At 33.7% G+C, this 144,179-nt stretch overlaps 5 protein-coding genes across 5 annotated transcripts in view; all 5 read right to left on the reverse strand.

The window, feature by feature from the left end:
• Positions 1–1,339, reverse strand: part of LOC131043824 (receptor-like protein 19) — a 2,952-nt gene extending 1,613 nt beyond the window's left edge. The window contains exon 1 of the mRNA XM_059210641.1: positions 1–1,339. This exon is cut by the window's left edge and continues 1,613 nt beyond it. Within this exon, the coding sequence (XP_059066624.1) occupies positions 1–1,339 (1,339 nt within the window).
• Positions 1,340–33,133: 31,794 nt separating this feature from the next.
• Positions 33,134–50,343, reverse strand: LOC131857870 (receptor-like protein 19). Its single transcript, XM_059210642.1, has 5 exons — positions 50,075–50,343; positions 34,532–34,592; positions 34,344–34,482; positions 33,720–34,130; positions 33,134–33,558 (listed from the first exon to the last, which is right to left on the reverse strand). Exons 1-5 carry the CDS (start codon positions 50,341–50,343, stop codon positions 33,134–33,136), a joined length of 1,305 nt encoding a protein of 434 aa, XP_059066625.1.
• Positions 50,344–60,239: 9,896 nt separating this feature from the next.
• Positions 60,240–61,592, reverse strand: LOC131857871 (LRR receptor-like serine/threonine-protein kinase GSO1). The gene has a single exon (XM_059210643.1). It carries the CDS (start codon positions 61,590–61,592, stop codon positions 60,240–60,242), a length of 1,353 nt encoding a protein of 450 aa, XP_059066626.1.
• Positions 61,593–61,912: 320 nt separating this feature from the next.
• Positions 61,913–63,223, reverse strand: LOC131857872 (probable inactive leucine-rich repeat receptor kinase XIAO). The gene has a single exon (XM_059210644.1). It carries the CDS (start codon positions 63,221–63,223, stop codon positions 61,913–61,915), a length of 1,311 nt encoding a protein of 436 aa, XP_059066627.1.
• A 28,323-nt stretch (positions 63,224–91,546) lies between these two features.
• On the reverse strand, positions 91,547–93,246 carry LOC131857873 (receptor-like protein 9DC3). Its single transcript, XM_059210645.1, has 2 exons — positions 92,565–93,246; positions 91,547–92,475 (listed from the first exon to the last, which is right to left on the reverse strand). Exons 1-2 carry the CDS (start codon positions 93,244–93,246, stop codon positions 91,547–91,549), a joined length of 1,611 nt encoding a protein of 536 aa, XP_059066628.1.
• Between the last annotated feature and the right edge of the window lie 50,933 nt (positions 93,247–144,179).

Consider the following 144,179-nt stretch of genomic DNA (forward strand, 5'->3'; position numbering starts at 1 on the left):
TATCAAGACTAGTGAGATTATCGAATACGGAAAGGGAAATGAGGCCGCTTAAACTATTGGAGTGGAGCAAAAGGCTTCTTAAGTTAACAAGATTTGAAATTGTAGATGGAATCGTACCATTCAATTCGTTGGCATAAAGGTGAAGACGAACAAGGGAAGAAAGTGAGTCCAATGAAGCTGGGATTACCCCAGTTAACTTGTTGTAGGACAGCTCCAAAGAAACAAGTTTAGAGAGATTGACTATGGAAAGAGGAATCTCACCTTCAATAGAGGTATTATATAGATAAAGACTCTTCAAGGACGACACATTCCCTATAGCAGATGGAATCTTACCTTCAATTCTGGTATCCGACAGAGAAATACTTTCCAAGGACAACGCATTCCCTATAGCAGATGGAATCTGACCTTCAATTCTGGTCGCTGATAGATCAAGACTTAGCAAGGACAACAAATTCCCTATAGAAGCTGGAATCTCACCTTCAATTCTAGTATCTGAAAGACGAAGATGCTCCAAGCATGAGATATTCCATATAGCAGATGGAATTCGGCCCTTCATGCCTGTCGCTGAAAAATCAATGCTGGTTAGTGACAAAGAAGACTTTCGTTGTCCAATGAAAGAAAGGTCTCCTCCAAGATTGTAATTCCAAGAGAGATCAAGAGAGACCAAGCGCCCAGTCACATTTTCAAACCAAGCTGGTATATGTGCTGACAAATAGTTCGCTGATAGATCCAGATGAAGCAGAGAGGTGAGGTTGAGAAGGGAATTGGGAATTTGTCCTCCAAGCCCACAGTCAGACATGCTCAGTTGTTGAAGGTTGGATAGACTGCCAACAACTTCACCCCACTCTTTGTTTACAGAGATGTTCACTTCAGCAAGAGAGAGGTATTCCAAGCTCACCAGATTTGATAAGCTTTCCAAACTCACGTAAAATTCACTTACATCACCCAGAAAGGATTCATTTACATAACCAGCAAATGACAAGTCAAGAAAAGTGAGACTCTTCAACTTTCTATTATGGGGAGGACTGAATTTACCCTTGAAGAGGTTGTCACTGAGATCGAGGTGTTCCAACCGTGCAAGTTGGAACAGCGATGAACTGATGTTACCTTCCAAATTGAATCCACTCAGATCCAGTCGAGAAACATGGCCTGTGCGGAGATTACAACTGACTCCTCTCCACGTGCAGCAATTGAATCCGTGCCAGGAAGTTAGAGTGTTATACTCATCTACAACTGCTGCCTTGAAATCCAGGAGAAGATTTCTTTCAGGGAAGGGGCATGCAATTGCAGGGGAAGTGAAGCAGCATAATATTGTTATAATTGCAAACATAGCTTCCATTGTTTTGGAAACTAAAATACTTATTATCTTTACTTTGAAAGAAAAGAGATGATCAGAAATCATGGGAGACGAATGATGAATATATCTCTAACTGTGGTTAAATGTCGTTGTGTGAAGAGTGTCGCGTATGCAAAGAAAGAGTGTCACGTCAACACTGTGACATTTTTGTCATTTTCAATGGGTGGAAAAGTCATGTGAAGGTAAGGCACAACAAATTCGAGGGTCCAATTTGAATGTGATGGGTATCGTGTAAACCAAGAACATGGTGTGTCAATATGGAAAATTAACTATGTAAATTGTGACTATATATTTTTCATTCCAATTATTTCCAACATTGACTGACAATTTTTATTAGACTTAAATCCCGTGCATTTCTTTTTCGCAAATATTCGTATCGACCAGGAAAAGCTTTCACATAAAATTGAGATCGCTGGAAAACATAGACCAGATCATACGACTCACACAAAAATAGAACATACTTAAAAAATACAAGAATAATAAAGAAATCAGGGGCACAAACTAAATTTTTGGAGTTGAGATGTTTTCAGGGCAAGCATTTTTAAAAAAAAATCTATGTTGAATATCAAGCAATTTTTTTAATTGTGGTTTATTCATTAACTGTTTATCATTATAAAATTACATAGGTAATAGAGTTTTGATAAAAAACTAATTTTATTTTATGATTAAAAAATTAAATATGATTATATAGTAATTAAATTGAAATTACAATATATTTTTAAAAAAATCATACATAGAGTGGAAACATCGTTTTTGTCCAAACTCATCCAAGGATTGGCAAGAAAATTTCAAATTGCTTTCTTTTAATTTTTTCTTTAATTTTGCTAATGTTTATATTTATCCATATTGTAATAGAAAAGATTGTATATTCATGTCCTCTTCTTTTATGTTTTAGGCCTAATTTGATTAGGTTATCTTTTATGTATTGATTAGTATATGTCCTGACATAATTTTACATCGAATTTCAATGATTTTATCCTAATCTCATTTCATCTCCATGCATCTCAAAGGTATGAACATAATCAATAATCTCCACCATTAGTTGGCATGATTTTTTCATAGTCTGTGAAGAATTGATATTATTACTTTTGATTTTAACAATGGATATTTATAAATCGTCAATTTGATTTTAACTGAGTGTGACCCAAAATTTTCATTGAAAAAAAAAACACAATTAAAACCAAAAGTAATCATATCAAATCTCGACCATTCATCATCCTAGATTACACCCACAAATGCATAATTCATGTAGGTCACTTGCATACATGCATATTTGAACCTAACAGTTTAAAATTGGATTTGATAATTTCATTCCTTTTTTACCATTATTATTCAATTAAAGTCTAATTTATTCCACATTACAACCTAGGTTAGTGTTTGTAAGGACTAATTTCACTTCATTTAAATTATCATGAGATAATCAAAATAAAATTTACATGAAAATATAATAGAAAGATCATGTGACACCCTAGTAAGGGCATCATTAGCTTGCAACATCATTCTAGGTGTCCTACATACTTGCTTAATGTCTTTAATCCTTATTCATTGCCATTAATTTAGTCTACTTAATGCACTATCTAATAAGAACATAACCCTTTCTTACTAAGTTCCTAGAAATGGTGTCTATAAATACCACCCTACTTGATTCATGTGGTACTAAAGAAGATTATGCACTAGTGTTTTTTTATTTTGATGAATAATAGGTCGTGGCCAAATAATTGTATTAATAAAATGAAAATACATGAAAGTTTACAACCCAATTCAGTTTGGGAACTGGTAGGAAAGAATCGGGCGAAGAAAACCTCCAGTCTTGCCCAAGGAAAAATAATTCCTAGAAATAATCGGGTAATACAATAAATGGCCAAATGCCAATACATAAAATTATAATTGATAATTCCTATCGAGAGCACCATACTCATTCCATTGTTGATGGATGCATAATTTGACTACAATGGAGTCATATTCTGCTCATATTGAGATGGTTTTGTTTTGAGTAAGACATGACGAATACCGCCACCTGAATCCTACAGAGTCAGATTGCCAAAACATAAACCACATTCTTCCTGCACACTGTTAGGCTAGTTTGAATTGAGAATTACGAGCAACTGTAACCCAAAATTGATAAATTCCCATGTTTTGTCTTAATACCAACATTTCCATAGATTTCCACTGTGAGAACATACTCGAAGATTTCAAGACAAGATAGATCAATATACTCTCAAACCTTCCTGACAAAAACATACCGATGCATCGAAGATGAATCAAGGTAAGCAAGACCCAAAGCAAGATTTAGTTGCCAAATCTAAGTATCCATAGCATAACCCATTCTAGGGTCGTGATTGTCGTAGACAAATTTAGGACACCTAGCCACGAAAAATTAATAAAGGAAGAGAGAATCCCAGCCTACATCTACCTACAAGAACGAGGATATAGACATGTTTGAATTGGAAATTTAATTTAAATCATGGTTATAACCAACTCAGGTTAATTGTAGATTAATCATGATCTAATGATTGGGGGGTTAAATTTTAAATGTGTTTTCAATTAATTTTATTAGACATGTGACTTCATCGTTTCCTTACAGTAATATAGATGTGAATTCTTTATTTCTGGAAATCTTATTTGCAAGTGATTTATGCGTTTGACTGCTTTAAGAAAAGATTGCCTGTTTATGATCTTGTGTTATAGTAGATACAATCAATTTTAAATTTCATTGCAATTTTGGTGAGTTTTCATTTGTCTTATGACGTATACCCTCTTAGTTAGGTGTCGTTGTATAAACCCTGTGGATGTGAGCCATTGTGTGTTATGTTTCCAAATGGTCAATCCTGGGTTAGTGATGGTGAATCCTTCACCGGTTGTATGCCAGGATTAGATATGGCTGTCAGTTTCGCCATAGAGTTCTCGTAGAGAGACCTTTCCTATTAGTGTCCTAGGAGAGAGAGTGGCTTTTGAGCGGGGGCCGCACTCGAAATGGTTGGCAGGATAACCCCTCTAAAGTCAGTTAATAAGTGATAACCTAATAATTGATTAGGGGGGGGGTAGTTATTAATTTAATTAAGATATTGTACCCAGCACATGGTTGAGTGCTTGTATAGGCTCAAGGTGTTGTGGGAAGGCCTAGAATGGTAGACCTACCACCTTGTCTTCATTAAAGGTTGGTAGGGTCTGCATGATGCTTAGCTGGAGCTGGGGGTTCGGGAGAGGTTACCAGGATAACCCAGGATGGGGACTGGGACCTATGGAAACCTACCTAGGGTAACCATCTTAAGACATGTGATGACACTCTCTCTTTAGGGTCACTAGTGTCTTGTGAGTTGAGTCACTTGAGTTTTGTGGCATCATATGTACTATTGTTCTTGCCTTATTTCTTGCTTGAGGGTCTTCTGCTATCTCCTAGCATGGTGGGATGGTTCCATTATGGGATCACATGGTCGGGTGGTAGTGCCACTTCCCATCAGATATCTTGGTCCTTACCTTCTTGCGAGGATCGGCTTCGTTGGTGGTTCTTGATTCGTGAATCTTGTATTAGCTCATGTTCGAGATTATTGTACAGTTGTGACCATGTGGTCTTTGTATTATTAAACTTTGTAACCTTGGCATTGTAACCTATGTTCTTAATTTGTTCTATTGGAGCTATGTAATTTATGGAATGTTGTAATTTGAAGTTCAATGGAATGTATGTTATTTCAGTTATCTTTCATCTTATGTATAAATGAATCATTGGAAGTATATATGTTGTAACTCTTTAAACCTATCTATTTGAAATCAGTTATGAATTTGAGTTAATTAATCGTTATTATTTTTCCCTAATTTAGATGGATAATTGGATTAACATTGTGTTGTAGTTCGAAGTAATCTTCATTGGTAACCCTTTAGGATGTCATTATTAGACTTCCGCTTGTTTTATTATACGTGCAATGTTATAATTAATGCACTTAATCTTTTAAAAAAAAATATTTCACCCTTTAGTTGCCTTGTAGCGTTGTATTCCTTTAGGGTTTCTGGCATGGTATTACATTTGGTATCATAGCCCATGTTTCAACACTGGGTACTCTGGGATGTAGTGGGCTCATTCAGCTTGACCTTTTGTCTAGGTCTTAGTGTTTGAATTTCCCTTGCTTTATCCTTGTCGTAGATCTGAACCGTTTTCTCTTTTGCAGTATTGGTCATGGCTAGGAAAGCTAAGGGAGCTGGCCATGTTGGTGGCTGCAATAGAGGCAGAGGTGGGGGAGGGGGTCAAGGTTCAGACCGCCATAGTCCTTCGCCACCACCCGCCCATGTGAGTGTGGATCAGGAGTAGTCAGTTCACCAGGATGAGCATCCAGAAGAGCCAGTTCTCGAAAGGGAAGACCTAAGATAGATGTTTTAGGAGGTTCTAGCTAGGCTAGGCCCAAGGCCTAAGGGTGAGCAGCCCATCCATGCTCAAGTTGGGGAGTCGCATCAGCATGTTTTAGAGGAGACAGAGAGAGAGAGGTCTCCTAGAAGGACGGAGGTCCTAGTTGGCCATGACCCAGCTCCCATGGGTCACATCAGGGACTTGATGAGAACCAATCCTCCATTCTTTGATGGTCGAGGCACAGGTCTCGAGGCAGAGACTTGGTTGATCAGTTTGGATAGGTGCTTTGCTATGTTTCCTTATAGTAGCAACACCAGAGCGAGGTGTGCCATCATGTGTCTCGATGATTTCACTTCGATTTGGTTGAGGTTAGAGGAGGAGAAGATCGGTCTGAGTATCAACACCATTTCTTGGGAGATTTTCTTAGAGAGATTCAGGGCATGGTTTCTCTCACCGCAATGGAGCAAGACTCGGGCATATGATTTCTATGCTTTGCGGCAGTTTGGAATGTTAGTTGACTAGTTCAAGCATAGATTTTATGAGCTGCAATAGTATGCCAGAATTGGAAATGATGAGGCTATGCTCGTGTAGCATTTCTTGAGAGGTCTTAATGATCGTATCAGTGGACGAGTTAGAGTTTTTGAGCCAGCTTCAGTCGAGGTAGCCGTGGCGAAAGCCAGATTGGTTGAGCAGAACCTTAGTCGTGCGCATGGTGGATAGTCAAGGGTATAGATAGGGAGTGTTCCTTTCAATGGGAATAGAGCTCATGGGAACCAATCCTAGTCAGTTGCACCGTTTAGGACTCCTCAGGCACCCGCTAAGGGTGGATAGCAGTAGTAGCCGCCAAAATCGAAACAGACCCAGGGCCAATAGGGTGGCAACCCTCATCATATAAGGAACAGGAACTGGCAGAGGAGCAAACAAGGTTTTCTAGGATAGTCCTCTCAGAGTGCATCTCAGGCCCTTAGCAGGGGAAGATTTCAGCAGTCCAGTGGGCCAACTGAAGGTAGAGGGCCACGTAGAGGAGCTTGCTACTCTTGTGGGTAGTTCAGCCATATAGCCGCGCAGTGTCCTCGGCGTTCCCACCAGATGGGAAGTCAGAGGCCAGCTGCATCAGAGCCTATAGTAGGGGATGCTAGTAGATCCCACAGAGTGATTGCAGTGGTGGATGACCGCCAGGCTGAGCATCAGGGGATAGTTATTGAGGCCACAGGGGTGTTGTGTGGTATTCCTATCTCTATCCTTTTTTACTCCGGTGCTTCAGATTCTTTCATTTCTTCGTCCATTGTAGAGCGGTGTGGGCTTGCGTCTGCTAAGTAGGTGGATAGGTGACAAGTAGAGTTGGCTACCGAGGTGTGCATGTTCGTAGATGCCTTTGTTCCTAGTTGTGAGTTGGACCTAGGACCCTTTGTGACTTTTTTTGACCTTCGAGTCATTCCTTTGGGATCCTATGGAGTAGTGTTGGGGATGGATTGGTTATCATCTCACAGTGCTCGTGTGGACTATCATCAGAAGATAGTAGAGTGTTTAGATGACCATGGTAGGAAAGTGGGGATCGTTCGAGTTTAGAGATCGATATCCTTACGTATGATTTCCGCTATGCAACTTAAGTGGTGTATGCATAGAGGATGTCATCTTTTTGCAGTAACTCTTGAGGATATGGATGAGGGAGAGAGTCAAGAAATTGCTCTTGATGGTCATCCTATTCTTTGAGAGTTTGCTGATGTGTTTCCATCGGAGATTCCTGGTATGCCTCCGAAGTGTGACATAGACTTTCGCATTGACTTGGTTCCTAGTGCGGAACCTATTTTGAGAGCTCCATATCAGATGACTACTCAGGAGTTTAGTTAGCTGAAGTTGCAGATGGAGGAATTGTTGGCAAAGGGATTCATTCATCCTAGTGTCTCTTCTTAGGGTGCGCCTATTATCTTCGTTAAGAAGAAGGATGGTTCTCTTCGATTATGCATTGATTATCGACAGCTATATAAGGTAACCATCCAGAATCTATATCCATTGCCTCGTATAGATGATCTTTTCGATCAGGTGAAGGGAGCCAAGGTGTTCTCTAAGATTGATCTAAAATCTGGGTATCATCACTTGCGCATTCATGATGCAGACATTCATAAGATAGCATTTCGTACTCGTTATGGTCATTATGAGTTCACAGTAGTGCCATTTGGGTAGACAAATGCGCCTTCAGTTTTCATGTGCCTCATGAATGGGGTTTTTCACACCTACCTTGATCATTTTGTCCTTGTGTTCTTGGATGACATATTGATTTATTCTAGATCTATGGAAGAGCATGAGGGTCATGTACAACAAGTATTGTAGTGCTTGAGAGAGAATCAGCTTTATGCCAATTTGGCGAAGTGTGATTTCTTCCAGACTGAGGTGAACTATCTTGGTCATGTGGTTTCAGGCGAGGGTGTATCTGTGGATCCTTCAAAGATTCAAGCCATAGTGGATTGGCCAGCCCCGACCAATGTTTCAGAGGTTCAGAGTTTTATGGGTTTGGCCAGATACTACCGTCGCTTTGTTCAGGGTTTTTCTCGGATAGGTCACCTGATTACTTCTCTTCAGAGGAAAGGGAAGAAGTTTGTTTGGTCAGCGTAGTGTGAGTCAGCGTTTCATGCCTTGAAGGAACTCCTTGTCAGTGCTCCGATTTTGGCAGTCCCTAATCCATCCAAAGATTTTATGGTTTGCACAGATGCCTCTTTAGAAGGTATAGGTGCAATGCTTATGTAGGATGGACGTGTGGTTGCCTATGAGTCTCACAAACTCAAGGACCACGAGTTGAAATATCCACTTCATGATTTGGAATTGGCAGCTATAGTGCATGCGTTGGTTAGATGGTGACACTTTCTATTAGGGCGTTGGTTTGAGCTGCATAGTGATCACCGCAGTTTGCAGTAGATCTTCACACAACCAAACTTGAATGCCCGACAGTGAAGGTGGATGGAATTCCTCTATGAGTATTATTTTGAGGTTCGATATATTTAGGGGAAGGAGAATGTAGTGGTTGACGCTTTGAGTCATGGGCGGCATGAAGTTTCAGCAGTGTCCCTTGGAGTGGACTTGAGACAAAGAATTCTTGGAGTTCTTCCTTAGGATTCTTGGTATCAAGATGTTAGGGCCGTGATGGAGTCCGGAAGGCCTTTAGAGGGTAGATTTTCTGGTCATAGTCTTGAGGCGGATGGTCTTCTTTGTCATCTCGGCCAGATCTACGTACCTCCTTTGGAGGGTCTTTGCACTTTGGTCATGACTGAGGCCCATCGTGCACCTTATTCGACACATCCAGGTGTCAAGAAGATGCACGTAGATCTTAGATAGATTTATCATTAGGCTGGCATGAAACATGACATTGCTAATTTTGTGTTGAAGTGTTTGGAATGTCAGCAAGTGAAGGCAGAGCATCAGCACCCGGCAGGGCTTTTACAGCCTAATATAGTACCGGATTGGAAATGGGACATCATTTCCATGGATTTAATTGTTGAGTTGCCTGTCTCTTCACGTCGACATGATGCCATCATGGTCACTATTGACAGGTTGACCAAGGTTGCTCATTTTGTTCCTATTCGAGCTTCCTATACGGTAGCAGTGGTGGCTCAGCTGTTCTTGGAAGATGTGGTGAGATTTCATGGGATTCCAAGGTGGATCATTTCTGATAGAGATCCTATCTTTACCTCAGCATTGTGGACCTCACTTTAGCATGCTTTGGGAACTCAGTTGAACTTTAGTTCAGCCTATCATCCAGAGATAGATGGTCAGACTAAGCGTGTGAATTAGGTTTTAGAGGACATGCTTCGCATGTATGTTATGGACTAGCAGTCACGTTGGGAGGATTATATTTATCTAGTGGAGTTTGCTTATAACAATGGATATCATAGCTGCATAGGTATGTGTCCCTTTCAGGCATTGTATGGTCATCCTTGTCATACTCCTTTGAGTTGGGATCGGTTAGAGGATAGGGTGTTTATAGGACCAGATATTCTTCGAGAGATGGAGCAGCAGGTAGAGTGGATTCGTGAGCATTTAGTAGCTACATAGGATAGGCAGAAGAAGTATGCAGATGCTCATAGGGTAGATCATCAGTTTTCTATTGGCAACCGTGTTTTCTTGAGAGTGCGTCCGCGAAAGAGTATGATCCATTATGGAAAGGGTTCTAAGTTGGGACCTCATTTTGTTGGCCCTTTTGAGATCCTTGAGAGGATAGGACCTGTTACCTACCATCTTGCCTTGCCACTAAGTCTATCCCACATCCACGATGTCTTTCATGTTTCAGTTCTTCGACCTTACCACCTTGATGTGACTCATGTTCTTGATTGGATCACTCTGCAGGTCGAGGATGGGCAGCTTTCCATGGAGCTCGTGCGAATTCTTCAGCTTTGGGATTTGACCCTCAGAGGTCGCACCATCGACCAGGTAAGGGTCCTATGGGACCCAAATGATGAGACCTCGGTGACTTGGGAGGATGCAGCTAAGATGAGACAGCTCTATTCTTATCTATTTTAGGCTTCTAAGAGTAAGCCTAGTTTTGGGGAGGAGAATGTAGTACCCCTTCTCGATTGGACTTTTAGACTGATATTTTGTTGCAGTTTACTTTTCAGTTGACACATTACTGTTAAACACTTTCAAACGTATTTGATATTATTTCATGCTTTATCTGGATATGGGATGCATACTTTATTTACAATATTTCAGTACTTGTGATTGTAGCATTTATGGATTATTGCATTGTACTGACACTTTACTTTATCTATGCGATGTGTCATATATATGTTGCGTGTTTGCAAATGTATTGGATGCAAGGGGACGATTTTCCTTCACTCACTCTGGTGAGACAGGGAATGTCGCAATTCTCCTTCATCGGTGTGTGTGTTGTCTATTCTATATTTGTATACATGCATGTGTGATTCAATGATGCAGGATATTGTAGGTACAAGTACTGGGTAGGTACGAGGTATCATCTCCACCTGGCTTCACAGGTCTGAGCGTGCCTTATATGTCTGATGGGAGTGGAGGAGATAGTTGTTGACCCTAATTCTTACCCTCAGTCTACTCTTGTGAGTGTCGTCAGTCGATCGTTTGTTCTTTTTGTTCGGCCTTCGAGTCTTGTTTATGTGACTTCTTCAGAGTCTTCTTATGTTTCTTGTATTTTTCTCAGTTTGCATGCCATAGTGGGTGTGATTATTTAATTGAGTTTAAGTCATCATTTCATAGTTGGTATAAGTAATTTATGCATTAATATGCCCTTGCGTTATGAACTTAGCTTATTGAGTGAAGTTATTAGATTTAAATTATTAATTGCTTTATTTTGGAAAAGTAACTATATTTAAATCATATAGAAAAGTAAAATATATAAAGTTACTTCTGTTGCTTTTAGAGTTAAAGAAAAACAAAAATAGAGTTAAAATTATTGATTTTTCCTTTTGTTGAAAAATTTAATTAAATTTCTTGATTGAAGAAATGTATTTTCAAAAAAAAAGAAAAAGGAAGAAACTCCCATTTACTCTTGAAGGAAAATAGAAAAATTCAATTTGTTTATTTAAATGTTTTCATGAGAAAAATATTTCAACCTAAAAGCTTAGGTTAAGATATTTTTTCCCTATTTATCCTTGTAAATATTTTTGGAAGAGGATGCTTGTTTTGGAGGAGGAAAACTCTGGAAAGTTGTTTGGAAGGAAGATTTTGGTTTTGGTCTGGTAATCTGTTGAAGGATAGAAGATCACAAAATTTCTTCCAGGAAGCTCCACAGGTTGGATGGTTTCTACTTTGTTGTTTTAAAAATCTATACTTCTTTCCCTTCTTTTGGATGTTGTTAAAAGATTGATTAAATGAGTGTTGTGTTATGGATTTAGTTGCTATGAGGTTTATGGAAAAATCTCAATCCATTTTGTTATTAAAATGCAACTTCAAACTCTCCCAAATCAATTTCATGAAATGTTTTGGTTTAAAATCTATTTCTTCATGTTAGTTATGCAAAGAATTTGATTTCTTAACGATTGTAGCTTTTAATTTTTGTGATTTTGGGTAGAGTCATGCTGGCAAAATTTTGCCAAGAATTTCCCCTTGTGTCTTCATTTTTTTAAATAAAATTCCTTCCTGGTAGTTTCAAAAGTGGGGAAATTTTGAGTGTAAATTCTTTTCTTTCCATTCTTGTTTGGCAAAAAAAATCCAATTGGGGGATGGCAATCAATTTAGTTCCCAGCCAATTTGACTTTGGGAATAAATTTGTTTGTTTTGTGAAACTAATTGTTATCTCTGTTTTGTCTCAGAGATTTTGCTTGCTGGTAAAATTTCATTACCAGTGATAAAATTTGATATTTCAATTTTGTTCAATTTTTTATTAAAAAAATTAAATGATGTCGTTTAATTATACTCTGTTGTCTCAGAGTGTGTTTTAATTATACTCTGTTGATGTTTCCATGAATTGATTTTTATTTTTTTTTTAAATTAATTTAAAAAAAAAAAAATTAACAAAGTTTGGCAGGGGGAGACGGTGCCTACTACCATGAGGTAGCAGTGTTCCCATGCGGTAGCACCTGCTACTGTTTGGTAGCAATGCTAACGTAAGGTAGCGCTGGCTACCTTGCAGTAGTAGTAGGGCAGCCACCACACCAACATAAAACCTAGCGCCCCCCGATTTCCCCCAATTTCTTATTCGATTTTTTAATTTTTTTTTTTAAGTTTTAAATAAAAATTAATAATATAAATATTAATAAATATTATTTTGGCTTATTTGTTTTTATTTATATATTTTGGGAAAATAAAAAGCTTTGGCAAAATTTTTGGAAATTAATGTGTCTTTTTAAAATCAAATATTATATTTTTATATATGTTAATATAATATAATCATATAATAGTATATTCAATGAATATACATTTATATGGAAATTATATTATACTATTATATATATACATGTTTGAATTGGAAATTTAATTTAAATCATGGTTATAACCAACTCGGGTTAATTGTAGTTTAATCATGATCTAATGATTTGGGGGTTAAATTTGAAATGTGTTTTCAATTAATTTTATTAGACATGTGACTTCATCACTTCCTTACAGTAATATAGATGTGAATTCTTTATTTCTAGAAATCTTGTTTGCAAATGATTTATGCGTTTGACTGCTTTAAGAAAAGATTGCCTATTTAGGATCTCGTGTTATAGTAGATACAGTCAAGTTTAAATTTCGTTGCAATTCTGGTGAGTTTTCATTTGTCTTATGACATATACCCTCTTAGTCAGGTGTCGTTGTATAAACCCCGTGGATGTGAGCCATTGTGTGTTATGTTTCCAAATGGTCGATCTTGGGTTAGTGATGGTGAATCCTTCACCGGTTGTATGTCAGGATTAGATATGGCTGTCAGTTTCGCCATAGAGTTCTCGTAGAGAGACCTTTCCTATTAGTGTCCTAGGAGAGAGAGTGGCTTTCGAGTAGGGGCCGCACCTGAAATGGTTGGCAGGATAACCCCTCGAAAGTCAGTTAATAAGTGATAACCTAATAATTGATTAGGGGGTGGGTAGTTATTAATTTAATTAAGATATTGTACCCCGCACATGGTTGAGTGCTTTTATAGGCTCAAGGTGTTGTGGGAAGGCCTGGAATTGCAGACCTACCACCTTGTCTTCACAAAAGGTTGGTAGGGTCCGCATGATGCTTAGATGGAGCCGGGGGTTCAGGAGAGGTTACCAGGATAACCCAGGATGGGGACTGGGACCTATGGAGACCTACCTAGGGTAACCATCTTAAGCCATGTGATGACACTCTCTCTTTAGGGTCACTAGTGTCTTGTGAGTTGAGTCACTTGAGTTCTGTGGAGTCATGTGTACTATTGTTCTTGCCTTATTTATTGCTTGAGGGTCTTCTGCTATCTCCTATCACGGTGGGGTGGTTCCATTATGGGATCACATCAGATATCTTGGTCCTTACCTTCTTGCGAGGATATCTTGGTCCTTACCATCAGATATCTTGGTCCTTACGTTCTTGCGAGGATCAACTTCGCTGGTGGTTCTTGATTCGTGAATCTTGTATCAGCTCATGTTCAAGATTATTGTATAGTTGTGACCATGTGGTCATTGTATTATTAAACTTTGTAACCTTGGCATTGTAACCTATGTTCTTAATTCGTTCTATTGAAGCTATGTAATTTATGGAATGTTGTAATTTGAAGTTCAATGGAATGTATGTTATTTCAGTTATCTCTCATCTTATGTATAAATGAATCTTTGGAAGTATATATGTTGTAACTCTTTAAACCTATCTATTTGAAATTAGTTATGAATTTGAGTTAATTAATTGTTATTATTTTTCCCTAATTTAGATGGATAATTGGATTAACATTGTGTTGTAGTTCGAAGTAATCTTCGTTGGTAACACTTTAGGATGTCATTGTTAGACTTCTGCTTGTGTTATTATATGTGCAACATTATAATTAATGCACTTAATCTTTTAAAAAAAAATTATTTCACCCTTTAGTTGCCTTGTAGCATTGTATTCATTTAGGGTTTCTGGTGGGGCATTACACATATATATAAAAGAGCTTGCAATCATAATGATATAGATGATCAATTTTTACTTCAGATTTATATATAAAAGGTTTATACACTGAGATGCACCCATATCAACAATGCAATGACCTTACACAATACAACAAGCAAGCAATAAATAAGAGATTTGAACCAGAGCAACCAAAGAAAGGATCAATGTTATTGGAATCAGTAAGGTAAAAATTAAGAAAGCATTCTGAGTTGTAGTCAAGGTCACAGTCAGAGTATCTTCTGTTAATAAACTATTCACAGAGCAATCATCTTCATTGGAAAAGGCACAAGGTCATATCACATACAAAAAAGAGAAAAATCTATTAGATTGAGTTGCTTATGTGCAAGAACAAGTTAAAATAGTCAAAAGAGTAGTGTTCATTTTGCCATGACAGTCATTACCAACATATTGTCCAATATAATAAGGAGCAGACCCAGCCAATGAGAGTGTCATAGCAACTCTACATAATGGTTTTAATAGTCAATATACAAAAATTAATGTCACAACGGCACTAACCAGTAGGACCTTTCACAACCAACTTTGAGGTACAAATGGTGATCATTAGATACAGACCAGATTATCAACTACAAGAACAATGAACTATACATTTACAGTTGTAAAAGAAAGTCTTGAAATGATCTAAAAAGATGATATCATTTCATATTCAAAGGGGCAGCCATTATCTTTAAGCCACAACACAAAGATAGTGATCATTATCAGCTCCAGACATCTTCAAAATAATCATATAATGTGAGCTTAGGGCCACCAATACCAGCCAGCATAAGAGAAGCCAAAGAATTAGAGATAAGAAGATACAGTTTCAGCTAAAGAAGGCACTTAACTCGATAACCAATGCTTGCACTACTGAGACAAATGAAATGAAAAAACCTTATTTCTTGGTCATCATCAATACAATAGTTACTGAGGTAATACATCATGGTAGAGTAGAGTTTAAAAAATAATCAGAGCGAAGGATGGCATGATAACAGGGGTTTATTAAAATCACAGAGCAATCACTGTCAAGAAATCATCAAAGCCAACATAAGGCACATCATGACATTATGTATACACAGAGGACAATAAAACCCTACACAAGCAAATACATAGAAAATAACAGGACAACTACACTTTTTCTTTCAAAGAAAGCGACTAAAAATAAAATATCTCATATCATGCACTGCGCTCTGAAATCATGCAAAGAATGCTCAATGTTGGAGTCTCAGTAGCAACCACAATCCAATTGAAGCCCTAGTTTCCATTTCCATAGCAGTGCATGGTGGCAGAACTCACACCACAAATTGCAAAGTAAAATAATGCCATGTTTTTAGGGTTTTCCTATTTCTATTCACATGCCCTAATTTTTTTTTTTAGAAAAAGGAAAATCACTCATACAAACAATTTTGTGGCCAAGAATTAATTGAAGAAGCTTAAATTTAAAAATATTTATATGAGAATATTAAAATAGCTTTTATGAAGACAATTAATAAATAAAAGTTGTTTTAATATATTTCCATAATTTAATTGCTTATTTTAATATAATATTATATAATATTATTATAATAATTATCTCAGTTATTACATAGTATCACTTATATTATATAGTTTCACTTACATTTTAATATAATATTATTATAATAATTATCTCAGTTATTATAATTAATTTAGATTAAAAATATTAAGAGAAAAGAATAAAGTTGCCTGCAGACTTTGCAACAAAAGAGGATATTTTTATCTAAGCTTCTTGATATTAGTTTGTGCATCCAATTTCAAAGGGGGCGGGACAGTTTTGTGGCTATATTTAGCCGAATTCATGCAGATTGATAGTGGCAATTCTACTTTTAGAGAGAGTTTTCTTTTTTCAGGGAGCTATATTTGGCAATATACGTCATGCAGCTTTCCGAGGGGAGTATTTTCTTTTTCAATTCTATATTTGGCACAACAACGCATGCAGGTTCTTCAAATAGGGGTGTGCTTTTATAGAGCTATTTTGGGCAGTGTGGCAGTTCTTTTTTCAGTAGAGGAGTTACTTTTCCATGCAGCATCAGTTAGATGCTTAGTTTGAGCATTCAAGCCTATTTTTGGCAGGATTATACATGAGTTTTTTAGGGTATTTTGGACAAATTTGCCAAAGACTTTTTCTCATACAAATTTTTCTATTAGGGTTTTTGAAGTAGATTTTTCTATTAGGATTTTTTTTGTGTGTTTATTTTATTTTACTATTTATCTATTTTACTCTTTTTTAATTTCTTCTTGCTTAAATTTTCTTTATTGTCTCATTGGTTATCTTTTTACTCTCTTTAGTATATTTTGTATTTTATTTGTATGTTATTTTATTATTTGATTTCTTCATTTTTGTACTATTGTACTAAGTATTCTATACAAGCCTTTAAAATACTCAAGTTTTTTTTTTTGATTTTTTTTTTTTTGCTTTTCTTGTGTTAGTTTTTAGGTTCCCTCTTCTTGTTTAATTTTTTTCAATTGTTTTCTATTCTTTTTATCTATTTTCATTCTTATTTTAACTATTCTCTTATTTTATATTTTTATATTAAGCTACCACTTTTCATTTATTTGTTCATTTACCAATTTTATTATATTGTATGTTCTATTTTTAATATTTTTTTCTATTCTTGTATTTATTTTACTAGATTATAAAATTATTGTAATTTTTTCATTTTTCTTTTTTATTTCTTGTTTTATGAGTTTTCTTTTTCTTTTTATTTATATACTATGCTCTAGCTATATTGTAATCATTGTTTGTGTTTTGTATCTTAATTTTTCATTTTTATTCACTTACATTGTATCATTTATTTATTTATTGTTCTCTTTAATATTTTCCATTCCTATATGTTTTATTATTTTCTTTTGTTGTAGCATTTAAATTCAATTAGAATATTTTGAATTTATATTTGATTTCTATTTTTTCTTATATATTATTTATGATTTTAAATTTTATGTGTTCCTGGTTTCTTGTGCCACCCATACCCTCTCTCTACCCCCAGCCCCCCTCTCTTCTTTTTAATCTTTGGGTCTACAACAATGTTCATTTCTTCTCCTCTAACATTCCTCATCCTAATGATGGATCATGTAGTGTGATTTGAAACTTTAATGCAAAAAAACTATCACATAATCAAACCCAAAAAAAAGAATAAAAATTCTATGAGCTTCATGCAACATTTGTAATTATTGTTCTTAATGAACACACAACATGCTTTATATTTTAATACTTATTATCACACGGCACTTCAAAAATGTTTTTGGAGCCATTACATAATTGGTCATGTATTTTCATATTGAGAAACTAGAATTCTAAGCATCAAAAGATGAAGTCTTACACATGGAAGCCTAACAATTTAAATTTCCATAATGATCTTTTTCTTCATCAGCATGTACATAATATATATAAATGTACACCTATACCATAATAAAATAATTGTGATCATGTACTTAGACATAGATAAATATAGGAAATATAGGATGAAATACAAACATTTATCTTCTTTGAGAGTATACAATGAACACAACATGTAGATTAATAAAATAGTTTATTGTATTTTTTAAGTTCTCCTTAATATAAAAAATTGTCTCTAGATTGCTTCCACATTCATATGTCACATTTACATTCTTTTTTAGATTATTATCTCTTGGACCACCTAAGATCTAGATCATTTGTCACGAACCCTATTTTTCCACAATTATTTAATTAAGAAAATAATGTTTATTTTACGCAAATGAAATGAAAATGGAATTGTTAATGAAATAAGATAGGAGATTGGATGCACTGAAATGATATATATACAACTGAATGATCAGTAATAATTTTTATTGTAAAATTGTGATCATCATTGCTAATGAGCAATTGAGTGCAAGTGAATGCAGGAACAAGAGAACGCGAATGAAGGCGAGAACATGGTTCAGGTAGAGTTGTCTTAGCTCATGGACTTGGCTAGAATAGATGGAATATCTCACACACCACAGTAGAAAAGTTATGTATATACAATTATGATATCATTGATGCATGATTTTGAAATAAGAATGAAATTTTATGAGTAAGTGTCAATTGTTAAATTTATTTCGTGTATGAGGGTGAAAAGTAGTTAAATATTTTGAATAAGAGTTAGTGATTTAACAATTTAACATTATTTATAAAGGATGATTTAATCTCCCTTGTATAAGAGAATGTACTTTTATTAGATAAACATGACTATTCAAAGTAATGTATTTATGAACATACATTTGCAAAATTAAGATTATATATATGATTTCTAATAAATATTTTTACGTTATACTTTCTTTAATATAAACATGTAATATATAAAATTAGTCATTTATTATATATATTTATATATATATAATATTATAAAAGGTGGTGAGTCGAAATCTCAGGATAGTAAGGAACCGATGAACGGTGGTCGACCTAGCACGATAACTCACGGTAAATCGGTAGACTTGGGTTGGTAGGTCGATACCCATCGACATAGTCAAACATGGCAGAGATGTGGCAAAGATGGCAATGAACCTGCACTTGACAACCACTAAAGTGCTTGAGACCACTCACTTTACCTTTTACATCCACATAATATCATTTCTAGTATATAATATAGACTTATACCATAGGCTCTCATCCATGATCAAATATCCCACTTCTAGGTATTTATATTCTCGACTAGGTTATCACCTTAACCTATTTAATGTACCTTAATCTACATTCATATCATAATATCCATTGTCACTTACATTATAACATGCATCCATTGCCATATGTTTCAACCATCATCTATATCCATCATATACCTGTAGTGTCATAAAATTGTGGTCCTAGAAATTTTTGACTGTAATAAGGTCCTCACGCATGTGAACTTGAATCCTCTAGCCTGATCGGAGACCAGAGATTACTTGGCTTGTGAAAACAATTTCTTTCTTGGTCTCCGCATAACTCTGTCTGCACTCTTCCCTAAAGAAAGGGTTTGGACAGGGGCGTGACTCACCTATCCCCCCTAGGACAAGAGCGTGGTGCCCTTTTCCTCCCAAGATAGGGGTGTGGTGCCCTTGCCCCTGCCCTATTTTGGGGTAGGACCTTCCTAGAGCATGCATTGTGGGTTGTGCTATGAGTGGAAAAACTCTCCCGATGTCGGCCTGTGATGAAATTCAAACCTACCAACATGTATTTAATGGGAATTCTTCCTCTCATTTGCATAAGGTGGGATGAGTGGGAAATTCACAAGTGATCAAGAATTCAAGCATTCAAGAATTCTTTTCCAGCATTGAGCATTCTCAAGTCTCCCTTCAAGGCTAGGTGTTACATTCAATTCAAGGATTCAACCATTGAAGAGGAGACTGATTTCAACATTCAATTCCACACAAGAATTTCTATCAGAATTGCTACTACAAGCTCCCTTGAGGTGATTTACAATTCAGTCTTTCATGTACATCTACTTGCAAGTACTTTCTTTCATTACTTGGTTAATTCCAAAACCCCCAATCCCATCCCATTTTCCTCTCTTTTCTGTGTGTAGGTTGCAGGTGTCTAGCTGTACTTTTGGATTCAGGATCCATTTGTTGAGGTGGACAAACCCTTTTCATTTCATGGATTTTTCGGAAGACAGTGTACATTCCCGCCATGGTCCGAGCAAATTTTCCTCAAATTCATAGGGTGACTTCATCTCGACATTTTAAGTTGCCAAATCCAGGTGCACAACTTCATCCCATATCCTGATCTCAAGTTATAATCGATTCTTTGTCACTTTTGCACTACATAACTCTATCACTTCCTTTCCATTTCAAAAAAGGAAGAGGGGATCAACTTAACATTCCCTAATTCATTCAGAATTCAATCTACCATCTTATGTGGATAGATTGAATCTAGTGAATTATCATCTCCTTCTTTCGAATGTAATGGTGAAAATTGTTTTAAGGATAATCAATAGTGAAACTCTCATCTCTCTTTGAGGGAAAGGGTAGTCTTCCCCTTGATCTATCATTCACCATTTTCCCACCATTACGTTTTGATGAACCCGACGTCTTGCATACTTTCTTTTGAACAATATCGCATATTTTTCATATACAAGTTTTAACTTTCTCTAACCTTTGTGATTAATTTGTTAAAAACCCTAGTTTTTAAAATTAAAATTGAACCTATGATTTGTACAAATTGTTTGTGATTATCTTAGATCTGAAAATTGTCTTGATTGTCAAATTCAATTTCCTCGTTGCCTTTTTCAAATTACAATTAAAATTTACAAAATTAAGAGGTTATTTGCTAAAACCCTAATTTTCAAAAATCATATTGAACTTTCACAAAAATTGGATTTAAACTTAATTTTCAGATTTCTAATTATTCTCAGATTTGTCTTCAATCCTACAATTCAAATTTTCAATTTTCTCCCCTTTTCCCAAAATTCAAATTTCAAAATTAAGTGGTTAGGCCATCAAACCCTAATTTTAAAAATTAGTTGAATTTTGTGTGAATTTAAAATTAATTTCAATTACATTCAGATTTATAAACATTTTCCAAGGTATCCCTATCCATTAGGATTGACCCTTTTCAAAATTGCACTTCAATTCCTCATTTTCTTCAAAATCCTAATGGGGTCCTATTTTCACATTTGTGACTTCATTTCACCCATGTAGAGATCATAAAATTTGCCAATTTTGGGGGGTTGGCTTTAAAATACTCCAATATCCATCCCTAAAAATTTCATAAAAAGTTGGTCGGACCAGGTGCGTTCTCGCCACGGTCCTCGACTTTTTTCCCGAAATCTCGGGACACTGTTATGACTCTATTTAATAGCCTAAATCCGAAAGATTGGCTGATTTTATCAATTTTTGATCCTTCTAGAATCGGAAATACCTTTAAAATTCAACATTTCAACTTTCAAGAATTTTTTAAAATTAAGAAGTTAATTATTGTCTACCCTGATTTTAAAAATTCTAATTTTAAGATTAAGTGGTATTCCCTTGGCCCTAATTTTAAAAAATCTCCAATTTCCTTTCAATTTTGGAAATTGTGTCATCATGTGCCCCCAACAAAGTTCAAATTGTGTAATCATTATCTTCTTGAATTTTGCATTACTCAGTTTTGTAAGCTTTGTTCTACAATTCAAAATTCAAACTTTCCCTCTAGTGCATGAGTTTTACCACTATAAGTCCTACCTATCCTATTCCTCTTAGATGAAGCATTAGAATTAAGGCTTCCCAAGGTTTAATTACTGAGGAGATGGAGCCTAATTTGAGTGACTTCTTTAATGAGGATCATGCTAATTCTTCTCATCCTAATCATGTGCCTATTAATGGATCTCATGATGAAGAAAAAGTCTTAACTAGGGCTTCTTTAGATCAACTTTCTATATTGGACAATCAATTTCACAACTTTCAACAATGGATGTCCCAAGATTACCCTAATAGTGAATCTCTTCCATAAATTGAAGGTCTTAAACGCATGCTTCAAATTGATAAGAATAGAATTTATATAATGCATGGCATTGTACATATTGTTGATTCTAATGTCATGCCTATCAAGAGTTGTGCTGAAACCCTAGGTTATTCACAACCTTCAACACAAGTCAATTTCTCTATTCCTTTGACTAATCTTATGACTAGTATTCCTACTTTTACATCCAACATCATGGCTACTTCAACTCAAAATGTCATTCCTACAACTATAGGTCATGGGACAATCTCTCTTTTTCATTTAATCCTCCATCATTACCTATGTCTTCCATGAGTGTTCCTATTATTCCTCAATCAATCAGTGTGACATAAGGGGGAAATTTCTTCAACAATTTTATTTCTCCTTTAAGTGTGCCTTTTCCTACACAATCATCACTAATGCCTACTTATCATAATGACCCACCACCTTATTCATAGCCCATGCCTTCTTTCAATAACATCACACCACCTTCTCAATCACTTATGTCTAATATTAATTCTTCTACTGAGATGACACTTAAGAATCTTGCTCAAATTGTGTCTTCCTTACAACAACAAATTTCTTTTATGATTCAATCCAAGTTTAGTGTGCCCACCTTTGATGTTGCGAGCCAACTTTCTCTTGATATTGAGATCCCTCAATTGGAACTCTATAATGGAAAAGGTGATCCTCTAACGCATCTCAAAACATTTCAAACCTTGTGTATTGATTTTTCTTATGATCAATGATTGCTTGCAAAACTGTTTACAAGAACACTAAGAGATAAGGCTTTACAATGGTATTTCTCTTTGCCTCCTTATTCTATCACTTCTTTTCAACAATTGGCAAATGCTTTCATCCAGCAATTTTAAAACAACATTGGTCCTAAAATCACTTTGACTAATTTAATGCATTGTAAACAAGGTGTTAAAGAAAAAGTTTGATTTCATTGGTAGATATAAGAATTTGTGTGCTCAAATTTCTTTTCATGTACCTGATAATGATATTCAAAGAATTTTTATTTCTAATTGACAAAAAGATATCAGGGAAAAGCTTATTTTATCTGAGTCTACTTCATTTCCGCAGTTGCGCTCAACACTCCACAATTATCAACTAGTTGTGAGTGAAATGGAGCAATCCACTCCTATGGCTTTGAGTGATAAGGGGGAGAGTGCTCAGCAACTGTTTGCGAAGTTCAAACCAACAAAAATCTTCATCGAATTCAATGATCCAAACAACAACAACCATGTGAATCCAGCAACAGGTGTGCCTTCTATTCCTAAATTTTTCCAAAGAGAAAGACCGTTTACTCCTTTGAATGAATCTTTAGATAGTAATATGTCTCATTTGTTGCATATAAATGTTATCAAACTTCCCCCTATAAAACAAATTGATCCTTCCAAACTTGCATCTCCTTATTTTGATAACAATTCCTTTTGTCAATTTCATCGTCAACCTGGTCATGATACTGAGAAATGTTTTGCATTGAAAAAGAAGGTTCAAGACTTGATTGATAATAATACTATATTTGTGGTAGGTGTGAATGATAAAGGGAATAAATCAATTTCTCCTCCTAATCGAAATCTTAAGATTTTCACTGATCCCTTGCCATCTCATACCTCTAACATTATTGATATTGTGCCTAATTCTCTCACTTCTGAGGAATTCACTTGTACGGCTCCAAACTTGGTTAATATGGTAGTAACATAAGATTTTCCTAAGGATCCATGTATTACATTTGACCCTAGCAAGACCATTAGAGAACTGGATGGTCCTTTATACATAGTTGCGAAGGTTAAGGATATCCCTTGCCATGGGGCCCTGCTTGATCCCTCTTGCATGGTTAATGTCATAACTGAAGAGTATCTTTTTACTTTATGATTGCATAAGCCTATATATGATGCTTCTAATTTTGTGGTGAAGTTATTTGATGGCTTCTCTTGTCCTACCATTGGTTCTATCACTATTCCTGTTGCAGTTCATGCTAGATCCATGGATGTTGACTTTGTTATCATACCTTCTTCTAAGAAATTCTGTGTGAACTTGGGCTATCCTTGGCTATCTTCCATGAAGGCTATTTCTTCTCCAATACACAAGTTTGTTAAATTCCCTCACAATGGAGAAATAATAACCATGAACCATATCTTATTTCGTCCATCCGAAAGAAGCACTGGTATTCCTATTGATCTCTTTTGGCCTAAACAATTTCAATCTCTTCCATCAAGGAGTGGTTCTCTTTTTCAATCTTATCAAAACTGGAAGAACGATATGATCTTATCCTTAAGTCAACCTAGATTGCCAACACTTGACATTCCTATTATTCTTCAAGAAGAGGTTCTTCCCCTCTCAAATAGAACTAATCTCCCTCCTAAGGAAAATTGTCCACCTACTCCTATGAATGTGACTTTACCTTCTCTTAAGGAGAACAAAAATATTCCTCCTAAAGTTAGACCTATACCTCCTCCTCATGTTGGATCTGGTCTCCTTCCTACACCTAATATTTCTCCTTCCTATAGTGCAGTTACATCTCCTTCCTCTTATCGAGAGAAGAGGCCTACTTCAACTATTGTTCAACCAAAAAGATCTCAAGCTAAACCTTCGACTATCAAGGAGGGAAACATTCCTACTTCTTCAAATGTTCCTCCTCCTTCTCAAACTTCAACTAAGACTCGACGAAATCATTATGCAAGAGAACGCATGACAAATACGTCGTGTTCAAGCTCATGAAGCTATCCCTCAAAATACTCTGTCTCCTTAGACTCTAACAGTTGACATGATTCCCTTTTCTCCTAAGAAAGATGTTCAACCAACATCTCCAAATCATAAGTTGCATAAAACATGTGATGGTTTTACTCCTAATCTTGTTCTTGCTCCTCTTTCTTTAAACTTTGATGAAGAAATGGGTGAAAATTTTATTCATAATGGCAATACAACTCCTAATGCTTCTGATAGTGACTATGAGTATGTTGATGTGGACAAACATTTATCGAATGAGTTTTCACAAACCCTAATCCTAGCTCCTAGAATCGAACAAAGTGGCTTCCAACATGAGCATAGTCCTTGTTTGGATCTTGTGATAGCTCCATTTGATGTGCTCGATGTCACTTCTCTGGCACGTTGCTCGCCTTCCCAAAATAGTGATGAGAAAGATCGAGAGGCGGATGTTGTTCTATATTAGCGATATTAGCACTGTAGATCTCTCTCTCTCCTCTCTTTTTTTTTTTTGTGACCATTCTTCTATTGTGTACCCCTGTTATTCTATTGTTCCCTTAATGTCTACTTGGGCATGATATAAAGCATTGAGATCTTCTCTTGGTCTCTTTCATGTTGACTCAAAAGACATCCTCTCTTCCTTTTCTTCTAAGGTAGTGTCATACTTTGAGGAATGAAGATTATTATATGCACATACAAGTATGATATACATGAGTTATTATACAACATACTAACCCCAAGAAAAGCAATACTACCTTGTATTTTCTCTTCATTATCCTTGGTTTTATACCTCAATTGGGAGCTAAATCCTTGCGATAATGTTCTCCCTCTTTTCTATCTCTTAGGTGTATCCTACGTTAAAGCAATCACTCCCAATAAGGTGCGTGTGATCGCTTTAACGTGGGGGCATACACTCTGCTCATACTTTCCTTCTTGTGATACTTAGAATTACTTAGTGACCCTTGTTTTGCTTTGTGATCTTTAGTATCCTTTCTTTCATGACTCATAGAAGATAAAAGGCATAGAATTTTATCAAAATTAAATTAAAAACTGAAAGAATACTATAACTAGTATGATTTTGTTGTGTAATAATATTCAATAATAAAATTTTAGAGATTTTATCTCAATAGGTAAGAAATTATATATTCACAAGGAAGTTATTCAAGAGAACGATTGTATTGTTTAGCGATGGTGAAATATATTTAAAATAATGATAAAATTTTGGAGCCACTAAATTTTGAAAAGTAACTAGTTCTTTAATCGCCACAGAAAATTGTAAGTTATCAATTACAAAATTATATTATACGTGTATATTTAGAATGTCACTCTTCAAAATATCTATAATATAAATGAATATATATTAAAATCAATATAAATTAAAATTATCCTAAAAATATAATAAAAAATATGAAAAACTAATGTCTTATTAATACTATCCCTCACACTGGTTGGCTGAAGCTGAATATCGTCGGATCTTCTCGTGGTAACCAGGGTCAAGCAGCAGGGGGCAAAGTGATTAGAGACTCACGTGGCAACCTCATCCTTTCTTGTGTGGAAAATTTTGGTGCTCAAGCTTTGAGACTGGCTGAAGTGGCAACGATCTATCATGGGTTAATTGTAGCAAGGGAAAAGGAGCTTCGATGCATCATTATTGAAGGCGATTCTTGCAATACAAGAATGATGCTTAAACGTGTGGCTAAACCAAGCTATAAATCTAACTCGCTATTATCAAGTTTCATGCTCTCCATCCTACTCTCAGAGATGTCAGGTTCTACCATGTGTTGTGGGAAGAGAACTATCTAGGGGACAAGTTTAGGCATGTATGTTAATGATTTTGAAATTTGGATTCACTTTTACGAAATCCTGATAGAGGCTTGTGGCATGATTTTGAAGGGCTTGTTTATTAATGATGAATGATCCCAGCCTTTTTAGTACTTTTCTTTCTTTCGTTTTCCATTCCTTACTAGCTAACGCAGCGAGATTTAAATTTTGTTGGTACCACTTACCACTATATTCTCTAGGCTTGTCGCTTTCTCAACCTAGTTTTCTTTTCTACGGATATGGGTGGTGATTTGATTTAGATCGAACCCAAAAAATTCTCTAAATTTAAGATTAATCAAGATCTTTGGAATAAGGTGATTAAGGAAATCTAGATACTTATGCGGAGGGGATGACCAACCATGATATTTAGCTATCTACAACATTTGTTCATGTCTAGGATAATGGTACTATTAAGATTGGCAGTGTCACCTTTATGGTTTCAATGGAGACCGTAGCAAAGGTGATTGGGCTATCCCTCGATGGAGTTTCATTTCCCAAAAAGAAAAAAGGGAATCATAAAGAGGACTTTGATCGTTTCTTTAAACCTAGGGAAAGGGTTTCCAAGCTTCAAAGTGGTTATATTAGAGAAGAACTAACAGATATTTGGAAGGAGTAAGCTATATTGTTTATGAAGTACTTCACCTTAGAAGAAAGGAAAGTAGGCTCCATCTGTAGAAATTCCCCATGTTAAATCATCTCTATCATGGGGTAAGATTGAGTTTTTCCTTCTAGGTTATATCATCTTTTTCTCAGTCCGTTTCTAAAGCCATTATTAAAGATTAACCCCCACTCCATTAGGGCTTCATTTATAGATTGTATAATTTCTAACCAACTTTATCCCCCTCTGGTGGGGTCCCTTCTATTGAGATTGGGTTCACCTATGATGCCAATTTATATGTAGATCTTATTGTTACTCCCTCTAATTCAAGGTAGTGTCTCATTTGGGTTCTAAAATGGCCAATAGGAAAATACTTGCTAGAATGGCCAAATTTAAGACCATTTTCACCACCAAAAAGGATCAGGATGTCCATGCTCAACCTCAGATGCAACAAAATATAGATATTGTTGAATATTTTGGCTCTGAGCCTCTTTCATTGTATGATTCATACTCCTCAGGCACCATGTCGTTTGATTGGTTCCCTGCTAAAATTGGTGCTAACACTAGCCCTTCCCCCATAACCCCTCCCTCCTCTACTAATACTAAACCACCGAGCTCTATCTTGGTTCTAACTAACATTGTGAAGGACCTACATGAGGATATAAAAAGACGAGACAACCTATTAAAATGGCTCTTTGCAAACATGAATGTGGTCATTAAAAGATCAACCAACTGGATTCAGTGGCTAAGGCAAAGGCCAGGGCTAACACTTGGGTGGACAACTTGGATGAGGGCATAGTTTGGAGAATTGTCAATGATCTTGTTGGCATATTGGGGCTAGTGGGTAGAAAGATTGATGATACAGACTCCAAGATCAAGATGCCAGGGACCAAACTTGAGCTGGGCCAAGAGGTCAAGAAAACCTAGGAGGCCCTTAAAATAAAATTGGGGAGGTAAACCTTTCTTGTAAGAACATGGATAGTAATCATAATGCCTCCCTATAGGCTATCCAGGGTGAGATGGAAAGGAAAAGGGAAAACAAAAGAAAACACATCGAGTCCCTAGCCACAGTCTTTGGCCCCATGTCATCTCTAGTGAAATCCACCCCTGACTTCATGTTGGTCTCCCCTAGCTCTAAGATTGGGTCAAGTAAAAAAGTTTTTTTTTTTTTATAAAGTGCTTAGTTTGTGCCAAGTTGGCAAGAAGGCTACCCCCATATAGTAGACCATCTCTTTGTGTCTATGTTGGGTGGTTTTTCTATGTTTTTTCATTATTTCAATTCTTCTTTTTTTGTTATTCTTTTAGTGTATTTGTTGGATCTCTATTCACCCTACCTGTTTTTTCTTATTTTTTGGGTGGGGGAATTTTTTATTGGTTGCACATCCCTCGTGTGCTCTTGGTGTCTCTTTGCGGATAGGTAATGGTATGAGCCTATCTCACTTTTATTAATGAAAATAATATAATTATCATGCATATACAAACAAAATAAAAGTGTGGAGCACAATGTTGAACAATGAAGGGAACCTATGAGGAGAAACGCTAGAGTTTCTTCTTATGTAAGAGTTAGGGAAATACTAGGGTGGCCTTATTAAGAGTGATAAGGTTTGTTTTGAGTTTGTTTTTTGGGGATTATTGCCTATTCGGGATGTTACTTTATTTGTTGTTGATGGTATTTAGGTGGATGAGGAGGCTCTCTAGAGTGAATAAGATGATGAGCTACTGTTAGATATACTCAATTAAGCCAAGTATCAAAATACCCACTTTGTCAAGTATTAAAATTTCCTCTATGTCCTTGCACCTACTTTTTTCATGTTCTTTCCCCCTCTTATGATTTTGTTTTTACCTCTTCATGGGTTAGATTTGGTTGAGGAGTCTTGTGTTGAGGTAGTCATTGGGGGCTAGAAGGGCTCTACTTTACAGACTTTTTTTTGAGGTTGTGGATGATGACATTGATCCTCCTTAGATGCCTATTTATTAATGCAAGTTAGATGTTGGGTCCTCTTCTCATTTAACTAAGGTTATTTATATTGTAGAGTTATTTTTGGTGTTGTCCCCTATTTTTGGGTACAGAAGGGTTTTTTTTCCTCTACCTAGTATTGGTTTGGGTTTCACCAAATTATTTCCTTCACCTATGAAGGCCCTCAATTATTAGAGTGTCTTCTCCTTCCAATACCACTGAATGTAATTTCTGAAGGATCTCTTCTTTGGATTCTTTTCACTCTACTCTTTATTAGATCCTTGGGCTTGCAAAACTTCTTCTAGGTTGCAGTCTTCACTCATTGGGAGGTTTCTTGGTCACAAGCCAAACATTGATTCTATCTATAGGAGCCCATTTAATAGATGGAATGGTTCAGACAGAATGTGTAATCTTTGTTGAACATATTTCTCATATTCTCCTTCAAATTATATGAGGGATTCTCTTGTGTTCTTTAGGGTGGTTCTTGGTTTTTTGGTAAGAATTCTCTTCACCTTCAAAGATGGTCTATTGATTTTAATGTTAGTAAATTTAATTTGATCAATATATGAGTTAAATTTTCATAACTCCCATTGGAATTCTAGAATTAACGTATCATCCAACGAGTTGGTGATGCAATTGGCCAATTCATTTATATTAATGATATCACAAAATCTAGAAGTTGTTTTCTTTTTACTATAATGTGTTTGTGTTGACATTGATTCAAAGTTACTCAACAAAGTTACATTGATCTATATATTGGTTTTTGGAAGTAGGGACTCTTTTGTCAAACCCCTCATAAGTTCCACTTCCATAGTGATGGGATTTCCTCTTGGTTTTGTCAAGAAGATTTTGATTCTATGCTCTTTTGAGAGCATCAAGAATAAGGGTTTTCCTCTACCTCATATAAAAGAGAATTAATACAATTCTTATCCTTGACATAATTATGGATGAAAATAGTATTTTGACTATCCTCCTAAAGCCAAGTGATGCAATATTTTTGTTTCCAAAAAACATCTTCACAAAGATCAAATTCATGAAGTCATTTCAATAAAGAAGACTCCTTTCGAAGGTGATCCATGGTCATACCATAATCTGTAATAAGAGAAGTAACATTATTCAACTAAGATTGAATCTGGCTTCGTCTATATAAATATATTCCAAAATCTAGAACTGTGCCACCTTTTGAGTTGGAATTTTATAAATTGGAGTAACTTGGAGAATTAGTAATTGGAATTACCACATGGATGTTTTTCCAAATTCCACCATTATGACATGTGTTCATAGAGAGCATGATCTTGTAGCCACATTAATTGAAATTTAAAAAAACACATGATTCTTCATAGGAAAAAGAGAAGAATTGAATCCAAATTTTCAGAAGTTGTGAGACACTTATCACTAATGTAATAAGAAGAAAAAAATAATAATCTCATCTTTTAGAAATTTATTCCAAAGAATGACAATTACGCAAGTAAAAGAAACATCAATAGGATTAACATCCATAAGATTGAGAAATGAAATATTGTTTTTAAAAAGGATAAAAGATTGATCTAGTCAACTAAGACCTCTAATAATGTCTTCAAGAGAAAGAATAGAATTAAAGTCTTCATCCAGAATCCATAGAAGAGAAACAAATAAAGTGTGCAAAATATATAAATTAGACCATAACCTAAGCTTATTGTAAAAATATGTTGGTGCATTAATGTCAGAAAGAAGAATAAGATCAGTAGAAGAAAAATATTTGTCCACCAAGGATAGTGAGTGCTTGGAAGCAATGAAAAATATAGAAGTAAGTTGATGAGGTCACTCCTCCTTTTCCCCCTATCACCCCCACATACTAACATTAGCATCCCTTTGACAAAGTGGAAGAAAGACTTTATATATCATCCATGGAAAGTTTAGTCTCCCGAAGGAACAAAATAACCATCTCATGAAGTTGAACAATATTGCAAAAAATTGTTTGATAAGAGGTGCTACCCAAAACCTTGCATTCCATGAAAGGATAATCATTAGTGAGAGTCAGTGAAATGCAAGTCCAGAGGATGAACATCATCCAATTCTACTAAAGCTTCACCCAGAAACTTTACTTTATTTTGATAACTTTTCCTCCCAACCTTACTATTCTTGTCCAAAGTATCTTTTTTGAGATTCTACTACTAAAGACCCAAAGGAAGAGGAATATTTTTCTTGAGATTCTCATTTGCGTGAACCATCCTACAACCATTAGGTAAAGTATAAGTAGGATAACTAAAGGGAACAACTGCAAAATAAGAAATAGATCAATTTGAAGGAATCCACCAAGTCATATTTGGAAGGAGCAGACATTTTATGATTAGTAGCCCAGTAATAAAATGCACACTAGAAGGAGCCAGGACTTCCTTAGATACATCAACAACAAAAGAAGAAGGACGCAAAGTAGAAATTTCTAAAATTTTGCCTAGCACATTTAAATTCATGTCATCAAACGTTTCTAAAACATCAAATATATTATTAAAATATCCTTTAGATAAACCTTTCTTCTTTCAAGCAACTTTTTTCACTTTATTCAAATCTCTTACAAGAATAAACTCAGTAGACTTCATACGCATATTAGACACTAGTTTGTTGCCCTTTACCATAGACATATACTTGGAAGACATAGAATATAAGGGACAAACATCAGAGGCCCTCTTAAGACAATTCCATACGAGATTCTCATAAACTTGGGAAAGCTAACACCTATTTAAGGAAGAGCTTCACAATCCAAGTGTTGAAACCAATGCAAGCTGCCTAGTTTGATCTCAATAGACTCTCGCAAGGGGTTATTAAGATCAGTATCCCCATAGATACGAGGATAAGAAGGAACCTTATGGATTTTATTTTATTTTCAAATTTCATAAAAGTGAGGCATTTATAATAAGAGGCTAGTTTTTATACTAAACATTATACAAAAATAATTGAAATTGAATTCAAATCATTATGTTTCTTTTTTAAAAATAGTAATATGAATTAAGTGAAATATTATGTTTTCATAATTGATATTAAAATTTTTGATATTATTTTAGATCACTATTATTCTCATACTAAAAATAGATAATGATGTATGATCTAAAATGTTGATCTTCAAAACTATTCTGCATAATTTAATTCAGAAAAATTAATTACAAAATATATTAGGTGGTCGATATAGTATTCTTGAATTCTTACATCTTAGATTTCAAAATGAGAGACGTGTGTGCGTGCACACACACACCCACACACACACATGAGATATATGATATCATGTGGTTTATAATTATAGTGAACATCAAATAGAGATTGTAAGTAACATGAAGAGATAGGTATATTCTTAAGATAAGATAAAATAGATTTTGTATAAATTAAGAGAAGGGTATATTTTAAGAAATAATCTCAAGAACTTTTTATAAACTCTAAGCAATTTTATTATAAAGAGACATAGAATTTGAGATGTTCTTTTTATGGTTATTGGAAAATGAATTTCTAGAGTGGATGATATTATTTTTTCCTAAATGCCATTTTTTTAAGGATAAGTAATTGTTTCATTAGTGATTTAATTGGTTGGATCATTATATCATAATAACTTTTTTATCATAGAAAGGTCAATCAGAAAATAAAAGATTTAAATTTTGAAATAGACAAGTTGAATTGAACTATCTATTGATAATTATTGATGGAAATTTAAATGATATATACTACCAAGTAATTAATAAATCTTTAAATAAAAATCTAACAATGTACTAAGAAAATAAAATAAGGTACTATAATTACATATTTACAATAAAAAAAAAAGATTTTTTATTTTTTACTTCATATACAAATTTACCCCTTACACATACATTTTACATATTAAATTAAAAATAATAAAAATAAAACATGTACAATTACGCACTAAAATAGTTAAAATCAAGGAAATTTATGGAATTTCCTATATTACGCCTGGCGATGTTTACATCATAGAAACACCAACGATTTCTGGCTCCCCTTATGCTTATTAAATTTTGTGTCCCTACACTAACAAAAAACTTACTCCATATACTAACAAAACAAACAGAAAACTTACTCCATATACTAACAAAACACTCTATACAATGCTATATACTTTTATCTATTCCCTCTTATACACCGATCGAGAGCTAAAATTACAACATCATACAAGTTGAAGGCTCTCTTTCTCACCCTCTTATTCAAAGTCAATATTCCAATCACAATAGAGAATCCCAAACCATAACTCAATCCAAGTCCGATTGCCCATCCTATCATTTCACCATCTGAATTCTCTGCTTCACCACTTCTCTCAATACTTGTGCAGTTGCCATAGCCAGAAGAGTTGTTGCAGACGGTTACATTGGTAAATGGAATCCCACTTAGCTTAGGATTGCCCAAGTAGGACGACTCCCCAAACGTTAGAAACTGCCCCCCGTGGGGTAAGATAGATTTAAGAACTGCAAATAACTCAGCAACTGAAGTTCTAATGGAATGTTGCCATTCAGCCTGTTTAGCGAGAGGTCCAAAGACTCTAGCTGATCCATGCGTCCCAATGTTTTTGGGATTCGGCCACTGAGATGATTCCTTGAAAGGTTAAGGGCTATCAAGCCTTGAAGAGATCCCATTTCGGGAGGAATGCTCCCAGTTAAGTTGTTGTTTGAAAGATCAATACATTTAAGAATGAAAAGAACTTTCACAAATTCAACATCCCAGCCTTTCCAGGAAATTTTAATCTGATTTGTATATGTAGCACCAATTGAAGTGTATTCTTCGAGATAGTCTGGATTACTTTGCGATGCATTGACCATTGCGAGCAAATTTGTAAGGCTTCTTGGAATGGGTCCTGAAAGGTTGTTGCCAGAAAGATCCAGAATTTGAAGATTCGGAAGGCCAATTACCTGGCGTGGGGAAGGGTGCCTTCCAAATCATTATTTCCCAAATCCAATACTTGCAGAGATCAGCCTTCTGAAATGGATGAGGGAATAACTCCTCTCAAATGATTACCATTGAGCTTCAATGTATGAATCTTTGTAATGTTGCCCCATTCTGCTGGTATTTTACCTTCCAGATGATTTTCTGCCAAATCTAGAGCACTAAGAGAAGAACTATTCCTGGTTAAATGAGGAGGAATGACACTGCTCAGCGTATTTTTTGAAAGGTCAAGAACCTGCAAATATGGAGTGCAAATAGAATCTGGAATCGCTCCGCTGAGATTATTCCGCGACAAGGATAAGAACCTTGCATTTTCAAGATACGCACCGATGTGACTAGGAATAGAACCATTAAACTGATTCATCGACAGATCCAGCAGATAAGCTCCAGCGAGAGGAAGAGGACGAGCACCTTTTAAGCTATTATTGTGCAAATCTAGATAGCCAAAATACTTGGGTAAGGTTAGTCTAGATGGCAATGACCCTGTTAATTGATTACAACTAAGGTTCAAACTACAACGGCTGGGTAAGTTCCATATCCAAGATGGAATATTGTTTGGATACTGTTAGCAGATAGGTCCAGAATTTCCAAGTTATATTGGGTCACAAGGAAGGATGGAATTCTATCTAAATTGCAAGAACCTAGTCTCAAAGAGGAAAGCTTAAACTGCGGAATCCATGTTGAGTCAATGTTTACAGTTAAGTGATTGTAAGAAAGATACGGCCACCCTTAAACAGCACACACTAAGCGTTGACCGCTTAGTATGGCAGGTGTGGGCCCATTCCCTTTGCCACCATCCGTTGCCGTTTGTCCCGTTTCCGTTAGCATTCAAATTCTAAAATTTCTCCCGCCCATTAAGTACAGTGAATTCAGTACGTGTGTACCAAAATGGGAGCTATGTGGTGAGCTGGCACGGTTGCAAATGCTCTGACAAACGTATGCAAACTGTGGAAGCACAGACAAGCCGCTGAATTTTAAATAATATATTTATTATTGATGGTCTCTTACTTTTTATCTAAAATTAAAATATAATATATATATATAATTTTTAAAATAAATAAATAAATATTATGTTCTAGAGAACATAATATATCTTGAGATGGTATCATTTTTTGAAATTTTGTAATTATTAAAGAAAATGTAAATTTTTGAAATATAATTTAATATTTTTATTTAAAATTTAAATAAAAACATAAAATGCATTAAAAATTTATGTCACTTTCATGTACTTCAAGTTTAAAAGTTAGACCAAAGGCTAGTGCTATTCATTTCTTTTATCATGATGTGTCACAGTACTTGGATTTCACCTAGTTGAATGTCCTTAATTTTAAATCAAGTTTTAGTTGATGTAACTCTAGTTCCTTAAATGATAACAATTAAGGTATTATACATTTTTAACATACTAATTCATAAAACATAACAAATTCCCTTACTCATATAAAGGGCTTGTTGCAATTGAACACTTGGTTAAACAAATAATTTTATTGGTCACATCACATGTCAAATTAAAGATAATAAATCCCTAAGGCATGCTAATTTATTTTAATTAGATTTACAGAGCCTAATCATCCTTAATTATGCACTATATTAAACCATTTAATAAACTAGTTTAATGAAGCATAAATTCAAGGATGATAGAAACATAATGTGTGCAACTTTGATTTAATTGGGTTTATGATTGAGGGCATATTTATTATGAAAATATTCCTAGTAAGCTCTATAACCAATTATAGATTGTCTCTAAGTTGATAAAAAATGGCTCTATAAACTTATAAATAATAATAGTGACTATAACTTGTTAATATGTAATGAGTTCTTAAGATATCCATTTAACTATACAAATAATTTAAATATTCCATAAGAAATAGTGAGAAACCACATGTGAGTGAATTGGAGCAACAAATTATGAACCAATTTTGAGGGTTTGGTAAATCATCATTAGCATAATCACCATGAATTTGATGAAAAATATAATTGAGAAAAAAACTAGCAATGGTTAGGAAAAATTCCAAGAAAAGATGGACAAAAAGGCAAGAAGAATCTTTCTAATTTGAACAACTCCATAGGAAGAAGTACACTTATACAAAAAGAATACATGAATATCATGAGTGGCAAAAAGGAAAGAAAAGAATGTCATTTTTTTTTAATAATCAATCATATCTCAACAAAAAATTTTTTTTAATAATGTCCATGAAAATAGTTCTTGAAACAGACTAATGAATCTTTCACCTTTCAAGAAAGGAAATCAACATTAAGAGAAGCAAGTGAGGCTAGGGAAAATTAACAATAATTCTATTCCATCAATCAAGATCCTCATCTAATAATTTGTGCCTAGAGAATGATATTCATATTTCATTTGGTTTGCTCTTGACTAGAGAATGAAATTCATCTTTCATTTAGTTTGCTCAAATTATAAATTTTATTGGCTCCTATCCTGAAAAAGGAAAATGAAAAATTAAATTGAAAATCAAATAGGAGAATCCTATACACTGAAATTCCTCTCAAGAGGATTCTTTCTAGTAGAATTATCTAATAAAATGGAAAGGGATAATGACCTTAATGGAGGGCCAAGGATGTCAAATGGTGTAGGCCTCTTCTTGAAAAATTGTCAATTGTTTTGACTTATTAGATCTTAAAATCCAATAAATTTCAATATATTTAGAATTTATAGTCTTCTTCAAGAATAGTGGTAATGCACAATCTTGGAGTAGATTGACATTTCACTTTAAAAAAATTGAAATCTTAGATGAATTAATTGTGTAGGGAGATTCAAGGATTTATGCAAGGGTATGTATAAGGAGAGATTTGTCCAAATGCTAATCAAATGTATAATTTAATATAGCTAGCTATAATTAGTTTATAGGAAGTTAGGTTAAACCAATCTTTTGTACATGCACTATAAATAAAAAATTCATTACAGAAAAAATAATAGATAGAATATCTCACAAATTTTTTAATGAAATGATACAGAAAAGAATTAGGCAAGCCTAAGGAATAAAAAATCAACACAACACAAATATTAAAGGAAATGATGAGATTATAAATATCCTAAATAAACTATTTGATCCGTAAAGTAGTGCCTTCAAATCAATTAGCATTGAGATTGTTAAAAGTTGCTTTCTTATTCTTCTTTGGATAATACAGATGAAAATTTCTCTTTTTTCATATATATTGAAGAATGAAATTGTCCTCCTCTTTCTTTATTGGTAGAGAACAAGAGTTATCATAAGAACCAAGGACTAAGGGGTATCCAAATTCACCCGAGGCACGATCTTGACCTCATCCTATTTCAAGATGTTGGAGCCATGCACTTAGCAAGACTTGATCCTTGATGGGTTCATTAAGAACCATTCAACTTCACCAACAATTCAAGGGCCCATTGACTATAGTTAATAATTTCAATCCTTTTCTTCATAAGAAACATCTATTTAATATAATCGAGTCAAAGTTGCAGAGATAGCATCCATTTTCTTCTTAAATTGATCAAATTGCTTCACTAATATATTGAAGATTTAAAAGTATAAGTAGTAGTGGCATGAGAAGCATGGGTGGAATATTTTTGTTTACTCAAGATGCATTTAAATTGTTGCTTTTGGAAGCCTTGTAATTTAATTAATTTGTGTTTTTGTTATCATCTCATTCTCCAAGATTTTTAATGGAGGATTTGTAAGAAAATTAAATTGAGGTTGTGGAAACCCCACAAGGAAAGGTTCAATTTAGTTTCAGAGAAAAATTCTAACTATAATGTTGCTTGATTGTTACAAAATAGTAATTTAGGTTACATATAATTGGGTTGAATGGTAAGAAACAGTTCTTATGATAAGAAAAAGAACTTGCATTGTTATTACAAATGAACAAAATTGTCTTTTAGAACTATTAGGTAGGTCATAATGGCAGAACATGGGAGAGTGTTTGTTTTGCTCAAGAAGAAATGGAGCAAGTGGGTATCCATGGTATCATTTAGAAATATGGATAATACAATGTTGTTTCGAGGGTATCTTTCAAAATTGCAAAGTATTGTAAAGCTATTGATAAGCTCAAAAACTATCTGCCCATGGCTTGTCCAATGCAATCTTTTATAGAACTTGGTGGATATAAATGAAATCTTTTGTTTATATCCCATTCAGGGCATTCCATGAGAAGATATTTCTATTTCTCTGAGGAATTTTGTCAAACAGATCAGGTGCCTTTCCTATGCTTATAGATTTTGCATATCCTGCAATCATGGCCTTCTGTCAATCAGTTCATGTCCCTCGTCTTTGCTTAAACATTTTGCACGGATATTTAAAAGGGTAGTCAAGACAGTTGCAACTAAAGGATCTGAATAAATTCTTGTGATGGATGTCCATCCCCTGTTCCAAAGCTCCCATTTTCGCAGAGGCTGAGAGGAAGCTAGCAAAGGTTGCGATGTCTGGCTTTACACCTGCCCATCTCATTTGGTTGAAATCGTCTTATCCTTTTCAAGAAATGGATCTTCTCCATACCCTGCAATCACAGCATTCCGTGAGACCATATTTCTTCAAGGCATTCGGTAAAACCGTTCACGTACCTTGTCTGTGCTTCCACATTTTGATTGAATCTCTACCATAGCGTTTCCAACTATGATATTTGATAATTATCGGGCTGTGTTGTGCTGGGCTGTAAAAATCCTTGACCATTTCATGACAACAGTGATATAAATGGGAATCATTGGGTGGGAGTAAAGTTTGAATTCAAACATTAACGGTGCTAAATGGGACTCGACGGAATGGATTTGGGAGAAGCTATGGGCCCACACCAGCCACCTCCTCTCCATGTGTAGGAATTGAATCCGTGCCAAGAAGTTTTCTTTAAGGGAGGGGGCATGCAATTGCAGGGGAAGTGAAATCGAGGAGAAGATTTCTTTCAGGGAGGAGGCATGCAATTGCAGGGGAAGTGAAGTAGAATAATATTGTTATGTTTGCAAATGCAACTCTGCCACATGAAAACATAGCTTCCATTGTTTTGGAAACTAAAATTCTTATTATCTTTACTATGAAAGAAAAGAGATGATCAGAAATCATGTGAGAAGAATGATGAATATATCGCTAATTGTGGTTAAGTGTTGTTGTGTGAAGAGTGCCGCGTATGCAAAGAGCCACATCAACACAGTAACATTTTTGTCATTTTCAATGGGTGGAAAAGTCATGTGAAGGTAAGGCACAACAAATTCGAGGGTCCTGGAGCGATATTTCCAATTTGAATGTGATGGGTATCGTGTAAAACAAGAATATGGCATGTCAATATAGAAAATTAACTATGTAAATTGTGACTATATGTTTTTTATTCTAATTATTTCCAACATTGACCGACAATTTTTTATTAGACTTAAATCTCGTGCATTTTATTTCCACAAATATTTGTATCGACCAAGAAAAACTTTCACATAAAATTGAGATCGCTAGAAAACATAGACCAGATCATATGACTCACACAAAAATAGAACATACTTCAAAAATATAAGAATATTAAAGAAATTAGGAGCACAAACTAAATTTTCGAAGTTGAGATATCTCCAAGAAAAGCATTTTTTTCTAAAATCTATGTTGAATATCAAGCAACATTTTTAATTGTGATTTATTCATGTGATCTTTGAACACTAAGATATATTTGATAACAAGTTAAATTATATAAAATTTAATTATATATCTGAATAATTTTGTATAAATTTTAACTATTTATCATTATAAAAATTATATAGGTAATAGAGTTTTGATAAAAAAATAATTATATTTTATGATTAAAAAATTAAATATTATTATATCGTAATCAAATCCAAGTTTCTAATATATTTTTTTTTAAAAGTTTGTGAATTTCATATATTAAAAAAAAATCGTACATAGAGTAGAAACATCGTTTTTGTCGAAACTCATCCAAGAATTGGCAACAAAATTATAAATTGCTTTGTTTTAATTTTTTCTTTAGTTTTGCTAATGTTTATATTTATCCATATTGAAATAGAAAAGATTGTACTAGGCCTAATTTGATTAGGTTATCTTTTATGTGTTGATTAGTATATGTCCTACATAATTTTACATTGAATTTCAATGATTTTATCCTAATTTGATTTAATCTCCGTGCATCTCAAAGGTATGAACATAATCAATAATCTCCACAATTAGTTAGCATGATTTTTTCATAGCTCGTGAAGAATTGATATTATTACTTTTCATTTTAACAATGCATATTTATGAATCGACAGTTTGATTTTAAGTGAGTGTGATCCAAATTTTCATTGAAAAAAAAAACCACAATTAAAAACAAAAGTAATCATATCAAATCTCCACCATTCATCACTCTAGACTAGACCCACAAATGCATAATTCGCATAGGTCACTTGCGTGCATGCATAATTGAACCTAACAATTCAAAATTGGATTGATAATTTCATCCCTTTTTTACCATTATTATTCAATTAAAGTCTAATTTATTCCACATTACAACCTAGGTTAGTGTTTGTAAGGACTAATTTCACTTCATTTAAATTATCATGAGATAATCAAAATAATATTTACATGAAAACATAATATAAAGATCATGTAACATCTTAGTAAGGGCATCATTAGCTTGCAACATCATTCTAGGTGTCCTACATACTTGCTTAATGTCTTTAATCCTCGTGCATCACCATTGTAGATAATTATTTTTATTTATTTGTTTAATCTAGATTTACAGAAATAACATTTTTTCTTATAATAAAACTAGCTAATGATCTTTATATCCATAAAACGTTTTTAAAAAAATACAATTCATTTTTTTTCTTTCTTAAATGTTAAACATAATCTAACTTCTCATACATATTGCACAACTCATCATATCCAACCATATTTCATATACTTAATATAAAATATAAACTCAACTTATTGAATAATTATTGTCTGTATAAAAATGTGTTTACCAAATTTATTCAAGTGGTTTGTCAATCAAACTCTCAGATCAAATTTATGACCTCTAGAACTTGGGTCTCTTGAAATGGGAAATATAAAAATGTATTGGAATATAAATGAGTTGTAAAATTACATGTGTTGGTGTGTGTTTTAACACATCATAGGGAATCTTGAATTAAAAATAATTTGGACACCACTTTTAGCTGGTTTTACCTCATGGCTTTGTAATACCATTTGATAGTTTCTTGTATTTTATATCCTATAAACTAGCTACTTGAGATGGAGGTTATGTGTAAGAGTCTTAAATATATTCAATTACCATTGGATGTCTAGTTAGTGATACTTCTATGAGAAACTTGTTATGCAAGTATATAGTATTACTTTGTTTATTTTTAAATAATAAACTGGGTATCTTTAAAGTGTACTATTTTTCTTTTGGAAGGATTTTCCCCATGTAAATCATTGATTTTGGTATAGATGTCATTCGTTATATCCTATAAATTAGGTATTCAATTACCTTTGGATGTCTAGTTAGTGATACTTCTAAAACCCAATAAAAAATTAACCAAATAGTTGCTTAACACATTTTACCCTACACTATTCTAGCACATAAATTCATCAAATCATGAATGTTGATAACAATAATTTCAATATCATTGAGAAGAATCAAATAGTAAAATAATAGTATAATATTGTAGCATCATAAATTGTACACCCTTAATTGGGTGGTACAATTCCATGCTTAGGTTAGCACCCACCTTAGTGTGTTGCATTTTACATTTTAAATCCTCTTTAAGCATTTAATTAATCAATTTAATTAAATCTAAAATCCTCTTTTATCACTTCACACATCATAAAAATGGGCCCTTAACTATAAGTGTGCCCCTTTTTATTTTTTATTTTTTTAATTAATTCATTCATCAAAGCCCTAACTATGTTCTATTTCGACCTTCAAGGCCTGATTTCACATATCTAAACATCTTGAATCATCACATCGAGTTGGGGATCACCTTATAATCATGATACCTTGCATCCCTAAAAATTTGAAAAAAAGTTGGTCAGACCGATGTGGTTCACATCAATCCCTACTTTTTCTCCTCGAATTTTAGGATCATGTTTTGGAAATATTATAATGTTTAAAATCAAATTGGTGTGAAATTATATGATTTCTAGGTCAAGCTATGATCAAAACTAAAGTTATGGTTTCATACATATAACCTTTCCTTTCCTCATTTGAAGGATCCGACAACTCTAGCAATTGAAGGAGCCTCTTATGAAGTGAAACTATAAGTTTATGTGAAGTATTCAATTAGAAAATCAAGCTTCTTATAAATTCTACATCAACCATTTTCATCATCAATTGAAGCTTTAAAGATATTGAAGAATAATAGGAGATATCTGACTGTTGATTCGCTTGTACCTCTCCCTTAGGGTTTGGTATGATTTCATGTTATTTTTATATGTTTGTATGAGTTTCACAATACTTATTTTCAGACCTATATTGTTGCTTTAGATCAAGTTTTGTATTTGTGATTTGAAGCATTCTCATTTACATCATGTTCATTTAGGGTTGTATGCTCATATCATAGGATAGAACTCTTATTCTTATATTTTAGTACATTTAAGATCTTATACACACATAAGGTTCTTTCACACACATTTTCAATACATTATTGGCTATTGTGGAGGTAAAAATCACCAAAACAAGGGGTTTGACTAAGGTAAAACACTATATAGCCACCCAAACACCATTTTTCAAGTTGCAAGTGCAGGTAAAGGAATCTGATGGATGCATGATCTTTTGGAAAGATAGAACTCACAAGTGTAGTCCCAGATCCAAAAACAGGCCCCAAAAGACTAGGACCAAGGCACCCAACACCCTAGTCCACAATATTTTTCTGTAGTTTTTAGCAGTTCAACTTACAAGGATCTTAATCTATAGTTTTTAGGATTCCAGCTCAGTGCAGTATTAGGGACCACGACACCTAGCACCCTGGTCCTGCTCAGTCATGCTCAAATTTTGGTGATAGGTGCACGTCTGAGTTTAATTTCTTATTCTATACTTTGTATCTCAATGTTAGATCTAGATTTTTATGTATTTCAATTTACATCTACACTTTTAGTCATCTCCCTAGCTTAATCTATCATATAATTATATTTTACACATCTCCTCTTCATAGAAGAAAACAAATATAGACCCTAAAGATATTCCTTGAGTCTCTCTTGCAAGAAGTAGTCAAAGTGAATCATCTCCTTAGGCTCTTTTGTATTCCAATGTGTGCATGAGAGTGGGATTAGGTCTTAGTCCCAAAGAGGAAATCTTAAACTATGGAATTCATGTTGAATAAATATTTACAATTAAGTGTTTGGTAGAAGGATACGACTCTTTAAGTCTGGTGAGATTATCAAATATAGAAAGGGAAATGAAGCCACTTAAACTATAGGAGTTGATCCAAAGGCTTCTTAAGTTAACAAGATTTGAAATTGTAGATGTAATCATACCATTTGGTTAATTGGTTATCAATAATCCCCTATTTATCCTGATATCAGGCATATACAGGAGCTATCTTAAACCATAGGCATCAATATGTCTCAAGACAAATGCATCTAACTCAGGAACTAAATGTTGCATCGAGGGAAACCACTCATGACACTGGAGAACATCTAATCTCTCTTATTTACATAGACAATGTTGTCTAAGTCAATCATCATTTATCAATTCATCTATCCTATCTATCAAGGAATCTATTTATCAAGCTTTTCATCAGAGACTAAACCGGTCTCTTTGAGCTTCTATCCAATCTAAAACCATGAATCATGGTTATCAATCTATCAATCACATCATCTATCTATCTTGACACATCAAAAATCATCGATTCATCAAACAAAATTGCCTTAAGACATAATTGTACAAGGTAGAAATGTAAAAGCGCTAAACCAAACCACAAAAACATGAAAACTTTATGTATTTGCACTAAAACAAACAAAAGCGCTACAACATGTAATGAATGCATGACAACTTTGAGTGAAAGTGTAAAACTAAGCAAATGCGCTATATAATCTAACAAATGAATGAAAAGATCGAGTGTATGCACAAAACTAAATGAATGTGTTGTCAAATCCGACAAATATGAGAAAACACATAGCGCATGCGCAAGAACAACAAATGTGTGAAAAAATTTAACAAAAGCATAAATACTTTGCACAAAAGTGCCAGAAAATGAAAGCGCAAAAAAAAAAAGTAAAAGCGCTAAAAAATCAAACAAATGCGCTAAATCAAAATCGAAAAAACATAAAAAATTTAAAAACCTAACTAACACATTGGAAAAATCAGAAAATCGTACAAATTGAAATGCAAGGATAAGTTTAGGGTACCTACCGGGGCCCCATACACAGTCGGTCTCTGGTATCTCCGCACTCACTCGAAGTGGTGAATCGTGCATGGTACCACCATGGTGATAGCTTAACACTCCAAGTTAGCTCTCCTACTTTCACTCTCCAAAAAGACAAAATGCAAATAAGGTGGAAATGGGCCCAATGTGATTTAAATAATTACTTTTTTGATTTATTAAGGGAGTAATTAATTTTTAAAATTTGTGGGGAAATTTTATTTTTCAAAAATAAATTTTAATTTCTAGGGGATTTTAAATCAAACTTTTTCATCATTTTATTGTGAGATTCATTGGTAAATCAAAAAATTCAAAATTTCATGATCAATCTCCCAAGGGGGCACACACTAGTGGCATTTTATCATCGATAGGGGCAAAAATATCGAGACTTGATTTTCTTTGAAATAATGTTGTTTCAACAATATTTCAAAGAGGGGCAAAATGTATACCCTCAAAACTTTATATGAATAATTAAATAAATATTTATTATTTATTTAGTTATAATTCCTCCATTAAAGAATTAAATTAAAAAAAATTAATTAATTTAATTCATTTAGTCTTTCTTCTAATTCAATCTTATTAAATATTTAATATTTAATCATGCACTATGCATTCTTCTAAGGTCTCCATTAATTAAATAATTTTATAATTATTTAATCTTCTTTTCCATCTCAACTCATCTCCACATCACTCAATGTTGCCAACTCACAATTTTGTTGCTAAATTTTTTATTAATTTTCAATTATTAAACAGCCATATTTATCTTCAACTTCCATCTCCTAAATAAAATAATGTGTATGTACACACATTTTCAACTCCCCTATATTCTCTCCAACATCCCTACATTCTTGGAGGAAGTTGAGTCCACTTGTCTCAACATCCCTAAATCTCCTCTAACCATCCTATATTCTCTCAAGTCTTCAACTCCAGTCAAGGTGAGCCTTCTAACACCTAGCCTCTCCTTCCACCTTTTTCTCTCACATTCCAAACAATCTCTTCATAGCCATCAATCTTGCAAGATTTAATCTCAATCATTGATCTCTGCCACATGGGAATTTTGCTCATAAATATCTATAAAAAGGGCATTCCCTAAGCATTCCAAGTCTAGTAGTCATCTAATAGTTATCTTGCATCCATGAGTTTTAGCAATCAAGCATTCTAAGAAAATTAGAAGTGTGCCTTTGGCTTAATCATTTTCATATAGTTTTTCATAATCATTGCAACTTGCATATCAAAAATCTAGTTATCGGTCCATTCATCAAATTTTCATCCTGGAAGCAACTATAGTGCAGTCTGAGAGCGAATATCTACAACCAAGTTCAAATGGTGATAGGACACAATGGGACAGTAAGTGAAGGCATAATGTTCTAAGTTTTAAGTCCTTTATAATTTCTTTCATTGGTAACTTTTGGAGTATTCTATAGGATTCTCTTGTTATTTGTGAAAACTAATCAATCTTGCAAGTTCACTTTTGAAGTATATTTCTAGGTTACACACCTTTAGTGAAGTTTTAGATTCCTCTAATTTGGTCATAACTACAAAGGAGCAAATAAATCTTATAAGCTCAATAGAGGGATAGAAAAAGGCACTAACAAGACAATCCTAGTAATACCAAGAGAAGGGAGACATCGTCAAAAGGGACATGCTCTTAATAAGTGAAAACAACCAAAGAAAGAGACCATAGTGAAATATTAACAATAGGAGTAGCAAGAGGAGTCTCCAATGAAGGATAAACAAGAAAATCAAAAGAAAAAACAACAAGATTTATAACCTAGCCTGCTAACTCCCACAAGGTTAAAGTTCGATTTGGAAAAAGAGACATCATGCTTTCATCAATAATATTAGTTTACAAAATACTTCTATGTAGGAGGAGAAACCCAAATCTCATAAAAGAGCCACAATTGTGTAGTTAATGAGAATTAATGAACTTCAAGAAAAGATAAGAGATTTAGCATCTACCATAGTTGATAAATATTATGGAGAGCTCTTGCACAGAGACTATTAGTTGACATAAATCAATCTAACCTACAAAAAATATACTTTTCTATCCCAAGGTTTTAATTTATAAGAAAAACTAGTGCAAGATACCATGAATGGTATTGTGAAGAATGTGACAAAATATGACCCCATATCACATCTTAAAAATACCCATTCAGGCTCAAACATAACTCACACATATGTGGAAAAAATACTAATTTCCCCACCTACACATATACACCTACACATACACATACACATGTGGAAACTCTTAGAATAGTATGCATTTATCTTTTTGTAAGGAATATGCCATAACTTGTCATAATTGTCATACAAGATAGAAGGTGCTCCTACACATTTTCATAACCATTACTACATGTTATCATAGTAATATATCATGTAGCTACCATAGCTATACCCTTCATCTGGAATGAGACAAATCTCGTTCCCCACTCTAATTCTATTTTAGCTTACATGCATTTCCTATGTCACTAAGAGAGGATAACTAAATATTTATCTCTCTTCTTTGTGTAGGGCATCCAATTACCCTCTCCATGATTGTTGGAGGCACAAAATTATTTCTCATAAAGTAATGAAATGAAATACATTATTCTTAGGATTGTAAGGTGAATCTCACCTAGCCCTAGAAACAATAACTATATTGAAGTGAACACCCCTCTTCATCAAGGAAATCACTAAGATTCCCTACAACAAGTGAGAGGGGATGTACATAATTGAGATAAGGACATTTTTTATTTTTTAATGAACTCCTGAAGAAAAAGGCTAGTAAGGAGGGAGTATATTCCCTTGTACATCCACTCTCATAATTCACTTCTATCTTATGCATCATTAGAAGCATAAAGTAAGCAAAAATCAATAGGTTATCCGTTGATAAAAGAAAGGACCCACACACAACTATGTGAAGGGTCATCCCCACTATCAATAACAAACTTATATGTCCATGAAGCCATCACAATATTTATCCTCGTACCTTCATTATACGACATGTAAAATAAAGTAACCTCTCTCTATATGTGGGATACAAAAGATGCAATATAGAGGCTATTAAGTTTAACTTCCAAAAAAAACACATTATCAAGTTTCCACTTAGTAATAGCATCATTCACTCCATATTTGCAATGAGGGATAGAAATCTCTCTTACATCCCACATGAGTCTAATGTTGTCATCCATTTATATATGATAACTTAAAATATGCAAAGGGTTATCAAGGACACTTGTATAACTATTTTGAACATTTCCAATAATGAGAAATCTACACAAGTTTGCTACACAATCTCATGACTAGTTGCTACTACAACAACCCCTAAAGGTACCATAGAATGGCCAATATAGAAATATTTGTAGTCCCATCTGCTAAAAACTACAAAAAGTGGATTATGGAACAAACAAAATATATGTAGTTCTTGGCCAATATAGCTATAAATAGTTTTGTCTATAACCATTAAATCTTTGTTAAATTAGTAAAATTTAAACTACTAAAATAAAGACATAATCTATATAAAAGTAAAATAAAATTTTGACAACATTGAAAATAGAAAATATTTTAAAAATATATTTTATTTTATGGTGATTAAAAATTTGTCTATTGTGCTCATGAGATTTTTTTTTTTAAATAGTAAAAGTAAATTATGGAAGATAAAAAAATGATGCAATCTATTTAATGATTTAGCAAGGTTATATTTTTAGAGGAATGATTTTTTTTTTATTCAAGGAAATTATATAGCTAAATGTGTTTTATTCATAGTAGTACTAATGTTCTATGGGTAAGGAAATTTTGAATGTTGGCTCCTACAAACATCAACTAAAATTGAAAATGAAATGAGAAAAAGTGAAAGAAATGACAAGAAAAATTAGCTTCAAGGATTGAAGCCAAGGAGGCTGCTTAGTGTAGGAGCTCATGTAGGAGCTAAAAACTCTAGGATCACCTACAAAAAAAATGATTCCTTCCACAAGAGAGTATGCTACATAATGAGATTTCCTCAATATTGAGATATGAGATATGGGATAGATTACAAATATACATTAGCCTTGCTTATATAGGCAAGGTGAGATGTAGGATGAGAAATTACATTATGACAATGATTAAATCCTCAATGTTAATATTAAATGTCTAGGTAACTAAAAATAAATGAGGTGAGCATGGCCCCATTATAACTAACTTCTACAATGACATCTAGGAACTAAGTTAACTTAACATGTGAATATGTCTCCTTACTAGGAATTTACAAGGTATGTGATCTTAATTAGGGACTAGATGTTATTCACTCATGTAAGAATTGGTCAAAAGTAGCCAAGATCTAGAGCCCAATGAATATCACAAACAAGAGAGACAAAATATTGATAAGAACAAATTGTATTCTCATCAAGATGCAAAACATGATCAACTAGATCGTTGGATTGCATACAATGTGAATGAGCCTACTTATAAAGGAAAGGAATGAGAGAACACAACCATGACATATGGCTCAATGAAATACAAAGGTAAGTAGGGGTAGGTAGGAGAAATAACAAAATATTCTGGACACTAAAGGTTGATCATCCACCGAAGGTAGAATGTGATAACAAGATAACACCACAAAAGGTGGACTTTCTCCTACAACCATCTTCCCTAGATGCACACTTGCCTGAGTGTCTCATATGCAAACTACAATGAATGCATTATCCTAAGTGTGAGATTTTGCCAAGATCAAGGGCACAATGAAAAGCACACAAAAGAGAGAAAATAATTTGACAAGAACAAACTGTATTCTCATCAATATGCAAATGATCAACAAGATTAACCAATACAATGAATATAGGCCTACATATATAGGCAAGGCCAAATGGATATGTTAGCACACAATCATGACATGTGGCTCAATGAGAAACAAGGGTAGGTAAGAATAAGTAGGGGTAGGTAGGAGAAATAATATAATATTCCACAAGAGGTGGATCACCCACCAAATGTGGAATGTAATAGCAAGATAAGACCATAAAAGGTGGAATTTCTCGTACAAGCTACATTTCTATGTGCACACTTCCCTAAGTGTCTCATATTCAAACTACGATGAGATGCATTATCCTAAGTTAATTGAAGTAATTTATTTTGAAAGAAAATCCATGATTAAACATAATTGAATCAAATTAGTACCAATAATGAATGGGTAACCAAAATTTCAATGTTTGACCATTGTAAACATTACCTAGAATATTGTAATACATTTTTAAAAATGGTTTTATAGATTTTGTCTTTAGAGGAAGGTTAAGTGTCCTTGATTTTGAAAGGAACGTCATAACTAAGTGCATTTGAGTTAAAGTAGTTTTAGTAGTAGATGGGTTGAAAAGTTCAAATTCTTGACCAATTTAAATCTCACCTTAGATTTTAATTTGGATAGTAATGGATGGGTAAGCAAATTTTCAATGCTTCCAATTCTACAAACATGACCTACAAATTTGAGGCAATGTGGTACTAGTACTAGATGGGTGAGGAAAGTTTCAATGTTTCACTCCTATAAGGATTGCATGAAATTTTGTACTACTATCTAGTAGGTTTTGTCTTTAGAGTAAATTTTTCTTTATTTTGAATAAAAAACTATGGTTAAATGCATTTGATACAAAGTAGTGCTATTAATAGATAAATAACAAAGTTTCAATTTTTTACCGAGCTAAATATCATTTTAAATTTTGAGACAAAGTAATACTTGTATTGGATAGGCAAGGAATGATGGAATGCTTCACCAATGTAAACATCACCTAAAATTTTGTATTATATTTTTCATAAATGACTTGGTAAGTTTTCTATTTAGAAGAAATAAAAAAAAATTATTTAAAAAAATTGCATGATTAAATATGTTTGAATTAAAACAGTACAGTATAATAATTAAATAAATAAAAATGTAATATTTCATCTTATTAGTCCCGCCTATCTATAGGCGGAAACTAATGTTTTCATCTTTGTCTATTAATTTGCTTTGAAATCCGTGACAACCAATCACATTTAATTATTTTTGGCTTTTCTCACATTTTCTAATGTTTTGCTATTTAATAGAATTAATAATTAAAATGAAATTAGTTTTTGCTTTTATCATTGGTTGTTGCCGTTAATTTTTTTTTTTCGAAACTATGATTAATTTCACAATTCTAAATTTTTTTACCTGTTAATTAAGAGAAGCTCTTCGGAAGAGGAATCCATGGATGAGTTTCGCAGAGTTATGAGTATAAAATCCAGCAACCTAGCAGCTACAGACTGACCAATAACTGTTCTAATCCGAGAGGATGATGTCACTGCAAGTAACTGAGCTGAAACAGAAGCAGGGCTAATATTTACAACACCTGGATGTCCTATTTTCTTGCGTGGCCTGCTACTGCCATGAAATAACCAGTTCTCTGGGTCGACCCTCCTTTTTGCGCTCCCCTTAACCATTTGATTTACAAGCGTTTGCTCTTGGGTTTTCAGTGCTGCTGTTCTTCGAATCCAGGAGATTCAGGGGTCGCTTGGTGAAAAATAAAATCTAGATGCTATTCCCCACAGACAGGGAAAGTACAAACTAATAATTCAGTAACAGAAATTTTTTTGATAAAGACTTTGATCGCTTGAATTTTTACTTTGAATCTGTAACTTCTCGGCCTTTTTTTCAATCTGTTGGTCTGAGCCCGATTACCGTCGTACCAACCTATAGGATGTCCGTTAAAATGTTTAGCCTACTTTTTTCCATTAAGGCGAGGAGCAGTTCATTGGTAAAAATACATTTTAATTTACAGACATATATCAATTGAATAAGAAAATTTCGCAGCTCAAATAAACTAGGTATCAAACCACCAAAATTAACTATTGTGTTTGTTAGTCCCTCCTATCTATAGGCCGAAACTAATGTTTTCATCTCTGCCTATTAATTTGCTTCTACAACCAGCGGCCTCACCAAGACTATCGATCTGCAAGACCATGATGTGCGTACGTAAAGAGCTTCTCCAAACCCTGGCTCAAGGACTGCCGACAAATACTATTCGATTCGGCTCAAAGATTTCTGCAATTCACCAAAGGCAAGACAACTCAAGCATTGCAACACTCGATGATGGAAGCCAAATTTTGCCAAAGGTAGCTTCTTTTTTTTGGTGTAGAATTTTTTATTATGATTTTATTTGTATTTTTTAATGTAAAAGTTAAAATGTAAATTGTATCAATTTTAATATAGTTTAATTTATTTTGAACTTTTTACTTGAATTATATAGTATTAATTTTTTAAATTTAATTTATTTCAGAATTTAATTGTATTTATGTTCAATTTATATAATATTTTTTTTGTTAATATTGAATTTATTTTTCAATTAATGTTATTATTGTTTTTAATATCAATATTTAATATTCTTGTATAATATTATATAAAATAACATCCTCCCCCATGTTTTACACAAACATCTGCATTTGTACAAATCAATTTTACCTATTTTTGGCACTAAGCAGGGACTCATGCTGCCTCACAGCTCTTGTTAAGCATAAAAAATAATCATAAAAGTGACATCCTTTCAAATGAGTGCCATACAATACGCGCATCATCTCTTTCCGCGAGGAAAGAAGAAAGCCAAAAATAAAGAACGGAGGATTCCACTGGGACCCACGTCTCGTTCAGTCATACTTTGAAGAGTCTACCATTAGGAAACATGTTTTTTAATATTAATATCTAATTTACAACTACATGTGAACATTGAATATTATTTGGAAGTCAGTTTGAACATTGAATACCAACCTTCTTAAAAAAAAATTAGGAATCCATCCTAGCAAACTAGTTCAAACCGTATCTAGCAGCTTTCTAGTTCTATAATGTAAAAAAAAAATGTACCATATAATGTGTAAAATTGGTTTGAGTGAATATATGCAACCAAGGAATCATAAACTCGAAGATCTATTTATTAAAGTGTAGGAAGCATATAAGTGAGAACTAAAGAGTATAGCAATGGGAAGATTAATAGATTAGTATATATTGTGCAACTTTTAAGATTGAAATAGGTATTATATATATATATAATCTAAAATGAATGCATAAACATGAGAATGAATTATAAATTCTAGAGAATCCCTTAATTACATAATATATTCTAGCATCACATTTAGTACATCATCATATAATTTATATATAGATTAAACTTATTGTATGGACATTTTCTTATTTCTAATGAGAGAAACTATATATGGTGAATGCAAGGGAGTTGAATATTTTTATGGATTTTTAAAATTTTAATTAACTTTGTATTTTAGTCTTCACATTGAAAATTTATATTTTCCTCGAAAAGAATTGTTCAAATTATATCACATAACACATTCTCATATCTTGATATAGGTAAACGAAAAGATCAAGAATATTTAGGAATATTTATCGAGTGCTTTTAATGAAAAGTGATTAACATGAATAATATACTTTTACTAAAGAAATTTTTTTTTAAATGTTGTTCCTAAAATTACATGATTTTAACATAATATTTTATTAAAAAAATTTTAAAATAATTATAATTATAGCTAACTATTTTTCTATATGTACTTTAATTAATGTACAAAATCAAAATAACATTATAATAAAAATATTATCTTAGAAATTAGATTAATTTTATAACCATTAATTTATATTCTTCAAATATATAATATTTTTCAACTAAATATATATATCTTTGATGAATAATTTTTAATAAACAATTTAAAATATTTTATTATAATTTAAAAGTTGTTCATCTTTGTGTAAGCTCATAAAATATCTATTTAATACAATTCTAGTTTATCACATTCTCTAAGTCAATTATGTGACTTTTATTTGTTGGGAAGAGTCGCTCTAAAAGAAATTTAGTCAGTAAAAATTTTTATGTGACTTTCATTTTATTTAGTGGGAACAATGGTCGGCAATGACTAGAAATGCACACAACATTTGGTTTGATCACGAATACTTATAATTTGTTGCCTAGAAAATGTTTGGAATATGAAATTGAACATTCAATATGCATTCATTCTTAAATCGACATGTCTTTTGCCATCTTGAACAATAGAAAGACAAATGCATCACACAATGAACTTTCTAATTTTGAATGGATAGTTTAGTTTTGTTGTGACAACTAGTGGTTGTGTTTCTTCTAAATATAACAATTGATTGGTATGTGTTAAGTGAACTTTGTATTTATAGATGATTATAAAATAAATATATTAATAATATTTTATATTACAATAATAGTATACTGATTTTTAATGAAATATATTATTAAGAAATAAATAAGATTAATCAATTGATGTAAATAGGTGATGATTCTTAATTTTTTTTACATGCACGAATTTAAAAAATTAAAAAGATGAAGAAATCATTAATTGAAATATCAATAATCTAAGCGGTATCATAGTTGGGAAGTTTACCAAGTCTAGATTGTGACTTTGCGATTGTAGAGTTAGGTTGCATCTAGCATCATGACAATAAGAGCTCTATGAAAGAAAGAATCCATACAAAGGGTAGTTGTAAGTTGATATAATATTTGTAGAGCACTTTTAATTCACTCAATACTTTGTAGAATTCTAAAATAGTTAACCTAGGCTCAATTATTATAGACAAAATATCATCTATTTCATCCATTATTTTTTAAATCTAATAGAATTGCATACTTGTAATGAGGTAATATAATATTATTTTAAAAATTGGTTCATTCAAATCATTCAATGTTTCAATTAACACTTTGTATTACAAAAAAATCCAAAGGTAAAATGTTGGGAGCAATAAAGAAAAGCCAAGTATATTTAATGGTCAAAGTTCTAGGAATCCAACCTATATATCTCTTGTTTGTTGGGATTACCATCAACCTTGTAAATATTTTGTGAGTAGTGACATGTACGCTTAGCTCAACCCCTTCGAAAGCCCATTTTAACCCACATACTTGATATTTATTAAATGGAAACCTATAGCTACACATGGAACAAACAAGTTAGATAAAACATGATACTTGTTGTTTTCTCATGACATCTTTTCTACATTGATATTCTTTGTTCTGAATCTGATATAGCAGTGCATGCACAGTAGGAGTAGGTTTATGTATGTAGGAGTAACCCGGAGCTCTAACGAAATTATTTTTCTCTCTATTTCAAGTCATCTCATGGAGTGGACAATGGGATGCTTGGATCTACAAAGCTGACCAGAAGACCCTTCTCCAAAACTCATCAACCTATTTAAGCAATGATGGGTTCTTTCTTTCCCTTCTTCCTACATTCTTCTATTCCTTTTATGTTTGCATTTCTATGATCAATGTGATCTTTTCTCAGCTATTCCCACGACTTGTGTGGGATCTTCTGAATAGTTTTCTCTTTATAAATAAAGATATATTACATGCAGATGTTTTCTTTCTTGATTCATATATTTCATATTGGAAATAAGATACTTGCATGGCATACATTTTTTTAATAAAGATAGTAAACTTGGAAAAAAATTGTGTACCTTTTCTCTGCAATACATAAGACCTATTGTAGGTCACCAAGATTTTTAAGTGTGATAAAATTTTGGTAACATTACCACCTAAACATTTGTATATTTTTTTAATGGTTTTCTAGGTATTGTGTTTAGTGGAAAATTAATTATTATTTATTTTAAGTTAACTCCATGATTAAATGCATTTTAGTCAAAGCACTACTAATAATGGAAGGGTAAAAAAATTTTGAATACTTATCTCGATTAAACATCACCTAAAATTTTCTACTACATTTTCTTAATTGCTTTGGTAGGTTTTGTCAATAGAGAAAACATTAAAGTGTTCTTTATTTTAAAGTAAAATCAATGATTAAACATAATTGATTCAAATTAGTTTCAATAATGAATGGGTAACCAAAATTCCAATGTTTGACCATTGCAAACATTACCTAAAATATTGTAAAATATTTTTTAAAACAGTTTAATAAATTTTGTCTTTAGAGGAAGTTTTAAGTGTTTTTTTTAATTTTGAAAGGAACTTCATAACTAAGTTCATTTGAGTTAAAGTAGTTCTAGTAGTATATGGGTTAAAAAGTTCAAATTCTTGACCAATGTAAATGTCACCTTAAATTTTATTGTAGATATTAATGGATGGGTAAGAAATTTTTTAGAGCTTCCAATCTTACAAACATCGCGTACAAATTTGAGGCAATGTAGTACTAGTACTAGATGGGCAAGGAAAGTTTCAATGTTTCATTCCTATAAGGATTACATGAAATTTTGATCTACTATCTAGTAGGTTTGTCTTTAGAGTAAAGTTAAGTTTACTTAATTTTGAATAAAATGCTATGGTTAAATGCATTTGATACAAAGTCGTGCTAGTAATGGATGGATAACAACGTTTCAATTTTTGACCATGCTAAATATCATTTTAAATTTTGAGACAAAGTAATACTAGTATTGGATAGGCAAGGAATGATCGAATGCTTCACCACTGTAAATATCACTTGAAATTTTGTATTATGTTTTTCATAATTGATTTGATAAGTTTTCTCTTTAGAATAAATTAGATGTTTTTTATTTTAAAAAAACTACATGATTAAATACATTTTAATAAAATAATACTTACAATACATGAATAAAAAAAATATAATATTTCATCGTATTAAAAATCAAAAAATCATAAAGTGAAATTATTTCAAATCACTACTCCTAAAATATAAATGAATATATTTGACTCAAAAACTACTAAATTAAACCTTGGTAAAATATTATTTTCTTATCATTTTCTTTCTTTATCATTGAGATAATAGAGTTGTTCACCACACACCATCTACTATTTTGTTTTGGTAGATTTTGTCTTTACAAAAAAAAAAAATTGTTAATTTTGAAAGAAACTCCATGATTAAATGCGTGAGTTAAAATAATACCTATAATAGATGAATAAGAAAATTTCCAATATTTCATCTTATTAAAGCCTAAAAATAAAAATAAATAACATGCTAATTAAAATGTTCATTTTCATAAAAGTGATTTTTTTTGTCAAATCATACCTTATTTAATGATAAAGTTTATATTGTAGGCATCTAATAGTATTGAGTTCAAATCTTCTACAATACTAACAAGAGACACAAAGCGTCGAGTTCCTATCATCAATATGGTTAGTTTAGAGTAGTTGAAAGTAGAGATGCAATAGAGGGGGAGAGGAAGACAGAGAACAGTAGATAGAGATAGAGACAGGTAGAGGGAGAAATAGAGAGGAAGAGGCAGAGAGATATATAAGGGTAGAGAGATAGAGAGAAAGAGATAGATAAATGTGTGTGTGTGTGTGTGTGTGTGTGTGTGTGTGTGTGTGTGTGTGTAGAGAGAGAGAGAGAGAAGTATATATGTTGTTTGCTTTAATTTTGACAATAGCATGTCAAGGAAGCCCATGATGAGTTGTGCAATATGTATGAGAAGTTAGATTAAGTTTAACATTTAGGAAAGGAAAAAAATCAATTGTATTTTTTTAAAAATGTTTTATGGATATTATTATTATTAGCTAGTTTTCTTATAAGAAAAAACATTATTTCTATAAATCTAGATTAAACAAATAAATAAAAATAATTATCTAATAATTGAGCTAGGATGGATAATCGAAATTGAATTATGTATTATAATTAAATAAAGGGATAGGTGTACGTAGTTTTAGAATCGATGATAAATAAATGTGGTAGGTGTTGGTTGGAATATTTTTTCATTGTTGAAAGATTAGTTATTTTAGTTTGATGAATGTTTCAAACTCTAAATTGAAATTATGAACCAAAGTCAACAAAAATTATACTTCTTATCCCTATTTAATCACATTAAAAAATTGAAATTAGACTTGTATAGTGTAGTATGTAAGCATTAGATGTGAAATTGAAAAAAATATTGTATAGAGAAAATTAAAAAACTATTCCCTATAACAGTGGGCCAAAATATGAGGACTAATTGACTATTAATTCATTAAATAATTAAAGTTTGTGAAAATGTATTTGTTAGAAATATTAAATTGAAAAGAAATAATTAAAGTTAAGATATTATATTATAATATTATATACATCTTATTTAGTAGTATATTATTATTATAAAATATTTAAATAAATTATTTTCATTATATTTAAGAAAATTATATTACTAAATTACATAAGGATTACCCCAATTTAACTTTTATATTTTTAATGTTGTCCAAAGGCGCCCGTTTCCACTATGACTTTGAATTTTCGGCAATAAAATTTCGGCCATAACAAGAATATTCCAAGAAACGAAAAAAAATTAAAGAACGAAGGATTGCACTGGGACCGCCATGCTTACCCATCTCTTTCACTCATCTACTACGGCAATGAAAAAAGGATTGTTTACCCATAAAATCAAATCATGTGCTATGATGAAATTTGTAGGAAAAATAATTTACAACTATGTAGATGTGAACATTGAATATTAGTTTGAACATTGAATTTACAACTATGTAGATGTGAACATTGAATAATTTACAACTATGGAAGGTAGCTTTCTAGAAAATGTCCTCAACACGCACTGAACAGTTCGCCACGGCACCATTGGAATTTGGAATTGATTTGTGTCTTGACGTCCGTCATTTTTATAGATGGAGATTATAATCTAATTTAGAATTATTTTTGTTATTTTGACTTCCTTAACAAATTGGCCCAAACTTATATCTCTTTTTTGGAAGTCATGTTGAAATAAGCATGAAAATGTGATTTGCACATTATAGTATTACATGGAAAGGCAAACCACAAATCATATTTAGTCATCTAATTAATTAATTTTGATCCAAACTAATCCATACTAAAATCTAATTAAGAACATCAATACAACATTACTATCACATCCTCATAAGATTATATGAACATTTATTAAAATTAGAACATACTAGCATATTGTAAGATTTTTCTTTTTAATTTATAATCAAAAGTTATCAACATCAAATTTGATAAGTGTCAAAATTTGCCAACACCAAATTTGATCACAAAACATATTTTAACCTCATAATACTTGCATTTCAATTACTATCACAATTAATTAATCTATAATTAATTTCTTGTTAGTATACAATTTATTGTGTTAGCTTAAATTATTATTATTTTTAATTAGATTTAAGAATAAGAATTACAAAAACCAATATCTGAAACATTTAGAAAAAAAGTACCAAAAGATGAAGATAAGCATGGTTGGGTGCGCGAGGAGAAGAAGAGTGTAATGTTGAAAGGGGAGTGTGTAGCAATGCGTGGAGACAAGGGAAAACCTGTGTAAAGGTGAAGAAACAAAAAAATCAGTAACCACACCTTTTTAGACAACTGAAATGAAACAACAACAATGCGAAATTTATTTATTTATTTTTTGGGGATCCGGGGTGTCCCACAGGAGATAGCCTATCGATTAATTATAATAATATATTGATTTGTAGTGAAATATATTATTGAGAAAGAAATGAGATTAATTATTTGATGTAAGTAGTCATTCTTAGTTTCTTTTATATGTATGAATTTAAAAATTTAAATAGATGAATAAATCATTACTTGAAATGTCAATAAATATGAATACTATTGTAGTTAGGAATTTTATCAAGTAAAATTTAGATTGTCACTTTTGTGATTGTTAATGTAGGTTGCATCTAACATAATAACAATGAGAGCTCTATGAAAGCAAGAAGCCATACAAAGGGCAGTTGTAAGTTGATACAATATTTATAGAGTACTTTTAGTTCACCCATTTACTTTGTACAATTTCAAAATAGTCTACCTAAGCTCAATTATTATAGACAAAATATGATCTATTTCATCCAATATTTTTTAAATGTAATAGAATTACATACTTGTAATGAGGTTATATAATTTTGTTTTCAAAAATAGTTCATTCAAATCATTCAATGTTTCAATTAACAATCTGTATTTGAGAAAGTTCCAAAGGTACAACAAAATAAAGCCAAGTATATTTAATGGTCAAAGTTCTATGAATGCAATTTATATATGTCTCATTTGTTATGATTAAGGTGCCATTAATCTTGTAAATCTTGTATAATTATTTATTCCTTCTGTTTGTAAAATTCCATAATGGAATATGTACTCACTAAGAAATGGTCTTATTTCAGCTACATTTAGATCTCAATACCTAAAAAGGGGTGTGGGGGCACTTACCCCCCACTACTGTTTTCCCTCCAAGATTCTCCCTAGCAGGGGTTCTAGGGTAGTGCTCCCAAATGGAATTTTTTAGAAAATTGCATTGTAAAATTATATAATTTTTTAGTCAATCTAAATCATTCATCATTAGGTCATAGAAATTATGGTAGGATTCGTTTCCTTAGAAGAAAACACATTTTAATGAGGGCATTGTATTAAGATTGCGACAAGACAGAAAGTTCAGATAAAAGAATAGACGATGTTGAAATAAAGACAAAAAGTGAAGGGTGTTAGTGATGTATTGTAAACTCTATTGAAATTTATATAGACCAGTGCACATCTCTTCTTGTGTTTATTTTCTTCTCAAAAATATATTTCCACATAAATATTATATTTTTCGTATATTCTTTTATTTCCTTTGTTTTCCCTAATTTGTTTTCCTATTGTCTCTATTTGGTTATGCATTGGATCAATAATTATAATTACTAAAACTAGATTATCATTCTATAGATGTTTACCTTTATTTCAAACTTTATTTACTTTGAAGAAGTTCATAAATGAAACTTTAAAACTTTTCTTCCATGTTCCTTTTCATTATTTACCTCAATCTAGTTTGTTTTTCTATTTTTGGTTTATCTTAATTTTTCCTTAGCAAAGATTTTAGTCTTTACGATATTTCCTTTAAATAAGGGTTTGTGAACTTCATCCTACGGAGGGGAGGAGATGTTCAATTGCTCAAAAACATATTGTAGAAAGATCACCCACAAATCAAGATATTTACATTTTGAAATAGACATAAATTTGGTTGAACTATATTACCTGATCCAAAAAAATGATCCTATAATATAACATATTTGTAAATTAAAAAAATATATTAATAGGAATCGTTAGAGATCAAAATAAATTATAATAAAACAAAATAAATTTTAAAATAAAAATCAAATAATACAAAAAATTAAATTAAATACTATAATTTTTAAAATAATAAAATGTACAATTTCATCCCTTAAAATTACATTTTGCACATCAAATTATTTAATAAAACAAAAACACTTAAAAAAAACTTCATATACACCGATGAAGAAAAAACACAAATACACTAAAAAAGCTAAAACCAAGGAATCATTTTAAATTTCATATATTACCCCTTGAAATTTGCATCGGCCATATACTAAAAGAAAACTTTGTCATTATACTAACAAAACCCTCTATACAGTTGTATCTACTTTCATCTATTAACCTCTTATACACCCATCAATAGCTAAAATTACATCATAAAAATCGAAGGCTCTCTTTCTCACCCTCTTATTTAAATTCAATACTCCAATCACAACAGAGAATCCCAAACCATAACTCAATCCAAGTCCGACTGCCCATCCTATCATTTCACCATCTGAATTCTTTGCTTCACCAATTCTCTCAATACTTGTGCAGTTGCCATAGCCAGAAGAGTTGTTGCAGACGCTTATATTGGTAAATGGAATCCCACTTAGGTTAAGATTTCCTAAGTAGGACGACTCCCCAAAAGTTAGGAACTGTCCTCCATGGGGTACTTTTCCATCAAGCATGTTGTAAGATAGATTCAAGAACTCCAAATAACTCAGGAACTCAAGTTCTAAGGGAATGTTGCCATTCAACCTGTTTAGCGAGAGGTCCAGAGACTCTAGTTGTTCCATGTGTCCCAATGTTTTTGGGATTCGGCCACTGAGATGATTCCTTGAAAGGTTAAGGGCTATCAAGCCTTGAAGAGATCCCATTTTAAAAGGAATGCTCCCTGATAAACTGTTGTTTGAAAGATCAATACATTTAAGAATAAAGAGAACTTTCACAAATTCAACATCCCAGCCTTTGCAGGAAATTTTGATCTGATTTGTATATGTAGCACCACTTGAACTGTTTTCTTCGAGATGGTTTGAATTATTCTGCGATGCATTGACCATTGCAAGCAGGTTTGTAAGGTTGCTTGGAATAGCTCCTGAAAGGTGGTTGCCAGAAAGATCCAGAATTTGAAGATTCGGAAGGCCAATTACCTGGCGTGGGATACTGCCATGAAAATGATTAGACCTTAAGACCAACACATGCAGCTGTGATAGCTTTCCAATCCACTGGGGAAGGGTGCCTTCCAAATCATTATTTCCCAAATCCAATACTTGCAGAGATCGGCCTTCTGAAATGGATGAGGGAATAACTCCTCTCAAATGATTACCATTGAGCTTCAATGTATGCATGTTTGTAATGTTGCCCCACTCTGCTGGCAATTTACCTTCCAGATGATTTTCTGCCAAATCTAGAACACTAAGAGAAGAACAATTCCTGGTTAAATGAGGAGGAATGACACTGCTCAGCGTATTTTTTGAAAGGTCAAGAACCTGCAAATATGGAGTGCAAATAGAATCTGGAATCGCTCCGCTGAGGTTATTCCGCGACAAGGATAAGAACCTTGCATTTTCAAGATACGCACCGATGTGACTAGGAATAGAACCATTAAACTGATTCATCGACAGATCTAGCAGATAACCACCAGCAGGAGGAAGAGGAAGAGAACCTTCCAAGCTATTATTGTGCAAATCTATATAGTCAAAATACATGGGTAAGGTTAGTCTAGATGGCAATGACCCAGTTAATTGATTACAGCTAAGGGTCAATCTATAAAGGCTGGGTAAGTTCCATATCCAAGATGGAATATTTGTTTGGATACTGTTAGCAGATAGGTCTAGATATTCCAAGTCGTATTGGGTCACAAGAAACGATGGAATTCTATCTAAATTGCAAGAACCTAATGCCAAAGCGGAAAGCTTAAACTGCGGAATCCATGTTGAATCAATGTTTACAGTTAACTGATTGTAAGAAAGATACAGGCTATCAAGACTAGTGAGATTATCGAATACGGAAAGGGAAATGAGGCCGCTTAAACTATTGGAGTGGAGCAAAAGGCTTCTAAGTTAACAAGATTTGAAATTGTAGATGGAATCGTACCATTCAATTCGTTGGCATAAAGGTGAAGACGAACAAGGGAAGAAAGTGAGTCCAATGAAGCTGGGATTACCCCAGTTAACTTGTTGTAGGACAGGTCCAATTCAACAAGTTTAGAGAGATTGAGTATGGAGACAGGAAACTCACCTTCAATAGAGATATCAGACAGATAAAGACTCTTCAAGGACGACACATTCCCTATAGCAGATGGAATCTTACCTTCAATTCTGGTATCCGACAGAAAAATACTTTCCAAGGACAACGCATTCCCTATAGCAGATGGAATCTGACCTTCAATTCTGGTCGCTGATAGATCAAGACTTAGCAAGGACAACAAATTCCCTATAGAAGCTGGAATCTCACCTTCAATTCTAGTATCTGAAAGACGAAGATGCTCCAAGCATGAGATACTCCATATAGCAGATGGAATTCGGCCCTTCATGCCTGTCCCTGAAAAATCAATGCTGGTTAGTGACAAAGAAGACTTTCGTTGTCCAATGAAAGAAAGGTCTCCTCCAAGATTGTAATTCCCAGAGAGATCAAGAGAGACCAAGCGCCCAGTCACATTTTCAAACCAAGCTGGTATATGTGCTGACAAATAGTTCTCTGATAGATCCAGATGAAGCAGAGAGGTGAGGTTGAGAAGGGAATTGGGAATTTGTCCTCCAAGCCCACAGTCAGACATGCGGAGTTTTTGAAGGTTGAGTAGACTGCCAACAGCTTCACCCCACTCTTTGCTTGCAGAGATGTTCACTTCAGCAAGAGAGAGGTATTCCAAGCTCACCAGATTTGATAAGCTTTCCAAACTCACATAAAATTCCCGTACATAACCCAGAGAGGAATAATTTACATAACCAGCAAATGACAAGTCAAGAAAAGTGAGACTCTTCAACTTTCGATTATGGGGAGGACTGAATTTACCCTTGAAGAGGTTGTCACTGAGATCGATGTGCTCCAACCGTGCAAGTTGGAACAGCGATGAACTGATGTTACCTTCCAAATTGAATCCACTCAGATCCAGTCGAGAAACATGGCCTGTGCGGAGATTACAACTGACTCCTCTCCACGTGCAGCAATTGAATCCGTGCCAGGAAAAGAGAGTGTTATCCTCATCTACAACTGCTGCCTTGAAATCGAGGAGAAGATTTCTTTCAGGGAGGGGGCAGGCAAATGCAGGGGAAGTGAAGCAGCATAATATTGTTATGATTGCAAATGCAACTCTGCCACATGAAAACATAGCTTCCATTGTTTTGGAAACTAAAATTCTTATTATCTTTACTTTGAAAGAAAAGAGATGATCAGAAATCATGGGAAAAGAATGATGAATATATCGCTAACTGTGGTTATAAAGTGTTGTTGTGTGAAGAGTGCCGCGTAATATTTTTGTCATTTTCAATGGGTGGAAAAGTCATGTGAAGGTAAGGCCCAACAAATTTCCTTAAGCGATATTTTTAATTTGAATGTGATGGGTATCGTGTAAAACAAGAATATGGCGTGTCAATATAGAAAATTAACTATGTAAATTGTGATTATATATTTTTCATTTCAATTATTTTCAACATTGACGACAATTTTTATTAGACTTAAATTTTGTGTATTTCCTTTCCACAAATATTCGTATCGACCAGGAAAAGCTTTCACATAAAATTGAGATCGCTGGAAAACATAGACCAGATCATACGACTTACACAAAAATAGAATATACTTAAAAAATAGTACATAGTTAAAAAATACAACAATAATAAAGAAATTAGGGGCACAAACTAAATTTACTTTGAATGAAAAGAAATGATCAATATATTGCTAACTATGGTTAAATATTGTTGTCCGAAGAGTGCCACGTCTGCAAAGAAAGCGTGTCCCATCGACACAGTAACATTTTTGTCATTTTTGTGTATTTTTCAATGGGTGGAAAAGCCATATGAAGGTAAGGCATAACAAATTCGGGGGTCAAACAAGAAAATGCTGTGTCAATATGGAAAATTAACTATATATTTTTCTTTCCTTATTTCCAACATTGATCGACAATTTTTAATAGACTTAAATCTCATCCATTTTCTTTCCACAAATATTCCTATCGACCAGAAAAATCTTTCACATAAAGTTGAGATCGTTGGAAAACACAAATCAGATCATACGACTCACACAAAAATAGAACATACTTAAAAAATACAAGAATAATAAGGAAATCAGGGGCACAATCTCAATTTTCAAAGTTTAGATGTTTTCAAGCAAAGAATTTTTTTTTTAAATATATGTTGAATATCAAACAATTTTTTTAATTGTGGATTAATCATGTGATCTTTGAACACTATGTTATATTTTATAACAAGTTAAATTATATAAAATTTAATTATATATCTGAATAATTTTGCATAAATTTTAACTGTTTATCATTATAAAAACTATATAGGTAATAGAGTTTTGATAAAAAAATAGTTTTATTTTATGATTAAAAAATTAAATATGATTATATAGTAATTAAATTCTAATATATAAATAAATAAATTGTTTGTGAATCACATATATTAAAAAAAAAATCATACATAGAGTAGAAACATCGTTTTTGTCGAAACTCATCCAAGGATTGGCAATAAAATTTCAAATTGCTTTTTTTCTTTAATTTTGCTAATGTTTATATTTATCCATATTGAAATAGAAAAGATTGTATATTCATGTCCTCTTCTTTTATGTTTTAGGCCTAATTTGATTAGGTTATCTTTTAGGTATTGATTAGTATATGTCCTGACATGATTTTACATCGAATTTCAAAGATTTTATCATAATCTAATTCTATCTCCATGCATCTCAAAGGTATGAACATAATCAATAGTCTCCACCATTAGTTAGCATGATTTTTTCATAGTCCATGAAGAATTGATATTATTACTTTTGATTTTAACAATGCATATTTATGAATCAACAATTTGATTTTAACTAAGTGTGATCCAAAATTTTCATTGAAAAAAAAAAAAACAATTAAAACCAAAAGTAATCATATCAAATCTCCACCATTCATCATCCTATATTAGACCCACAAATGCATAATTCATGTAGGTCACTTGCATGCATACATATTTGAACCTAACAATTTAAAATTGCATTTGATAATTTCATCCCTTTTTAACCATTATTATTCAATTAAAGTCTAATTTATTCCACATTACAACCTAGGTTAGTGTTTGTAAGGACTAATTTCACTTCATTTAAATTATCATGAGATAATCAAAATAATATTTACATGTAAACATAATAGAAAGATCATGTAACATCCTAGTAAGGGCATCATTAGCTTGCAACATCATTCTAGGTGTCTTACATACTTGCTTAATGTCTTTAATCCTCATTCATCACCATTAATTTAGTCTACTTAATGCACTATCTAATAAGAACATAACCCTTTCTTACTAAGTTCATAGAACTGGTGTCTATAAACACCACCCTACTTGATTCATGTGGTACTAAAGAAGATTATGCACTAGTGTTTTTTTTTTTGATGGCTAATAGGTCGTGTGCGAATAATTGTATTAATAAAATGAAAATACATGAAAGTATACAACCTGATTCAATGTGGGAACCGGTAGGAAAGAATTGAGCAAAGAAAACCTTCGGTCTTGCCCAAGGAAAAATAACTCTTGGAAATAATCAGGTAATACAATAAATGGTCAGATGCCAATAAAGAAAATTACAATTGAGAATTCCTGTCGAGAATACCATACTCATTCCATCGCTAATGGATGCATAATTTGACTACAATGGAGTAATATTCTGCTCATATTGAGATGGTGTTGTTCTGAGTAAGACATGACGATGACCTCCAATTGAATCTTGCAGAGTCAGATTGCCAAAACAGAAACCACATTCTTCTTGCACACTGTTAGGCTAGTTTGAATGAAGAATTACGAGCAATTGTAACCCAAAATTGATAAATTCTTCTGTTTTGTCTTAATACCAACATTTCCATAGATTTCCACTATGAGAACATACCCAAAGATTTCAAAACAAGATAGATCGATATACTCTCAAACCTGCCTGACAAAAACTTACCGATGCATCGAAGAGAAATCAAGGTAAGCAAGACCCAAAGCAAGATTTAGCTGTGAAATATAATTATCCATAGCATAACCCAGTCTAGAGCCATGACAGCCATAGACAAATTTAGGAGACCTAGCCATGAAAAATTAATAAAGGAAGCGAGAATCCCAACCTACATCTACCTACAAGGATGAGAGGATATAGACAAATATATATACAAAATAAAAGATATATATATATATGTGTGTGTGTGTGTGTGTGTGTGTGTGTGTGTGTGTGTGTGTGTGTGTGTGTATACATACATATATATATATATGTGTGTGTGTGTGTGTGTGTGTATACATACATATATACACACATATATATATATGTGTATATATGTATGTATATACACATATATATATATATACATCTCGACTATACTATGCTGGGACAAATTCCATCTCTCAAAAGTTGGTCTCTTTTCCTTGGCTGCAATACAAGGAAGGGTTCTCACTGCAGAATAGTTCAAACTTAGAGGTTACGAAGGGCCTTCAATCTGCCTCCTATGTAAGGAAAATGAGGAAACTTAGTCAATTCACGTGAAATGAATACCACAATGCTAAATGCCATACAATACGCGCATGTTGTCCAAAGGCACCCATTTTCGCTATGACTTTGAATTTTCCGAACCCATGTCATACGGCAATGAATTTTCTTCATCTTACATATTTCTGCCATGAATGCACACAATAAGTGAGAGGAAAGAAGATTCCAAGAATTGAAGAAAATAGATTTGATAAGTGAAATACAAAACCCATGTGCGAGGAAAGAAGATTCCAAGAAACAGAAAAAAAATAAAGAACGGGGGATTCCACTGGTGCTTACCCATCTCTGTGCTTTTGATTGAACCCATGCAATACGGCAACGGAAAAAGATTGTTTACCCATAAAATCAAATCATGTGTTATGATGAAATTTGACACATACTATTTGACTAGACTCCAAAAGCCAACTAGGAAACGTCCTCAACACACGCTGAACAGTCGTATTCCTGACAATAATAGGAATTAATTTTAATTTTGAGCAATTAATTTTATTTGAAATTTAAGGAATTTGGAATTGATTTGTGTATCATCTATGTCTTGATGTCCCTCATTTTTACGAAAAGAGATTATAATCTAATTTATAATTATTGTTGTTATTTTGACCTCCTTAACAAATTGACCCAAACTTATGCCTCTTTTTTGGAAGTCGTTGTTGACATAAGCATGGAAATGTGATTTGCACATTACAGTGTTGCATGGAAAGGCAAACCTTAAGTCATTTGTAGCCATCTAATCAATTAGTTTTGATCCAGATCAATCCATACTAAAATCTAATTAAGAACATCAGTACAACATTACAATCATAGGATTATATGAACATTTACTAAAATTAGAACATACTAACATATTGTAAGATTTTTCCTTTCAATTTATAATCAAAACTTACCAACATCAAATTTTATAAGTGTCAAAACTTGCTAGTATCAATTTTGATCACACAACATATTTTAACCTCAAAATACTCACATTTCAATTACTATCACAATTAATTAATCTATAATTAATTTCTTGTTAGTATACAATTTATTGTGTTAGCTTAAATTATTATTGTTTTGTATTAGGTTTAAGAATGAGAATTGTAAAAAGCAATATCTGAAACATTTAGAAAAAAAGTACCAAAAAAATCCTCATCAATCTTCGATGTCTTACACATATTTTTCCTAGTAGCTTTCAAAAATAAATAAATAAATAAATTAGATCAAAATATGGTGACCATACACATGTATTGTATGCTCTTGAAACATACAATTTTAAATAGTAGTTTTTAGAAATGCTTTCTGAAAATCAATTTATATCATTTGGGTATTAAAATAAATTATATGTTTGAAAACTAGACTTGGAGTAATACATTTCATATTTCTAAACTTTTTCAAGATTCAATCTTTAAGTATTTCAATTTTTTAGATCAATTGTGAGAAATTTTAAAAATCGGAAAAAATAACTTCCACTTCGGAACTTTATGTGGACTCAAATTCTTGCAAGAACACATATACGATATGGATTCCACCAGCCAACAAGTTATGTTATGTTGGATGATCCATATATTGCTATGTTAAACAATCACAACTAGCAAACCACACTATATTAGGTGACCAATTCGTTAAGAAGAATAAACAAGACCAAAAATCAAACTAGCAAGACACACTCTACTATATAATGAATTCTTTATCGAGTTTAAACAACAATAGAGATCAAAATAACAAGCCATGTCATACTAGATGATCATGATGAGTCATATGAAACGGATGTCATTGGCTAGAAATTTATGTTATGTTGGCTGAATCATAGACAATCAAAACCTTAGGGAGTGTGAAAAAGGATCACACTAACGGCCCACGCTATACTATCTAATGATCAAGATAAGGCATATACCACAAAAAATGTTAAGACTCATACGAAAGAAGCAACCAGAAGAGGTGAAGAAAATTGGTTGAACATGCACAAAAATAGAGAGGGTTAGTGTGTGAGGAAGAGGAAGAGACCCGGCAATGAAAAGTAGAAGAGTTGATAGCACATGAGAAGACAAAAGAAGGTTGTGTAAAATAAAATAGTGAACTCATTATTTGATGGTTGTGAGAGGAGAGTGTGTGTAATCTGCGCAAAAGGTGAAGATAAGCATGGTTGGGTGTGCGAGGAGAAGAAGAGTGTAATGTTGAAAGGGGAGTGCATAGAAATGCATGGAGACAAGGAAAAACCTGTGTAAAGGTGAAGAAATAGAAAAATCAGTAACCGCACCTTTTTAGACAACTGAAATGAAACAACAACAATGTGAGAAATTTTTAGTTTTGGGGGGGAATTTGGGGTGTCCCACAGGAGATAGCCTATCGATTAATTATAATAATAGTATATTGATCTATAGTGAAATATATTATTGAGAAAGAAATAAGATTAATTATTTGATATAAATATGTATTTATTCTTAGTTTCTTTTATATTTACGAATTAAAAAAATTAAATAGATGAATAAATCATTAATTGAAATATCAATAAATATGAATAGTATTGTAGTTAATGTAGGTTGCATCTAATGTCATAACAATGAGAGTTCTATGAAAGCAAGAAGCCATACAAAGGGCAATTGTAAGTTGATAAAATATTTGTAGAGCACTTTTAGTTCACCCATTTACTTTGTACAATCTCAAAATAGTCTACCTAAGCTCAATTATTATAGACAAAATATGATCCATTTCATCCACTATTTTTTTTAGATGTAATAGAATTGCATACATGTAATGAGGTTATATAATATTGTTTTCAAAAATAGTTCATTCAAATGATTCAATGTTTCAATTGGAAATTTATATTTGATAAAGGTCCAAAGGTACAAAAAAAGAAAGCCAAGTATATTTAATGGCCAAAGTTCTATGAATGCAATTTATATATGTCTCATTTGTTATGATTAAGGTGCCATCAACATTGTAAATATTCTATAATTAATTATTCCTATTATTTGAAAATTGCATAATGGAATATGTACTCACTAAGCAATGATCTTATTTTAGCTACGTTTAGATCCCAATACCTAAAAAGGGGTGTGGGGCACTTAACCCCCACTAGTGTTGCCCCTCCAAGATTCTCCCTAGAAGGGGTTCTAGGGTAGTACTCCCAAATGGAATTTTTTTTAAAATTGCATTGTAAAATTATATATTTTTTTAGTCAATCTAGATCATTCATCATTAGGTCATAGAAATTACATGGTAGGCTTTCTTTCCTTAGAAGGAAACACATTTTAATGAGGGCATTGTATTAAGATTGCGACAAGATAGAGAGTTTAGTTTAAAAAAACAGATGTTGTTGAAATGAAGACAAAAAGCGAAGGGTGTTAGTGATGCATTGTAAACTCTATTGAAATTTATATAGAGCAGTGCACATCTCTTCTTGTGTTTATTTTTTTCTCAAAAATATATCTCCACATAAATATTATATTATATGTTTTTTTCTTATATTCTTTTATTTCCTTTGTTTTCCCTATTTTGTTTTCCTATTATCTCTATTTGGTTCTGCATTGGATCAATAATCATAACAACTAAAACTAGATTCTCATTCTAAAGATGTTTACCTTTATTTCAAACATTATTTACTTTGAAGAAGTTCATACAAGAAACTTTAAAACTTTTCTTCCATGTTCATTTTCATTATTTACCTCAATCTGGTTTGTTTTTCCATTTTTTGTCAATCTTAATATTTCCTTAGCAAATATTTTAGTCTTTACGATATTTCCTTTAAATAAGGGCTTGTGAACTTCATCCTATGGAGGGGTGGAGATGTTCAATAGCTCAAAAACACATTGTAGAAAGATCACCCACAAATCAAGATATTTACATTTTGAAATAGACATAAATTTGGTTGAACTATATGACCTAGTCCAAAAAAATAAATAATACAAAAAATATTGCCCCATTTTGCTGGTATTTTACCTTCCAGATGATTTTTCGCCAAATCTAGAACACTAAGAGAAGAACATTTCCTGGTTAAATGAGGAGGAATGACTCTACTCAGCCTATTATTTGTAACATTTTTCTCATTTTTATGAGAAAAATGTTACAAATAATAGGCTGAGCAGTGTCAGGTGAAGGTAAGGCACAACAAATTCGAGGGTCCTTGAGCGATAATTCCAATTTGAATGTGATGGGTATCATGTGAAATAAGAATATGGCGTGTCAATGTGGAAAATTAACTATGTAAATTGTGACTATATATTTTTCATTCCAATTATTTCCCACACTGACTGACAATTTTTATTAGACTTAAATCTTGTGCATTTCCTTTCCACAAATATTCGTATCAACCAGAAAAAGCTTTCACATAAAAATTATATAGGTAATAGAATTTTGATTAAAAAAAAAAAATTATTTTATGATTAAAAAATTAAATATGATTATATAGTAATAAATTCAAGTTTCTAATGTATTTAAATAAAAAATCATGCATAGAGTATAAACATCATTTTTTGTCAAAACTCATCCAAGGATTGACAACAAAATCTCAAATTGCTTTGTTTTAATTTTTCCTTTAACTTTGCTAATTTTTATATTTATCCATATTGAAATAGAAAAGATGGTATATTCATGTCCTCTTCTTTTATATTTTAGGCCTAATTTGATTAGGTTGTCTTTTATGTATTGATTACTATATGTCCTGACATAATTTTACATCGAATTTCAATGATTTTATCCTAATCTCATTCTATCTCCATGCATCTCAAAGGTATGATAATAATCAATAATATCCACCATTAGTTAGCATGTTTTTTCATAGTCCTTGAAGAATTGATATTATTACTTTTGATTTTAACAATGCATATTTATGAATTGACAGTTTGATTTTATCTGACCGTGATCGAAAATTTTCATTGAAAAAAACACAATTAAAACCAAAATTAATCATATCAAATCTCCAACATTCATCATCCTATATTAGACCCACAAATGCATAATTCACGTAGGTCACTTGCGCACATGCATATTTGAACCTAACAGTTTAAAATTGGATTGATAATTTCATCCCTTTTTTACCATTATTATTCAAGTAAAGTCTAATTTATTTCACATTACAACCTAGGTTAGTGTTTGTAAGGACTAATTTCACCTCATTTATATTATCATGAGATAATCAAAATAATATTTACATGAAAACATAATAGAAAGATCATGTAACATCCTAGTAAGGGCATCATTAGCTTGCAACATCATTCTAGGTGTCTTACATACTTGCTTAATGTCTTTAATCCACATTCATCACCATTAATTTAGTCTACTTAATGCACTAGCTAATAAGAACATAACCCTTTCTTACTAAGTTCCTAGAAATGGTGTCTATAAACACCACCCTACTTGATTCATGTGGTACTAAACATGATAATGCACTAGTGTTAATCATCTCTGAAAAATACAAAATCTAGCATGCAACTCCATGCACCATACACTATGCACATAGTTCTAAGAATCATATCACACCAATACATGTATTTTCCTATAACATGTGTGCTCCCTAGTTTATATCAAGAACCATGAAACATCATAAAATTTAGCTCCTTGATTCATACACCATTCTTGTTACACTTGGAACCATAATGTGCAACTCATAAGAAACATCCTAAATCCTGACACAACCTTATGGATGATTCTATTTCAGTTTTTTGTAGCATTTGTAATTATTCCTCTTAATGAATACATGCCACTATTTATATTTCAATATATATTATCGCACAACATTTTAAAATACCACACAATGCTCCAACACAAATTTTGGAGCCATTACATAATATTGGTCATCTATTTTCATATTAAGAATCTAGAATTCTAACCATCAAAAGATGAATTCTAGCACATGGAAGCTTAACAATTTTAACATGCATAATGAGATTTATCTTCATTAACATTTACACAATATATAAATTTACATCTATAACATAAGAAAATAATTGTAAGAATATATTTTGACATAAGAAAAACAAGAAAGATAGGAGGAAATACAAACATTTATCTTCCTTGGGAGTATACTATGTACCCAACATGTAGATTAATAAGATTGTTTATTCTATTTTTTAAATTCAATCTTAATATAAACCTTTGTCTCTATATTTTAGATTATTATCTCTTGGACCACCTAAGATCTAGATCATTGGTATCAAAATGGTTCATATCCCATCTCCCTACAATGTTGCAATGGTTCTAAGGATTATGATAGTTTGGTAAATATTTTTGTTATCACTATAAGGTAGAAGCATGTAATTTTTTTTCTTCTCTGAGAAATTATATTTTCTTTTTTGTATTTATTGAGACCACAAGAATCAGGTAGTCCCCTATAAATTGTAGTACACTAGGTAAAATTTTTAATGTAACCTATGATGTTCGTGCCACATGACCTTTAGTAGCATGTGGGCTACAAGAGACTGGAGCTTGTGATCTCGTGCCTACCATAGGAAGCTCTCACCAATTAAGATAGGTACCAAGCCTTGTCTTGTGTATTTTTTTTATCCCTTTCTACTATTTGTATATTTTTACTTTCTTCATTCCTTAGGTTTTATGGAGGAATTATGTGGTATTATCCATTTCATTCTTAAGTTGATAAATGGGATATTATGTTTATATTTAATAATTTAGCTTTCCATCTACTCATTGTGTTTTCTTGAGAGATTATTACACTGTTATTTTCTTCATATCTTGCAATCCTTTCTCCAATGAGATGACATTTATTTAATATGTCAAAAAAATAGCATTTTTTATATACGGTTCCACATTTTTGTTAGGAACATGGTGTCTCAACTTTGCAAATACATAATTTTCCTATTTATAGTAATTTAATATTTGAGCACGAATTGGTCTAAAATTTACCCCAGAGCTCTGGATTACTAAATAAGCATGTTGGTTAAATTTATTCTCAAGATCATGCCTAGATTTGAACACATTAAGTTTTCCATTTTTTAAAGTTTGAAAAAAAGCTTCAAAGTCAATTTTGAACACCTTAGAGGCATTTTTGGGTCTGAAAGTGGTTTTAACTAACATATTGGGTTTTAGATTGATAGAGAACGTCATGTTATTTTTTGCTCTTCAAGTGGTTTGTCAATCAAACTCTCATATCAAAATTTATGACCTCTAGAACTTGGGTCTCTTGAAATGGGAAATATAAAAATGTATTGGATCGTAAATGAGTTGTAAAAGGGAGTTACATGTGTTGGTGTGTGTTTTAACACATTATAAGGAATCTTCAATTAAAAACAATTTGGACACCACTTTTAGCTAGTTTTAGCTCATGTCTTTGTAATAACATTTGATAGTTTCTTGTATTGTCCATTTGATAGTTTCTTGTATGTTATATCCTATAAACTAGGTGCATGAGATAGAGGTTATTTGTAAGAGTCTTATAGATATTCAATTACCTTTTGATGTCTATTTATTGATACTTCTAAGAGAAACTTTCTATCCAAGTATATTGTATTCTTTTATTTTTTTCTAAATAATGAATTGGGTATCTTTGGAGTGTGCTATTTTTCTTTTGAAATGATTTTCTCAATGTAAACAATTATTTTTGGTATGGATGTCATTTTTTATATCCTATAAATTAAGTGCATGAGATGGAGGTTATGTGTAAGAGCCTTATAGGTATTCAATTGCCTTTGGATGTCTAGTTAGTGATACTTTTAAAACCCAATAAAAAATTAACCAAACACTTCCTTAACACATTTTACCCTACACTATTCTAGCACACAAATTCATCAAATCATGAATGTTTATAACAATAATATAAATATCATTAAGAAGAATCAAATAGTAAAATAATAGTATAAGATTGTTGTGTCATAAATTGTACACCCTTAATTGGGTGGTACAATTCCATGCTTAGGTTAGCACCCACCTTAGTGTGTTGCATTTTGCATTTTAAATTCCCTTTAAGCATTTAATTAATTAATTTAATTTAATCTAAAATCCTCTTTTATCACTTCACACATCATAAAAATGTGCCCTTCACTATAAGTGTGCCCCTTTTTATTTTATCTTTTTAATTAATTCATTCATCAAAGCCCTAATTATGTCATATTTCGACCTTCAAGGCTTGATTTTGCATATCTAAACATCTTGAATCATCGCATCGAGTTGGGGATCACCTTATAATCATGATACCTTGTATCCCTAAAAATTTGGAAAAACGTTGGTCAAATTGATGTGGTTAACATCGGCCCCTACATTTTCTCCTTGAATTCCAGGATCATGTTTTGGAAATATCATAATGTTTAAAATCAACTTGGTGTGAAATTATATGATTTCTAGGTCGGTCTATGATAAAAAATAAAGTTAGGGTTTCATACACATAACATTTCCTTTCCTCATTTGAAGGATCCGACAACTCTAGGAATTGAAGGAGCCTCTTATGATGTGAAAGTGCAAGTTTATGTGAAGTATTCATTTAGAAAATCAAGCTTCTTATCAAGTATACATCAACCATTTTCTATTGAACACTAGATGTCACTGAGAGGGGGGGTGAATCAGTGATTTCCAAACTTAATCCTTTTCTAGCCTATGTGTGTAAACCGGTTAATAGATCTAGCATAAAGAAGACATCCCAATGAGAAGGAAGAATGACACAAATGCAACCACACATAAAAGGGACACCACATAACACCATATGTACGAGGAAAACCCAAGATGGGAAAAAACTCGATGAGAAATACTGTTGGAGACTATTGCTCCAATCCAGCTTCACAATGAAACATTCAGTTACAACATTTAGGGCACCAACCCAAGGAGTACCACTCCTCCTTTAGGGCACCAACCCAAGGAACACCACTCCTGCTTTAGGGCACCAACCCAAGGATCACCAACCCTTTATTTTAGGGCACCAACCCAAGGAGCACCAACCCCAGCACTAAGCTCCAACTCAGTGAGCTACAATCAAGATATATCGGATACAAAAGTAATATCTTTATTACAAAATAACTTTATAACTCTTATGCAAATCTCTCTACCGGTTCTCCTCTCTTCAATCCTTTGTCGGTTCTTTTCTCACCTTCTCACTACAACAACCTTATCTCCTACTGCAACTCACTCTCTATTGCAACTATATTGGTTCATCATCTTCTCCTTCTTTGTTGATTTTGCTTCCTCTCTGTCACACTGCTGCTAGACACCACCAGTCTTCTTAACTTTGTCAATTATCTACTATCTAATCACTGTCGATTCTTATCTTACCAGTTCATCGTTGCAATGTTCTCTGCAATCTTCTAGGCCAGTGCAATCACCACCGGTGCACTCCTCTGTCAGGCTTAATGGCAGACTACTGGTTAACTCACTCATGCCGATTGAATTCTTTTAACTGGTTCTCTCTCTCTCACTCAATCTCTTCTCTAATTGTCCTTGAGAACTTGACTAATTGGCTTTCTTCACTAGCCTTCCTCTCTCATGCAGTAACACCAACTACATCTTTGGCTCGCACTCTTATATCCATATTTTCCCACCTAAATGTGAGTTTGAACATTTGCACGCTAGGGTTTCTACCATGCACTAAATCTACATACGATCTGATCTCTAATCATCATGACATATCATATCCAATCTGATATCATGTCCCTGATCGATGTTCAACACTCAATCAATGAGCATTGCCCAACTGTTTACCTTGCGAACCACGTCTTCTCCCTTTTTTATGTCTGTAGCATGATTTTTAGCCTTTTGTATGATCGATCACGTGTGTTATGCGGTTTCCTTCATCCTCTTTTATCTGAAAGATTAGTTTTTACTAGATCTTTTTTTTTTTCCTTGACCTCGAGTCGTAATCCTCTTCCTTCATTCCTCAAGCTTTGTAATCATCATAAAAGTTGGACCAGACGCCAATAACTTTATCGACTCACCACACTGACCTGTGCATGCATGCCACGTCATCTCCACATGGTCTCCTTGTCACAATCCACCTTTTCTAGGTTGGTTATGTTAGTTTGGATAGGATCACCAACCAATCACACACCCTGGTTCATCTACTGGTTCATAGACCCTGCCAGTTATAACCTAGTCGGTTTGCCTTCAACCTTTCACTTTGCTTCTCTTTCTTTGGAGCACCTAAACCAGTCAACACACATGCCAGCCTACCTCATGCAAATCTTTATTAGATGGGAGCCTTCTACATTTGTACTTTTTCAATATTACCAGTGGACATACTTACCGGTAAACACCTTGATGGCATCATGTCATCAATCTTCACCAATATCCATCTGCCTTCTTCTACTCAAACTTGCCTTCTTCATATATAGACTGGGTCTCCTATCAATAAGTTTGTCATAGTGATAAACATATCCTTCAATCTTTGTACCAGCAACTCATCATTGTCTACCCGGTTGACCTGATGCATATCCCAGATCTCATGCACCTAAGGCAACTTAGTGTTTCACCAGTTGATCTGGTGTGAGCCTTCAAACACTTGCCTTTAACTATTTTATCTTATCTCCGAGAGTGGATCCTTGTCATCTGCATCCTGCAATGCACCAATGTGGCTTCCTTGCTTGAGCAACATATATTCAAACAAGCATATGTGAACTGGTTGGGCACATTAACTGCTAGTCATCTCTTCAAATGGTGACTACATCTTTATCTGGTGGGAATCCTACAGTTTCATATCCACATATCATACCGATGGCCTCCCCATACTTAACTACTAGTATTGATATGATTTTAGTAACATTACCCCTCTTCATCACAATCAATAGCCTAACATCTTGCCCTCATACAGATGTCATCATTTACCAGTTGTTATATCATATCAGTCTCATGTCCATATCTTCAACAAAAGTCAAACACTAACTTGTGTGCTGGTGACTCCAATGGACATTGTAGTGAATGACACACTCTTCCTTACCGGATACCATCCTATACCAATTGACATAAATGACAACACAATACCAATATTTTCATCATCAATTGAAGCTTTGAAGATATTGAAGAATAATAGATCACTGACTGTTGATTGGCTTGAACCTCTCCCTTAGGGTTTGGTATGATTTAATGTTATTTTCATATCTTTGTATGAGTTTCACAATACTTATTTTCAAATCTACATTGGTGGTTTAGATCAACTTTTGTATTTTTTATTTCAAGCATTCTCATTTACATCATGTTCACTTAGGGTTGTATGCTCATATCATAGGATGGAACTCTTATTCTTATATTTTAGCACATTTAGGATCTTATACACACATAAGGTTCTTGCACATAAACTTTCAATATATTATTGGCTATTGTGGAGGTGAAAATCACCAAAATGAGGGGTTTGAGTAAGGTCAAACACTATATAGCCACCCAAACACCATTTTTCATGTTTCAGGTGAAGGTACAGGAATCTGATGGACGCACAATCTTTCAAAAAGATAGAAGTCACAAGTGCAGTCCCAGATCCAAAAATAGGCCCTAGAACACTAGGACCAAGGCATCCAACACCCTAGTGCTCAACATTTTTCTCATTTTTTAGAAGTTCAACTTGCAAGGATCTTAATCTATAGTTTTTAGAATTCCAAATCCATGTAGTATTAGGGACCAATGCACCTAGCACCCTGGTCATGCTCAATTAGGCTCAAATTTTGGTGATAGGTGCACATCTGAGTTTAATTTCTTGTTCTATACTTTGTATCTCAATGTCAAATCTGTATTTTTATGTATTTCAGTTTACATCTCCACTTTAAGTCATTTCCCTAGCTTAATTTATCATAAATTACATTTTACACATCTCCTTTTCATAGAAGCAAAAAAATATAAACCCTAAAGATATTCCTTGACTCTCTCTTACAAGAAGTAGTGAAAGTGAATCATTTCCTTAGGCTCTTTTGTATTCCAATGTGTGCATGAGAGTGGGATTAGGTCTTAGTTTACTAGATTCCATTTTCATCCTACACAAAGATCAATAATTTGGAAGTGTGACTAAATTAACTTGACCTAAATTGCAGGAAACTAGTCCCAAAGATGGAAGCTTGAACTATGGAATTCATGTTGAATAAATATTTACAATTAAGTGTTTGGTAGAAGGATGTGACTCTTTAAGTCTAATGAGATTATCAAATATAGAAAGGGAAATGAAGCCACTTAAACTATTGCAGTTGAGCCAAAGGCTTCTTCAGTTAACAAGATTTGACATTGTAGATGTAATCATACCATTTGGTTCATTGGCATAAAGGTGACTACTAACAAGGCAAGAAAGTGTGTCCAATGAAGGTGGGATTACCCCAGTTGACATGTTTTAGGATAGCTAGATAAATTCAACAAGTTTAGAGAGATTGACCATGGAGTGAGGAATATCAACTTCAATAGAGGTATCATACGGATCAAGGCACTTAAAGGATGACACATTCCCTATAGCAGATGGAATCTCACCATCAATTCTGGTATCTAAGATAATAAGATCCTTCAAGGATGACACATTCCCATCAATTCTGGTATCTAAGAGAATAAGATCCTTCAAGGATGACATATTCCCTATAGCATCTGGAATCTCACCTTCAATAGAAGTATCATACATATAAAGACTCTCCAAGGATGACATATTCCCTATAGAAAGTGGAATCTCACCTTCAATTTTGATATTTGAGAGAGGAGGATCCTTCAAAGATGACATATTCCCTATAGCAGTTGGAATCTCACCTTCAATTTCGGTCACTAATAAATCAAGATTTTGCAAGGAAAATAAATTCCCTATAGAAGTTGTAATCATACCTTCAATTCTTGTTTGTGAATCTTGTACATTTAAAAGAAAAAAATTATAGTCATGCATAAAGTAGAAACATCCTTTTGTTGAAACTGATTCAAGGATTGGCAAGAAAATTTTGAATTTCTTTTTTTTAATTTTTTTCTTTAATTATGATATTGTTTATGTCCATTCATAATGTAATAGAAAAAATTGTGTATTCAAGTTTATGTCCATCCATAATGTAATTCAAAAAACTGCGTATTCATGTCCTTTTCTTTTATGTTTTAGGTCTACTTTGATTAGGTTGTCTTTTATGTATTGATTATTATATGTCGTAGCATACTTTTACATAGAATTTCAATAATTTTATCCTAATATAATTCCATCTCCATGCATCTCAAAGGTATGAACATGATAAATAATCTCCACCATTAGCTGACATGAGTTTTCCCTAGTCCATGAAGAATTGATATTGTTGCTTTTGATTTTAGGAATGTATACTTGTCAATCGACATTTTGGTAAATTAATGGTGTGATGCAAAATTTTGATTGAAAAAAAAACTCAATTGAAACAAAATTAATCATATCTAATATGCACCATTCATTATCCTAGTTTAGACCCACAAATGCATAAATGGCATAGGCCACTTCTATGCATGCATATATTAACCAAACACTTTAAAATTGGGTTGATAGGTTCACCCATTTTTAACCATGATAATTCAATTAGATTGCAATTTATTCCACATTACAAGCTACGTTAGTGTATTTAAGCACTAACCTTCATTTAAAATATCATCAAATAATTAAAATAATATTCACATGAATGGATAATATAAACATCATGGAACATCCTAGTAAGGGCATCACTAGTGTGCAACATCATTCTAGGTATCAGACATACTTTCTTAATGTCTTTAATCATAGTTTGTCACCATTAATTTAGTCCACTTAATGGGTAAGCTAATGAGAACATAACCCTTGCTTCCTAAGTTCCTAAATGGCACGCCTATAAACACTACCCTACTTGATTCATGTGCTACTACATAATATTATGCACTAGTGTTAATCATATCCAAAATAATACACATCTGGGCATGCAACTCCATGCACATTGTTCTAATAATCATGTCACACCAACACATGTAATTCCCTTTAACATTAATGCTTCGCATTTTATATCAAGAATCATACAACATCATCAAATATAGCTCCTTGATTCATGCACCATTCTTGTAACACTCAGACTTAATGGGCCACAACTCATAAGAAACATCTTGAATCTTGAATAACTTTTTATATTATGTGTCACTTGTGAAATATTAAGGATCATGCCACAAAACATTATGGATAATTCTATTTGAGTTTCATGCTACATTTGTAATTATTCCTATTAATGAACACATGACATATTTTATATTTTAATACATATCATCACACAACATTTTAAAATACCACTTATCACTCCAACACAAATTTTGGAGTCATTACTTAAGACTGGTTATCTATTTTCATATTGTAAAACTAGAATTCTAAGCATCAAAAGATAAAATGTTACATATTCAAGCCCAATATTTTTAACTTTCATAGTGAGTTATGTCTTCATGAACATGTACATAATATATATAAAAATGTACATCTATAACATAAGAAAAGAATAGTAAGCATATATTTAGACATAAGGAAAATACAAAGGAAGGGGGGAAATACAAAAAACTATCTTCCTTGAGAGTATACTATGTACACAACATGTAGCTTAATAAAACATTTTATTCTTTTTTTTAATATTCTCATCAATTCAAACCTTTCTTTTTATATTTCTTCCACATTCATATGTCACATATACATTCTTATTTAGAGTTTTATCTCTTGGACCACCTAGGATCTAGATCATTGGTATCTGAATGATTCATCTTATATCCTACAATGTTGCAATGGCTTTAAGGATTATGATAATTTTGCAGATACTTGTGTTATCATTATAAGGTATAAGAAAGTGCCTTTTTCTTTTTCTTCTATGAGAAATGTCATTTTCTTTTAATTACTCTATCTCATTTGTATTTTTTTAGGTTGTAGGAATTGGGTAGCCACCTATCAGGAATTCAACGTGAAATTGAAACTCCATTTAGGGATACAAGTGTTCTTAAAATTATCCATTTCTTAGATTTATTTTTTATTCGGGACAAATATCCAACTCAAAATTGAGAACTACACATCTATGTGCCCTCCTTTCCACATATGTTAAATTGTGAAAAATAAATAAACATTCTTATTGATAATTTCAATAAGAACTAGAAATCATCGTCAGATACAAGGGTTCTTAGAACTAGCAAAACCTTTGACTTGTTCCTAATAAAAGCTAAACATTTGGTTACCTATAACTTTTGTATTTTTCTATCTTTTAATCCATTGAATTATAGTAGTAGATAATCAGTTTAGACTTCTAATGGATGGAGTCAAAGTTTTAGTAAAAATACACCAAATCCTTAGATAATAGATCACTCACTCCTACAAGTGAAAACAATTAAAAACAAACAAACAACATAAAATCCTAACCAACATTGAAACGAGAAATATTTAAAACATATAATTTTCTTTATGTTGATAGAAAATTTATCTATTGTGATAATGCCATTTATTAAAACTAATTATTGAAACTAAATTATGACCTATACAAAATTAGGTATTTTTTAATAGCTTGGTATTGTTATATTTTTAAAGCAATATAAGTATTTTAATTTTCAAGGAGATTCTATTATGACATATTAATTTAGTCATAGCAGTACTTATATTGGATGAGAAATAAATTATTTAATGCTTGGATCATATACGAGTTACATTATTATTTTTGCATTAGAATTGTATTAGTAGTACACATTTAAGAGCATATCTAATGCTTCGAACTTATATAGATAACACTTAAAATATTAAATTGTATTTTCTTAAATAATTTGGTATGTTTTACTTTATACGAAAGTTAAGTGTTTTTGTATTTTGAATGAAACTTTATGTTAGAATTTTGATAAGATTCTTATTTAACTTTGTATTTCAATTTGATATTAATTCAATTTATGATGACCTATAGGGTTTGTATATTCACTATCTTTGAACAAGAGCTGTGAGACAACATGAGTCCCTGCCTTTAGCTAAAAACATGCTAGCAATGCAGTGAACTGTTGAGAACAATTAAGTAGTATAAATTTACTTTGAGCATGTAAAAAATGTATATAATAAATAATATTATATATGATAAATTTTTTAATTTGGGTGAGCTTATATTTGACATAGTAGGAACTTTTTCTTTTCATATAATATAATTTCAGAAACAGTTTACAACTGAAATTCAGTGCTAAAATCATAAGTGGTTGTAGTGTTGGAAGAGTGAGTTATCAAACCTAATAGAAAGTGATAGTTTGGAAAGTATGGTGTCAAATACTGTGTGTGTTCTAAATGTAACTGAACAATGCACAAAATTTGCATTTACAAAAACTATGCATAATATCGAATGTTTGTTGTGAGAGATAGTTAACTATACTGTAAAGACATAGCCGAATTAAAATTACTCAAACTTTTTCATGATTTAGAGTTTAATGGTTAAGTTTGTATATACTATGAAAGTGTAGAACTTAATGGTTAAGTTTGCATTGCAACTGTATACGAAGAAAACTTGTAACAATAGAGAGGATAAAACAACATGGATACATCATGTATTCAAAAGAATATTTCATGTAAATTGTTCGTAGTTACTGCACATGTACCATGTTCTTCTAGGCCAATAATATTTCTTGTGTTAATTGCTAAAACAAAAATTTGGGAAACAACATCTATAAACACAAAATTACCCTTCTATATTTGCAGCTAGTTAAGATAATACATGGTAGTAACAATGAAGTGGTGTTGGTGAATAAGTCTTGTATAATTGTGTTGGTAAGATATTGGGTTTGTTTTTTTAGGAAGAAAATAAGAAAAGTAGTGAAGGACTCAGTTTCTAAGAGTTATGAGAAAGGGAGAGTCTGCAACAAATACAGGGGAAAAAATAATCAAATTTTTGAGCTTGAGGAGCTTTGATCAAAATGAGTTGTGTCTCCAATTCCTGCTTTGTTTAATTGATTTTCTTCTCAGGACTTTTGGATTTAGTGGTATATGTTTTGTTTGGGATTATAGCCAGTGATTAGAAATACAATTTTTTGTAAAAATTTATATGTTGTACATGATTTTTGCTTTAAGTTCTGGTTTATACTTCAATGGTTGTAATTAAAATAAATAATTTGGAGAAGCTTTCATGATGTTATATACAAATGGATTTATCCTCTTCAAGAATTTTATAATGATATGAATGAGACGTCATGTCTTCCAGGCTTGGAAATTCTATCATGGAGGTTTTAATTTCATTAAGTATTTAGTTAGTTAATCTGGATTACCAACTAATCCTAAACTTTTTTGGTGATTGAATTACTCACTGGGATTTTTTTCTCATCAAAGCCATGTTTAGAGGAGTAATGGATAACAAATCTCTTTTTTGAAGGGGTTTGTTTAGGGTTCAGAATAAAATATATCGTATTTGATTACTTTTGTAACATAAAATAAAATAAAATTATTGACTTTCAACATCGGATTATATTCCCTTTCAATATGCCCAGAGGTCTTTCTACATTTTCTCTCTTTTATTTTTAATAGATTTTATCTATCATTAATTCGTGTATTTTATGTGATTTTAAAAATTAATCACTGCACTGTAAAAGGTGTAATTTCTAATATTTGTTTGACTATTAATTGTAATTTGATTGTTTGATTGTTATTAGACTATTAATTGTGATTTGATTGTTTGATTGTTAATTTTTTTTATGTTTGAAGGCGAGTCTCTTTCTTTGATTTTTTGAGTTTATATGATCTAGCTTTCATTGATTTTTTGAGTTGATATAATCTATCATTTTTCAATGTATTTATATGCTTCTATTATGATTACTCTCTATGTTGGGGTATAATTGTTATTTGATTGTGTTTGACTATAGACTCTCATTTTATTTTTTATTGATTGTTCGAAATAGTCTCTTTCTTTGACTTTTTATTAGATTCAAGAACTTATTTTACAAATAAAATCACAAATAAAATCACAATAAAAAACTAAAAATTCAAAAAAATATTAAAAAAAATCACAATAAAAAACAAAAAATACAAAAAAACATATTTAAATAGTTTTAAGAAATTAATTTTGGTTATATAATTTTTTAATTATCTTTTGATATAAAAAATAATGTTAAATATTATTTAAAAAAAAATTAAGGAATTTTTTATTTAAAGTTCATTTGCTCTTGAACATATTAATCTTTTACAAATTTTTAAAAATATGTGTGTGAGCTATATGAGATTTTTTAAGGTCTCACTAGTAGTTGTCTGTGACCGACAACGTGGAACGTTTTCCTGAACCGGGAAGAGTGCAATATGGATATGTGGTTGTCAAACAGCAAATTACAATGGATAGCGTGAATGTAGAGGATAATTCCTATGCGACCCAAACTGGCAAAAATCCTACCAAATAAAAAACCATGACTGATGGGACCGACTGACTTTTTAATCTTGCTTAAGATAAGCTTTCGCACGATCAGATTTCAATTTTTACAAACATTGGAAAATCATTTTAATTTTTTCCCTGCTCAACATTTGATTGGTCATCTATTTTACATTTATTTATATTTTAAAGAAAAAAAAAAAAACCCAAGAAAAAGTACACTAGCCAATCAGGAAAATCTAAAAAATATGAGAAAAATGATATTAATAAATAAATTAAGTCAACAATAGGATAAACTATAGGATAAATGTATGACGCAGTTTTCGGAGAAAAGTAAATTGAAAAAGCGATGGAAACGAAAACATTAGTCTCCGCCTATAGATAGGCCTAACTAATAATAATAATTTGATGTAGATCATTAAATCTACATACTGCAGTATCCTGTAGATTATTAATACGGACTGTTGTATATATCCTTTGATGATCTACAAGAGATAATCAAAAGACGCGAGTCTTCTTCACGAACCGCACAAACTAATGTTGACTATTGTATGTCGACTTCCTTGTTTAATAGTTGTATATCTATATCTCCGACTGCGGAATATTGTCATGCACTTTTATATTGGGTCGAACTGTATCTATATTTCCTATCGTATTGTACTGCATAGTAATGATGCATTGTTATAGTATTCTCTCACCAACTGAAGGCAATAGTATTGGTATTATATGTGCTCGGTCGGTCACACATAGAGTCACGACTCTATGTGGAACCATGTTGGTTCCACATAGAGTCGTGACTCCTATGTGGAGATACGACCCTTGATAACAATAAGCATTGCTTAACAATGTAATCGGCATGATTAATATAATCGATACAATGTTATGATAACTAACATTAATCATCACATATATATATGTACATTGATTATATTAATATCATTGATGTTATGTATGATCGATAATATAAGGAATTATCAATTGTACATAGAATCAATGGTATTTATAATCCGATACTCATATAGATGATGATTGAAACAAATTGATCATACAGTAATATCAAACCTGTGTCACAGTTTTATATTGTTGATTTATGGTTTCATGGGTAAAAGCACAAACCTGTGTCACAATTTTATAAAGGAAGTGGCCAACACAACTAGAACTATTCAACTTCGATTGCATAAAAGTGGAATTTCTAATTTGAATCTAAAAATGACATAAACTAATGAAATGTAGAAATATTCATGAAATTTATGCCTGTTATGTTTTGAATATTAAAAAAAATGATTTTTTTATATATTCAAAGGAAGATTTTTTATTGTCGAAAAATGTTGAAAATTAGGGGGTCTAGTCAGCATAACCAAAAATAATGAAAAGACATTTTTTATTCGGGATTTAAATTCTCCAAATAAATGACATGCATATGCAGTGTAGAAAAAAAGAAAAATTAAATTTTGATGTATGTTTTCCTCATTTAAATTTTGATGTATGTTTTCCTCGTAATAACATTTTAAAGTCCAACATAGCTGAATTTGATAGTTTTAATTTGGTGTCACTTTTTGTCTATTAAGTTTATCATTACCAAAAAATAAATTATACCCTTTTGGAAAAGATTTTATCCTCTAATGAAATATATATTTTGTAAAATATTTTAATACGATTTAATATTTTTTTTAATTTCAAATTAGCCTCTTCTCAAATTTAAAAACCTACTTGCAATATTTAAAAAATAAAACACATTCAAATTAATTATCAAAAATTTAAAATATATATATATGTCTAGATTCGTGACTTTGAGCTCTACAAAAGGGTATTCTTAGATTTTTTACTGCAGAAAAATACAACAAAAGTTAAAAGTTTAATAATTTATTGAAAAATGATTATGTGGTTGTCACTTAGGATGTGACGAGGAAGCAATAGACCAGAAGGAGGGTAACCTTGCTCCAACCAATCTCTAAGGCACACGAACTCAATCTGCAATCCCTAATTCTAAAGATCCTTACATAGCACCAAGTCAAGAAATGGTTCAATGTCACCAAACAACACCTTGGGAGATCCAAAGGATCCACTATTTCCACTTAAAAAGAGCTAACACTTCTCAAGTTCTTGTGTGACAACACACATCCTTTCTTTCATAAGTGGGCTACTACTAGACTTTAAGGTTTGAATGGCCCACTTGACCAATTCAACACAACAATCCTTGGGGGGCTGTCCTCACAACACCTTAACACAAATGAAATATGATTTCATGATTTAGATCCACTGGAACATCAATTTTGAATCACTTGCCCATAAACATAACCGGTTGCAATTAGGCCTCCTTTTGAGGGAATTGGGTGATAACTTTTGACACCCTGAGGATCTAAGCAAAAAATATATATTCAGATACCCTTCTGGGAGTTCTCAACAATATCTCAGTTTCTAGTACCGAATCAACTTGCAGATATTCCAACCAGTTAACTTGCTATGGCTTCCCTTGGGCAACCTGTCCTTGCTAAGATGAACCATGACCATGTCACCCACTTGGTATCGCACATCTCTTCTTCTCTGATGCATTCTTGCTTTAACCTTTTGGTTGTTCTGTTGTAAGGTATCTCTGACTTGTTGATGCACCTCTTTCATAGCCTCTGCAAATTCATCAACATGTCCACTCCTCTTGTCCAACCCCTATACATCTCTCAATTCAAAACTCCTTTTGGATGATTACCATACACAATCTCAAAAGGACTCAAACCTGTACTTCTGTTTGTGGAATCATTATAGGCATACTTTGCCTGAGGTATCACCACATCCCAGCTACTGCCATGATCCTTTTTCAAACATCTAAGAAGATTTCCCAATGACCTATTCACAACTTTAGTTTGGCCATTAGTCTAAGGGTGATAGGCTGAGATAAAAGACAAATCTGTGCCCAACCTTTTCCACGAGGTTCTCCAAAAAATTACATACAAACTTGTTGTCCCAGTCAGATACAATACTCAAAGGCAACCCATGGATTCTAATAATCTCTCTGAAAAACAATCCTGCAATATAGCTAGCATCATTTGTGGTTTCACAAAGAATAAAGTGAGCCATCTTACTGAAGCTATCTACCACAACAAACACACTATCATGATCTGTCCTTATCTTGGGTAATCCCATCACAAATTCCATACTCAAACTTTCCCAAAAAATAAGGAACGGAGGATTCCACTGGGACCCACGTCTCGTTCAGTCAGCTCTTCCCCCCAGAATTTCTGGACTGAACCCATGCAATACGGCAATGAGAAAAGGATTGTTACCCATAAAATAAAATCATGTGCTGTGATTAAATTTGTAGGAAACATGTTTTTTAATATTAATATATCATACTTTGAAGAGTCCTCAACACTCGCTGAACAGTCTGCTACATACTTTGTAAGGATTCATCAATGAATGCTTAAATCAATTACCTTTCGTATTCCTGACAACTATGGGAATTCACCATGGTATCATTGAATTTAATTTTATTTGAATTTTAAATAATTTGGAATTAATTTGTGTATAATCTATGTCTTGACATCCGTCATTTTAACTGATGGAGAAAATCTAATTTAGAATTATAGTTGTTATTTTGAACCCCTTAACAAATTGCCCCAAACTTATCCCACTTCCTTCCAAGTAGTTGTTAGTTGTTAGTTGTTGAGATAAGCACGGGAAATGTAATTTGCACATTATGGTGTTGCATGGAAAGGCAAATCTTAAGTCATTTTTAGTCATCTAATCAATTAATATTGATCTAAACTAATTCATACTAAAAATCTACTTAAGAAAATCAATACAACATTACTATCACATTCTCATAGGATTATATGAATAAAATTAGAACATACTAGCATATTGTAAGATTATTTTTTTAATTTATAATCAAAACTACCAACATCAAATTTGATAAGTGTCAAAACTTGCCAACATCAACTTTGATCATAAAACATATGTTAACTTCAAAATACTCACATTTCAATTACTATCACAATTAATTGATCTATGATTAATTTCTTGTTAATATACAATTTATTATGTTAGATTAAATTATTATTATTTTTTATTTGGTTTAAGAATAAGAATTTTGAAAAGCAATATCTGAAACAACAACATAGAGACACTATCTCTAATGTCCAAATTGAGCTTGCAGGCTTGCAGCAATAGAGTAAACTATATTCAACTATGGCAACAATACTGTAAGTAGTTCATCCTATAGCCAATGGACTTGCAACCTACAAAACAATAGATATAGATAAATTGTGCCTATTTTCAAGAAAACGATAGATACCCTCAGACTCTGGAAAACAAAAATTCTACTCTATCTGGATACATCATGTCATTGTCTTTGAATTTTCCTTCCTATAACCCTAAATTGTTTTGACTCGTGCATGGGGGAAAGTAATTCGTGTCTTTTCTTATGCAACCTTCACAATTCATAAAAGCTCCGAGTGTTGAGCATGCAAAATTTCATAACAAGTATTTCATCCTTATTCAAACCATTAAATTCACTTTAGGGGTTTGACTAAGAAGAATAATCCCTCCACAATAAACTCTCACTATTCTCTATAGACACCACAATTTTAGATATCAATGGTGAAGAGAATGTTATAGGTCATAGGGGTGTATGTTGTTTACATAGATTTAGGTAAGAACCTTATTTGTGGGAATCAATTTTGCTAGTACTAATTAAATTGGAACGCAAAAGATATCATCTTGTAGTTTATTAGAGTACTATTGTTGATCATTTTTTACACTACAATTCAAAAGTTTTTTTTAATAATGTGTAGATGGATAAAATATTTATGCTGTAACATTATTATAATGGTAATTGTATATTCAACATTAGGAGGTAGAGGCCTTGGTATTTTAGTAATATTTTTGAAGCAATGGGATTTGAGACCTCTAAGCTAAAAATATCTCAAGGTCCTTTTGTAACATTGGAACATAAATAGGCCTTATTATTGTCCGAAACAAGAGAGCTAGGTGTTGACATTATGTTCTTTAATTGAAAAAGAATGAGATAGTGATGTGTGTGCATGTAATCTAGACTAAAAATGACAAAATTATTAAATTTAATTGTATACAGTAGATATAGGATGAAAAGCATGAACAACAAGATAGATATGAGATGAGAATACATAGAGGAACTATGATCAAAATTTTGAAGCTAACTATATAGGATATAAGCTCTGGGTGCCCTAGTTTGAAAGTGATGAAGGTTGTGGAAGATAACTAAAAATGTAATTAGGAGGCTATACACATCTATCTCTCAAAAAATTGGGTCATTATAGAGAAACAAGGGTGTTAGGAAGCCTAGTATTCCATCTATTCAACGTCCATCATAGTCTATCACTATTTACTATGCTCTTCTATAGCTCTCTCACTATTAGATTTGAACCTGCACACACATAAAAGGGGGAAATGGTTGTTTTGTATAAGGGCTTGCCTAAGTCAAACCCTATGTTGGTGTTCCCACCTCCACAACAACTATGATGAGTGATAGAGTGCATGCCCTTGCAAAGATATAAGCTAAATCAATGGTGAAATGTTGAAATGGCATGATTCCCTTTAGTAATGTGATTCTCTTTTGGAAGTCCTGCAAATAATAGTGCAATAAAATAATGAAAATAAATGACAAATATGAATCCATACTTGAATATAGAATTCTCGTAGTCTACTTCTTTATATGTTAATAGCTTTAGATTTGATTAGATTCTAATGTGATTGCTAGATAGTCTTATCTACCTTAGGGCCTTATGAATGATCGAAGATGTCCTTTATATAGGGATTACAAGGTTATTTTAAATGTAGATTAGAAAATAATGATCAAATGCAAATAATTCTTAGAAAATAATTGATTGGTATGTGTTAAGTGAACTTTGTATTTATAGATGATTATAAAATAAATATATTAATAATATTTTATATTACAATAATTGTATATTGATTTGTAATGAAATATATTATTGAGAAAGAAATAAGATTAATTAATTGATGTAAATATGTGATCATTCTTAAAAGTTTTTACATTCACGAATTTAAAAAATTAAAAAGATGAAGAAATCATTAATTGAATTATCAATAAATCTAAGCGGTATCATAGTTGGGAAGTTTACCAAGTAAAGTCTAGATTATGATTATTATTTTTTATCAATCTTAGTTTTTCCTTAGGAAAGATTTTACTATTTAGGATATATCCTTTAAATAAGGGCTTGTGAGCTTCATCCTATGGAGGGGATGGGATGTTCAATTGCTCAAAAACATATTGTAGAAAGATCACCTACAAAGCAAGACATTTACATTTTGAAATAGACATAAATTGAGTTGAACTATATGATCTGGTCCAAAAAAATAATCTTATAATATAACATATTTCTAAATTAAAATATTATTAATATAAATTGTTAGAGATCAAAATAAATTATAATAAAACATAATAAATTTTCAACAAAAAAAATTAAATTAAATACTATAATTTTTTTAAATAATAAAATATACAAATCCATCCCATAAAATTTCATTTTACACATTAAATTATTTATTAAAACAAAAACACTTTTAAAAACATCATGCTCACCTCTTTCTTACACCGAGGAAGAAAAAACACCTTTATTCTTGTAAAGCTAAAACCAAGGAAACATATCGAATTTCATATAATACACATTGAAATGTTTCCGTCATCATTAACACCAGCAATTTCTAGCTCACCTCATGCTAATCAATTTGCAGTGGCCATATACTAACATAGAACTTTATCATTATACTAACAAAACCCTTTATACAGTTGTATCTACTTTCATCGATCGACCTCTTATACACCCATCAATAGCTAAAATTACAACATCATAAATATCGAAGGCTCTCTTTTTCACCCTCTTATTTAAAGTCAATACTCCAATCACAATAGAGAATCCCAAACCATAACTCAATCCAAGTCCGACTGCCCATCCTATCATTTCACCATCTGAATTCTTTGCTTCACCAATTTTCTCAATACTTGTGCAGTTGCCATAGCCAGAAGAGTTGTTGCAGACGGTTATATTGGTAAATGGAATCCCACTTAGCTTAGAATTGCCTAAGTAGGATGACTCTCCAAAAGTTAGAAACTGTCCTCCGTGGGGTACTTTTCCATCAAGTATGTTGTAAGATAGATTCAAGAACTCCAAATAACTCAGGAACTCAAGTTCTAAGGGGATGTTGCCATTCAAACTGTTTAGCGAGAGGTCCAGAGACTCTAGTTGATCCATGTATCCCAATGTTTTTGGGATTCGGCCACTGAGATGATTCCTTGAAAGGTTAAGGGCTATCAAGCCTTGAAGAGATCCCATTTTAGAAGGAATGCGCCCTGATAAGTTGTTGTTTGAGAGATCAATACATTTAAGAATGAAAAGAACTTTCACAAATTCAACATCCCAGCCTTTCCAGGAAATTTTAATTTTATTTGTATATCTAACGTCTTCCAAATGGTTTGGATTACTCTGCGATGCATTGACCATTGCGAGCAAGTTTGTAAGGTTTCTTGGAATGGGTTCTGAAAGGTTGTTGCCAGAAAGGTCCAAAATTTGAAGATTTGGAAGGCCAATTACCTGGCGTGGGATGCTACCATGGAAATGATTAGACCTTAAGACCAACACATGCAGTTGTGATAGCTTTCCAATCCAGTGGGGAAGGGTGTCTTCCAATTCATTATTTCCCAAATCCAATACTTGCACAGATCGGAAATGTTAACTTGTTGTAGGACAAGCTCCAAAGAAACAAGTTTAGAGAGATTGACTATGGAGAGAGGAATCTCACCTTCAATAGAGGTATTATATAGATTAAGACTCTTCAAGGACGATACATTCCCTATAGCAGATGGAATCTTACCTTCAATTCTGGTATCAAACAGAGAAAGACTTTCCAAGGACAACGCATTCCCTATAGCAGATGGAATCTCACCTTCAATTCTGGTGGCTGAGAGAAGAAGATCCTTCAAAGACGGCATATTCCATATAGCAGATGGGATCTCACCTTCAATTCTGGTCGCTAATAGATCCAGACTTTGCAAGGAAATCAAATTCCCTATAGCAGCTGGAATCGCACCTTCAATTCTGGTCGCTGATAGATCCAGACTTTGCAAGGAAATCAAATTCCCTATAGCAGCTGGAATCTCACCTTCAATTCCGGTACGTGACAGAACAAGATGCTTCAAGCATGAGATATTCCATATACCAGATGGAATTCGGCCCTTCATGTCTGTCTCTGAGAGTTCAATGCTGGTTAGTGACGAAGAAGACTTTCGTTGTCCGATGAAAGAAACGTCTCCTCCAAGATTCTCATTCAAAGAGAGATCAAGTGAGAGCAAGTGGGCAGTCAGATTTTCAAACCAAGAAGGTACTTGTGCTGATAAATAGTTGTATGACAGATCGAGATGAAGGAGAGAGGTGAGGTTGAGAAGGGGATTGGGAATTGGTCCTCCAAGCCCACAGTCAGACATGCTGAGTTTTTGAAGGTTGGGTAGACTGCCAAGCTTCACCCCACTCTTTGCTTGCAGAGATGTTCACTGCAGCAAGAGAGAGGTATTCCAAGCTCACCAGATTTGATAAGCTTTCCAAACTCACGTAAAACTCACTTACATATCCAGCAAATGACAAGTCAAGAAAAGTGAGTCTTCAACTTTCGATTATAGGGAGGACTGAAATTACCCTGGAAGAGATTGTCACTGAGATCGAGGTGCTCCAACTCTAGTTGGAACAGCGACGAACTGATGTTACCTTCCAAATTGAATCCACTCAAATCCAGTCGAGAAACATGGCGTGTGCGGATACTACAACTGACTCCTCTCCACGTGCAGCAATTGAATCCGTGCCAGGAACTTAGAGTGTTATACTCGTCTACAACGGCTACCTTGAAATCTACGAGAAGATTTCTCTCAGGGAAAGGGCATGCGATTGCAGGAGAAGAGGTGAAGCAGAAGATCCAGCATGATATAGTTATTATTGCAAATGCAACTCTACCACATGAATACAGAACTTCCATGTTTTCGTACACAAAGTAAAAGAGATGATCAGAAATCAGGGGGAAAGAACGATGAATATATCGCTTACTGTGGTTAAATGTTGTTGTGCGAAGAGTGCCAAGTCTGCAAAGAAAGCGTGTCACATCGACACAGTAACATTTTTTTGTCATTTTTGTGTATTTTTTAATGGGTGGAAAAGCGATGTGAAGATAAGGCACAACAAATTCGTCGGTGCTTAAGCAATAATTCAATTTGGGTGTGATGGGTAACGTGTAAAACAAGAAAATGCCGTGTCAATATGGAAAATTATATGTGACCCATAATTTCTTTCCGATTATTTTTCATTCCAATTATTTCCAACATTGACCCACTATTCTTAGTAGACTTATATCTCGTCCATTTCCTTTCCACAAATATTCGTATCCACCATGAAAAGCTTTCACTTAAAATTGAGATTGCTGGGCACAAACTAAATTTAAAATTGGGTTGATGTTTTGATCCATTTTTAACCAATAAGTTTCAATTAAAGTGCAATTTATTCCACATTACAATCTAGGTTAATGTATTAAGGACTAATCTTACTTCATTTTAATTATCATGAGATAATCAAAATAATATTCACATGAAAGAATAATAGAAATATCATGGAACATCTTAGTAGGGGCATCATTAGATTGCAACATCATTCTAGGTATCCTACATATTTTCTTAATGTTGTTAATCTTGGTTCATCTCCATTAATTTAGTTCACTTAATTGACTTGCTAATGAGAACATAACCCTTTCTTACTAAGTTCCTAAATGGTGTCTATAAACACCACCCTAGATGATTCATGTCATACTACGCAAGATTATGCACTAGTGTTAATAATCTATAAAATAATACACAATATAGCATGTGACTCCTTGCACCATACACCAAGCACATAATTCTAAGAATTATGTCACACCAACACATATAACTCCATATAAGATGTGTGCTCCCTATTTTATATCAAGAACCATGCAATATCATCAAATGCAGCTCCTTGATTCATGCATCATTCTTGTAACACTTGGAACCATGAAGCATAACTCATAAGAAACTTGCTAAATCTTGAATAGTTTTTTACATTCATAATATTATGCATCATTCTTAATATGAAAGTACCTTTTGTTTTCTTCTATGAAAATTATATTATCTTTTGATTCCTTTTTCATTTTCATATGATTTTAGACTACAAGAAACAGGTAGCCCCCTATAAACTGCAGTGTGCTAGCTAACATTTTAATGTGACTGGTGATGTTGTCACAACATAACCTCTAGTACCATGTAGGTCATGGGTGACTCAATCTTGTGACCTTGTGCCTACCACAAGAATCTCTCTCCAACTAAGCTAGGTGTCGAGCCTTGACTTGTTTGTATTTTTTGTTCGTCGTCTACAATTTGTATTTTTTAACTTTGTTCATTCATTAATTTTAATCGAGTAATTATGTTGCATTCTCCATTTTATTGTTTAAGTTGACAAACTAGATATTACGTTTACATTTAAGAATTTAGCTTTATTTATATATATCAATTGCATTTTCTTAAAAGATTCTAAGTCATTGTTGACAAATATTTTTTATTCATATCTTGCAATCTTTTCTTTAATGAGATTAAATTTATTTAACAAATTATGTCAAAAAAATTAGCATTTTTATATATAACTCTACATTTTTGGTAGGAAAATGGTTTCTCAACCTTGCAATTACATAAGTTCACTATTTATAGTAATTTTATATTTGTGCATGAATTGGTCTCAAATTTACCTCAAACCTATCGATTTCTAAATAAGCATGTTGGTAAATTTTATTTGCAATGTCATATCTAGATTTGAACACATTAAATATTTCTTTTCTTTTTAAAGTTTGAAACAAAAGTTTCAAAGTCAATTTTGAAGGGCTTTGAGGCCATTTTTGGAGTTTAAAAGTCATTGTAATTAACATATTGGGTTATAGCTTGATAAAGAACTTCACAATATTTTTGGTGCTTCAAATAGTTTGTCAATCAAACTCTTAGATCAAAAGATACAACCTCTAGAACTTGGGTCTTCTAAAATGGAAAATATTAAAAACATGTTGGACATATAGATGAGTTGTGAAATGGAGTTACATGTGTTGGTGTGTTTTTAACATATCATGGGGCATCTTGGATTCAATGTAATTTGGGAACCACTTTAAAATGGTTTTAGCTCATCATTTTGTAATACCGTTTGATAGTTTATTTTTCACATGTTTATTTTATGAATAATGGTTTAGATCATTGATGTAAAGTAACCTATGTCCATTGAACTCCAAAAAAATATATATTGATTCAAAAAGATATTTTTTTATGCCTCTTTGAAGTGTAAACACTCTACCTATAATTTATATAATGTTATACTAAAAAGCTCCTATATTATTATTGTTTTGATATTGCATCTTTTTTTAAAAATTGAAGAAGTGGAAAAACATGTATAATGTAGTTTGTTTCCAAGTTGTATGTATTTTCAATAATATTGATATGTTGGAATAATTTTAATTTTATAGATTGTATAATTCATTCTATATATATTTTTTGTTCACTAACAATGTATTGGTTAATGTAGTATCTCCACTGGATTTTCATTTATGATTATAGTGTGCCCACTTTTGTATATTTAATTCCTTTTCTATTGTTCAAAATTTAAACATAGGTAAAAAGAACCATCAATAAAAGTGAAATGATAATGTAAGAAACAAATACATGATAGATGGGATGCGATATCATTTTTAATTAGAAAATCTCTTTCCAATGCATTTTAGTTCACAGGGAAGATAGATTTGACTATGAGCCCACAAAATTGAGGATAATTAATATTTACCTATGACATCGGATGGTTTTTGGATTATTACCATATTTTACTTCTCCTTTTGATACTATTATTATCACATCACTTTTCTTTTTTTGTAACTAGTAAATTTTCCTTCTATGTATTTAATGTGCTTTATGATGTAAAAAAAAATGTACCATGGTTTAAGCCATGTTTTCAACTAATTAATTTTAGGTTGAAGATATAATTATTAAAATGTAGAAATCATAAAAGTGAGAACTAAAATTGTATAGTAATTGGAAGATTAATATATTACATTACAGTATGCAAATTTGAAGCATGAAACATGTATTAAATGTACATAAATCTAAAATGAATGCATAAATAATGAGGATGAACTATAAATTACAGAGAATCTCTTAACCACATGATAATTCTTAGCATCCCATTTAGTACATCATCATAGAATTCATATTTAGATGGAACTCATTACATGGGAATTTCTCTAATTTTTAACAAGAGCAACCATAAATGATTAATTTAAGGGATTCAAATGTTCTAATGGTTTTTTAAAAGTTTGATTAGCTTTGCATTTTACTCTTTACATTGAGCATTTATATTTTCCTTTAAATTTGTTCTAACTTATATAACATAATGCATGTTTGTATCATTTTAAGTAAACAAAAAGATAAGATAGAGACTATTGAGAAATATACGATGAGTCCTTTACATGCATAATATGTATTTATTAAAGAAGGCTTTAAAAAAAAATTAAATTCCTGTATAATATGTCTCATCACCAAAATCATATGGTCTTAACATAAAAAAATGTTTACGAATAATTTTAATTATAATTACAATTAGCTAATTTTTGTGTGGGACATAATTAACTTATTAAATCAAAATAATATTGTAATAAAATTATTGTCTTATAAATATATTATTTTTTTAATTATTTAATTTTTTTTTTCGAATGTGAATATTTTTTTCTTAAATATGTATATCTTGAAGTAGTAATTATTAATTGATTTTTAAGTAAAAAGTTACAAAGAAATATTAAAAAATATTTGAAAATATTTTTAATTGATTACATATATTTTGAATAATATTTTAATCTTAAATATTTTTTAATAAACATTTATAATAATTTAAAATAATGTTTACATTATGTAAATTCACCAAAGATCTATTTAATACAATTCTAATTTATTCTATTTTTTATGTCTATTAAGTGACTTTAATTTGTTGGGAAGAGTCGACTAAAAGAAAGTGAATCTATGTTAGGTGGCTAACAATGACTAAAAATGAATACTTACGGTTTGGTTTGGCTCTATATGCTTCAAGTACCTACCTCAAAAATGTTTGGAGTACAATTCTAATTTATAATTTATTCTAAGTCAATTAATTGAATTTAATTTATTAGGAAGAGTCACTCAAAAGGAAGTCAATCTATATTAGGTGGCCATAAATGACTGAAAATGATAACTCATGATTTGATTTGACTCTTAATGTTTTAAGTCGCTACCTAAAAAATGTTTAAAATACAATTATATTTTCTAATTCAATTATATGACTTTTATTTTTTTATTTTTTTATTTTTGAAAATAATCACTCAAAAGAAAGTCTAAATTAGGTGGCCATAAATGATTGAAAATGAATACCTGGGGTTTGATTTGAATCTGAATGCTTTAAGTCGCTACCTCGAAAACGTTTCGAATACGCATTTGGACATTCAATTTACATTCACTCGTTAAATCGAGTAGTCGTTTGTCGTGTTGAACAAGGAAAATCTTGGTGAGTATGACAAATGCATCACACAATGGATTATCATCTATTCGAAAATTATGGTTACCTCTTTCGCCGTTGTTTTTGAAAAACTACTTGTATTTCCCTATAACATGTGTGCTCCCTAGTTTATATCAAGAACCATGAAACATCATCAAATTTAGCTCCTTGTTTCATACACCATGATGCACAACTCATAACAAACATCCTAAATCTTGAATAGCTTTTTATATTATGTGTCACTCGTGAAATGTCAAGGATCATACCACAATTTTATGGATGATTCTATTTTAGTTTCATGCAGCATTTGTAATTATTCCTCTTAATGAACACATCCCACTATTTATATTTTAATATATATTATCACACAACATTTTAAAATACCACACAATGCTCCAACACAAATTTTGGAGCCATTGCATAATATTGGTCATCTATTTTCATATTAAGAAACTAGAATTCTAACCATCAAAAGATGAATTCTAACACATGGAAGCTTAACAATTTCAACATCCATAATGAGAAGTGTCTTCATGAACATGTACACAATATATAGATGTACATCGATAACATACGAAAATAATTGTAAGAATATATTTTGACATAAGAAAAATAGGAAAGATAGGAGGAAATACAAACATTTATCTTCCTTGGGAGTATACTATGTACCCAATGTATAGATTAATAAGATTGTTTATTCTATTTTTTAAATTTATTCTTAATATAAACCTTTGTCTCTATATTCCTTCAACTTTCATATGTCATAATTACATCCTTATTTAGATTATTATCTCTTGGACCCCATAAGATCTAGATCATTGGTATCAAAATGGTTCATATCCCATCTCCCTACAATGTTGCAATGGTTCTAAGGATTATGATAGTTTGGTAAATATTTTTATTGTCATTATAGGGTAGAAGCAAGTCATTTGTTTTCTTAAAATTTTAATGTAACCTATGTTGTTCATGCAACATACCCTCTAGTAGCATGTGGGCTACAAGAGACTGGAGCTTGTGATCTCGTGCCTATCATAGGAAGCTCTTACCAATTAAGCTAGGTGCCAAGCCTTGTCTTGTTTATATTTTTTGATCCCTTTCTACTATTTGTATATTTTTACTTTCTTCATTCATTAAGTTTTATTGAGGAATTATGTTGTATTCTACATTTCATTCTTAAGTTTATAAATGGGATATTATGTTTATATTTAAGAATTTAGCTTTCCATCTATTCATTGGGTTTTCTTGTGAGATTATTACATTGTTGAAAAATCTAATTTCTTCATATCTTGCAATCTTTTCTTCAATGAGATGACATTTATTTAATATGTCAAAAAAATAGCATTTTTTATATATGGTTCCACATTTTTGTTAGGAAAATGGTGTCTCAACCTTGCAAATACATAATTTTCCTATTTATAGTAATTTTATATTTGAGCATGAAATGGTCTAAAATTTACCCCAAAGCTCCATATTACTAAATAAGCATGTTGGTAAAATTTATTCTCAAGATCATGCCTAGATTTGAACACATTAAGTTTTCCATTTTTTTAAGTTTGTTAAAAAGCTTCAAAGTCAAATTTGAATGCCTTAGAGGCATTTTTGGGTCTGAAAATGGTTGTAACTAACATATTGGGTTTTAGATTGATAGAGAACTTCATGTTATTTTTTGTGCTTCAAGTGGTTTGTCAATTATCAAAATTTATGACCTCTAGAACTTGGGTCTCTTGAAATGGGAAATATAAAAATGTATTAGAACATAAATGAGTTGTAAAAGGGAGTTACATGTGTTGGTGTGTGTTTTAACACATCTTAGGGAATCTTCAATTAAAAATAATTTGGACACCACTTTTAGCTGGTTTTAGGTCATGGAATTGTAATACTATTTGATAGTTTCTTGTATTGTCCATTTGACAGTTTCTTGTATTTTATATCCTATAAACTAGGTGCATAAGATGGACGTTATGTGTAAGAGTCTTATAGATATTCAATTACCTTTGAATGACTAGTTAGTGATACTTCTATTAAAAACTTACTATGCAAGTATATTGTATTCTTTTATTTCTTTCTAAATAATAAATTGGGTATCTTTGAAGTGTGCTATTTTTCTTTTGAAAGGATTTTCCCCATGTAAATCATTGGTTTTGGTATGGATGGCATTTTTTATATCCTATAAATTAGGTGCATGAGATTGAGGTTATGTGTAAGAGTCTTATATGTATTCAATTACCTTTGGATGTTTAGTTAGTGATACTTCTAAAACCCAATAAAAAATTAACCAAACACTTGCTTAACACATTTTACCCTACACTATTATAGCACATAAATTCATCAAATCATGAATGTTGATAACAATAATGTCAATGTCATTAAGAACAATAAAATATTAAAATAATAGTATAAGATTGTAGCGTCGTAAATTGTTCACCCTTAATTGGGTGGTACAATTTCATGCTTAGGTTAGCACCTACCTTAGTGTGTTGCATTTTGTATTTTAAATTCCTTTTAAGCATTTAATTAATCAATTTAATTAAATCAAAAATCCTCTTTTATCACTTCACACATCATAAAAATGGGCCCTTAACTATAAGTGCACCCCTCTTTATTTTATCTTTTTAATTAATTCATTCATCAAAGCCCTAATTATGTCATATTTTGACCTTCAAGGCCTAATTTCATATATCCAAACATCTTGCATTGTCGCATCAAGTTGGGGATCGCCTTATAGTCACGATACCTTGCATCCCTAAAAATTTGGAAAAAATTTGGTCAGACCAATGTGGTTCACATCGGCCCCTACTTTTTCTCCTCAAATTTTAGGATCATGTTTTGGAAATATTATAATATTTAAAATCAACTTCGTGTAAAATTATATGATTTCTAGGTCAGCCTATGATCAAAAACAAAGTTAGGGTTTTATACATATAACCTTTCCTTTCCTCATTTGAAAGATCTGACAACTCTAGCAATTGAAGGAGCCTCTTATGAAGTAAAAGTGAAAGTTTATGTGAAGTATTCAATTAGAAAATCAAGCTTTGTTAGAATATTTAATCTTTACTTAGCTTAGGTTTATTTGTATTTAGTTTAGGATATTCTTTTGGAATTCCTACATGTAACTTGTCCTCTAGTACATGTGTGAGGACAAGTCATTTCTTTTATTTTCCTTTATTAAGGAATATTAGATTTCCTCCATAAGAGGATGTGGACACATGGTACACACATTTTATGAATGGTGGCATTCATAGATTTGGAAGTTACTTTGTAACTCCTCTCCTCATCTCTATTTAAGAGATGTCTCCTCTCTCATTTCTTCTTAATGACAATATTGTAAAGAGCTTCTTGCTCTCTCTCTCTCTCTCTCATTTTTAGGCATTGCCTCATTCATAATATCACAAGGGATTTTTCTTTGCTTTTCCCCATTCAAAAGTTCTTGTGCCTCCTTCTTCACATTTGGGTGATGCTCCAAGGTTATTGCTTTTCTCTTGGTAACAATTACTTCATCATAAACTTTCTTGGATTAATTTTCCTTTCCTTGCTCTTTTATTTCCTTTCATGGTATCAGAGCAGGTTTCTAATCCTTGTTTTAAGTTGACATTGATGAAGGTTACCATTCTGTGGAGTTCACCTTGTTGGAGGCATTCTTGAGAGGAGAAGAAGTTCTTTTCTAATATTTTCTATTGTGCAAGTTTTGGTTTCAGATTTTTAATTTTTTTTTCAAACTTGTTAACAAGTTTGCTTGCAGGTTTAATCTCCTATTCTAGTTAGTTTTTTATTAAAAAAAGGGCTTTGGAAGGCTTGCCGCCAAAGTTCCTCCTTTTTTAGTTTAAATTTGTATCTTTGGAAGGCTTGCCACCAAATTTTCTATTTTTTTTAGTGTGCATAGTTTGGAAGGTTTACCGCCAAACTTAGTCTCCTTAATTTATTTGGTCGGCTTGCCGCCAAAACAAATTTATCATTAAACTTCATTTCTGATTCACTTGCAGATTTTAACCTTTTTCTTGCTTACAACTATTCTGATTCAATTTGTTTGAATCTGCCATTCAGTCCTAACATCTTTATTTGCAGGTGTTATTGATAAATAAAAAGGATAATCTTTATTTAAACTTAAATTTGTTGAGGATTAAACTCAAACTTAAATTTGTTCTTCTTGTATGATTGTATCTATTTTGTTTTTCAGTCATTGGACTGTGACTCTATAGTCCCTTTCAACCATACCGTGGTTATCATTTTGAGTTGTTTTAAATATTTTATGGTTTATTGTTAAATAAAATAAGTTTATTATTGCTTTTACCAATGCCGATAAAGATCTGGCAATTTAATTCTTTGTAATTGTTCTCAAACTAATGCATCTGAATACAGAAAGTACACAACACAGCACACTTGATAGCTAGAAATTGTCTTACTTCGGAGACATCCGATAAAAGCAGAACAATACATCATAATTTGTCTGAAGAGAAGAAAAGATTTCTTTTCCAATCACTACCCATACATCATTCTCAGATCAAAATCAAACATAAATAGTTTGATCCCTGGCTTAACCTTTTTCATGTGCTAGAGCTCCAACCTTATACTTGGTATTCAATACTTGGTATGTAAGAGTTATTGAAACGCTCAGTGTAAAATTTGCAGAGCGATAAAAAACACTGTCAAGAGGCCTTTGTGCAACCCAGATACTGCGGAGAACCCCAAACACCTGAAATTCATCTTCCAGCTCTTGCTTGGTGGCCCGAGGATCCAATTTGCCAACATATACACGAGACATTGCTGTTGTGTCAAAATATATATCCTGGTTTCGTAGTATCGGAAAACCTTCAAGTAGGAAAGTTCACTGATTGAATCAGGCCTCAATCCCTGCAACTAGCTCCACATCATTCTCTTCCATGATATCAAAGCGCAGCCTATACGAATCATTCTCTTCCATGATATCATATGCCGGCCTAAAATTTTCCAACGCCTCTCCTGCTGTGCAAAACGGAGCAAACTCATCGAACAAGCGGCTCGTTATCCTTTCACTGTAGGGAGAGGAAGGTGGTTGTTGCTCTGTCAAACCAGCCTCACACGTTCCCCTCCACCTTATGCTATAAGACAATTCCTCCCTTCTTCGGGGTGTGCCAACATAACAAGCGGTTCACCTTGTCCATCATCTGATTCAAGGTTCGATTCACAGGAAAAGGATCCGAGAGATCTGAAAACCCTAACGGGATTAAATCCCACAATTCTCTCTACTCAAACCACCGCATTGAAACTGCTATTGGTTCTTCTCACCAAAAACCTGTGATGTAACATCATATTCCCTGTGCAAAGAATCATTATTTCTGCACTATTGTGTAACGTTTCTGCAGGTTTAGTTAACTTATTTGCAGTCTAGTTTTTTAACATTTTTTTTAATACTGATATTCTTTATCATTTTATGCTCTATATAAGTTTATATTTTGTTTTAAGTGTTAATATATATATTTTTTTATAAAAAAGTTTTTTATAAAATTGTTTTATTATTAATATTTAAAGTTTTTTCATATAAAGCTTGTTTAAATAAAATTAAAGTTTTTAAAATAGTTAAAATTTATTATTAATGATTTAAAAAAAAATCATACTTTTCGATCTATAATATTTTTAAATCAAAATTGATTATTTTAATTAAGGAGGTTATTTTTTTTTAATAAAAGGGGCATTTTTTATTTCGAATCATTATTTTACTATCATGTCTACATTAATCCCAGAAATTAAATTAAATAGTTCCAATTATCATTCTTGGAAAACACATATCTCGTTTATTTTTCGTTTCAAACACCTTTTGGATGTTGCGACTGATAAAACCTTTGAACCTACCACATCTGCTCCTCAAGCCGACCTAGATAGATGGAAGGCTCAAAATGAGGAAGCACTTGGTTTAATTGGTATTTCAATGGTTCCTGATTTGTATGTTTTAATTGGAAATTGTACAAAAGTGCATGAAGCTTGGGAAATTTTAAAAACAACTTATGATAGCTCAAATGAATCCCGAAAAATTCAACTTCAAGATCAACTTGAAGATCTAAGGTATATGGATTTTAAAACTATGGATGAATTCTTATTAAAGTTTGATTCTGTTAATAGTCAATTAACTGGTTTAGGAGTTACTCTAGCTGATTTATGTTTAATTCATCTTATTCTTAAAAAATGTCTTCCTCGTCAATTTCAACAATTTATTACGAATATTCATGCTCAACTTGCTATTCCTAGCTTAGCTACTCAATTAACATATGATATTTTTCATAATTTATTGCGTCAAGAGGAAGCTAAATTAATTCAATTTGGTACTCTTAAAAGTAGTGAACATGCTTTTATGTCTAAAAATCAAAATCATAATAATAATTTTAGATCCAATAATAATAAACATAATCATAATCATAATAATAATCATAATAATAATCACAAATCTCCTAATTATCAATCTCATTCTAAATCCTATCATACTAATTCTCATAATAATAATCATAATAATAATCACAATAATCAAAGGAATAATTCTCAAACAAGACCCCATTGCACATATTGTGGGAAAGATGGACATATTACTAATAATTGTTTTAAGAAACAAAATGGTAAAAAGCCCATGAATCAAAATAATCAAAATAATCAACATAAACCTCATTATAAGAAAGGTAATAATAATGGTAATTCATCTCGTCATGCATTTACATGTACTTATAATGTTTCTCAACCACTTGAGTGGATTATTGATTCTGGTGCATCTCAACATGTTACTTCTCATAAAGAATGTTTTGAATCTTTGCATCCCGATACTTCTAATATTCCTGTTCAATTAGCTAATAATCATAGTTGTAAAGTTGAAGCTATTGGTGATGTGAATGTTCCTAATGGGAAATTACATGATGTTCTTTATGTTCTTGAATTAAAATCAAATTTGATTTTAGTTCCTAAACTTTGTCAAGATTATAAGATTAACTTTTATAGGGGCATATGTTATATCATTGATCCAAACACTAATCATGTTATTGCTACTGCTAAAATGGATAGTGATAACTTATTCAAGTTCTATGAATTTGCTCCTCCAAAGTATTCTTTGCTTACTACTGTTGATTTTACTATATGGCATGAAAAACTTGGCCATCTCAATTCTGATTATATTTCATTGATGCAAAAAGCAAATATGGTTGATGGATTGCCTAGTATTGTTCCTTCTCAAATTGTTTGCAATGGTTGCATGAGTGGTAAGATGCATAGGGAACCCTTTCCTCATGGTCAATCTTGGAGGGCATATACTAAATTGCATCTAGTTCATAGTGATCTCTTGGGTCCCATGGAGAATCCCTCCATCCAAGGTTCAAGGTATGCACTTACCTTTGTTGATGATTTTTCCAGGAGAACATGGATATATTTCCTTCATAGTAAGGATCAAGTGCTTGATGTTTTTACTGAATTTCATATGTTTGTAGAAAGGCAATCTGGTTCTAAAATTAAGATTCTTCGTACTGACAATGGAAGAGAATATGTCAATAATGCATTTAATGCTTATTTGAAATCTTTTGGAATTAAACATGAGCTTACCATTCCTTATACACCACAACAAAATGGTGTGGCAGAACGGAAGCATAGGACAATTGTTGAAATGGCTAGATGTTTATTACATGCTAAAAATATGGATTACAAGTTTTGGGCTGAAACTATGGCTTGTGCAACATATTTAATTAATAGAACACCTACCAAAGCCTTAAAGGATAAAACTCCTGAAGAAGCTTGGTCTAGTAGAAAGCCTAATTTGCAGAATTTAAGAATTTTTGGTTCCATAGCTTATGTTCACAAACCTAAGGAGAAAAGGAAAAAATTAGATGCTAAATCTTCTCCTTTTATTTTTGTTGGTTATGATGAAAATACTAAAGGTTATAGAGTTTACAATCCTATTACTAACAAGGTAAAAGTTGCAAGAGATGTTTGTATTGCAGAAAAAGGCATTCATGATTGTTCTAAAGTGAAGGATGATGAACTTGGTCAAACCAAAGTTGTGCTTGTGGAGGACCAACCTCCTTCTCTTAACCCTACTCCTAATGCATCTCTTTCTATTCCTTCTAGTGATAGTGATGATGATAATAATAACTCTACTCCTCATGACTCTTCTTCTAGTGATGAATCCATTACTTCTAAAAGAAGACCTAAATGGTTTAAATCTTTAATTCAAGATAGTGATGAATACTTAGCTAGAATGGATAAACTTCAAGCTAGGAGAGTTAATTATTGTAATTATGCTTTAATGACTACTATTATGAATTCTAATGATCCTAAAACATTTGATCAAGCTAAAAATCAACCGCATTGGCAAAAAGCAATGAAGGAAGAATATGATACTTTAACTTCTAACCAAACTTGGGATTTAGTTCCCTTGCCTCATGGTAAAAATCTTGTTTCTTGCAAGTGGCTTTATAAAACTAAATTGAATGCTAATAATCAAGTTAGTAAATTTAAAGCTAGATTAGTTGCTAGAGGTTTTTCTCAAATTGAAGGCTTAGATTATACTGAAACTTTTGCTCCTATTGCTAAAATGCCTACAATTAAACTTGTGCTTGCTTTAGCTTCTAGAATGAATTGGCCTATTCACCAAATGGATGTTAAAAGTGCTTTTCTTAATGGTGATTTACATGAGGAAATTTATATGTCTCAACCTCCTGGTTTTATTAAAGAAGGTAATGAACACTTAGTTTGTAAATTAAAGAAATCAATTTATGGATTAAAGCAATCTCCTAGGGAGTGGTATTCAAAGATTAATGAATTCTTTCTTTCTCAAGGCTTTATTAGAAGTAAAAATGATCCTAACTTGTATATTAAACATAGTGAAGATGATATTATAATTATTATCTTATATGTAGATGATTTGATTCTTACTTCAAGTTCCAATACTTTGATTTCTGATATTAAGTTTCAACTTAATCAAAAATTTCAAATGACTGATTTAGGTCTTTTACATTATTTCTTAGGAATGCAAATTTGGCAAACCTCTAAAAGAATTTTCTTATCTCAAAGTAAATATGCTCAAGATCTCATAGATAAGTTTAAAATGAATGATGCTCATCATGTTTCAATTCCTATTGAATTAGGCACTAAGTTAATGCTTGATATGCAAACTCCTCTTGTTGATCCTACTTTGTATAGACAATTAGTTGGAAGTTTAAATTATTTAACTCTTACTAGGCCCGATATTGCTTATAGTGTTGGTTTGGTTTCAAGATTCATGTCTAAACCTCAACAAACACACTTTAAAGTTGCTAAAAGAATTTTAAGATATATTAAAGGAACAATGAATATAGGTTTGTTTTATGATACAAATTCTGATTTTACTTTAAAAGGTTTTACTGATTCCGATCTAGGTGGAGATCCCAATGATGGGAAATCTACTTGTGGTTATTGTTTTTTTGTTGGTTCAGGAGCAATTTCTTGGAATAGTAAAAAGCAACAATCTACCTCTCTTGGATCCACTGAAGCTGAGTACAAAGGATGCACTAATGCTTCCAAAGAAGTCTTGTGGCTTAGAAGACTACTTGAAGATTTGGGTCTACCTCAACATGAACCAACTCCATTGTATTGTGACAACCAAAGTTCCATTGCCTTGGCTAAAAATCCAGTTTTCCATGCAAGGATAAAACACATTGCTCTCCAACACCACTTTATTAGAGAACAAATTGAAGACAAGCAAGTTTCACTCCTCTATTGCAAGGGGGAAGACCAAGTTGCAGATATTTTGACCAAGCCACTTTGTAAAGAAAAATTCCAATTTCATTGTAAAAATCTTGGATTACAACCCATTGAAGGGTTTGATGTAAGCTCCCCAAGTAAAGCTTAAGGGGGGTTGTTAGAATATTTAATCTTTACTTAGCTTAGGTTTATTTGTATTTAGTTTAGGATATTCTTTTGGAATTCCTACATGTAATTTGTCCTCTAGTACATGTGTGAGGACAAGTCATTTCTTTTATTTTCCTTTATTAAGGAATATTAGATTTCCTCCATAAGAGGATGTGGACACATGGCACACACATTTTATGAATGGTGGCATTCATAGATTTGGGAGTTACTTTGTAACTCCTCTCCTCATCTCTATTTAAGAGATGTCTCCTCTCTCATTTCTTCTTAATGACAATATTGTAAAGAGCTTCTTTCTCTCTCTCTCTCTCTCTCATTTTTAGGCATTGCCTCATTCATAATATCACAAGGGGTTTTTCTTTGCTTTTCCCCTTTCAAAAGTTCTTGTGCCTCCTTCTTCACATTTGGGTGATGCTCCAAGGTTATTGCTTTTCTCTTGGTAACAATTACTTCATCATAAACTTTCTTGGATTAATTTTCCTTTCCTTGCTCTTTTATTTCCTTTCAAGCTTCTTATCAATTTTACATCAACCATTTTCTGTTGAACACTAGATGTCACTGAGAGGGGGGGTTGAATCAGTGATTTCCAAACTTTAACCCTTTTCTAGCCTATGTGTGTAAACCGGTTAATAGATATAATGTAAAACAGACATACCGGTTAGAAGGGAGAATGACACAAATGCAACCACAAATAAAAGGGACGCCACATATTACCATATGTATGAGGAAAACTCAAGATGGGAAAAACCTCAGTGAGAAATGTTGTTTAAGACTACTGCTCCAATCCAGCCTCACAATGAAACATTCGGTTACAACATTTAGGGAACCAACCCAAGGAGTACCACTCCTTCTTTAGGGCACCAACCCAAGGAGCATCGAGCTCCAACTCAGTGATCTACAATAAACATATATCAGATACAAAAGTAATATCTTTGTTACAAAAGAACTTTGTAACTCTTATGCAAATCTCTCCATCAGTTCTCCTCTCTTTAATCCTATGTCAGTTCTCTGCTCACCTTCTCACTCCAGCAACCTTATCTCCTGCTGAAACTAACTCTCTGTTGCAACCATACTAGTTCAACATCTTCTCCTTCTTTGTTTGTTCTTCTCTCTGCTGGTTTTGCTTCCTCTCTATCACATTGTTGCTAGATTCCACCGGTATTATTCACTTTGTCAATTGTCTTCTATCTTATCACTTTCGATTCTCATCTTACCAGTTCTTCACTGCCATCTTCTAGGTCAGTTCAATCACCACCGGTGCACTCCTCTATCAATCTTAATGGCAAACTACCAGTTAACTCACTCATGTCGGTTGAACTCTTCTAACCAGTTCTCTCTCTCACACTTAGTCTCTTCTCTGATTGTCATTGAGCACTTGAATGATTGGATTTCTTCACTATCCTTCTTCTCGCATGCATCAGCACCAACTACATCTTTGGCTCGCACTCTTATAGCTTGATTTTCCTACCTAAACTTGAGTTTGAACATTTGCACGCTAGGGTTTCTGCCATGTACTGAATCTGCATACAATCTGATCTCTGATCATTGTGACATATCATATTCAATATGATATCATGTCCTTGATCAATTTTTAACACTCAATCAATGAGAATCGCCCAACTGTTTACCTTGTGAACCATGTCTTCTCTCTTTTTGTTGTTCATAGCATGATTTCGGCCTTTTGTCTAATCGATCACCTGTGTGATGCGGTTTCCTTCATCCTCTTTGATCTGCAAGATCAGTTTGTGTTGGATCTATATTATTTGCTTAATCTCGAGCCACAATCCTCTGCCTTCATTCCTCGAGCTTCACAGTCATCATAAAAGCTGGACCAGACACTAACAACTTTACCGACTCACTACACCGACCTGTGCATGCATGCCACTTTAGCTCCACGTGGTCCCTTTGTCGGCATCTACCTTTTCTAGGTTGGTTGTGTCGATTTGGATAGGATCATTGACTAACCACACACTCGAGTTCATCTACTGGTTCACAGACCCTATCGGTTATACCCTAACCGGTCTTTCCTCAACCTTGTGCTTTGCTTCTCTTCTGGTGGAGCACCTAAACCGGTCAGCACACATGCCAACCTACCTCATGAACATCTTCATTAGATGGGAGCCTTTTGCATATGTACTTTGTGAGTCGATGGACATACTTACCGGTAAACACCTTGATGACATCGTGTCATCGGCCTTCACCAATCTCCATATGTCTTCTTCATCTATAGACCGGTTCTCGTATCAATAGGTTTGTCATAGTGACAAACATACCCTTCAATCTTTGTACCAAGAACTCATTATTGTCTACCCAGCGGATCCGGTGCATATCCTTGGTCTCATGCACCTAAGGCAATTTAGTGTTTCACTAATTGATCTGATGTGAGCCTTCAAACACTTGCCTTTAACTCTTTTATCTTATCTCCGAGAACTATGATGCATTCCATGCATAATAGGAGATAACCTCCACTTACCAGTGGGAGTGGATCCTTGTCATTTGCATCCTGCAATGCACCAATGTGGCTTCCCTATTTGAGAAACATATCTTCAAATAGGCATATGTGAACTGGTTGGGCACATTCCCTGTCAGTCATCTCTTCAAATGGTGGTTGCATCTTTATCTTGTGGGAATACTGCAATTTTACATCCACACAACACACAGGTGGCCTGCCCATACTTCACCTCCGATGTTGATGTGATTTTGGTAACATTCCCCCTCTTCATCACAATCAATAGCCCAACATCTTGCCCTCTTACAGATGTCATCATTTACCGATTGTTTAATCATATCTATCTCCTATCCATATATTTAACACAAGTCAAACACTAACTTGTGTACTGGTGACTCCAATGGGCATTGTGTTGAATGACACACTCTTCCTTATTGGATACCATCCTATACCAGTTGACATCAATGACAACACAAATGCCAATTTTTTCATCATCAATTGAAACTTTGACGATTTTGAATAATAATAGGAAATCACCGACTGTTGATTGGCTTGTACCTCTCCCTTAGGGTTTGGTATGATTTCATGTTATTTTTGTCTTTGTATAATTTTAATAAAACTTATTTTCAGATCTACATTGTTGCTTTAGATCCACTTTTGTATTTGTTATTTGAAGCATATTCATTTACATCATGTTCATTTAGGATTGTATGCTCATATCATTGGATAGAACTATTATTCTTACATTTTAGCACATTTAGGATCTTATATACACATAAGGTTCTTGCACACATTTTTTTAATACATTATTGGCTATTGTGGAAGTGAAAATCACCAAAACAAGGGGTTTGACTAACGTAAAACACTATATAGCCACCCAAACACCATTTTTCAAGTTGCAAGTGTAGATACAGGAATCTAATGGAGGCACGATCTTTCGGAAAGACAAAACTCACAAGTGCAGTCCCAGATCCAAAAAAAAGCCCCAAAACATTAGGACCAAGGCGCCTAGCACCCTAGTCCTCATCATTTTTCTGCAGTTTTTAGTAGTTCAACTTGCAAGGATCTTAATCTATAGTTTTTTAGGATTCTAGCTCAGTGCAGTATTAGGTACCAAGGCACCTAGCACCCTGGTCCTGCTCAGTCAGGCTCAAATTTTGGTGATAGGTGCATGTCTGAGTTTAATTTCTTGTTCTATACTTTGTATTTCAATGTCATATCTATATTTTTATGTATTTCAATTTACATATGCACTTTTAGTCATCTCCCTAGCTTACTTTATCATATAATTACATTTTACACATCTCCTCTTCATAGAAGCAAACAAATATAAACCCTAAAGATATTCCTTGACTCTCTCTTACAAGAAGTAGTCAAAGTAAATCATCTCCTTAGGCTCTTTTGTATTCCAATGTGTGCATGAGAGTGGGATTAGGTCTTATTTTACTATATTCCATTTTCATCCTACACAAAGATCAATAATTTGGAAGTGTGACTAAATTAACTTGACCTAAATTGTAAGAACCTAGTCCCAAAGAGGAAAGCTTAAACTATGGAATTCATGTTGAATAAATATTTACATTTAAGTGTTTGGTAGAAGTATACGACTCTTTAAGTCTAGTGAGATTATCAAATATAGAAAGGGAAATGAAGCCACTTAAACTATTGGAGTTGAGCCAAAGGCTTCTTATGTTAACAAGATTTGAAATTGTAGATGTAATCATATCATTTGGTTCATTGGCATAAAGGTGAAGATTAACAAGGCAATAAAGTGTGTCCAATGAAGGTGGGATTACCCCAATTGACATGTTGTAGGATAGCTAGACCAATCAACAAGTTTAGAGAGATTGGCCATGGAGAGAGGAATCTCAACTTCAATAGAGGTATCGTACAGATCAAGGCACTTCAAGGATGACACATTCCCTATAGCAGATGGAAACTTACCATCAATTCTGGTATCTAAGAGAATAAGATCCTTCAAGGATGATATATTCCATATAGCATTTGTAATCTCACCTTTGATAGAAGTATCATACATATAAAGATTCTCCAAGTATAACACATTCCCTATAGAAAATGGAATCTCACCTTCAATTTTGATATTTGAGAGAAGAAGATCCTTCAAAGATTGCATATACCCTATAGCACTTGGAATCTCACCTTCAATTTTTGTATTTGAGAGAAGAAGATCCTTCAAAGATGACATATTCCCTATAGCAATTGGAATCTCACCTTCAATTTTGGTCAGTAATAGATCAAGATTTTGCAAGGACAACAAATTCCCTATAGAAGTTGGAATCTTACCTTCAATTCTTGTTTGTGAATCTTGTACATTTAAAAGAAAAAAATTAAGTCATGCATAAAGTAGAAACATCATTTCAATTCTTGTTTGTGAATCTTGTACGTGGAGTTTCAATAATTTTATCCTAATATCATTCCATCTCCATGCATCTCAAAGGTATGAACATGATAAACAATCTTCACTATTAGCTGACATTTGTTTTCCCTAGTCCATGAAGAATTGATATTGTTGCTTTTGATTTTAGGAATTTATACTTCCCAATCAACATTTTGGTAAATTAATGGTGTGATGCAAAATTTTGATTCAAAAAAATAGCATTGTTGAAACCAAAGTAATCATATCTAATATGCACCATTCATTATCCTAGTTTAGACCCACAAATGCATAAATGACATAGGCCACTTCTATGCATGCGTATATGAACCAAACACTTTAAAATTCTAGGTTGATGGTTTCATCCATTTTTAACCATTATGATTCAATTAGATTGTAATTTATTCCACATTACAAGCTATGTTAGTGTATTTAAGCACTAGGGTATGTGCAAGATCATGGGGGGCCAAAAAGTGGCAATGGAGAAAAAAATACATTTTAAACCTTTCCAAACACGCCAAAATCCGCTTTGACTTTTTCTTTGGGTTGGCCAAAATTTAAATTTGGTTTGGTAATACCAAACCAAATCGGATATCCATTAATATTGGATATCCGATAATATATCGGATATCCAATTTGTGATGTCACTATTGTGATGTCATACTTTTTCAAATCGAATATCCGTTTTTCTCAACATAAAAAATATACTTTAGTAAAATGGGCATAACTTTTGTGTTTCTTATCAAAATTTTGATTTTTCACAGGCTTTGGAAAGGTAATTCAGAGACCTATCAAATGGATGAGGTACTTTTATGATATTATAGACCAAAAAGTAATTATAATCATTTGAATTTAGTCCTTCAATTTTGAAACTTTAAATACTCACAAATTTTGTATACAAAGTCTCATTTTTATCCTATCACCTCCTTTATCTATCACTTGTCTATCTATACTTATATAATATATTTTATACATCTCTTTCTTATCTAATTATGTCACTTATTTTCTCATCCCATCTAGATAAATAAATTCCCAAGTTACATGCATCTCTGCATATATCTCCATCTTTCCATTCCTATCTCTCTCTCTCCCACTCCTTCATTTTCCCTCCTTATTTCTATATTTCTCTCTAATAATCTCTCTTCTCTCTATTTATCTCCCTCCTATACGTTATCCTACCTATACTTATATATTAGTTGTCTCTATCACCTCCTTTCTCTCCCTATCTTGTCCCCTCTATCTCTATATCCCTATAGATCTATCTCCATGTATATTTATATCTCATTATCTCTAAATCTCACTTATTCACTCCATCTCTCCCTCCATTTGTCTTGCTCTCTCTATCACTTTCTATCCATATCCTCTATCTCCATCTTCACATCTCCATCTCTTTCCCTATCAATCTCTCTTTTTATATGTTCCTCTATCTTTATATATCTTCCTCTATACATGATTAATCTACTTCTATGTCTCTTCCTCTATTACCCTCTTGAAGTATCTTTCCCTTTCTCTACCTTTATATCTTTATTTACTCCATCTTTATATATCTTTGTCTCTCTCCACACATCCTTCTCTATAGTGCCTTTATATATCTCTATATCTTCCTCTTTCTCTCTCTCTCCCTCTCTATCTATACCTATCTATAATCTCTATCTCTCTTTCTCACTCTCTTGCACTATCTATATCTCTCTATCTATCAATATTTATCTTCCTTTATATCTCTCTATCTCTTCCCTTTTCTATCTATCTCTTTACCACTCTCTATCAATTTTTCTCCATCTCTTCATATATTTATCTTTGTCTTTACCTCTCTCTTTCTCTATATCTATTCATCTTGCTCTCCTTTTATCTTCATTTTTTATCTCTATCTTCCTCTCTCCTTTTCAATATCTAGATATGTCTACCTCTTTATATCCATCCTTGTCCTTTAGTTTTTCTCCCTCTCACTTCATACTCCTTAATATCTATATCTCTATTTATGTCCTTGTCCTTTAGTTCTTTTCCCTCTCTTTAGTTCTTCATCTCTCTTCACCCTTACATCTCTCCTTATTTGAAACTTAGTATATATGGTCTCCTAAGGGGTTATATCATGTCCTAAGGGGTCATATAATATCATATGACCCCTTAGGACACAATATGACTTCTAACGATGCCATATGGTCTCCTAAGTGGTCATATGGTGTCCTAAGGGGTCATAAAACACCATATGACCCCTTAAGACACCATAAGACCCCTAATGACATCATATGGTGTCCTAAAGGGTCATAAGACACCAAATGACTACTTAGGACACCATACGACCCCTAATGACACAATATGGTGTCCTAAGGGATTATAGGACACCATATGACCCCTTAGGACACCATACGACCCATAGCACCATATAGTGTCCCAAGGGGTCATATAGTGTCCTAAGGAGTCATATAATTCCATATGAGCCATTAGGACACAATAGGACCCATGACGACACCTAAGGAGTCATATAGTGTCCTAAGGGGTCATAGAACACCATATGGTGTCCTAAGGGGTCATATGGTATCCTAAGGGGTCATATAACACCATATGACCCCTTATAACACAAGAATACCCATAACAACACGATATGGTGTCCTAAGGGGTCATATGGTGTCAAGAGACACCATATGAGCCCTTAGGACACAATATGACCACTAACAATACCTAAGGGGACATATGGTGTCCTAAAGGATTATATGATGTCCTAGGAACCTTTAGGACACAATATGACCTCTTAGCACACCATACAACCACTAACGACACCATATGGTGTTCTAAGGGGTCGTAGGACACCATATGACCCGTTAGGACACAATATGACCCCTAACAACACCTAAAGGTCATATTGTGTCCTAACGGGTTATAGGACACCATATGACCCCTAACAACACTATATGGTGTTTTAAGGGGTCATATTATGTCCTAAGGGGTCATAGGACACCATATGACCCCTAACAACACAAAATGACACCTAACAATGCCTAAGGGATCATATGTTGTTCTAAGGGGTCATAGGACACCATATGACACCTTAGCACACCATATGACCCCTAATGACACCGTATGGTGTCCTAAGGGTTCATATGGTGTTCTAAGGGGTCATAGAACACCATATGACCCCTTAGGACACCATATGACACATAATGACACTATATGGTGTCCTAAGGGGTCATAAGACACCATATGACCCCTTAGGAGACCATACGACCCATAACAAAATAATATGGTGTCCTAGAGAGTCATAGAACACCATATGACCCCTTAGAACACCATACGACACATAACATCACCATTTGGTATTTTAAGGGGTCATAAGACACATTATTACCCCTTAGGATATAATATGACCCCTAATGACATCATATAGTGTCCTAAGGGGTCATAGGACACCATATGACCCCTTAGGACACCATACGACACCATACCACCCTTTACAACACCATATGGTGTCCCAAGGGTTCATATGGTATCCTAAAAGAGTCATATAATACCATATTACCCCTTAGAGCACAAGAAGATCCATAACAACATGATATGGTGTCGTAAGGGGTCATATGGTGTCATGAGACACCATATGACCCTTTACAAAAAACTATGACCCCTAACGATACCTAAGGGGTCATATGGTGTCCTAAGAGGTTATATGATGTCCTGGGAACCTTTAGGATACAATATGACCTCTTAGCACACCATACAACCCCTAACAACACCATATGGTGTCCTAAGGGTTCATAGGACACCATATAACCCTTTAGGAAACAATATGACTCCTAACAATACCTAGGGGTCATATTATGTCCTCATGGGTCATAGGACACCATATCACCCCTAAGGACATTGTATGGTGTAATAAGGGGTCATATTGTGTCCTAAGGGGTCATACGACACCATATGACCCCTTAGCACACCTTACGACCCCTAATGAAACCATATGGCATCCTAAGGGGTCATATAGTGTCCTAAGGGATCATATAACGCCATATGACCCCTTGAGACACCATACGACACATAATGACACCATATGGTGTCCTAAGGGGTCATATGGTATCCTAAGGGGTGATAGGACACCATATGACCCCTTAAGAGACCATACAACCCATAACAACATAATATGGTGTCCTAGAGGGTCATAGAACACCATATGACCCCTTAGAACACCATACAACCTATAACAATGACATGTCATGTCCTAAGGGGTCATAAGACACAATATGACCCCTTAGGACATAATACGACCCTTAACAACATCATATAGTGTCCTAAGGGGTCATACAAAACCATATGACCCCATAGAACACCATATGACCCGTTAGAACATCCTACGACCCTTTATGATACTATATGGTGTCCTAAGGGGTCATATGGTATCCTAAGGGGTCATATAAAACCATATGACCCCTTAGAACACCATATGACCCCTTAGAACACAAGAAGACCCATAACGACATGATATGGTGTCCTAAGGGGTCATATGGTGTCACGAGACACCATATGACCCCTAAGCACACAATATGACCCCTAACGATATCTAACCGGGTCATATGGTGTCCTGAGGGGTTATATGATGTCCTAAGAATCTTTAGGACACAATATGACCCCTTAACACACCATACAACCCATAACCACACCATATGGTGTCTACTATATGACCCGTTAGGACACAATATCAGCCCTAACAATACCTAAGAGGTCATATTGTGTCTTAAGGGGTCATAATACACCATATGACCCCTAATGACACTGTATGGTGTCCTAAGGGGTCATATTATGTCTTCAGGGGTCATAGGACACCATATGCCCCCTCACGACACAAAATGACACCTAACAATATATAAGGGGTCATATGGTGTTCTAACGGATCATAGGACACCATATGACCCTTTAGCACACCATATGACCCTTACTGATGCAATATGGTGTCCTAAGGGGTCATATGGTATCCTAAGGGGTCATATGGTATCCTAAGGGGTCATAGAACACCATATGACCCCTTAGGACACCATATGACGCATAATGACACCATATGGTGTCCTAAGGGTCATAGGACACCATATGACCCCTTAGGAGACCATACAACCCATAACAACATAAAAATGGTGTCCTAAGGGGTCATAGAACACCATATGACCCCTTAGAACACCATATGACCCATAACGAGACCATGTGGTGTCCTAAGGGATCATAAGACACAATATGACCCCTTAGGACATAATATGACCCCTAATGATGTCATATAGTGTCCTAAGGGGTCATAGGACACCATGTGAACCCTTAGGACACAATACAACCCCTTAGGACATAATAGGACCCCTTAGGACACAATATGACCCCTTAGGACACAAAATAAATCCTAACGACACATAAGGGGTCATAGGACACCATACGACACATAACATCACCAAATGGTATCCTAAGGGGTCATATGGTGTCCTAAGGTGTCATAGGACACCATATGACCCCTTAGGACATCATATGACCCATAACACCATATAGTCTCCCAAGCATATGGTGTCCTAAGGGGTCATACAACACCGTATGACCCATTAGGACATAATAAGACCCCTAACGACACCTAAGGGGTCATATAGTGTCCTAAGGGTTCATAGGACACTATATGACCCCTTAGGACACCATACGACTCCTTGCGATACCATATGGTGTCCCAAGGGGTCGTATGGTATCCTAAGGGGTCATTTAACACCATATGACCCCTTAGAACACAAGAAGACCCATAATTACATGATACGGTGTCCTAAGGGGTTATAGGACAACATATGACCCGTTAGGGCACAATATGACCCCTAAGAATAGCTAAGGGGTCTTGTTGTGTCCTGAGGGGTCATAGGACACCATATAACCCCTAACGACACTGTATGGTGTCCTAAGGGGTCATAGGACACCATATGACCCCTAGCAACACTATATGGTGTCCTAAAGGGTCATAGGACAGCATATGGCCCCTATCGACACAAAATGATGCCTAACGATACCTAGGGGTTCATAAGACACCATATGAGCCCTTAGCACACCATCCAACCCCTAATGACACCATATGGTGTCCTAAGGGGTCATATGGTGTCCTAAGGGATCATAGAACACCATATGACCCTTAGAAAACCATACAATACATAATGACACCATATGGTGTGCTAAGGGGTCATAGGACACCATATGACCCCCTAGGAGACCATACGACCCATAACAACATTATATGGTGTTGTAAGGGGCCATAGAACACCATATGACCCCTTAGAACAACATACAACCCATAACAACACCATGTGGTGTCCTAAGGGGTCATAAGACACAATATGACCCCTTAGGACATAATATGATCCCTAACGACACCTAAGGGGTCATATAGTTTCCTAAGGGGTCATAGGACACCATATGACTCCTTAGCACACCATACAACCCCTAATGATGCCATATGGCATCCTAAGGGGTCATATGGTATCCTAAGGGGTCATAGAACACCATATGACCCCTTAGGACACCATATGACACATAAAAACACCAAATAGTATCCTAAGGGGTCACAGGACATCATATGATCCCTTTGGACACCATATGATCCATAACAATACCATATGGTGTCCTAAGGGGTCATAGAACACCAGATGACCCCTTAGGACACCATATGACCCATAATGATACCATATGGTGCCCTAAGGGATCATAATACACCATATGACCCCTTAGAACACAATATAACCCCTAACAACATCATATAGTGTACTAAGGGGTCATAGGACACCATATGACCCCTTATGACATAATATGACCCCCAACAACATCATATAGTGTCCTAAGGGGTCATATGATGTCCTAGGGGGTTATAGAACACCATAAGACCCCTTAGGACACCATAAGATCTATAACGACATCATATGATGTCCTAAGGGGTCATATGGTGTTCTAAAGGGTCATGGGATACCATTTGACCTCTTAGGACATAGTATGACCCATAACAAAACCTAGTGGATCATATGGTGTCTAAGGGGTCATACGATGCCCTGTCACCCCTTAGGAGACAATATGACCCTTATCACACCATACAACCCCCAACAACACCATATGGTGTCCTAAGGGGTCATAGGACATTATATGACCCGTTACGACACAATATGACCCCTAACAATACCTAACGGGTCATATGGTGTCCTAAGGGGTCATATGGTGTTCTATGAGCCTTTAGGACACCATATGGTGTCGTTAGGGGTCATATGGTATCCTATGACCCCTTAGAACACCATAAGACCCATAACAACATCATGTGGCATCCTAAGGTGTCATATGGTGTCGTAAAGGTTGATGAGATACCATATGACCCTTTAGGAGACAATATGACCCCTAACAACACCTGAGGGGTCATATGGTGTCCTAATGAGTCATATGATGTCCTATGGCTCTTTAAGATAAAATATAACTCCTTAGCACACCATATAACCCCTAACGATACCATATGGTATTCTAAGGGGTTATGAGATACCATATGGTATCCTAAGGTGTTATAAGATACTATATGACTCGTTAGGATACAATATGACCCCTAACAACACCTAAGGGCTCATAGGACACCATATGAACCCTTAGGACACAATATAACCCCTTACAACACCTAATGGGTCATATGGTGTCCTAAGTGGTCATATGACATCCTATGACCCCTTAATACACAATATGACCCCTTAGCACACCATACAACCACTAACAACATCATATGTTGTCCTAAGGGGTCATAGGACACCATATGGCTTGTTAGGACACAATATGACCTCAAACAACACCTAAGGGATCATATATTGTCCTAAGGGGTCATATGGTGTCCTAAGGGGTCATAGGACACCATACGATCCATGATGACACCATATGGTTTCCTAAGGGGCTATAGTACGCCATATGACCCCTTAGGACACAATATGACCCCTAACGACACCTTAGGGGTCATATGGTGTCCTCAGTGGTCATATGATATCTTATGACCCCTTAGCACACCATACGAACCCTAACGACATAATATATTGTCCTAAGGGGTCATAGAATATGATATGACCCATAACAACACCATATAGTGTTTTAAGGAGTCGTATGGTGTCCTAAGAGGTCATATGACACCATATGACCCTTTAAGACTCAATATGACTCCTTAGCACACCATATGACCCCTAACAACATCATATGCTGTCCTAAGGGTTCATAGGACACCATATGACTCATTAGGACACAATATGACCCCTAACGACACCTAAGGGGTCATATGGTAAAGTTAGAGGTGAGGATAGGTAAGACAAAGAGATGGCATTTGGGGAAGGGAGAATTAGAGAGAGTTGGGGTAATTAGGGGTTGGGAGGAGAGGGGAGATGGGAAAGTATCAAAAAAGGGAGAGAGGGAGAGATGATCAGAGAGGTTCAAAGAGAGAGGTCTAGAGAGAGGTAATTAGGGGAAGGGGAGGGGGGGAGAGAGGGAGGTAGTATCAACAAAGGAAGAGGAGGGAGAGATGGGGAGAGAGCCCCCTAATTACCCTCTCTCTAGTCCATCTCTTTGTTAATACTTCCCTCTTCCCCTCTGCTCCTCCTAATTTTCCTCTCTCTATCACTCTCTTCACCTCTCTCCACATCTCTCCCTCTCTCCTTTTGTTGATACTTACTCTTCTCCCTCTCTTCTTATCCGATAATTACACCCAACTCTCTCTCACATTATTTCTTTCCCTCAATTACCCTTGATCAACTCTCTCCTCCTATGGGTTTATAGATACTTCTCTCTCCCCCTCTCCCCACCCCCTAATTACTCTCTATGTCTCTCTTCACCTCTGTCCCCATCTCTCTTCTCTCTTTGTTGATACTTTCCCCTCTTCCCCTCTCCTCCTACCCCCTAATAATCTCAAACTCTCATATCTCATTCTCTCTTCACCCCAATCATCCCTCCCTCTCTCTCTTCACCTTCCACCTAATTACCTCTATCTCTCTCTCTCACACACTCTCTCTTCCCCCCAATTAATCTCTCCTTCTCACCTCTCTCCCCCTCTACTTTTTTTAATACTTCCCTATGCCTCTCCTTGTCTCCTCTGAATTTTGTTGCTAGAGATGAGAAGGAAATGCAGAGAGACTAGTCTAGATCTTAGGGAAGAGAGAGTGACATAGAGGAGGAAATTATGAAGAGGGAGAAATGTAAGAACCTTGTAGAGCTTGATAGAATGAATGAGGTATTCAATGACAGTTAGAGATATAGGTCTAGAGAGAGATGTATAAATATGGACAAAAGAGAGGGAGGAAGAAACAAACAGGTGGAGTGATAGGTTTAGGAGAGAGAGGTGGAGAAAGGAACAAACATAGATAACATGGCTTATCAAAATTTATCGAACTTAATAAAATTCATAAATTTTCTATTATTAATTATTTATTTAGTTTATTTTGAGATGATTGTTACAAAAATTCATGCAATGCGGAAATCATATGAAAAAGTCACGAGTTTTTTATGTTTTAAAAATGAAGGATGAATTTAAATGAATTATAATTATTTTTTAAAACAAATAATTGAAAATATACCTATTCCATATCATAGAGCTCTTAATGACCTTTCCAATGCCTGTAAAAAATCAAAATTTTGATAAAAAATGCAAAAGTTGTGCCCAATTTACTAAAATATATTTTTTTATTTTTTCAAAAACGGATATCCGATTTTTAAACATAATTTTTCCCTCCATCTTTTTGTTTGGGTTTACTTTGGGATTTGGCTTGGAAGTGACAGGCCTAGAAAGTCAACTGAAAAAATGTGTTTTTTCAGTATTCCTTGATTTTCCAGACTCCATTTGGAAGAGGTGATATTACCAGGCCATAAGAATTTCCTAGCTAGAGAGTCCAAACCCTTCAAGAACCACTTAGGAGCCACCTAAAGCATACATTGATAGGTCGGCAAAGCCTGAACCACTGACTCAATCAGTAGAACCCTCCCCGCAAAGGATAACCATCTATGAGTCCAGTGTTCAACCATGGAGTGGAATTTATCCAAGATCCCCTGCCATGACTCCCTAGGGGGGTTGCTAGGAGAAATAGGAATACCCAAATACATCAGGGGCAGGGAGCCAACTTGGAATCTCAAGACAAGAGCAATCCTCCTCTGAATAGACTTAGGAGTGTTGAAAAAGAGGATGGAAGATTTATCCTCATTGATCATCTGGCTAGATGCTGCAAGATAAACATCTAGGACCTTACACAAATTCGAAGCTTCATTGATCCGAGCAAGCCCCATCAGGGTTGTATCATCCACAAACTGCAGGTGAGACTATGGCTGCAAGTCATTCCCCCATCTCCAACCCTGAAAAAAACCCCAGCCCACATTATGCTTAATCAGCCACCCCAAACCCTCAGCAAGAAGAATGAATAAATAAGGGGAGAGAGGATCTCCCTAGCGGAGACCCCTAGAAGCACCAAATAGCTCAGTATGGTCTCCATTGATGAGCGCAGAGAAAGAGGTGGATGTAAAACAACTCATAACCCACTGGATCCACTCTTCCACAAAACCAAAATCCCTGAGGATCTTCTAAAGGAAGGACCACCGAACTCTATCGTACGCCTTAGCCATATCCAGCTTGATAAACATAGCTTTTTCCTTGGATGTTGCCATAGAATGAATGGTCTCCATAGCAATGACCACCCCATCCATAATTTGGCACCCTTCCACAAACCCACTCTGCTCCTCAGAAATAACATTCCCCAAGCACTTCTTCAATCTATCCACTATCAACTTAGAGATGATCTTATAAATCACATTGCAGAGGGAGATTGGGTGGAACTGGCCTAACCAGTCGACCCCTTCGCACTTGGGGATTAGGGTAATGAAGGTCGCATTCAATTCCCTAAGCATATGTTTATTCCTCTGGAACTCCTGGACTACTTCCAATAAATCCAGCTTAATTATATCCTAGAACTCTTGAAAGAACTCAACCGGGAACCCATCCGGTCCAGGAGCCTTTCCTTTCCTCATGTGGAAGACAATCCTCTCAAGTTCTTCCAGTAAAATAGGACACAAAAGTTGCTCATTCATCTCCCTTGAGACAAGAGAAGGGATGCAATCCAGAACCAGATTCTCCTCCACTGTTTCCCCCTGAGAGTCCTCCCTAAAGAGGGACTGGAAAAACTAGAGAGACTCCCTAGACATCTCTTGCAAGGATAAGCACTGCTCACCTCTATCATTAACCAGTACAGAAATGGAATTTCCATGTCTTCTTGCTTTCACTAAGTTGAAGAAGAAAGCAGTGTTCTTGTCCCCCTCCTTCAGCCAGTCAATATGACCTCTTTGCTTCCAATATATTTCTTCCTGAAGCTACCATTCCTTAGCCACCTTGATAGCCCTATCTTCCTCTCTAAGTAGTTCCTTAGACAACCCATGCTCCCTAATTTTACTAGTGATCTCATTCAACGCAATTTGAGCAGCTTTCTCCTCATGAAAAATGTTCCTGAAACCTTGATGATTCCACTATTTAAGCTGAAGCTTAACAAATTGCAGCTACTTGGCAAAAGAGTACATGGCAGTGCCAAAGGCCGGTCTCCCTTTCCTCCACTAGTCCTCAACAAGAACTTGCAACGACGGGTCCCAAAGCCACATAAGTTGGAATTTGAATGAAGGCGAACGGGCAACCCAAGCCAAAGATGAAACCAACTTGATGGGCTAGTGATCCGACCCTCTCCAGTCAAGAATCTTAGAACATTTGGACCACCCCCCGCCGATCCAAAAATAGGAAACCAGAAAATAATCCAATCATTTAGCAATCCAATTCTCTCCCACCCTCTTGTTGTTCCAAGTGAACAAACCATTGCTAGGCTTGATGTCAACTAGCTGCAGCAAGGAGATACTATCTTGGAAAAGGAAAGAAGAAGGTTCCAACCGCATTACCCCCCCTTCTTTTCACTCAACTCCAGGATGGAATTGAAGTCTCCTGCCATAATCCAAGGATGAAAAGGGGCCAACCTTCGCACACCTGACACATGTGACCATAAGCTTTGCTTACCCTAAAAATCAGTGGGAGCATAGATATTCGAAAACAAGATGAATTCCCTAGTCTCAAGACTATCCAGCACCCCGGATAAAGAGGATCTCGAGGCAACCCACCAGATAGGGCGGAACCTTAAAGGGTACCAAAGATAGGCCACCCCTCCCAAGGAACTAGCTGCCCCAACACACTGACACTTGCCTCACCCCTATAGCTTTGGTACGAGACCCATCATACTATCCATAGTAAGTTTAGTTTCTTGCAAGAAAAGGACATCAGGTGAGTGATTCCTAATCAAATCCTGAACTACTTTTTATCTAGGGTCATTATTCAAGCCCCTTACATTCCATAAGAGCACAATCATTTAGGAGGGTTGGAAAAGTGTGAATCCAAAGTCTTCACTGACCCTAACTCAACCAAATTCTCACCCATCAATTTGGTCTTATCCAGATCCTTCTTTCTGCGAACCTTTGAGCTCTTCTCTGAAGCACTTTTCTTAATATCTCTCTGATGTAGACCCAGGTGAATGGCTGTCTTATTAATTTTAGCTCCAACCAGTTCTAATTTCAAAGCTATTAGAGAACCCTCCCCCTTAGCTAGGTTCACCTCAATAACAGGAGCCAGCCCCAACTCTCTGGTCCATCTCCATCTACTGGCTTCCAACCACTAGCAAGGCCTGGGAAGATTCCTCCATCACACTTTCCAGCACCCCTCCTGATGCACCCTAATCTAGAGGGGTAAACCCCGAGTTAACTTCCTGATGGCTCAGGTCATCCAGAGCCTCAAATCTGTTAAAGGTATCCTCCTCACGTCTCTCCTATAAGGGTCTCTTTTTTCCTATGTTCCCATTCTTTGTCTTAACTGAGACAAAACCATCAGCACCCTCTACACACCCGACATGACAGCTTTCCCTTTCTCAGCCCTATCAAGGCTCAATTCTGACTGCTGAGGTTGTCTCACTACCGGTTTGTATCTAGGACACTTATGTTGTAAATGACCATACTCATGATATAGATGATAACGAAATGGTAAAGTCTCATAATCTAGCTGTTGAACCCATGAATAAGAGCCTACACACATATCTATAGCATCTGGCAAGGGTTTACTAAGATCAATTTCAACATAGATATGTGCAAAGGTCATTACCTTTCTCCCCAGAGTTTGCGATGAGGATCCCACTGGCCTCCCAAGCAGAGTAGCGAGCATCCATAGCACATCCTCTCAACAGCATTCCACTAGAAGACGTGGTAACCAAACCCACAACGGAACTCTATTTGGGAGCTCCTCTGAAGGATTAAACCCCGCATGCCAAGGTTTGATGAATAATCCCACCTGGTTGTAAAAATACGGACCTCCTTCAAAGACCCTATTGCGATCGTCCATGCAGTTGAACATAACCATGAAATAGTTATTTGTCGGCAGCATAATCTCCATTTCCCCTTCCGGTGCCCTTGTCCACTATGCCTAGTTTTCCAAAAACTACAATGAAACCCTCATTCCCAAGAACTTGTAGTATAGCGAGTGATTTGAAAAGTATTCAATGTCATCAGCTATAATCTCAGGAGGGATGATCAACTTCAGCCTCTCACTGCATCTCTCCAGGCAACCATTAATTTTTACCATGTGTGAGCTACCAACACTCCCAGAGCCCGAATCAGAAGAGAATAGGTTATTGTTAAACATCTTTACATTCTGAAATGGGGGTTTTGAGCCCACCACAACAAGGAAATCCATAGCTGGAACCGCCTATGAGGCTTCCCCACCCAAAGTCACCATCAGGGCACACAAAAATAAAAAATAAAAACAAGGACAACGGCTGAGGGCCCACACCCCTAGGTCTCCCCACGGGGCTCAGCACCCAAGACCCCTCCCCTCACCCGCACCACCAAGGATCGGCCCACCTAAAACCCCAAACCCTCGGGAAAGCTTCGACCGCAGTAGCAGAACCCCACCCCCACTCAACCCTCCCACCTCCCGGCGACCACCCCCATAGCCACCACCGAGCCCTAGCAACTCCTTCCTCCTCCATCTTCCCCCGACACCCAACACTTCCCCCCCCACGCAAACCCACGCCAGCGCCGCCTAGGAGCTAGGGCTGCGAAACCCTAGCTCGGCCTCCTACGCAAACCTGCATGAAGGCCATCCTTAGAGAAATCAATATTGTAATAAAATTATTGTCTTATAAATATCTTAATTTATTAACTATTTAATTTTATTTTTCGAATGTTTAATATTTTTTTCCTTAAATATATATATCTCGAATTCGTAATTATTAATTGACTTTTAAATAAAAGGTTACATAGAAATATTAAAAAATATTTGAAAATATTTTTAATTGGATACACATATTTTGAATAATATTTTAATCTTAAATATTTTCTTATAAACATTTATAATAATTTAAAATAATGTTCACATTATGTAAATTCACCAAAGATCTATTTAATACAATTCTAATTTATTCTATTTTTTATGTCAATTAAGTGACTTTAATTTTTTGGGAAGAGTCGACCAAAAGAAAGTGAGTCTATGTTAGGTGGCTAACAATGACTGAAAATGAATACTCACGGTTTGGTTTGGCTCTAAATGCTTCAAGTCCCTACCTCACAAATGTTTGTAATACAATTCTAATTTATAATATATTCTAAATCAATTAATTGACTTTAATTTGTTAGGAAGAATCGCTCACAAGGAAATCAATCTATATTAGATAGCCATCAATGACTGAAAATGATAACTCACGATTTGATTTGACTCTTAAATTTTTAAGTGGCTACCTAAAAAATATTTGAAATACAATTGTATTTTCTAATTCAATTATATGACCTTTTGGTTTTTCCGAAAAGGATCACTAGAAAAAAAGTCTAAATTAGGTGGCCATAAATGACTGAAAATGAATACTTGCGGTTTGATTCGACTCTGAATGCTTTAAGTCGCTACCTTGAAAACGTTTCGAATACGCATTTGGGCATTCAATTTGCAATCACTGGTTAAATCGAGTAGTCGTTTGCCGTGTTGAACAAGGACAAGCTCGGTGAGCGTGACAAATGCATCACCCAATGGATTATCATCTGTTTGAAAATTACGGCTACCCCTTTCACCGTTGATTTTGAAAAAATACTTCAGTTTTCCTGTGAAAACCTTTGGTCGTGTTTCTTCTAATATAATCGTTGATTGTTAAATATTTAAGTCAACTTTCACTTTATAGAGGACATTAGAAATATTTTATATTATAATATGGTATATTGACTTGTAATGAAATATATTATTGAAAAAGAAATAAAGTTAATTATATGAAATAAATGCATGGTCATTATTGATTTCTTTTACATATATGGATCTAGAAAGTTAGAACGATAAATCATTAATTGAAATATCAATAAATTTGAATGGTATCATAGATGAGAAGTTTATCAAGTAAAGTGTACATTATGACTTTTATAATTGTTAATTTAGGTTACATTTAACATCATGACAATATGACATGCATGAAAGAAAGAATCCATACAAAGAATCGTTGTAAGTTGATTGGGTTTTTAACAATTCTAATACAATTTACCTGGCTTCAATTGTTATTGACAAAACACAATCTATTTCATGCAATTTTATAAAATCTAATCATATTACATAATTATAATGATGTTATAGAATTTTTTTTCAAAGATAGTTCTCTCAATTTCCCCATGTTTCAATTAGTGATTTGTATTTGAATAAAGGTCCAAAAGGTAAATGTTGAAATAAATAAAATAAATCCAAGTGAATTTAATGGTCAAAGGTTTAGTAATTGAGCATATATATGTCTTATCTATTAGGAATTAGGTTCCATCAACCTTATAAATCCTATGTAGATAATTACTCCTAAAATTGTTTTTAATTTCCACCAGGGAAGATGCATTCACTAAGAAATAGTCTTATTTAGACACATTTGGATATTTGTACCTAATAAGGGGTGTGGGGCCACTTACACACCACTATTTTTGCCACCCAAAGATCCTCCAATTAGATTTTAGGGTTCATGCCCCCATAGAGAATTTTTTTTAAAAATGCATTATAAAATATCGCAATTTTGTAGTTGTAAAGTGGAAAATTAAACCCTAGTGACTCCCCACCTAGGAGAGAGAAAGGAAGTCACTAGGATGATTTTCACTTGGGAGAAATTTACATTCAAAAGAGGGGCTTGAATCCACTTGATTCAAATCCAAAGGGAGTAAGGATGTGAATACCAAGTGGATTGCAAGGGTTGAAGTGTGATTTTCCCTCTTTTGTAAATGGGAAATTTGATTTGATGACTATGCGGGAAAGGGAGATAAAATAAGTGAAATGAGGAGCTACCGGTTCTGGACCGCGTTGTAACTTCGGATTTGAGATATTTAGACTGATACGGATCTTCCCTACAAATTAGGAGAAAATTCGTCGGGACCCTATTGAAAGTGCACACGATCCTCCGAAAAATCCACAAAATGAAAAGTGATGACATCTTGCTCTAAGAGGCTGCCCTCTGGTTCCAAGAATGTCCCACTGTACAAGAGAGGGAATACTCTTCAAGAAAGGATAGGATAGGTGAAAAGAGATATCTTTCTATAAGTATAAAGGAGATCCTTGGAGGAGAAGAGATATTTGTTCAAAAGACATCCCCCTCCAATAGGAGTTGTCTTAGACAAATATAACATCATCTAGAACAAAGAAAAGGAGAGAACAAGAATGCAACCCTTCCTCCTATTCCTAGGTGAAAGGGATTCTTAATGAGGGATGACTCACTTTTAGCCCCAAGAGGGATGGGTGAATTTATCATAGATGTACATTACCAAGTGTGAAAGAGGTTGTAGTCAAGGACTTACACCTCTTGTATAAGAGAGAACCCATGAGGAAACCACCAATAATTTTGTACAAGGAATGACATCAAGTAATATAACTCACACCATCTACAAAATAGGGAAAAGTGGATCCCTAGAGAAAGAGAGAGAGGTATCATTACCCCCCGAGTGTAGGGACAATGAGAAGAACTTGCACAATCTTAAAGAGATAGATTAAACATAATCAAATGCACAATGTACTTTCACGAATGCATGCAAGGAAAGACATTAGTATATGTAAAATACATGTCTCAAGAAGTGGTAATCTTCGAAAGGAAGAGAGAAAAATCATCGCATATTTCCCAAGGGGGATTAATTATAAAAGCATACCATTGTAAGACATGATAATCACATATAAAAAATGAAGCCCCTAAAGGAAATAATGATAAATGAGAAAGAAAGAAAGGGAAAGGAGTGAAAATCCTTGCCCCCCAAGTGAGGAGAACAAGGGGAAAACATTACACATCTTTTGATGGTGATTATTGTGAAGCAATATACCTTCCTAATGGAACAAATCCTCTCAAGGAAGGAATACGTACTTCTCAAGAGATCATTCAATGCTAAGGGGCATATCATACTTGCGAATAATTGAAACCATAAAAGTGGTAAGTTTTCCAAGAGAATGAAAGAAAGAGTGCACTAGTCGCCAAGTTTCAACTCTTAAACAGCCTGAAATTCTATACAATATCTCATACGTTTTTCCAACACTGGGATAATATCAATTAGTGGATATGGCTAGGATGGAAAGGTTACATGAGCTATTTTGTATCTTCTATTGTATGAACTCTATAGTGTATCCGAGTAGGTATCCTTGGAACCCGGTATGGACATCCATCAAAGGTTAAAATAAGGGTTATTTTTAGTAAATGATGTAGAAGAAACTTCCTAGTAGACATGTATGCAAAAGATAAAATTCTAGATAATACATGTGAGAAATATGAGAAAATGCCTCAAGAAATTATAGGTTCTATAGGTTTGTTAGACAAGGTTACCTCTTATTAACTTCCTATTAAATATATCTAAAGAATATTTTTCTTCACATCAATATCATTTGAAATTTATAATAAAATTATTATTCTTAACATTATTTCCTTGTTGTAAATGTTTAATTTTCTGCTATTATCACATCATCATCTCATCTACAACCTAGTTTGGCATCTACCACCATAATTTAGACTAATGTGTTCATTCATAACTATAGTATCCCTTATCATAGATATCTAAAATATGTCCACATAAAAAAATTTACATGCATAATGCAATTTTTCCAAATACATCTAGAGTCTCATATCACTCTAAATATGCAAACATATCTTTTATTTTACTATCATCCATATATTTTTCATCCTTTGGCCATACCATAACCATATATTTTCCTCATAGATTATATCATAGCTTACACACATACCATATCCTCATCTACATTCATATCATAGCATCCTCTTTTAACATATCATCTTCATATATATCCATATCTTAGATCACTCACTTTACCTTTTACATCCACATAATATCATTTCTAGTATATAATATAGACTTATACCATAGGCTCTCATCCATGATCAAATATCCCACTTCTAGGTATTTATATTCTCGATTAGGTTATCACCTTAACCTATTTAATGTACCTTAATCTACATTCATATCATAATATCCATTGTCACTTACATTATAACATGCATCCATTGCCATATGTTTCAACCATCATCTATATCCATCATATACCTGTAGTGTCATAAAATTGTGGTCCTAGAAATTTTTGACTGCAATAAGGTCCTCATGCATGAGAACTCGAATCCTTTAGCCTGATCGGAGACCAAAGATTGCTTGGCTTGCGAAAACAATTTCTTTATTGGTCTCCGCATAACTCTGTCTGCACTCTTCCCTAAAGAAAGGGTTAGGACAGGGGTGTGACGCACCTATCCCCCATAGGACAAGAGCGTGGCGCTCTTTTCCTCCCAAGATAGGGGTGTGGTGCCCTTGCCCCTGCCCTATTTTGGGGTAGGACCTTCCTAGAGCATGCATTGTGGGTTGTGTAGTGAGTGGAAAAACTCTCCCAATGTCGGCCCATGATGAAATTCAAACCTACCAACATGTATTTAATGGGCATTCTTCCTCTCATTTGCATAAGGTGGGATGAGTGGGAAATTCACAAGCGATCAAGAATTCAAGCATTCAAGAATTCTTTTCAAGCATTGAGCATTCTCAAGTCTCCCTTCAAGGCTAGGTGTTGCATTCAATTCAAGGATTCAACCATTGAAGAGGAGACTGATTTCAACATTCAATTCCACACAAGAATTTCTATCAGAATTGCTACTACAAGCTCCCTTGAGGTGATTTACAATTCAGTCTTTCATTTAAATCTACTTGCAAGTACTTTCTTTCATTACTTGGTTAATTCCAAAACTAGGGTTTGACCTAAAGGCAAACCCCCAATCCCATCCCATTTTCCTCTCTTTTCTGTGTGTAGGTTGCAGGTGTGCAGTTGTACTTTCGGATTCGGGATCCATTTGTTGAGGTGGAAAAACCCTTTTCGTTTCATGGATTTTTCAGAGGACAGTGTACATTATTGCCACGGTCCAGGCAAATTTTCCTCAAATTCACAGGGTGACTTCGTCTCGACATTTTAAGTTGCCAAATCCAGGTGCACAACTTCATCCCATATCCTGATCTCAAGTTATAATAGATTCTTTGTCACTTTTGCACTACATAACTCTATCACTTCCTTTCCATTTCAAAAAAGGAAGAGGGGACCAACTTAACATTCCCCAATTCATTCAGAATTCAATCTACCATCTTATGTGGATAGATTGAATCTAGTGAATTATCATCTCCTTCTTCTGAATGTAATGGTGAAAATTGTTTGAAGGATAATCAATAGTGAAACTCTCATCTCTCTTTGAGGGAAAGGGTAGTCTTCCTCTTGATCTATCATTCACCGTTTTCCCACCATTACGTTTTGATGAACCCGACGTCTTGCATACTTTCTTTTGAACAATATCGCATATTTTTCATTTACAAGTTTTAACTTTCTGTAACCTTAGTGATTAATTTGTTAAAAACCCTAGTTTTTAAAATTAAAATTGAACCTGTGATTTGTAAAAATTGTTTGTGATTATCTTAGATCTGAAAATTGTCTTGATTGTCAAATTCAATTTCCTCGTTGCCTTTTTCAAATTACAATTAAAATTTACAAAATTAAGAGGTTATTTGCTAAAACCCTAATTTTCAAAAATCATATTGAACTTTCGCAAAAATTGGATTTAAATTTAATTTTTAGATTTCTGATTGTTCTCAAATTTGTCTTCAATCCTACAATTCAAATTTTCAATTTTCTCCCCTTTTCCCAAAATTCAAATTTCAAAATTAAGTGGTTAGGCCATCAAACCCTAATTTTAAAAATTAGTTGAATTTTGTGTGAATTTAAAATCAATTTCAATTACATTCAGATTTATAAACATTTTCCAAGGTATCCCTATCCATTAGGATTGACCCTTTTCAAAATTGCACTTCAATTCCTCATTTTCTTCAAAATCCTAATGGGGTCCTATTTTCACATTTGTGCCTTCATTTCGCCCATCTAGAGATCATAAAATTTTCCAATTTTGGGGGGTTGGCTTTAAAATACTCGCAATATCCATCCCTAAAAATTTCGTAAAAAGTTGGTTGGACCAGGTGCGTTCTCGCCACGGTCCTCGACTTTTTTCCCGAAATCTTGTGACACTATTATGACTCTATTTAATAGCCTAAATCCGAAAGATTGGCTGATTTATTGGATTTTTTATTCTTCTAGAATCGGAAATACCTTTAAAATTCAACATTTCAACTTTCAAGAATTTTTTAAAATTAAGAAGTTAATTATTGTCTTCCCTGATTTTAAAAATTCTAATTTTAAGATTAAGTGGTATTCCCTTGGCCCTAATTTTAAAAAATCTCCAATTTCCTTTCAATTTTGGAAATTGTGTCATCATGTGCCCCCAACAAAGTTCAAATTGTGTAATCATTATTTTCTTGAATTTTGCATTACTCGGTTTTGTAAGCTTTGTTCTACAATTCAAAATTCAAACTTTCCCTCTAGTGCATGAGTTTTACCACTATAAGTCCTACCTATCCTATTCCTCTTAGATGAAGCATTAGAATTAAGGCTTCCCAAGGTTTAATTACCGAGGAGATGGAGCCTAATTTGAGTGACTTCTTTAATGCGGATCATGCTAATTCTTCTCATCCTAATCATGTGCCTACTAATGGATCTCATGATGAAGAAGAATTCTTAACTAGGGTTTTTTTAGATCAACTTTCTATATTGGACAATCAATTTCACAACTTTCAACAATGGATGTCCCAAGATTACCCTAATAGTGAATCTCTTCCCTAAATTGAAGGCCTTAAATGCATGCTTCAAAGTGATAAGAATAGAATTTATATAATGCATGGCATTGTACATATTGTTGATTCTAATGTCATGCCTATCAAGAGTTGTGCTGAAACCCTAGGTTATTCACAACCTTCAACACAAGTCAATTTCTCTATTCCTTTGACTAATCTTATGACTAGTATTCCTACTTTTACATCCAACATCATGGCTACTTCAACTCAAAATGTCATTCCTACAACTATAGGTCATGGGACAATCTCTCTTTTTCATTTAATCCTCCATCGTTACTGTAATCACATAAATCTATCCACTTAATTAAATGAATATTTAATATTTATTTGATTATTTAACCATCAATTAATAATTAATTAAATTAATATTTAATTAATTCATCTTAACCCTCTTCTCCTATTAATTAAATAAATTATTCAATTTATTTGATTTAATTCACTTAACCAAATTCAGACCATTAATTAAATAAATAAATCATATTTGTTTAATTAAATCTTCTCTCACATTTAAATAAATTAATATTTATTTAAATTCCCTCAAAATCTCACCTCTCACATTTAAATAAATCATTTATTTAAATCACCTTTATCCTCCACCCACTTGTATTTTCCTACAAATGCAAGTTGCACAACTATTTTAAATAAATTAACATTTATTTAAATCACCTTTATCCTCCACCCACTTGTATTTTCCTACAAATGCAAGTTGCACAACTATTTTAAATAAATTATTTATTTAAATCACCTTTATCCTCCACCCACTTGCATTTTCCTACAAATGCAAGTTGCACAACTATTTTAAATAAATTATTTATTTAAAAACCTATTTATCCTCACCCACTTGAAACCTTTAATGGTTTCCCTTAAAGTCTTCAAACTTAATGGCTTCCTTCTAGAGTCTTCTCAAAACCTTTAATGGTTTCCCTTAAAGTCTTCAAACTTAATGGCTTCCCTTAAAGTCTTCTTAAGACTTTAATGGTTTCCCTTAAAGTCTTCAAACTTAATGGCTTCCTTCTAGAGTCTTCTTAAGCCTTTAATGGTTTCCCTTAAAAGTCTTCAAGCATTTAATGCTTTATCTTCCTTTTTCTCATTTAAATAAATTAATATTTATTTAAATATTTATCCAAATGCAACTTACACCATTTAATTGAAATAAATAATTTTATTTTAATTGAAAATACCAAAATTCCTCCCACTTGCATTTTCCTACAAAATCCACTTACATGCCTAAACCCCTTCTAGATTCTTCTAAGCCCTTCCTAATTAACCTAATCCATCCCCTAAATATTGTCACATTCCTAAGCAAATTGGAGTCACTTCTCAAAGACTCCAAAGTCTTTGAAAAGCAATTAATGCTTTGTGTGTTCAACAAATTAACCTCTAAAGTCTTCCAAACCACTTATGGCTCTTACATGACCATTAATGGTTAATTCCACTTGCACCCATGGTTAAGGACTTTGACCCCTAACTTAACCCTCATGTAACCCATGTGTCTCTTCAAAGCATTTATTTCTTTGACTAGGGCAACCATCATTTCCCCTCAAGCATTTAATGCTCCTTATCTCTCCTCTCAAGCCTCCTCATGGTGACACTTGTCAACATGGGATTGGGTTGAAATCCTTCACATGGATCTCAAATCATTCAATCCTGACCCTTGTTGAGATTACTCAATCTCAACCATCCATTGCTCCATTTTTCCTATAAATAGAGCCCATTTCTTCATAATCCAAATCCTGAAAACTTGTATGCATTTAACCTATAGGCATTTTAGAGAGCATTTAGCATAGCAAACTCATGTATTGTTATTTTGGTTAAAATAAATCATTTTAGCATCAATAGCTTAATATTAGCTTTTCATTTTACATTTAGAGCAAAATACTCAAATCTCAATCCTCCATAAGCATCCATAGTGCAAAAAGCTGCTGAGAGCTACACTATTTTGGAACTTGGAGAGGAGAGGAACAAAGGAGAAAAAGCTAAGAGCATGTTAGGAGGTATTTGGAGATGCCTCATCATATTTTCTTCTTTAGTTAAATATGCTTTCATGTTTTTAGTATCTCTTTTGATATGCCTGTTTAGATTAGTTTTTGATTGACTAACACTAAAAATTTTCTTGTGTCTTGTGTTTTGTTATCATTGACTAACCTTGTCCATTTAGCAAAGCATCAGTTACCTATGTCTTCCATGAGTGTTCCTATTATTCCTCAATCAATCAGTGTGACATAAGGGGGAAATTTCTTCAACAATTTTATTTCTCCTTTAAGTGTGCCTTTTCCTACACAATCATCACTAATGCCTACTTATCATAATGACCCACCACCTTATTCTCAGCCCATGCCTTCTTTCAATAACATCACACCACCTTCTCAATCACTTATGTCTAATATTAATTCTTCTACTGAGATGACACTTAAGACTCTTGCTCAAACCGTGTCTTCCTTACAACAACAAATTTCTTTTATGATTCAATCCAAGTTTAGTGTGCCCACCTTTGATGTTGTGAGCCAACTTTCTCTTGATATTGAGATCCCTCAATTGGAACTCTATAATGGAAAAGGTGATCCTCTAACGCATCTCAAAACATTTCAAACCTTGTGTACTGATTTTGCTTATGATCAATGATTGCTTGCAAAACTGTTTACAAGAACACTAAGAGATAAGGCTTTACAATGGTATTGCTCTTTGCCTCCTTATTCTATCACTTCTTTTCAACAATTGGCAAATGCTTTCATCTAGCAATTTTAAAACAACATTGGTCCTAAAATCACTTTGACTGATTTAATGCATTGTAAACAAGGTGTTAAAGAAAAAGTGACTGATTTCATTGGTAGATATAAGAATTTGTGTGCTCAAATTTCTTTTCATGTACTTGATAATGATATTCAAAGAATTTTCATTTCTAATTGACAAAAAGATATCAGGGAAAAGCTTATTTTATCTAAGTCTACTTCATTTCCGCAGTTGTGCTCAACACTCCACAATTATCAACAAGTTGTGAGTCAAATGGAGCAATCCACTCCTATGGCTTTGAGTGATAAGGGGGAGAGTGCTCAGCAACCATTTGCGAAGTTCAAACCAACAAAAATCTTCATCGAATTCAATGATCCAATCAACAACAACCATGTGAATCCAACAACAGGTGTGCCTTCTATTCCCAAATTTTTCCAAAGAGAAAGACCATTTACTCCTTTGAATGAATCTTTAGATAGTAATATGTCTCATTTGTTGCATATAAATGTTATCAAACTTCCCCCTATAAAACAAATTAATCCTTCCAAACTTGCATCTCCTTATTTTGATAACAATTCCTTTTGCCAATTTCATTGTCAACCTGGTCATGATACTGAGAAATATTTTGCATTGAAAAAGAAGGTTCAAGACTTGATTGATAATAATACTATATTTGTGGCAGGTGTGAATTATAAAGGGAATAAATCCGTTTCTCCTCCTAATCAAAATCTTAAGATTTTCACTGATCCCTTGCCATCTCATACCTCTAACATTATTGATATTGTGCCTAATTCTCTCACTTTTGAGGAATTCACCTGTATGGCTCCAAACTTTGTTAATATGGTAGTAAAATAAGATTTGCCTAAGGATCCATGTATTACATTTGACCCTAGCAAGACCATTAGAGAACTGGATGGTCCTTTATACATAGTTGTGAAGGTTAAGGATATCCCTTGCCATGGGGCCCTGCTTGATCCCTCTTGCATGGTTAATGTCATAACTGAAGAGTATCTTTTTACTTTATGATTGCATAAGCCTATATATGATGCTTCTAATTTTGTGGTGAAGTTATTTGATGGCTTCTCTTGTCCTACCATTGGTTCTATCACTATTCCTGTTGCAGTTCATGCTAAATCCATGGATGTTGACTTTGTTATCATACCTTCTTCTGAGAAATTCCGTGTGAATTTGGACTATCCTTGGCTATCTTCCACAAAGGCTATTGCTTCTCCAATACACAAGTGTGTTAAATTCCCTCACAATGGAGAAATAATAACCATGAACCATATCTTATTTCGTCCATCCGAAAGAAGCACTGGTATTCCTATTGATCTCTTTTGGCCTAAACAATTTCAATCTCTTCCATCAAGGAGTGGTTCTCTTTTTCAATCTTATCAAAAATGGAAGAACGATATGATCTTATCTTTAAGTCAACCTAGATTTCCAACACTTGACATTCCTATTATTCTTCAAGAAGAGGTTCTTCCTCTCTCAAATAGAACTAATCTCCCTCCTAAGGAAAATTGTCCACCTACTCCTATGAATGTGACTTTACCTTCTCTTAAGGAGAACAAAAATATTCCTCCTAAAGTTTGACCTATACCTCCTCCTCATGTTGGATCTGGTCTCCTTCCTACACCTAATATTTCTTCTTCCTATAGTGCAGTTACATCTCCTTCCTCTTATCGAGAGAAGAGGCCTACTTCAACTATTGTTCAACCAAAAAGATCTCAACCTAAACTTTCGACTATCAAGGAGGGAAACATTCCTACTTCTTCAAATGTTCCTCCTCCTTCTCAAACTTCAACTAAGACTCGATGGAATCATTATGCAAGAGAACGCATGACAAGTACGTCATGTTCGAGCTCGTGAAGCTATCCCTCAAAATACTTAGTCTCCTCAGACTCTGACAGTTGACATGATTCCCTTTTCTCCTAAGAAAGGTGTTCAACCAACATCTCCAAATCATAAGTTGCATAAAACATGTGATGGTTTTACTCCTACTCATGTTCTTGCTCCTCTTTCTTTAAACTTTGATGAAGAAATGGGTGAAAATTTTATTCATAATGGCAATACAACTCCTAATGCTTCTGATAGTGACTATGAGTATGTTGATGTGGACAAACATTTATCGGATGAGTTTTCACAAACCCTAATCCTAGCTCCTAGAATCGAACAAAGTGGCTTCCAAAATGAGCATAGTCCTTGTTTGGATCTTGTGATAGCTCCATCTGATGTGCTCGATGTCACTTCTCTGGCATGTTGCTCGCCTTCCCAAAATAGTGATGAGAAAGATCGAGAGGCGGATGTTGTTCTATATTAGGGATATTAGCACTGTAGATCTCTCTCTCTCCTCTCTTTTTTTTTGTGACCATTCTTCTATTGTGTACCCCTGTTATTCTATTGTTCCCTTAATGTCTACTTGGGCACGATATAAAGCATTGAGATCTTCTCTTGGTCTCTTTCATGTTGACTCAAAAGACATCCTCTCTTCCTTTTCTTCTAAGGTAGTGTCATACTTTGGGGAATGAAGATTATTATATGCACATACAAATATGATATACATGAGTTATTATACAACATACTGACCCCAAGAAAAGCAACACTACCTTGTGTTTTCTCTTCATTATCCTTGGTTTTATACCTCAATTGGGAGCTAAATCCTTGCGATAATGTTCTCCCTCTTTTCTCTCTCTTAGGTGTATCCTACGTTAAAGCAATCACTCCCAATAAGGTGCGTGCGATCACTTTAATGTGGGGGCATACACTCTGCTCATACTTTCCTTCTTGTGATACTTAGAATTACTTAGTGACCCTTGTTTTGCTTTGTGATCTTTAGTATCCTTTCTTTCATGACTCATAGAAGATATAAGGCATAGAATTTTATCAAAATTAAATTAAAAATTGAAAGAATACTATAACTAGTATGATTTTGTTGTGTAATAATATTCAATAATAAAATTTTAGAGATTTTATCTCAATAGGTAAGAAATTATATATTCACAAGGAATTTATTCAAGAGAACGATTGTATTGTTTAGTGATGGTGAAATATATTTAAAATAATGATAAAATTTTGGAGCCACTAAAATTTGAAAAGTAACTAGTTCTTTAATCGCCACAAAAAATTTTAAGTTATCAATTACAAAATTATATTATATGTGTATATTTAGAATGTCACTCTTCAAAATATCTATAATATAAATGAATATATATTAAAATCAATATAAATTAAAATTATCCAAAAAATATGAAAAACTAATATCTTATTAATACTATCCCTCACACTGGTTGGTTGAAGCTGAATATCATCGGGTCTTCTCGTGGTAACCAGGGTCAGGCAGCAGGGGGCAAAGTGATGCAACCTCGTCCTTTCTTGTGTGGAAAATTTTGGTGCTCAAGCTTTGAGACTGGCTGAAGTGGCAACGATCTATCATGGGTTAATTGTAGCAAGGGAAAAGGAGCTTCGATGCATCATTATTGAAGGCGATTCTTGCAATACAAGAATGATGCTTAAAAGTGTGGCTAAACCAAACTATAAATCTAACTCGCTATTATCAAGTGTCATACTCTCAGAGATGTCAGGTTCTACCATGTGTTGTGGGAAGAAAACTATCTAGGGGACAAGTTTAGGCACGTATGTTAATGATTTTGAAATTTGGATTCACTTTTACGAAATCCTGATAGAGGCTTGTGGCATGATTTTGAAGGGCTTGTTTATTAATGATGAATAATCGCAATGTTGCCTTTTTAGTACTTTTCTTTCTTTCCTTTTCCATTCCTTACTAGCTAACGCAGCGAGATTTAAATTTTGTTGGTACCACTTACCACTAGATTCTCCAGGCTTGTCGCTTTCTCAACCTAGTTTTCTTTTCTACGGATATGGGTGGTGATTTGATTTAGATCGAACCCAAAAAATTCTCTGAATTTAAGATTAATCAAGATCTTTGGAATAAGGTGATTAAGGAAATCTAGATACTTATGCGGAGGGGATGACCAACCATGATATTTAGCTATCTACAACATTTGTTCATGTCTAGGATAATGGTACTATTAAGATTGGCAGTGTCACCTTTATGGTTTCAATGGAGACCACAGCAAAGGTGATTGGGCTATCCCTCGATGGAGTTTCATTTCCCAAAAAGAAAAAAGGGAATCATAAAGAGGACTTTGATCGTTTCTTTGAACCTAGGGAAAGGGTTTCCAAGCTTCAAAGTGGTTATATTAGGGAAGAACTACCAGATATTTGGAAGGAGTAAGCTATATTGTTTATGAAGTACTTCACCTTAGAAGAAAGGAAAAGTAGGCTCCATCTGTAGAAATTCCCCATGTTAAATCATCTCTATCATGCAGTAAGAATGAGTTTTTCCTTCTAGGTTATATCATCTTTTTCTCAATCCATTTCTAAAGCCATTATTAAAGGTTAACCCCCACTCCATTAGGGCTTCATTTATAGATTGTATAATTTCTAACCAGCTTTATCCCCCTCTGGTGGGGTCCCTTCTATTGAGATTAGGTTCACCTATGATGCCAATTTATATGTAGATCTTATTGTTACTCCCTCTAATTCAAGGTAGTGTCTCATTTGGGTTCTAAAATGGCCAATAGGAAAATACTTGCTAGAATGGCCAAATTTAAGACCATTTTCACCACCAGAAAGGATCAGGATGTCCATGCTCAACCTCAGATGCAGCAAAATATAGATATTGTTGAATATTTTGGCTCTGAGCCTCTTTCATTGGATGATTCATACTCCTCAAACACCACATCGTTCGATTGGTTCCTTGCTAAAATTGGTGCTAACACTAGCCCTTCCCCCATAACCCCTCCCTCCTCTACTAATACTAAACCACCGAGCTCTATCTTGGTTCTAACTAACATTGTGAAGGACTTGCATAAGGATATAAAAAGATGAGACAACCTATTAAAATGGCTCTTTGCAAACATGAATGTGGTCATTAAAAGATCAACCAACTGGATTCAGTGGCTAAGGCAAAGGCCAGGGCTAACACTTGGGTGGACAACTTGGATGAGGGCATAGTTTGGAGAATTTTCAATGATCTTGTTGGCATATTGGGGCTAGTGGGTAGAAAGATTGATGATACAGACTCCAAGATCAAGATGTCAGGGACCAAACTTGAGCTGGGCCAAGAGGTCAAGAAAACCCAAGAGGCCCTTAAAATAAAATTGGGGAGGTAAACCTTGCTTGTAAGAACATGGATAGTAATCATAATGCCTCCCTATAGGCTATCCAGGATGAGATGGAAAGGAAAAGGGAAAAAAAAGAAAACACATCGAGTCCCTAGCCACAGTCTTTGGCCCCACGTCATCTCTAGTGAAATCTACCCCTGACTTCATGTTGGTCTCCCCTAGCTCTAAGATTGGGTCAAGTAAAAAAGTTTTTTTTTTTATAAAGTGCTTAGTTTGTACCAAGTTGGCAAGAAGGCTACCCCCATATAGTAGACCATCTCTTTGTGTCTATGTTGGGTGGTTTTTCTATGTTTTTTCATTATTTCAACTCTTCTTTTTTTGCTATTCTTTTAGTGTATTTGTTGGATCTCTATTCACCCTACCTGTTTTTTCTTATTTTTTGGGTGGGGGAATTTTTTATTGGTTGCACATCCCTCGTGTGCTCTTGGTGTCTCTTTGCGGATAGGTAATGGTACGAGCCTATCTCAATTTTATTAATGAAAATAATATAATTATCATGCATCTACAAACAAAATAAAAGTGTGGAGCACAATGTCGAACAATGAAGGGAACCTATGAGGAGAAACACTAGAGTTTCTTCTTATGTAAGAGTAAGGGAAATACTAGGGTGGCCTTATTAAGAGTGATAAGGTTTGTTTTGAGTTTGTTGTTTGGGGATTCTTGCCTATTGGGGATGTTACTTTGTTTGTTGTTGATGGTATTTAGGTGGATGAGGAGGCTCTCTAGAGTGAATCAGACGATGAGCTACTATTAGATATACTCAATTAAGCCAAGTATCAAAATACCCACTTTGTCAAGTGTTAAAATTTCCACTATGTCCTTGCACCTACTTTTTTCATGTTCTTTCCCCCTCTTATGATTTTTTTTTTACCTCTTCATGGGTTAGATTTGGTTGAGGAGTCTTGTGTTGAGGTAGTCATTGGGGGCTAGAAGGGCTCTACTTTACAGACTTTTTTTTGAGGTTGTGGACGACGACATTGATCCTCCTTAGATGCCTATTTATTAATGCAAGTTAGATGTTGGGTCCTCTTCTCATTTAACTAAGGTTATTTATATTGAAAAGCTAATTTTGGTGTTGTCCCCTATTGTTGGGTACAGAAGGGTTTTTTTTCCTCTACCTAGTATTGGTTTGGGTTTCACCAAATTATTTCCTTCACCTATGCAGACCCTCAATTCTTAGAGTGTCTTCTCCTTCCAATACCACTAAATGTAATTTCTAAAGGATCTCTTCTTTGGATTATTTTCACTCTACTCTTTATTAGATCCTTGGGCTTGCAAAACTTCTTCTAGGTTGCAGTCTTCACTCATTGGGAGGCTTCTTGGTCACAAGCCAAACATTGATTCTATCTATAGGAGCCCATTTAATAGATGGAATGTTTTAGACAGAATGTGTAATCTTTGTTGAACATATTTCTCATATTCTCCTTCAAATTATATGAGGGATTCTCTTGCGTTCTTTAGGGCGGTCCTTGGTTTTCTGGTAAGAATTCTCTTCACCTTCAAAGATGGTCTATTGATTTTAATGTTAGTAAATTTAATTTGACCATTATATGAGTTAAATTTTCATAACTCCCATTGGAATTCTAGAATTAACATATCATCCAACGAGTTGGCGATGCAATTGGCCAATTCATTTATATTAATGATATCACAAAATCTAGAAGTTGTTTTCTTTTTACTATAATGTGTTTGTGTTGACATTGATTCAAAGTTACTCAACAAAGTTACATTGATCTATATATTGGTTTTTGGGATTAGGGACTCTTTTTTCAAACCCCTCATAAGTTCCACTTCCATAGTGATGGGATTTCCTCTTGGTTTTGTCAAGAAGATTTTGATTCTATGCTCTTTTGAGAGCATCAAGAATAAGGGTTTTCCTCTACCTCATATAAAAGAGGATTAATACAATTCTTATCCTTGACATAATTATGGATG

This window comes from Cryptomeria japonica, chromosome 8, assembly GCF_030272615.1.
Source record: "Cryptomeria japonica chromosome 8, Sugi_1.0, whole genome shotgun sequence".
Taxonomy (NCBI): domain Eukaryota; kingdom Viridiplantae; phylum Streptophyta; class Pinopsida; order Cupressales; family Cupressaceae; genus Cryptomeria; species Cryptomeria japonica.

Bases quoted from the DNA above. Each gene is read 5' to 3' on its own strand.
- LOC131857872 (XM_059210644.1), bottom strand. From the start codon at position 63,223: ATGGAAGCTATGTTTTCATGTGGCAGAGTTGCATTTGCAATCATAACA.
- LOC131857871 (XM_059210643.1), bottom strand. From the start codon at position 61,592: ATGTATTTTGACTATATAGATTTGCACAATAATAGCTTGGAAGGTTCT.
- LOC131857870 (XM_059210642.1), bottom strand. From the start codon at position 50,343: ATGGTTAAGGGGAGCGCAAAAAGGAGGGTCGACCCAGAGAACTGGTTA. The intron at 34,131-34,343 runs GTAAACATTGAC...ATCAATTAACAG, and splicing joins TTTCTTACAATCACTTAACT to GGTCATTGCCATCTAGACTA. The intron at 33,559-33,719 runs GTAATCATTTGA...ACAACCTTTCAG, and splicing joins TCATACATTGAAGCTCAATG to GACCCATTCCAAGAAGCCTT.
- LOC131857873 (XM_059210645.1), bottom strand. From the start codon at position 93,246: ATGTCTGACTGTGGGCTTGGAGGACCAATTCCCAATCCCCTTCTCAAC. The intron at 92,476-92,564 runs GTGAGATTCCTC...GATCTGTGCAAG, and splicing joins ATATAATACCTCTATTGAAG to TATTGGATTTGGGAAATAAT.